Source organism: Pristiophorus japonicus, chromosome 7, assembly GCF_044704955.1.
Source record: "Pristiophorus japonicus isolate sPriJap1 chromosome 7, sPriJap1.hap1, whole genome shotgun sequence".
NCBI classification, from domain to species: domain Eukaryota; kingdom Metazoa; phylum Chordata; class Chondrichthyes; family Pristiophoridae; genus Pristiophorus; species Pristiophorus japonicus.
Window position 1 is genome coordinate 32,385,232 of NC_091983.1, and position 144,179 is coordinate 32,529,410.

The 144,179-nt window shown below is 43.8% G+C and overlaps 1 protein-coding gene across 2 annotated transcripts; it reads left to right on the top strand.

Annotated features, from left to right (window-relative positions):
* The first annotated feature begins 13,416 nt into the window (after positions 1-13,416).
* On the top strand, positions 13,417-117,127 carry gclc (glutamate-cysteine ligase, catalytic subunit). 2 transcript variants are annotated; one of them, XM_070884893.1, is made up of 17 exons: positions 13,417-13,681; positions 13,986-14,144; positions 46,452-46,564; positions 47,446-47,628; positions 70,467-70,580; positions 72,977-73,035; positions 74,280-74,416; positions 74,499-74,573; positions 77,399-77,515; positions 77,606-77,744; positions 82,778-82,890; positions 87,662-87,754; positions 91,990-92,094; positions 97,544-97,625; positions 99,017-99,120; positions 114,836-114,956; positions 115,711-117,127. In XM_070884893.1, the coding sequence occupies exons 2-17, from the start codon at positions 13,995-13,997 to the stop codon at positions 115,917-115,919; spliced, it is 1,914 nt and encodes a 637-aa protein (XP_070740994.1). In that variant the 5' UTR covers positions 13,417-13,681; positions 13,986-13,994; the 3' UTR covers positions 115,920-117,127. The 2 variants fall into 2 exon arrangements, with proteins under 2 accessions (XP_070740994.1, XP_070740995.1); XM_070884894.1 differs by lacking the exons at positions 13,417-13,681; positions 13,986-14,144 and adding an exon at positions 14,308-14,381.
* Positions 117,128-144,179: the final 27,052 nt, after the last annotated feature.

Genomic DNA, 144,179 nt, shown 5'->3' on the forward strand with positions numbered 1-144,179 from the left:
CCATCCCCAGCAGATCAGCAAGGCCAGCTGCGCAGCAGCCCAGCGAAGAACCAACCAACTCACCTGCACCTGCATTTGGAACGAGATGATCGACTCAGGAACGAAAAGCCCCAGATTGTCTCACCTTGTAAATAAGTGTACTATTGACTTTTGGGAGGGAATGATATTATGTATGCAACCCTATGTAACCAGTATTCTATTGCCACCAGAGGGCGTATCTGTTGGAGTCCCAAGGGATCCCAGCATCCCTTGGGAGCACTGTATATAAGCAGGTCTCCCATGCTGTACCAACACTATGGTGTTCGAATAAAGAAACTAAGGTCACATTTACTCATGTCGACAGTACTCAGTTAAATTGCTTTATTACAGACGTAATAGCGATGTAGTGGGGTCTCCCACCCAAGCCTTAGTAAGGGTTTTAGTGGGGAGATTTTGCTGCAAGGACCATAGAGGCGTACACTGTGGATTCGAGCAGTGGGGTTAGATATTGGGTAATTCATGATAGGTGCAGTTTAGACATGCCAGGGTATTGTATCGTCACTGTGTTTACTTGTTTTCCTGTGTTGAAGTAACTTTAATAAAGCATTACCGGTTGAGACTGAGGTATTTGTCTGTGACTCATTCATCTGTTTTGTACAGTAACATAGAAACATAGAATCACACGGGGTAGCTTGGAGGAGGAATTCATAGAATGCATACGGGATTGTTTCTTAGAACAGTATGTTACTGAACCTACAAGGGAGCAAGCTATCTTAGATCTGGTCCTGTGTGATGAGACAGGAATAATAAACGATCTCCAAGTAAAAGATCCTCTCAGAATGAGTGATCACAGTATGGTTGAATTTGTAATACAGGTTGAGGATGAGGAAGTAGTGTCTCAAACGAGCATACTATGCTTAAACAAAGGGGACTACAGTGGGATGAGGGCAGAGTTGGCTAAAGTAGACTGGAAACACAGACTAAACGGTGGCACAATTGAGGAACAGTGGAGGACTTTTAAGCAGCTCTTTCATAGTGCTCAACAAAAATATATTCCAGTGAAAAAGAAGGGCGGTAAGAGAAGGGATAACCAGCCGTGGATAACCAAGGAAATAAAGGAGAGTATCAAATTAAAAACCAATGCTTATAAGGTGGCCAAGGTTAGTGGGAAAATATAAGATTGGGAAAATTTTAAACGACAGCAAAGAATGACTAAGAAAGCAATAAAGAAAAGAAAGATAGATTACGAAGGTAAACTTGCGCAAAACATAAAAACGGATAATAAAAGCTTTTACAGATATATAAAACGGAAAAGAGTGACTAAAGTAAATGTTGGTCCCTTAGAAGATGAGAAGGGGGATTTAAGAATGGGAAATGTAGAAATGGCTGAGACCTTAAACAATTATTTTGCTTCGGTCGTCACAGTGGAAGACACAAAAACCATGCCAAAAATTGCTGGTCACAGGAATGTGGGAAGGAGGACCTTGAGACAATCACTATCACTAGGGAGGTAGTGCTGGACAGGCTAATGGGACTCAAGGTAGACAAGTCCCCTGGTCCTGATGAAATGCATCCCAGGGTATTAAAAGAGATGGCGGAAGTTATAGCAGATGCATTCGTTATAATCTACCAAAATTCTCTGGACTCTGGGGAGGTACCAGCGGATTGGAAAGCAGCTAATGTAACGCCTCGGTTTAAAAAAGGGGGCAGACAAAAGGCAGGTAACTATAGGCCGGTTAGTTTAACATCTGTAGTGGGGAAAATGCTTGAAGCTATCATTAAGGAAGAAATAGCGGGACATCTAGATAGGAATAGTGCAATCAAGCAGACGCAACATGGATTCATGAAGGGGAAATCATGTTTAACTAATTTACTGGAATTCTTTGAGGATATAACGAGCATGGTGGATAGAGGTGTACCGATGGATGTGGTGTATTTAGATTTTCAAAAGGCATTCGATAAGGTGCCACACAAAAGGTTACTGCAGAAAATAAAGGTACGCGGAGTCAGAGGAAATGTATTAGCATGGATAGAGAATTGGCTGGCGAACAGAAAGCAGAGAGTCGGGATAAATGGGTCCTTTTCGGGTTGGAAATTGGTGGTTAGTGGTGTGCCACAGGGATCGGTGCTGGGACCACAACTGTTTACAATATACATAGATGACCTGGAAGAGGGGCCAGAGTGTAATGTAACAAAATTTGCAGATGACACAAAGATTAGTCGGAAAGCGGGTTGTGTGGAGGACACAGAGAGGCTGCAAAGAGATTTAGATAGGTTAAGTGAATGGGCTAAGGTTTGGCAGATGGAATACAATGTCGGAAAATGTGAGGTCATCCACCTTGGGAAAAAAAACAAAAAAGGGAATATTATTTGACTGGGGAGAAATTACAACATGCTGCGGTGCAGAGGGACCTGGGGGTCCTTGTGCATGAATCCCAAAAAGTTAGTTTGCAGGTGCAGCAGGTAATCAGGAAGGCGAATGGAATGTTGGCCTTCATTGCGAGAGGGATGGAGTACAAAAGCAGGGAGGTCCTGCTGCAACTGTATAGGGTATTGGTGAGGCCGCACCTGGAGTACTGCGTGCAGTTTTGGTCACCTTACTTAAGGAAGGATATACTAGCTTTGGAGGGGGTACAGAGACGGTTCACTCGGCTGATTCCGGAGATGAGGGGGTTACCTTATGATGATAGATTGAGTAGACTGGGTCTTTACTCGTTGGAGTTCAGAAGGATGAGAGGTGATCTTATAGAAACATTTAAAATAATGAAAGGGATAGACAAGGTAGAGGCATAGAGGTTGTTTCCACTGGTCGGGGAGACTAGAACTAGGGGGCACAGCCTCAAAATACGGGGGAGCCAATTTAAAACCGAGTTGAGAAGGAATTTCTTCTCCCAGAGGGTTGTGAATCTGTAGAATTCTCTGCCCAAGGAAGCAGTTGAGGCTAGCTCATTGAATGTATTCGAGTCACAGGTAGATAGATTTTTAACCAATAAGGGAATTAAGGATGACGGGGAGCGGGCGGGTAAGTGGAGCTGAGTCCACGGCCAGATCAGCCATGATCTTGTTGAATGGCAGAGCAGGCTCGAGGGGCTAGATGGCCTACTCCTGTTCCTAATTCTTATGTTCTTATGTTCTTAGAAACATAGAAAATAGGTGCAGTAGTAGGCCATTCGGACCTTCGAGCCTGCACCACCATTCAATAAGATCATGGCTGATCATTCACTTCAGTACCCCTTTCCTGCTTTCTCTCCAAACCCCTTGATCCCTTTAGCTGTAAGGGCCATATCGAACTCCCTCTTGAATATATCCAATGAACTGGCATCAACAACTATCTGCGGTAGGGAATTCCACAGGTTAACAACTCTCTGAGTGAAGAAGTTTCTCCTCATCTCAGTCCTAAATGGCTTACCCCTTATCCTTAGACTATGTCCCCTGGTTCTGGACTTCCCCAACATCGGTAACATTTTTCCTGCATCTAACCTGTCCAGTCCCATCAGAATTTTATATGTTTCCATGAGTTCCCCCGTCATCCTTCTAAACTCCAGTGAATACAGGCCCAGTCGATCCAGCCTCTCCTCATATGTCAGTCCTGCCATCCCGGGAATCAGTCTGGTGAACCTTCGCTGCACTCCCTCAATAGCAAGAACGTCCTTCCTCAGATTAGGAGACCAAAACTGAACACAATATTTCAGGTGAGGCCTCACTAAGGCTGTGTACAAATGCAGTAAGACCTTCCTGCTCCTATACTCAAATCCCCTAGCTATGAAGACCAACATACCATTTGCCTTCTTCACCGCCTGTCATACCTGCATGCCAACTTTCAATGACTGATGTACCATGACACCCAGGTCTCGTTGCACCTCCCATTTTCCTAATCTGCCACCATTCAGATAATATTCTGCCTTCGTGTTTTTGCCACCAAAGTGGATAACCTCACATTTATCCACATTATACTGCATCTGCCACGCGTTTGCCCACTCAATAACCTGTCCAAGTCACCCTGCAGCCATTTCTTTGTTCCCCATTATAAATTCACCTGAATCTGACTGCAAGGGACCTATGTTTGTTTTCCCTAATCTTTTTCTCTTCACATATCTATAGAAGCTTTTGCAGTCAGTTTTTATGTTCCCAGCAAGCTTCCTCTCATACTCTATTTTCCCCCTCCTAATTAAACCCTTTGTCCTCCTCTGCTGTATTACAAAATTCTTCCAGTCCTCCAATTTGCTGCTTTTTCTGACCAATTTATATGCCTCTTCCTTGGATTTAACACTATCCTTAATTTCCCTTGTTAGCCATGGTTGAGCCACTTTCCCCATTTATTTTTACTTCAGACAGGGATGTACAATTGTTGAAGTTCATCCATGTGATCTTTAAATGTTTGCCATTGCCTATCCACCGTCAACCCTTTAAGTATCACTCACCAGTCTATTCTAGCCAATTCACATCTCATACCATCGAAGTTACCTTTCCTTAAGTTCAGGACCCTAGCCTCTGAATTAATTATGTCACTCTCCATCTTAATAAAGAATTCTACCATATTATGGTCACTCTTCCCCAAGGGGCCTCGCACAACAAGATTGTTAATTAGTGCTTTCTCATTACACATCACCTAGTCTAGGATGGCCAGCCCTTTACTTGGTTCCTCGATATATTGGTCTAAAAAACCATCCCTAATACACTGCAGGAAATCCTCCTCCATCGCATTGCTACCAGTTTGGTTAGCCCAATCAATATGTAGATTAAAGTCGCCCATGATAACTGCTGTACCTTTATTGCCCGCATCCCTAATTTCTTGTTAGATGCTGTCCCCAACCTCACTACTACTGTTTGGTGGTCTGTACACAACTCCCACTAGCGTTTTCTGCCCTTTGGCATTCCGTAGCTCCACCCATACCGATTCCACATCATCCAAGCTAATGTCCTTCCTTACTACTACATTAATTTCCTCTTTAACCAGCAATGGCACCCCACCTCCTTTTCCTTTCTGCCTATCCTTCCTAAATGTTGAATACCTGTGGATGTTGAGTTCCCAGCCTTGGTCACCCTGGAGCAATGTCTCCATGATGCCAATTACATCATATCCATTAACTGCTATCTGCGCAGTTAATTCGTCCACATTATTCCGAATACTCCTCGCATTGAGGCACAGAGCCTTCAGGCTTGTTTTTTTAACACTCTTTGCTCCTTTAGAATTTTGCTGTAATGTGGCCCTTTTTGATTTTTGCCTTGGGTTTCTCTGCCCTCCACTTTTACTATTCTCCTTTCTATCTTTTGCTTATGCCCCCATTTTATTTGCCTCTGTCTCCCTGTATAGGTTCCCATCCCCCTGCCCTATTAGTTTAATCCCTCCCCAACAGCACTAGCAAATACTCCCCCTCGGACATTGGTTTCGGTCCTGCCCAGGTGAAGACCATCCGGTTTGTACTGGTCCCACCTCCCCCAGTACTGGTTCCAATGTCCCAGGAATTTGAATCCCTCCCTTCTGCACCACTCCTCACACCACATATTCATCTGAGCTATCCTGCTATTCCTACTCTGACTAGCACGTGGCATTGGTAGCAATCCTGAGATTACTACTTTTGAGGTCCTACTTTTTAATTAACTCCTAGCTCCCTAAATTCATCTTGTCGGACCTCACCCCATTTTATACCTATATTGTTGGTACCTATATGCACCACGACAACTGACTGTTCACCCTCCCTCTTCAGAGTGTCCTGCATCCGCTTCGAGGCATCCTTGACCCTTGCACCAGGGAGGCAACATACCATCCTGGAGTCTCGGTTGCGGCCGCAGAAAAGTCTATCTATTCCCCTTACAATCGAATCCCCTACCACTATAGCTCTCCCACTCTTTTTCCTGCCCTCCTGTGCAGCAGAACCACCCATGGTGCCATGAACTTGGCTGCTGCTGCTCTCCCCTGATGAGTCATCCCCCTCAACAGTACCCAAAGCGGTGTATCTGTTTTGCAGGGGGATGACCACAGGGGACCCCTGCACTACCTTCCTTCCACTGTTCTTCCTGTTGGTCACCCATCCCCTATCTGGCTGTGTACCCTTTACCTGCGGTAAGACCAACTCACTAAACGTGCTATTCACGTCATCCTCAGCATCGCGGATGCTCCAGAGTAAATCCACCTGCAGCTCCAGTGCTGCAATGCGGTCTGTTAGGTGCTGCAGGCGGATGTAGTCGCACATGTAGTCGTCAGGGACACTGGAAGCCTCCCTGACTTCCCACATAGCACAGGAGGAGCTTAATACATGCTGAACTCTCCTGCCATGACTTAACCCTTCGGTTAACTTAAGTTGACAACAACAATGCTAAAGGTTACCTACTGATAAAGAAAAAGAAAAACTACTCACCAATCATTTACCCCCTTGGCTGTGACATCACCTTTCAATTTCTTTCCCCTTCTTTTTTGCCTCCCTGCTGCAGCTGCACCGGTTGGCCTTTTGTAGGCCTCCCGACTCGATGCTGCTCCCCCTCCTCGCTCTCCCGCTCCCTGACTGCTGCTGATGGGCCTCTTGTAGGCCTCCCGACTCGACGCTGCTCCTCCTCCTCACTCTCCCGCTCCCAGGTCTGTAACGCAGGAGTGCATTGAAAGCACCTAAGGGAAACCACCTACAATATTCTATTCTCAAGGGAATATAAGCCGAACTATTGCAACATCTCCTCATAATTTAACCCTTTTAGACCCAGTCATCATCATAGGCAGTCCCTCGGAATCAAAGAAGACCTGTTTCCACTCCCCAAAGTGAGTTCTCTGGTGGCTGAACAGTCCAATACGACAGCCACAGACTCTGTCACAGGTGGGACAGACATTCGTCGAGGGAAGGGGTGGGTGGGGCTGGTTTGCCGCGCACTCCTTCGGCTGCCTGCACCTGACCTCCTCACGCTCTTTGCGCTGAGACTCGAAGAACTTAATGCCTGCCCGGATGCACTTTCTCCACCTCGGGCGGTCTTCGGCCAGGGTTTCCCAGGTGTCAGTGGTGATGCCACACTTTACCAGGAGGCTTTGAGGGTGTCCTTCCGCTGCCCACCTTTGGTTCGTTTACCATGAAGGAACTCCGCATAAAGTATTTGCTTAGGGAGTCTCGTATCTGGTATGCAAACTATGTGGCCTGCCCAGCGAAGCTGATCGAGTGTGGTCAATGCTTCAATACTGAGGATATTAGCTTGGATGAGAACACTGATGTTGTTGCGCCTATCCTCCCAGGAGATTTGCAGGATCTTGCGGAAACATCATTGGTGATATATCTCCAGCGACTTGAGGTGCCTTCTATACATCGTCCATGCCTCATTCTGGTGAATCTGCGCTGCATCTACAATAAGGCCAATATATGATTCCTGAGGTGTGGTGTACAGAACTGAACACAATAATCCAGATGAGGTCTAAACAGAGCTTTATACAACTGTAAGATAGCATCTATCCCTTTGTATTCCAGGCCCCGCTGAGATAAAGGTCAACATTCCATTAGCCTTTTTAATTAGCTTTTTACCTGTCCACTAGCTTTCTCTAATTTTTCACCATTTAGAAAATACTATCTATCTTTTTGCAGAGTGACTATATGCACTGTTTTTTCTGCGACTGTGTCCTCTTGACTCTGCCCCGATGCCTCTCGCGTATGCGCAGACTCCTCAGACCTAAAACCAAAGGTGGGGCCCCGACAAGTCCACAGGGAATCCGCTGCTGAAACATCGCTTCCAGCCTTTGCATTATTGCGGCCTTCTGTGTGAGAGAAAACATCGGAGGTAGTGGGAGAGAGAGCGAGAGACAGCGGGCAGGGTGAGAGAGAGGCGGTGTCGAGGAAGGGGCAGGGGAGAGGTGTGGGGAGAGGAAGGCTGCGGATGGAGGGTGTGGGAGAGAGGCGGCGTCGGGGGGGGGGTGGTGGGAGAGAGTGGGGCGGAGAGAGAGAGACGGCGGGTGGTGTGGGGGGTAGAGAGACATGCCGGGGGGATGGAAGAGAGAGTAGCCGGAGGGGGGGGGGGGGGCTGTGGCGGGGGGAGGGTGAAAGAGAGACACAGGGAGGGGGGGGAAGAGAGAAATACGGGGGGTGGGGAGAGAAAGAGACATGGGGGAAGAGAGAGAGATACGGAGGGGAGAGAGACAAGGGGAGGGGGGAGAGACATGGTGGGGGGAGAGACATGAGGGGGGAAGAGAGAGAGACATGGGAGGGGAGAGAGAAACATGGGGGAGAGACATGGGAGGGGAAGAGAAAGAGACATGGGGGGGAGAGAGAAACATGGGGGAGAGAGAGACATGGGAGGGGAAGAGAAAGAGACATGGGGGGAAGAGAGAGGGTGCAGGAGGGGAAAAGAAAGAGCGACATGGATGGGGAAGAGAGACATGGGGGGAAGAGCGAGAGAGATAGAGGGGACAGTGAGAGAGATATGGAAATGCGAAGGGGATCGGAGGGGAGAGAGGGAACTCAGGGAAGATGTATCACATTGTTCCAACCCCCTTTACACCCACGGTGGATGAAATCCGACACTCACTATTCATTTCAGACCAAATAAACCTGTTTACAATCCATTACCCACGCACAATGCCCCATCTATGGTGAGGCACAGGGGTGGAGTGGGGTAAGGTCATGCACTTGCCCTGAGGTAAGGGACTTCAGCAGCGGGGGAGGCAGCACTTGCACTGGGGTAAAGGACTTCAGCTGGGAGAGGTATGCACTTGGGCTGGGGGGGTGGGGGGGTTAAGAAATTTGGACTTGGGAGGGATGAACTTAGGCTGGGGGATGGGGGAGGCATGCACTTAGGCTGGGGATGGTTTGGGGAGGCTTTTGCTGGAAGCTCTATCTTCTCTGTGAATGCTTGCAGTGAAGTTCTGAAGTTAGAATGGCTCAAATTACACTTTGAAAAATCACTCAGAACTTGGGCTGGGCGGTTCCAATTACACACTCCAGAGATACTCCTGGGTGTGGCTTATCCTCCAAGGGAACCAATCATCAATCAGGTCATGTGTTAATGGAGTCATCATCGGCAGTCCCTCGAATCGAGGATGACTTGCTTCCACATCAAAAAGTTCACAGGTGTTTCAATGAAGGACCTAAAATTCCAGGTCTCGAACTAAATCTTGAAGGGTGGAAGATGCCTGTGCATGGATTTTTTTTAACGTGTGGTGACTATTGCACACCAGCCACCACACGAGTTTGACAGAGTCTTGGTCCAGTAGCAAGGATTTACCAAGACGACTGGAGACCAGCTCTGCTGCACAGGTCTGGTGCACACACATATCGCAGTGTGGGCTGGCCCGTGATGCCCCTGGGCCCTCGTCTCTTCTGGCTCCGAACACATGCCTCTCCTGGGCCCCGATCATATCCCTCTACAATCTCTCGCCGCTCCTTCGCCCCGACCTTGCTGCTCCTGCTGTACCTGTCCACGCTCCAATCACTGAACTGGACCTTGGTGACATCCCTTTTCACTGCCGTTGCTCTCCTGCTCCAACAAATGCTGCTCCCTGGAGTGGTACGCCGCCACGCTACTCTTTCCATCAGCCAGAAACACAGTGCAAATACGTCCGTCCATCCTTTTAGGGTCCAAAGGGCATGATTATAAAGATGGACATGTGTATAATGTGAAAAATTTGCAGGAAATGTGATGTAATATTGTGTAGACACTAGTTTCTTGAAATAAAAGTCACTCAATTTGTTATATTTTATTGAAATTGTTGAGAGTTTAACTTTTCCATCACATCTCATTTAAAACACTTCTTCACCAACTGTTTTCTATTACAAGTAGTGGGAAATCTGGCTAGTAGTGGTGTGTGTGAATTTTATACAGGATGCAGAGTTGACAGAAAATGACTGCCAACCAATTCCACTAATTCCTCTTTCCCGACATCCTTTAATAAACAATTGTACAATACCATCCTTCTAATGGTAAAGAAAAAGTGTTGGTAATCGCAACGGAGAGAGATCAGTACATCAAAGCCAGGCTGCTGTTTGGAAACACACCTTCAAACACTGCTTCTCAAAGATGATACAACGATGGGTGGGAAAGTAAATTTTGTGGAGGACACACAAAATCTGCAAAGGGATATGGAAAGGCTTAGTAAATGGGCAAAAATTTGACAGATGGACTATATGTGGGAAAATGTGAAGTTATTCACTTCGGCAGAAAAAATAGAAAAGCAAATTATAATTTAAATGGAGAAAAATTGCAAAGTGCTGCAGTACAGAGGGACCTGGGGGTCCTTGTGCATGAAACACAAAAGTTAGTATGCTGGTACAGCAAGTAATCAGGAAGGCAAATGGAATGTTGGCCTTTATTGCAAATGGGATAGAGTATAAAATCAGAGAAGTCCTGCTACAACTGTACAGGCTATTCGTGAGGCCACACCTGGAGTACTGCGTACAGTTTTGGTGTCTGTCTTTAAGGAAGGATATACTTGCATTAGAGGCTGTTCAGAGAAGGAGGTTGTCTTATAAGAACATAAGAATTAGGAACAGGAGTAGGCCATCTAGCCCCTCGAGCCTGCTCCGCCATTCAATAAGATCATGGCTGATCTGGTCGTGGACTCAGCTCCACTTACCCGCCCCTCCCCGTAACTCTTAATTCCCTTATTGCTTAAAAATCTATCTATCTTTGACTTGAAAACATTCAATGAGCCAGCCTCAACCGCTTCCTTGGGCAGAGAATTCCACAGATTCACAACCCTCTGGGAGAAGAAATTCTTTCTCAACTCGGTTTTAAATTGGCTCCTCCGTATTTTGAGGCTGTGCCCCCTATGAAGATAGGTTGAGTAGGTTGGGCCTATGCTCATTGGAGTTCAGAAGAATGAGAGATGATCTTATAGAAACATATAAGATAATGAGGGGGCTTGACAAGGTGGAAGCAGAGAGGATATTTCCACTTATAGGGGAAACTAAAACTAGGGGACATAGTCTCAGATTAAGGGGCTGCCCAGTTAAAACTGAGATGAGGAGGAATTTCTTCTCTCAGAGGGTTGTAAGTCTATGGAATTCTCTGCCCCAGAGAGCCGTGGAGGCTGTGTCATTGAATATATATATAGACAGGTTTTTGAGTGTTAAGGGAATAAAGGGTTATGGGAGGCGGGCAGGGAAGTGGAGCTGAGTCCATGATCAGATCAGCCATGATCTTATTAAAAGGTGGAACAGGCTCAAGAGGCCAGTTGGCCTACTCCTGCTCCTATTTCTTACGTTCTTATGAAGGTCTTACACAGCAGTCACACCTCCGCACACCAACATGTTCCCCAACTCTTACTTGCACTGTGAAAGAAACGCTTTCTTTTGCTTGGTTTTGAATGGGGAAAATCTTGAAATGAAATAGAAAAATAGCATTTCAAATTAAAAGGCTGTTGAACAGGGCTAATTTTCCATAAAAACACACACAGGCGCACTGGAAGAGCGAAGGCATTGCGGATGGTAACGCCCTCCAGCGCTGGCCTACTGGCCGCCGCCATTTTGTTTCCTTATTCCCTTATCGGTTAAAAAACTGTCTATCTCTGTCTTAAATTTATTCAATGTCTCAGCTTCCACAGCTCTCTGAGGCAGCGAATTCTACAGATTTACAATCCTCTGAGAGAAGAAATTTCTTCTCATCTCAGTTTTAAATGGGCGGCCTCTTATTCTAAGATTATGTCCCCTAGTTCTAGTCTCCCCCAGCAGTGGAAACATTCTCTCTGCATCCACCTTGTCAAGCCCCCTCATAATCTTATACGTTTCGATAAGATCACCTCTCAATCTTCTGAATTCCAATGAGTAGAAGGGCTGTATGGCCTACTCCTGCTCCTGTTTCTTATGATTCTTCATGTGGTCCCAAAATAGCTCTTTTATAGCCCGATCTGCAGAGGTGTTCCCGTGAGAGAACACCTCCGCAGGTCAGGCTATAAAAGAGCTGGAGCATAAAACTACAACTTCCAGCGCGAGCTGCTCCAAGTTTGTGACGATTTCAACGTGGGCAACTGGGTGACGTCATCAAAACCCAGGTCGCCATTTGAAGCATGGGCAGGAACATTGACGGGGCCCGGGTACAGCGGAGGAGCGAAAAGGTCGGGGCGGATTAGCGGCGACCAGATCATGGTGGAGGAGCGGCGAGAGATTGTGGCGGAGGAGCGGCGAGAGATGGTGGCGGAGGAGTGGCAAGAGATCGTGGTGGTGGTGCGGCGAATGTTTTTGTGGCGGAGGAGCGGCGAGAGATCGTGGCGGAGGAGTGGTGAGAGATCGTGTCGGAGAAGCGGCGAGAGATCGTGGCGGAGGAGTGGCAAGAGATCGTGGTGGTGGTGCGGCGAATGTTTTTGTGGCGGAGGAGCGGCGAGAGATCGTGGCGGAGGAGTGGCAAGAGATCGTGGTGGTGGTGCGGCGAATGTTTTTGTGGCGGAGGAGCGGCGAGAGATCGTGGCAGAGGAGTGGCAAGAGATCGTGGTGGTGGTGCGGCGAATGTTTTTGTGGAGGAGGAGCGGTGAGAGATCGTGGCGGAGGAGCGGTGAGAGATCGTGGCGGAAGAGCGGCGAGAGAGCGTGGCGGAGGAGCGGCAAGAGAGCGTGATGGTGGTGCGGCGAGAGATCGTGGCGAGTGGCAAGAGATTGTGGTGGTGGTGCGGCAAATGTTTTTGTGGCGGAGGAACAGCGAGAGATCGTGGCGGAGGAGCGGCAAATGAGGGAACGGGACATAGAAGAGCCCAGGGGCAGCATGGGCCAACCCACACTGCGATATGTATGCGCACTAGGCCCGTGCAGCAGAGCAGGTCTCCAGTGGCTAACCCGTGCCACTGGACCAAGCACGTGTGGTGGCTGGTGTGCAACGGCCATCATAGGTTAGAAAAATCCACGCACGAGCATCTTCCACCCTTCAATTGGAGTTGAGGACTGGAACATCGGTCCTTCATTGAAACATGTCGAAGCAAGTCATTCTCGTTCAGGGGCCCGCCTATGATGATGATGATGATAATGGTCCGGAAAATGCCGAGTCACCACGAGCCTGACGCGAATCGCCGCGTTCCAGCCGGAGAGTGAAAGGGGGCGGGGCATCGCCCCGTCACGTCAGGCTGACAGTTGCCGCTCGAGCCAGTGGGCCCGCGGTTGGGGAGGGAGGAAAGAAAGAGAGTGAAAAGGGGGCGGGGCCATCATTAGGTTACGTGACGTCCAACGGTTGTCGCACGGGGCAGCGGGCGGTCCTCCAATCGGAGGAAGAGTGGAAGAGGAGAGAAAGGGGCGGGGCGTGGCGTGGCAGCTGGCGGTCCTCCAATCGGAGGAAGAGTGGAAGAGGAGAGAAAGGGGCGGGGCGTGGCATGGCAGCGTTGGGGGGCACGTGACGCGGACGGTTGCCGCTCGAGACACACAGCGCGCGGGCCTCCAATCCAGGGGGCAAAAGGGGACGGACGGACGGGCGGGGGGGGCCAGTGTTGGATCACGTGTTGTGGGACGGCGTGGGAGCGGGGCCAAGTTTGCGAAGCAGCATCGCGGAGGCAGGAGGCGTTATCTGTGCAATCTCTCACACAGAGACAGAGCGGGCTGCGGGTGGGAGGGAAAGAGAGAGAAAGCAGCAGCAGCAGCAGCAGCAGCAGCAGCAAGGATCCGCAATCACGCTCTGTTATCAGCCGCTTGCGGATTCCTGTCCGGGGAAAGCCGGAGCCACTCGCCCGAACCGGCTAGTCAGCTTTCCGCGCTGCCCCGTTGAGCAGCGAGCGAGCTCTTGTCGGCCTGTGAGCCGGCGATCAGCCTGATCCTCGAAAGCCGGTGAGTGCTTCCTGAGATGAGCGAGTGAGCGCCGCACTCCTCCCTCCCGCCGACCCGCACTGTCTGACGGGTTGAAAATGGTCCCCCCGTGGATTGACCGTTTTTTTCCCCCCCAAATTACATTTCTGTTTGTGCACCCGTAACGGTCGTGTTTTTTTTAAACAGTTGGTAATCTCTGGGTATTTCTCTCTCTCTCTCTCTCTCTTTCCCCCCCCCTCTTCCTCCTCCACCCCCCCCCCTCTTCCTCCTCCACCCCCCCCCTCTTCCTCCTCCACCCCCCCCTCTTCCTCCTCCACCCCACCAGTCGGTGGCTATGGGTCTACTGTCGGAGGGTTCGCCATTGAACTGGGAAGAGACGAAGAAATACGCCGATCACGTTCGCAATCACGGCATCATCCAGTTCCTCCACATCTACAACAAAGTGAAGGACCGGCAGAAGGACGTGCTGAAATGGGGCGACGAGGTAAGGGGCAGCGAACGCGTACTGCAGACTGCTGAGATGTTTCTGTCACCTCTTTTCCCCCTTGCGTATGTCGCGCTGTATTCTCTTGAGATGCAGCAAGAGATACTTGCAATCTTCAAACGATTGAAAGAGAAAACGGCAAATGCTGAAATAAAGATAGAAAATTCTAGACGTACACCGCCACCCCTGAACACACAACATGAACCTGTCATTTGCTTTCAGAGCCTGACTAATCTTGTAAGTTCTCCGTAACAGCAAAAAAATGTGGTGGTTGACCGAAGTAAATTTTACAACTGTTAACTAAAGCCATAATTAATCCTTTTATGGCAAATGTAGCAAAGGATACTTGGATAACCATAATTCTTTCATGAAACCCCTGCAAGACCGAGTGGGAATGTGGTGTGACGATGATTTGTGGATGAAAAGTGAAGGTGATCCTACAAGATAGGTATTCCTCTAAGAATTGCTGGTGGGACAGAAGACAGAAGGAACTTTGAGTTATTTTGCGTCTTTTACAACCTTGGAGTGTTCCAAAGTGCTTTAGAGCCAATTAAGTACTTGAGTCACTGTTGTAATGAAAACATGGTAGCCAAAGGGCCAACAAACAGCAATAAGATAATCAGTTTTTGTGATTCAATATTGGCTAGGATACTAGGGAGAATTTAACTGCTCTTCCTTGAATAGAAACATAGAAAGTAGGTGCAGGAGTAGGCCATTCGCCCTTCAAGCCTGCACCACTATTCAATTAGATCATGGCTGATCATTCACTTCAGTACCCCATTCCTGCTTTCTCTCCATACCCCTTGATCCCTTTAGCCTTAAGGGCCACATCTAACTCCCTTTTTGAATATATCTAATGAACTGGCCTCAACAAATTTCTGCGGTAGAGAATTCCACAGGTTCACAATTCTGAGTGAAGAAGTTTTTCCTCATCTGGCTTACCCCTTATCGTTAGACTGTGACCCCTGGTTCTGGACTTCCCCCAACATCGGGAACATTCTTCCTGTATCTAACCTGTCCAATCCCTATCAGAATTTTGTGTTTCTATGAGATCTCCTCTCATTCATCTAAATTCCAGTGAATATAAGCCTAGTCGATCCAGTCTTTCTTTATATATCAGTCCTGTCATCCCGGGAATCAGTCTGGTGAACCTTTGCTGCACTCCCTCAATAGCAATGTCCTTCCTCCGATTAGGAGACCAAAACTGTACACAATATTCAAGGTGTGGCCTCACCAAGGTCCTGTACAACTGCAGTAAGACCTCCCTGCTCCTATACTCAAATCGTCGAGCTATGAAGGCCAAGATGCCATTTGCCGCCTTCACTGCCTGCTGTACCTGCTTGCCAACTTTCACTGCCTGCTGTACCTGCTTGCCAACTTTCAATGACTGATGTACCATGACACCCAGGTCTTGTTGCACCTCCCCTTTTACTAATCTGTCACCATTCAGATAATCTGCCTTCCTGTTTTTGCCACCAAAGTGGATAACCTCTCATTTATCCACATTATACTGCATCTGCCATGCATTTTTCCATTCACCTAATCTGTCCACGTCTCCCTGCAGCCTCTTAGCATCCTCCTCTCAGCTCACACTGCCACCCAGCTTTGTGTCATCTGCAAACTTGGAGATATTGCATTCAATTCCTTTGTCTAAATCTTAATGTATATTGTAACTAGCTGGGGTCCCAGCACTGAACCTTGTAGTACACCACTAGTCACTGCCTGCCATTCAAAAAGGACCCGTTTATTCTCACTCTTTGCTTCCTGTCTGCTAACCAGTTCTCTATCCATGTCAATACATTACCCCCAATACCACATGCCTTAATTTTCCACACTAATCGCTTGTGAGGGACCTTGTCAAAAGCCTTTTAAAAGTCTAAATACACCACATCCACTGGCTCCCCCTTGTCCACTCTATTGGTTACATCCTCAAATAATTCTAGAAGACTTGTCAAGCATGATTTCCTTTTCATAAATGCATGCTGACTTGGACCGATCCTGTCACTGCTTTCCAAATGTGCTGCTATTACACCTTTAATAATTGATTCCAACATTTTCCCCACTACCGATGTCAGGCTAACCAGTCTATAATTCCCTGTTTTCTCTCCTTTTTTAAAAAAGTGAGATTACATTAGCGACCCTCCAATCCATAGGAACTGAACCAGAGTCTATGGAATGTTGGAAAATGGCCACCAATGAATCTACTATTTCTAGGGCCTCTTCCCTAAGTAATCTGGGATGCAGACTATCAGGCCCTGGGGATTTATCGGCCTTCAATCCCATCAATTTCCCTAACACCATTTCCTGACTACTAAGGATTTCCCTCCGTTCCCCCTTCTAGACCCTCGATGCCCTAGTATTTTCAGGTTATTCGTGTCTTCCTTAGTGAAGACAGAACCAAAGTATTTGTTCAATTGGTCTACCATAGTGCAATGGGATGTTATACATCCACCCGAGAGCAGATGGGACTTCCGTTTAACAACTCATTCAAAAGATGGCACCTCTGTCAATGCAGCACGCCCTTAGTACTGCACTGTCAAGAAAGCGATGGACAACTACATTGAATGCAACTACTAACACAGATCTATTGGCGGTGTTTTCTGCAGCTGTTGAGTCTAAGCAGTTGTGTTTAGTAAATCAATATATTGATTGGACAAAGCTAATTGGCCAGGGTAGTCTTGAGGAGGAGTTCATAGCGTATCTGGGATAGTTTCCTTGAATAGTACGTAACGGAACCAACCAGGGAGCAGGCTATCTTAGACCTAGTACTGTGTAATGAGGCAGGGTTAATAAATGATCTTGTAGTAAAAGATTCCTCTCGGAATTACCATAATATGGTTGAATTTCAAATTCAGTTGAAGGGCGAGAAAGTTGGTTCTCAAACCAGGGTCCTAAGCTTAAATAAAGGAGACTATAAAGATGTGAGGGCAGAGTTGGCTAAAGTGGACTGGGAAAATAGTGAAGTGTGGGACGGCTGATGAGCAGTGGCAGACATTTAAGATATTTCATAACTCGCAACAAAAATATATCTCCATGAAAAGGAAAGACTAAGAGAAGGGATAACCATCCGTGGCTACCTAGGGAAATAAGGGATGGTATCAAATGGAAAATAAAGGCATACAATGTGGCCAAGACTAGTGGGAGGCCAGAGGATTGGGAAATTTTAAAAGCCAGTAGAGATCGACTAAAACAATGATTTGAGAGGGAAGATAGACTATGAAAGTAAACTAGCATGAAATATAAAAACAGCCACTTTTTATGTACCTGTAGAAACGCTAACGTAAATGTTAATCCCCTGGTGGATGAGACTGGGGAATTAATAATGAAGAACAGAGAAATGGCAGAGACATTGAATAAATATTTTGTATCGGTCTTCATGGTAGAAGGCACTAAAAACATCCCCGTAGTGCATAATCAAAAGGCTATAGGTAGGGAGGAACTAAATACTATCACTAATGAAGTAGTACTCGGTAAAATAATGGGACTAAAGGCAGACAAGTCCTCTGGATCTGCTGGCTTACATCCTAGGGTCTTAAGAGAAGTGGCTGCAGAGATAGTGGGTGGATTGGTTGTAATTACCAAAATCCCCTGGTTTCTGCGGCGGTCCCAGCATATTGGAAAACCGCAAACGTAATGCCCCTATTTATATAAAAAAAAAGGAAGACAAAAAGCAGGAAACTATAGACCAGTTAGCCTAACATCTGTTGGGGAAAATGCTGGATTACATTATTAAGAAAGCAGTAGTGGGAAATTTGGAAAAGCATAATTCAATCAAACAGTCAGCATGATTTTATGAAAGGGAATTCGTGTTTGACAAATTTGCTGGAGTTCTTTGAAGATGTAACAAGCAGGGTCGATAATGGGAAACCAGTGGATGTGGTGTATTTGGATTTCGAGAAGGCATTCGATAAGTTGCCACATAAAAGGGTACTGCACTGGATTGGGGGTAATGTATTGGCATGGATAGAGCATTGGCTAACTAACAGAAAACAAACAGAGCGTCGGGATAAATTGGTCATTTTTCCCGTTGGAAAACCGTGGCTAGTGGGGTGCCGCAGGGAACGGTGCTGGATCCTCAACTATTTACAACCTATATTAATGACTTGGATGAAGGAACCATGTGTAATGTAGCCAAGTTTGCTGATGCAAAGATGGGTGGGAAAGCAAATTGTGAGGAGGACACAAATTCTGCAAAGGGATATAAACAGGCTAAGTGAGCGGGCAAAAATTTGGCAGATGGAGTATAATGTGAGGTTATCCATTTTGGCAGAAATAATAGAAAAGCAAATTATAATTTAAATGGAGAAAATTGCGAAGTGCTGCAGTACAGAGAGACCTGGGGTCCTTGTGTATGAAACACAGTGAGTATGGAGGTAAACATAGAAACATAGAAAATAGGTGCAGGCTCGAATTCAATATGATCATGGCTGATCATTCACCTCAGCACCCCTTGATCCCTTTAGCCGTAAGGGCTATATCTAACTCCCTCTTGAATATATCCAATGAACTGGCATCAACAACTCTCTGCGATAGGGAATTCCACAGGTTAACAACTCTGAGTGAAGAAGTTTCTCCTCATCTCAGTCCTAAAAGGCTTACCCCTTATTCTAAGACTGTGTCCCTTGGTTCTGGACTTCCCCAACATCGGGAACATTCTTCCTGCATCTAATCTGTCCTGTCCTGTCAGAATCCTATATGTTTCTATGAGATCCCCTCTCATCCTTCTAAATTCCAGTGTATAAAGGCCCAGTTGATCCAGTCTCTCCTCATATGTCAGTCCAGCCATCCCTGGAATCAGTCTGGTGAACCTTCGCTGCACTCCCTCAATAGCAAGAACATCCTTCCTCAGATTAAGAGACCAAAACTGTACACACTATTCCAGGTGAGGCCTCACTAAGGCCCTGTACAATTGCAATAAGACCTCCCTGCTCCTCTACTCAAATCCCCTAGCTATGAAGGCCAACATGCCATTTGCCGCCTTAACCGCCTGCTGCACCTGCATGCCAACTTTCAATGACTGATGAACCATGACATCCAGGTCTTGTTGCACTTCCCCTTTTCCCAATCTGCCACCATTCAGATAATACTCTGCCCTTGTGTTTCTGCCACCAAAGTGGATAACCTCACATTTATCCACATTATATTGCATCTGCCATGCATTTGCCCACTCTCCCAACCTTTCCAAATCACCCTGCAGCCTCTTAGCATCCTCCTCACAGCTCACACCGCCACCCAGTTTAGTGTCATCTGCAAACTTGGAGATATTGCACTCTATTCCTTCATCCAAATCATCAATGTATGATGTAAAGAACTGGGGTCCCAGCACTGAGCCCTGTGGCACTCCACTAGTCACTGCCTCCCATTCCAAAAAGGACCCGTTTATCCCGACTCTCTGCTTCCTGTCTGCCAACCAATTCTCTATCCACGCCAGTACATTACCCCCAATACCATATGCTTTGATTTTGCACACCAATCTCTTATGTGGGACCTTGTCAAATGCCTTTTGAAAGTCCAAATACACCACATCCATTGGTTCCCCCTTGTCCACTCTACTAGTTACATCCTCAAAAAATTCCAGAAGATTTGTAAAGCATGATTTCCCTTTCACAAATCCATGCTGACTTGGACCGATCCTGTCACTGCTCTCCAAATGCACTGCTATTTCATCCTTAATAATTGACTCCAACATTTTCCCTACTACTGATGTCAGATTACTGAGGTACAGCAAGTAATCAGGAAGGCAAATGGAATGTTGACCTTTATTGTAAGGGGGATAGAGTATAAAAGCAGAGACGTCCTACACCTGTACAAGGTATTGGTGAAGCCACACCTGGAGTACTGCATGCAGTTTTGGTCTCTGTATTTAAGAAAGGATATACTTGCATTGGAGGCTGTTCAGAGAAGGTTCACTAGGTTGATTCCAGAGATGAGGGGGTTGACTTATGAAGAAAGCTTTAGGTGTGGGCCTATACTCATTGGCATTCAGAAGAATGAGAGGTGATCTTATCGAAACATGTAAGATAATGAGGGGGCTCGTCAAGATGGATGCAGAGAGGATATTTCCACTCATAGGGGAAACTAAAACTAGGGGACATAGTCTTAGAATAAAGTGCCGCCCATTTAAAACTGAGATGAGGAGGAATTTCTTTTTGAGGGTTTTAAATCTATGGAATTCTCTACCCCAGAGAGTTGTGGAGGCTGGGTCATTGAATATATTTAAGGTGGAAATAGACAGATTTTTGAGGGATAAGGGAATAAAGGGTTATGGGGAGCAGGCAGGGAAGTGGAACTGAGTCCATGATCAGATCAGCCATCATATTAAATGACAGAGCAGGCTTGAGGATCCAAATGGCCTATTCCTGTTACTATTTCTTATGTTAATGGGGGTTCCTGCATATGGTAGCTTTACATATATTACTGATGGATATATGTTTTCTGGATGCCTTCTTTGTATTAGTTAATTAGACCACTGGGCATTTTGCAGGGAAGTGTTAACAATAGAGAATTTACTCTACTATCCATCTTGCAAGTCTTTGCTTGGAAATTGGTCTGCCTTGGTTCTTGGGACCATATGTGACAAGATGATTGACATGTCTACCAAAGTGATTTGGTACACTGTATAAAACTCCCAAGGCTTTATGGTGAACCAGTTAGTATTGAAGAGCTTGGCAAAGAGTAAACCTGTCAACATGGCGAGTGGATTTCGTAAACAATTTTTTTCATTGAATAATGTGGCAAGAGTATTGTATCCAATTCCTGGCACCACACTTTAGGAAGGACGTGAAGGCTTTGGCGAGGGTACAGAAGAGATTTACTAGAATGATTCCATGGATGAGGGAATACAATTGCATGATAGACTGGAGAAGCTGGGATTGTTCTCTATGGGGCAGAGAAGGCTATTTGATAGTGCTGTTTAAAACCATGAAGGGTTTAGATAGATTAAATAAAGATAAACTGTTTTTAATGGCTAAAAAAGAGCACCGGTTTAAGATGATTGGCAAAAGAACCAAAAGGAAATCTTTTTATGCAAAGAGTGGTTCGGATTTGGGATGCACTGCTTGATCGTGGTGGATGCAGATTCAATAGTAGGTTTCAAAAGAGAATTGGATAAATAATTGAAGGAGATGGGGAAAGAGCGGAGAATTGGAACTAACGTGATTGCGCTTTGAAAGAACGCAGACTCAGTGGACCAAATGGCATCTTGTGCTGTAATATTCTATGATTCTATGAAATTCTCTGCAAATGGAGAATCTGAAATGAATCTCCCATGTGTAGATATTGTGCTTCAAAGATACACGTGGTCCAGTTTCAAATTTGTTTGATCGCTCCTGTGAAGCACCTTGAGGTTTTTCTACCACAAAGTTATAAAAAATGTAAGTTATTACATTTAGAACAGCAATTAGTTTTTTTTTGTGTGGCAGTGGACAACAACCTGGCGTTGAACAATGTTGTGGAGTTATTGGTTCTGATTTTCAATGTTGACAAACATTTTCACGACAGTAAGTGATGCTGAGTACTGACTGGGGCAGTAGTATCAAGTAATATAAAGCTTTAACCACGACAACAGAAAAACTAAAGTGATTTTCATTGTTGTAGAGGTGTCATTTCCGAGCAGAAAAGGCAAGTATACCAGCCAAGTATGATAGACCACAGTGGTGCTTAATCTCAGTGGCAATTAAAAAAAAATGAACAACTATAATCTACAAGAATGATCGAACTGGAGTAACATAAAGTACTCCAATCTTTCTGAGAAAAATAAAATTTACATTCAAATTGGAATTGCGGAACTTTGAGCAGCAACAACATTCTTAATTGCACAATATGGCCTTTAGTATGATATGAAAGTGAGCAAACCGTGTGGTTGACCTCTCCCATTGAAGTGTATGTTCAACAGCGTTCTTGGGTCTGTTGCTGTCTTGTGTAGTTTTCCCAGAACAATTGATAAGCCAGATGTTTGGATGATGCTTTATATATTAAACAAATGAGTACCCTACAAAATGCATAATCTTTTTTCCCTGTAATCTGAAGGTGTTTGAGATCAGCTATTTTAAGTCAATATGGAAAAAAGTTGTTTGATTTTGTGATATTTAAGGCTGAGCTAAGATTCTGGACAATTGCTTTTGAAATTTGTCTTGAAGTATATTGTTAGATACTGAGGCTGCTTGGAAAACAACCTATTAAGACAATGGGCCCAAGTTTCCACAAGAAAAAAAACGGGCGCCCCTCCGAGCTGGGCGCCCGTTTTCCGCGCCTAAAACGGCGCCTAAAAAAATCCTCGGTATTCTCCACCGACTTACACTCCTGTGGCACTCAGCGCAGCCTGCACGAGCTGTGGGGGGGGGCGGAGTCAGGTCCCTGCGCTGAAAACAGTGCCGGGACCTCTGCACATGCGCGTTACAGTCGGCACGCAAGTGCAGTAGCTCCAGGCGCCGAACTGTGTGGGAGGGGCCCGAAGCACGCAGCCCCTAGCCCTGGCCCAATGGCCTCACTGGGGCTGCGTGAATGAGGCTCCTCCCACGGCCAGCTCCTGCTCCCCGCCCAGACCCGACACTCGCGCCCCCCCCCCCCCCGACAACCGAGATCCGACACCCGCTTCCCCCCCCCCCGCCCCGACACCCGCGCTCTCTCTCCCCCCCCCCCCCCCCCCCCGACCCGACACCCGCTCCCCCGACCCGACACCCGCTCCCCCCCCCCCCCCCCCAGACCCGACACCCGCTCCTGTCCTCTTCCCCCACTCCCTCTCTCCCCGCTCTCCCTCTCTCCCTGCTCTCTCTCGCTCAGCTGCACGAACGCTGCAGAATTCTCCCTGGCTGAAGCACTTTCACACAGGTAGGAAGATGGTTTATTTAATCTTTTCTTGGCTTATAAATGTTTATTCAGGTTGGATTTATTTGTATAATATTTGTAGAAGTATAAATAAGGATTTGTCAAATTTAATGAGTTCCCTTCCCCCCCACCTCGTTTTGGGCACCGAATTTGTAACCTGCGCCTGATTTTTTAATGTGTAGAACAGGTTTTTTCAGTTCTACAAAAATCTTCACTGGCGCCATTCTACTTTAGTTTGGAGTACGTTTTCACTGTGGAAACTTTCAAATCAGGCGTCAGTGGCCGGACACGCCCCCTTTTGAAGAAAAAATTCTGTTCTAAACTAGAACTGTTCTACCTGACTAGAACTGCAGAAAAAAAAATGTGGAGAATTGCGATTTCTAAAATAGTCCGTTCTCCACCAGTTGCTCCTAAAAAATCAGGCGCGAATCATGTGGAAACTTGGGCCCAATATTTCTCCTTTCATTCCTGGTCAGGTGTTCTATAAAAAAACATTCTGTTGGAGTGTGGACTTTGATGTATTGGTGAGAGCTCAGACAAGAGACTTGCATAGCTGCACTTTATTTTCCTTGAAGAAAAATAAATTGGGGAGAACATTATCCCATTAGTTAAAATAAATAAGCCAGGATGTAAGCAGGTTCTTCAATTGACTGATCATGGAACTGAATTCATAAGTAGAAAATTAGCAAACTCTTGGTGAGCAAAGGTTTTTTTCCTTCCAATGCCAAGTTAGTGGGTACATGGAATGCATTCCTGTCAAAATATCTTACTAATTTGACTGGGATCAGGAACTCTGGGACCAGAGTGGAATAGTGAATGTTTGGGGATGGTTAGATAACCTGGAATTTAGCTCGCTTACTGTTGAGGATCAGAGTACTATACATAAATTTGCTGCAGCAGATTAAACACGTGGGCTGTAGTCTCCTTTGGATAGCTGCACGTTGTCTCTAGAGGAAGCTGTCTAATTAGCTGCTTGTTCCATGCTATCTTCTGTTAACTCCTTTTTTTTTAAAGTAACTAGATTAATTGATTTAAAAAGATGAAATCATTTTAAAATCCAGGAGGAGTATTGATTGCAATCATATTGGGCGTAATCTGTCTCTCAAACCTATGAAGATTAGGCCTTATGGTTTATGATGAACTATGTGTAAAAATGTTTAACATTGCCAGAGTGTAAAACAAGGTGCATTTTGTACCTACTAGTTTATCATAGGAAAATGCTAGATTTTTTTTTAAAGAGGTGGTTTGCTCGGAGCTCACATAAAAATGTTGAACTCTCAAACCTAAATTACAAAAGTGACTACATTTCAAAAGTAGTTTTATTGGTTGTAAAGCACTTTGGGTGTCCTGAGGTCGTGAAAGACGCTGTATAAAAGCAAGTTTTTAAAAATAAAATACTTTCAATTGAAAATTGCATGAAGTGATCAAGAGACTGAGAAAGTTACTCCTCTGTCTTTTGTTTAATTTTTTTTTAATCTCCTGGTGTGGGCTGAAATTTTGAGATCATATCTGTTTCCTTTTTCAACTAGGTATCTGTTTTCCAAAGCAATATTTGTTTGGAAATTTTGTTAAATGAGATTTTGTACACTTCTGTGCTCCATCAATCAAGTGGATTTTTTTTGAGCTAGGACGCTATCCTAATTTGATAGTAAATACTTTGGGGTGGAAATTCCCCAACCTTGCGCCCTTTTTTTCTGTGATATTTAGCTGTGTTTGGAAAAAAACAGCGAAGCATGAAATTCGAAGAAGTCTTGCGGCGGCGGTTTTTGCGGACCGCCGGCGTGCAAGACTCGAAATAGCGCTATCGCCAAAAATTTGGCTTGTAGCGCACCCGTAGATAGGATGAAAAAAAACTCCCGGGAAAAACCTGCATTGCGGCCTTTAGAACAGTGGTAGGTATGAAGACCTGCAATAAAGGTAAGTTTAAGTGTTTATTTTTTTAATTCTTTTACAGCGATTCAATAAGTGTCTTGTGAATGTTTTTTTTTTGTTTTTTGCAATTCTTTTTGGTGTTTTCTCCCCTAGGCCCAACTCTCAGCGATATCTGCCTCTAAGAAGTTGCAGAAAATTCGCGGTTTGCGCACAAATCCTCGTGCAACGCCGATTTTTACCGCCGGGCACATTTTATCCCGAATGTTGGACCTCGTAGCAGTAGTGATTTTTAGCGATTTTAAAATACCGCTATGACCAGCAATGGAATTTCTAGCCCTCTGTCTTATTAACCCCTTGGATAATGAATAGCAGGATTCTTAATTTGCCATTAAACTCAAGAGTCAATTTGCATTAATGAAAGGGTTTGTGCCTTGGCACATTTATTCAAATCAGTATACTATGTGAAAGTCCTGCAACGAGTATACTTTTGTATTTTACTTTGAATACTTGCTTTAAGCACATGGGCAGCTGTACTCTGCAGTGGGGAAGTACTTTAGTGCTTCGGTGTACATGCAGAGCTTGACTCTCGAGCCAGCTGTGAGACACCTCCTTAAAGTTTAAAACGTTTGCTTTGTTGCAGTTATGCTGTGATTTATTTGAATCTGAAATTATGTGATGTATACTTCTGGTAAATTGACCTATTCTTGGGACCCGTTAGTTGGAACTGCAGTTATACTACAGATTTTGCCATACAATGCAAAAAAAAAAACTTGGCCAACAGTATTGATATTCCAGCAATGTTGATACTGCAGGTTGAAATCAACATTGAGGCTATTTTGAATTTTGCGCAGTTTTCATTTAATTATGAAGAGACCTTGAAAGCCCCAAACCATTTCTTTGCCACCAGTGTGTGCACTGTGTATTTACTCAAATTAATTAAAAAGATATGGATGCATAAGATGGAATTTAGAGGAGAGTGGCAAGGGTGATTCTGGAATTTGGAACACTTGAGTTGTAAAAGACTGTTTGAACATCTTAGGAGAAATTAAGTGGGGAAGCACAAATAATCCAGGTATTGATACCCTAGACAAGTAGATGGGGAAAATTCAAAATTTTAACCAGCTTCAAATGTATACAGTAAATGGGTGACCCAGTAAATTGTGTAGATGAAGTCCCACTCCAGGGACTTGAGCACAAAAATCTCGGCTGACACTCCAGTGCAGTGCTGAGGGAGTGCTGTTTTTTGGATGAGACATTAAACCGAGGCCTCCATCTGCTCAAGTGGACATAAAGATCCCATGACACGATTTCAAAGAGGAGCAGGGGAGTTATCCTCAGTGTCCTGGCCAATTTTTATCCCTCAATCAACATAGTGACCAGATTATCTGTTTGTTATCACATTGCTGTTTGTGGGAGCTTACTTGTGTGCAAATTGGCTGCCACATTTCCCACATTACAATAGTGACTTCACTCCAAAAGTACTTCATTGGTTGTGAAGCACTTTGAGATGACTGGTGGTCGTGAAAGGCGCTATATAAATGCGAGTCTTTTAGATGGGAGCAGAAAGTTGCAAAGGAACAATGAACGCCATCTTCCAGTTTTGCCCACTCGCTTAATCTATCAATGTGGGGAAAGTATGTGATCATACACTTTGGATCCAAGAAAGATAAATCTGAGTACTTTCCAAGTTGCGAAGCTAGGAACTGAGCATAAGCAAAAATTTAGGGGTCCAAGTACAGAAATCACTAAAAGCTAATGGACAGGTATAAAAATAATTTTAATTTAAAGCTAATGAAATGTAGTACCCTTATTTAAGGTTATCGACTAATTAGTACTGAGGAAAATTGCAGAATCTATTATCAAGGATAAGCTGGTTGAATATTTTGAGATGAACATTTTTATTATTCATTCTGGGATGTGGGTGTCGCTGGCAAGGCCAACATTTATTGCTCATCCTTAATTGGAAATGTGTGCTGTAGATAAGTGTAAAATTTGGGGGATAGAACTGGGGCTCCTCATCAGAGGAGAAACCTTGTAAGAGAAATATAGTGAAGCTTTTCAAATTAAAGCTCCAGGTTGTAGAGGAAGTAAAAAGGGGGCTTGTTACATTAGTAAGGGTGTATTATCCACCTCCAAATTGTGGCAAGGAAATCTGCAGTCAGATTGGAAAGATTATAGGAACAATTATTCTCGGAGATTTTAATTATCCCCTTAATGGAATTCCTAAAATGTGTGCAGGTCATTCCCTCAAGCAGAATGTTAGGCCTACAAGAGTGGAGGCATTGCTCGATCTGGTTATGAATAATTAAAGCGATCTGGTTGAGTTAAATGTAGATGAGCACCCTGGGAGTAGTGATCACAACATAGTATGGTTTAAGATCCAAATAGGAAAAAAAAAGTCCGCACCAAACTAGAGCACCACACTGGATTAGGGAAGATTTTGGATGGTGGAGCTAATTGAATTGAAGTGAAGTGGAGGGTGAATCTGACTGTGGAGCAAAAGTGGGGTGTTTTTAAAGAGATTGTAAAGGTACAGAATAAGCATACTCCATTTTAGAAAAAAGAAAACTATTCATTAGATACTATGGAGATTGAACGCCAACTTAAATTGAAGGAGGGCTATTCGAATAATGAAAAAAAAAACTTGTATTTAAAAATACTTAATTGGCTATGGCATGCTTTGGGATGTCCTGAGGCCAAGAAAGGTGCTATATAAATGGAGTTCCTTCCAGTATTTCAAAGGTGAATTCGTAACACTTTTTAATGAGACGAGGTCGCATACAAATTAGTAAACTGCTTGATTTTACAAACCTCAACCTGCAGAGAAACTGATGTAATCCAATCTTGTTTCGATTTGACTGACTTTCTTTTGCTTGGCCAGCCTTCCTTCCCAGACCTAACTGGCTGGTTGACTACTCTTCAGTCCGTTTGGTATCACAGAAATTGGAGGGTCTGACATCCCCATTCAGTGATTTTTTTTTTTCCCAGTTGGCTTCCCCACCTCCTCCTCTTAAATAGAGGCCCTTCTGACTTAACGGGACTGGGATAAGATGAATAGCTCATCTCCGTTTCAAGTAAACTGAGCTGAGATATTCCACCAACTGGTTTGTCTACCGTTAATACACATTGTCAGTGCTTGGAAGTTGTGACATTTTTAAAACCTGCCAACTATTTTTGTTTTTGAACTCTTGCAAATAACTTAATCCACAAATGTTTTTTCTGAAGGAAAAAAACAAAATTCCTGAAAAGTGACGGTTAAATTTTTCGCAACTGCCATTTATTGGATTATCTACTTAATCATTGGCTATTATGCAGAAACCCGCTTGTAAATTTTGATCTTCATGTGAAGCAATGATCTCCACCATTTCTTGCACACAGTGAGGCATCAGAAACTGCTTGAACCAATTTTAAGTTGCTGATGGTTCAGCATTTTCTTCCAGAGTTCCTGGATTATTGTGTGTTTAGTTTTCTAGTAATAGAACTTTGTCCATATCATTAAAATGCTTAGTGTAAGATAACTTCTTGGAAAAACTGAGGGGGTTGTGCAAGTATAATGAGGTGTACTTTTACACATTTGGAGTTAATTATTAAATGCATTCAATGTATTACAGTAATTTTGACATTCCAAATTTTGATTGAATCTTGTAGCGCAGAAGGAGGGGGTTGACCCATCATGCATGTGCTGGCTCTTTGCCCTGCTCTTTCCACATGGCCCTGCAAATTTCTCCTTTTCAGGTATATATCTAATTCCCTTTTGAAAGTTACTGTTGAATCTGCTTTCACCACCCTTTCAGGCACTGCATTCCAGATCATCGGCCCCAAGTTTCCACATTATTTGCTCCTGATTATTAGGAGCAACTGGTGTAGAACGGAGTATCTTAGAAATCGGAATTCTCCACATTTAGTTTTCTGCAGTTCTAGTCAGGTAGAACAGTTTCACTTTGGAACAGAATTTTTTTTCAAAAGGGGGCGTGTCCGGCCACTGACGCCTGATTTGAAAGTTTCCACAGTGAAAATGTACTCCAAACTAACTTAGAATGGAGCAAGTGAAGATTTTTATACGCTTGAAAAAACCTTGTCTACACTTTAAAAAATCAGGCGCAGGTTACAAATTAGGCGTAGGGAACGAGGTGGGGGAGGGGGGGAAGGGAAGTCATTAAATTCTACAATCAATCCTTAGTTATACTTATACAAATATTATACAAATAAATCCAACCTGAATAAAAATTTATAAGCAAAGAAAAGATTAAATAAACTATGTTCCTACCTGTGTGAAAGTGCTTCAGGCAGGCCTTTCAGGCAGCGGTGTGGCGTCAGTGTCTCAGCGGCAGGCAGCAAGCAGCCTTCGAGCTGAGCTGCAGTGCTTGAGGCAGGGGTGTGGTGTCAGTGTCTCGTCTCGACGGCAGGCGGCAGGCAGCAAGCAGCCCTCGAGCTGAGCTGCGGTGCTTGAGGCAGGCCTTCATTCCCCGCGAAGATGCAGCACCCGGACGGACTTGAGGCCATTCGGCCATGGGATTGCAGCGGCGTCAGTGGCTGGCCGGGAGCCGAAGAATCAGGAGCGGACATGAGGCCATTCGGCCATGGGATTGCAGCGGCATCAGTGGCTGGTCGGGAGCAGCAGCAGCCTTCGAGCTGTGAGGGGGACTGACTGAGGCCATTTGGACAGGGAGAGGCAGCCACATCGACATCTTTATATTTAAATTTGCAGAATGGGTGCACCACATATTATGCAATGGTTTGCTTCCTCATGCAAGAAATTCTTTGTTCTTGGTGGAAGTTGATCCATTGCAAAGTTGAATTGGCACTTTTATTTCTCCAAATACACAGTCCTTAATTTGCAGGCACCGGTTCTGCAAGTTTAGCAGTGAAAAGCTGAACTCACTGATTTCAGCAGGTGATTTATTCAGCAGTGCTGCTAAAAGCACTCCCTCATACACAGAAATATCAAGAAAATTAAAATACAAGCCTTTGCAGGGGTCCAAGAAACAAATCTTCACTTTTTCTGCAGCACTTTTAAAAATGGCCGCGTGCCAATGTTTACTTCAGACTGCGCGAACGTTCCAACGCGCACGCGCAGGGTTGCCGGCACCAAGAAGCCTAATTTCAATTGTACCCGCCCCCTCCTACTTACAAAATCGGCGCAAGTGGTAGGCTCCGCTCCCTGTGCGCCACGCCAAGCAGACATCGAGCTCAAAGGAGCTCGAGAATACCGCATTTTTTTTCCGGCGCGAGAAACAGGCGCCCAGCTCTGAGGTGCGCCTTTTTTGCCGCGTGTGGAAACTTGGGGCCAATATTACTCACTGCGTAACAAACACTTCTCTTCTCATCTCTGGCTCTTTTGTCAATTACCTTAAATCTGTGTCCTCTAGTTACTGACCCACCTGCCAATGGAAATGGTTTCTCCTGATTAACTCTATCAAAACCCTTCATGATTTAAACACAGCTATTAAATTGTCCCATAACCACCTCTGCTCAAAGGAGAATGATCTCCACTTCTCTAGGTTCTTCGCATACCTAAAGTCTATCATTCCTAGTATTCTAGTAAATCTTCTTTGCACCCTCTCCAAGGCCATGACATCCTTCCTTCCTAAAATGTTCCCATAATTAGACACACTATTCTAGCTGAGGCCTGATTAGTGGTTTTATAAAAGTTTAGCATAACTTCCTTGTTTTTGTATATGTCTCTATTTATAAAACTAAGGATACCGCATGCTTTTTAACAGTTTTATCAACTTGTCTTGGCACCTTCAAGGTATATATGAAGTGCCAGGTCTCTGTTCCTGCAACCTCTTTTACAATTATATTATTTAGTCTATATTGCCTCTCCATTCTTCCTCCTAAAGTGTATCACTTCATACTTCTCTACATTAAATTTAATCTGCCACATGTCTGCCCATTTCACCAGTCTGCCTTTTATCATCTTCACTGTTTACTACATTTTTAAGTTTCAAGGCATTTGATTTTGAAATTGTGCCCCGATATCTAATTCCAGGCCATAAATATTTATATTCTGAAATATAATATAATAAAACACTGGTCCTCATACTGACCTCTGGGGGACACCACTGTGTACTTCAAGTCTGGAAAAACAACCATTCACCATTACTCAGCTTTCTGTCTCCCAACCAATTTTGTATCCATTCTGTCACTGCCCCTTTTATCCAATAGCTGTAATTTTTCTAACCAGTCTATTGGGCCCAAGTTTCCACAGGATAAGAAACGGGCGCCCCTCCGAGCTGGGCGTCCGTTTTTCGCGCCTAAAACGGCGCCAGAAAAAAAATCGCTATTCTCGAGCGCTTTGCAGCTCCTTGTCTGTTTGGCGTGGCGCCCGGGGGGCGGAGCCTACACTCGCGCCGATTTTGTAAGTGGGAGGGGGCGGGTACTATTTAAATTAGTTTTTTTCCTGCCGGCAACGCTGCGCGTTGGAGCGTTCGCGCATGCTCAGTGTGGAAAAAAAACATTGGCACTCGGCCATTTTTGTAGTTCTTTGTAGCTGTTTAATTTTTGAACATTTTTTAATAAAATCACATTGCCATCAGCACTGAGGCTTCCCTTCTCACTGTCTCCTTCCCCTCCCTCCCCTGCGCGGCAACAAACGGCTCTCTCCTTCCCCTCCCTCCCCTCTCTCCACGGCAACAAGCCGCTGTCTCCTTCCCCTCTCTCCACGGCAACAAGCCGCTGTCTCCTTCCCCTCCCTCCACGGCAACAAGCCGCTGTCTCCTTCCCCTCCCTCCACGGCAACAAGCCGCTGTCTCCTTCCCCTCCCTCCACGGCAACAAGCCGCTGTCTCCCTCCCCTCCCTCCACGGCAACAAGCCGCTGTCTCCTTCCCCTCCCCTCCCTCCACGGCAACAAGCCGCTGTCTCCTTCCCCTCCCTCCACGGCAACAAGCCGCTGTCTCCTTCCCCTCCCTCCACGGCAACAAGCCGCTGTCTCCTTCCCCTCCCTCCACGGCAACAAGCCGCTGTCTCCTTCCCCTCCCTCCACGGCAACAAGCCGCTGTCTCCTTCCCCTCCCTCCACGGCAACAAGCCGCTGTCTCCTTCCCCTCCCTCCACGGCAACAAGCCGCTGTCTCCTTCCCCTCCCTCCACGGCAACAAGCCGCTGTCTCCTTCCCCTCCCTCCACGGCAACAAGCCGCTGTCTCCTTTCCCTCCCCTCCGCGGCAACAAGCCGCTGTCTCCTTCCCCTCCCTCCCCTCTCTCCACGGCAACAAGCCGCTGTCTCCTTCCCCTCCCTCCCCTCTCTCCACGGCAACAAGCCGCTGTCTCCTTCCCCTCCCTCCCTCCCCTCCGCGGCAACAAGCCGCTGTCTCCTTCCCCTTCCTCCCCTTCCCTCCGCGGCAACAAGCCGCTGTCTCCTTCCCCTCTGTTCCCTCTCTCCACGGCAACAAGCCGCGGTCTCCTTCCCCTCCCTCCCCTCCCCTCCGCGGCAACAAGCCGCGGTCTCCTTCCCCTCCCTCCCCTCCCCTCCGCGGCAACAAGCCGCTGTCTCCTTCCCCTCCTTCCCCTCCTTCCCCTCCCCTGCGCGGCAACAAGCCGCTGTCTCCTTCCCCTCCCTCCCCTCTCTCCACGGCAACAAGCCGCTGTCTCCTTCCCCTCCCTCCACGGCAACAAGCCGCTGTCTCTTTTCCCTCCCTCCCCTCTCTCCACGGCAACAAGCCGCTGTCTCCTTCCCCTCCTTCCCCTCCCTCCCCTCCACAACAACAAACCGCTGTCTCCTTCCCCCTCCCTCCCCTCCACAACAACAAACCGCTTTCTCCTCTTTCCCCCCCCCCCCCCCGCTCAGCGGCACGAACGGCTTTCTTTCCCCCCCCCTCCCGCTCAGCGGCACGAACGGCTTTCTCTTTCCCCGCCCTCCCCCTCCCGCTCAGCGGCACGAACGGCTGCAGAATTCTCCCTGGCTGAAGCACTTTCACACAGGTAGGAAGATGGTTTATTTAATCTTTGCTTATAAATGTTTATTCAGGTTGGATTTATTTGTATAATATTTGTATAAGTATAAATAAGGATTTATTATAGAATTTAATGACTTCCCTTCCCCCCCCCACCTCATTCTGGACGCCTAATTTGTAACCTGCACCTGATTTTTTAATGTGTAGAACAGATTTTTTCAGTTCTACAAAAATCTTTACTTGCTCCATTCTACTTTAGTTTGGAGTACGTTTTCACTGTAGAAACTTTCAAATCAGGCATCAGTGGCCGGACACGCTCCCTTTTGAAGAAAAAATTCTGTTCCAAAGTAGAACTGTTTTACATGACTAGAACTGCAGAAAAATAAATGTGGAGAATTGCGATTTCTAAGATAGTCCGTTCTCCACCAGTTGCTCCTAAAAATCAGGCGCAAATCATGTGGAAACTTGGGCCCATTATGTGGCACTTCATCATATGCACATCAACTGGAAATGTAGCAAACAGTGAGGAGGATAACGGACAGACTGATGAAGTGGGTATTTACCCTCTCTGTAATTTTAACTGCATAATCAGTTGTTTATACATAAAAGTTACATCACAGAAACAGACCATTATGCCCAACAAGTCCATTTTGGCATTTACTCTCTGAACAATTAGTTCTAATCAGTGCCCACCCTGTTCCCAACTCAATTTTTCTGAAATCCACATATCTAATCTGATCTTGAATTTGCCTTGACCACTAATGCTGGAAGTGAATTTCACAGCCAAACAACTTCTGTACTAAATCTTTTACATTTAATCTTGTATTTATGCCCCTCGTTTCTGACTTAAACTACTGTGCCGCCCTTTCAGAATTTAAAAACACTTATTACATCATCCTGTAATCTGCATTGTTCTAATTTAAAAAGACCCAACTTTCAGTTTTGCCATCTCATGTGGCCTCTACTTTCATTGTGTCAGTCATATATAAGATTGACTCTAGTCATTTCCTTGTATTGCTCTCCACCCACAACCCCCCCCTTCCCCCTCTCAACTCTACTACTTCTGTCTGCCCCTGGGGGAAAAAAACCTCTTCTCCCTCCCCTCCCCCTGTCACATACAACTGCCTTTTCAAATTCCCAACTGTCCTAGCCTTTGGCTCTCCATTCACCATGACATTTCTGCAGCTATCAATCAGCTCAATCACCCTTCACCTTTGCCCTAGTCCCCATTAAAACCATTACACTCTCTCTCCCAGGTTGTTCCCCAGGTGTAGCCATCATTTCCCATCCCTTAAGTCCAAGGGACGCAGACTTGAATGTTTGTTTATGGCGGGCAGCTGGTTTATTGCTAGATCTGGCTGGACCACATAAAGCACTATCAGGGCCTGCTCTCCATTGCCAAAATTGCTCACTATTCCATCTCATCCTGGAATGCAAAGATAACCTCCGGCTTCTGTCTTAAACCCCTCTCCCCTGTACCCTCACCTCCAACAAGTGGTGCGAGGAGTTCATGGGTGTTTTTGTCACTAAGATTGAGACCATCTGTTCAGCTATCTCTGCCACTTTCCTCCCTTCCCCAATCCACCAGGCCAAGCTTCCCCCACTGCCCTATCCCTGAGCTCGCATCTTTTTATAGTTTCTCTCCTATTTCCCCTCTCCAAGCTCATCTTGTCCATGAAACCCATCTCCTGCTCCCTCAACCCTATTCCGACTAAACTGATGACCACCCAACTTCCCTTCCTGGCCCCATATTAGCTGATATTGTAAGTGGTTCTCTTGCCTCCGGTACTGTCTCTTTTCCCACACCCCCCCCTCCTTCAAATCTGCTGTTATCACCTCTCTCCTCAATAAAAAAAATCTACCTCTGACCCCTCTGTCCTTGTAAACTATTGCCCCATCTCCAACCACCCTTTCCTTAAGTCCTTGAATGTATTGTCGCCTCCAAAATCAGTGCCCATCTTTCATGGAACTCCATGTTTGAATCCCTCTATTTAAGTTTCTTCCCCTGCCACAGTACTGAAACGGCCCTTATCAAAGTTAGTGTCCTAATATGATGATGGTAAATTCCTCGTCCATCTTGACCTGTCTGTAACGCATGATGAAGTTTGGCCACACCATCCTTCTCCACGCCTCTCCTCCGTCATCCAACTGTGTGGGACTGTACGAACATACCAACATCTGGTCCATCAAGCCTGTCCCACACAATTGCGATAACTTGTGTATTGCAACATATATACTCCACCCCACCCGAAACCATGTGATCTCCTAGGAGAGGCTAAAAAACCCAGGCCAATTTGTGAAGACAAAATATCGGAAATTCCTCTGCGACTCATCAAGGCGATCGAAACTAGTCCAGGAGATCACTCTGGCCATTAAATTCCCTGCAATATTTGCCTTCTGTAAGTCTATCCTTGGCCCCGTCCTATTTCTCATCTACATGTTTCCTCTCGACGACATCATCTGAAAAGACAGTCAGTTTCCGCATGTATGCTGATGACACCCAGCTCTACCTCACTACCAGCTCTCTTGATTCCCTCCACTGTCTCCAAATTGTCAGACTGTTGTTCAACATCCAGTACTGGATGAACAGAAATTAAGCCATTGTCTTCGATTCCCACCACAAATTTCGTTCCTTCGCCACCAACTCCATCCCTTGCCCTGGCAATTGACTGAGGCTGAACCAGATCGTTCACAACCTTGGTATCGTATTTGACCCCGAGATGAGATTCCAACCATATCCACTATCACCATGACCGCCGATTTCCGCCTCCGTAACATCGCCTGACTTTCCCCATGCCTTCATTCGTCTACTGCTGAAACCCTCATTCATGCTCTTGTTACCTCTGGACTCGACTATTCTAATGCTGTCCAGGCCAGCCTCCCATCTTCCACCCTCCAAAATCTTAAGCTCATCCAAAATGCTGCCTCCTGTATCCTAACTCGCACCAAGTCCTGTTTATCCATCATCCTGTGCTTGTTGACCTACATTGGCTCCCGGTTAAGCAACGTCTCGATTTTAAAATTCTCATCCTTGTTTGCAAATCCCTCCATGGCCTCACCCCTACTAACCTCTAAGCTCCTCTAGCCAGCCCCCCCCCACCACCCCAAGGCCAAGATCAGATCGGCCATGATCTTGTTGAATGGCGGAGCAGGCTTGAGGGGCCAAATGGCCTACTCGTGCTCCTATTATATTCTTATATCTGCGCTCCTCTAATTCTACCCTCTTGAGCATCCCTGATTGTAATCGCTCAATCATTGATGACTGTGCCTTCAGCTGTCAAGGCCCTAAGCTCGGCAGTTCCCCCTCTAAACCACTCTGCCTCTGTTCCTCTTTTTCCTCCTTTTAAGATGCTCCTGAAAACCTACCTCTGACAAAGCTTTTGGTTATCAGCCCTAATTGCTCACCAATGTGGCTCGGTGTTTGTTAATGCTCCTGTGAAGCACTTTGGGATGTTTCTACTACATTAAAGGTGCTATATAAATGTAAGTTTTTGTTTTTCTATTTGTTCATACCAGGCAGGCACCTATCCTAGTGAATCTGCATTGTGCCCTCCTATCCTTCCTGTGATGTGGAGCCCACGACTGCGCACAGTACTCTAACTGAGGTCTTAAGGTTTTATATTGGTTCTTATCTCGAGAGAGAACCTAGAATTCTAATAGCATTTTTATATCCTTATCAACTTGTGATGCCGCCTTTAATGTTCTGTGAACCTGTAACCCAAAGTCCTTCTGCTCTTCCAAAGGACTGAGCCTATCTCATTGAATTCCATCTGCCACTGTTTAACCTAATCTCCCCCCCCCCCCCCCCCCCCCCCCTGCGATTTTATCAATATCCTTTTGCAGTTTCCTTTGGTTTTCTAAAGAATTAACTACACACCCTATTTTGGTATCATCTGCAAATTTTGACACCACTCTCTCCAGGCCGATATCTAAATCATTGATCTTTGCAATGAACAGAATTGAGTTTACCCTGTACCATGACCACAAACTTTTATTGCTGTAACCTCCTACATTTATCCATTTGATCCAGATTTTATGATTTCATTTTGGTTTTGCAAATGCATTTGCAGAGAATTGGTGCACGGGTTATGCAACGTGCTTTTGAAATGTTAGCGCTCCCCAATACTTTTAACTGTTCAGCAAAGCATTATTTCTACTGTACAAGCGTTCATGGTATAACATCAAATTTAGCTTGAGATACTTGTCTTCTACAAATTGATCTACATTTCTGACACCAAATACCTTATTGGTATATTTGGTCTTTCAGTAAATATTGAAAAGGTTTCATATTAGAATCAAAATTTGGCATCAAGGAGCTCTCTGGCACATTAGTCGACCAACATTGTGGGGTACAGAAGTACTGTCTCCAGTTGCCTGCAACAAGCTTCCAATTTCAACATAGCAACTGGGAGAGGGGAGAACTACCCTGATCACTGTTGGCTTGTCAGATTCTGCAAAATTTGCCGACTTATTAAAGGAGTAATGTCTTAGGACTTGGAACTCCAATTACTGCAATCTGTGTCATTGCTATTCAAGTCGCTCGCGCTCGCGCGCTCTCTTTTCCCCCCCCCCCAGTTCCATGGGTACTGGTTACACTCTGGTACTGTGACCGAGTGGCCATTATTCATGTATGAATAGAAACTGTTGGTGTTGGCTGGCTTTTGAGTGGGGGAGAAGAACCACAGCTGAACTGGTCCTCTCGGCCTCTTTCTAACCAGGATAACTAGATGCCTTTAACCATAACCGGGGCACCAGATCTAGTGCCTATGCTATTGTTCCAAGTGTCAGTTGTGTCTCAGTGGTCGTGCTCTTGAGTTAGAAGGTCATGAGTTCAAGTCCCATTCCAGAGACTTAAGCATGTAATTCAGGCTGACACTCCAGTGCAGTACTGAAGGGGTACTGTACTGTTGGAGGTGCATTCTTTTGGATGAGACATTAAATTGCGGTCCTGTCTGTCCTCTCAGATGGATGTAAAAGATCCCATGGCACTATTTGAAGAAAAGCAGGGAAGTTTTACCCTGTGTCCTGGCCCATACTTATCCCTCAACCAACATAACTAAAACCGATTTTATCTGGTCATAAAATTGCTGTTTGTGGGACCTTGCTGTATTCAAAATGGCTGCTATGTTTTCTGTGTTGCAACTGACTACAATTCAAAATGGATGTTTTTTTTCTCCTGGCTGGCTGACATAGCACAGATTGGGGATTGGATCAGTGTTCCTTCTGGTCTGTATAGCTCAAGGATCACAGGATAAATTTGCTGGGCAATTGGGAAACTGACTTCTTTTTGATGGACTAATGTATTTACACATGAATGCACTTTATAAATGGTAGGGATTCGATCTAGAAAGTTATTGTTGCAGCTGACTGACTATTTCTATCCCCATCACTAGGAAAAGGGCTATGGCTGCTTTGTCCTGTGTAATAATCCAAATGACCATTTCAAAATGGGTTGCCTTTCATGTGTTATATAGGAAAATTTGACCAAAAACCTTTTGGCAAGTGCCTATGCTGTGAAAAGCTGCTGGACATGTAATTAATATAGAACTAAAATGAGGAAAGGAAATTTAGCCCATCAACTCCGTTCTTTCCAGAAACTCTCAATTTGCACAATTTAACTGCTATGGAAAGTGACAGCACTTAACATTTCAAAGACAAAACTAAGGAAAATTTGTCTGATTTGCCTACTCGTTCCAAATTTAACCAGCAAAGCCCCAGCATTGTTTTAAGATTGTAATCTGTTCAGTTGTAATCTGTATTCCCCAGGTGATTGTTCTATGATTTTTATAGTGAAGTAACCATTGTGTTGAATGTGCATTGGATCATTGTTTAATCCAATTCATGAGCCAGATAATCAAAATTAGCAGTCTTGCAAGCAGTTTCAGTGAACCATTTTCAGCTGGATTATAGGATCTGGCACAATATATAGTGGGCCAGATTTTGTTGTAGCAGGGCATCTACAGGCATCTACTGTTGGTTAGACTTGCCCCTGCACCCTTCATCTCAAAACATTTTTGCCCAAAAGTTCAAGCTGATAATGGCAGTGTGGAAAACAGGACATCTGTGAACCTGAGTGAACAGGGTATCTTCTCTCTAACCAGTGAAATTTAAGGATTGGGAAATAAACTGGAAGGACTGACTAGGGCGAATTAAAGGGGGCAAATTCAGTGTCTGAACAGGTACAGAAAGATTGGAGTAAGAGAAAAAACTCAGGAAAATTCCCTGAAAATTTCAAAACCTGAAGGAATGAAACTCCACACTTGTAATAGTTCATTTTCAGTGCCAGAGAGGTTCATTGGCAGTCATTAACACTTATGTTGTTAAAAGGATGGTTACACTTGTAATTACTAGCCCTAAATATCTGCAGTGGGTTTAGTTAGTAATCATTCCTGTGACTACTTCATAACCACTCGTCGTTATAGCAGGTGTATTCATGTGTTGTGCTTTAAGTAGTCCATTAAATGTTGATCCATTGTCTCTTGCAAATTTTTGTCACTGTTCAATATGGAAAAAATATTACATTCCAGCAGCAGCATCATAAATGCTGAAGTAAAATCAAAATCTGCAAGAAGAAATTCCTGAAAATAATCAAATTTGAACCCAGTACCTGTAATCCTGACAGTAGATTTATTTAAAATTGATGATTTCCAATGAACTTATTTACATTTGAAATCAGCTTCTCTAATATTTCAACTGTTTAATTGATTAGTTTTATAAATAATTTTACATGCTGCCATGCACATTTTAGCCATTAAATAGTTAAAAATATGTCATACTTCAAATTTAGCACTAAACATAAAGCCTAACTACAAAACTACCCAAGATGACCATAGATTGGGACATGGTAGTTTCTTTTTTTTCCCAACAAATGCACATTCAAATGGAATATATAAATTAGTTTATATTGTACGAGTAGTGTGATAAGATAAAGCAAATTATGGATTCAACTGGACACAACACATTCACTGCTTGAGTGCTCAGATCACCTCGTACTTGAAGTAGGTGTGGTATCTTCTAGCTTGCTGAATTGAAAATTAGCTGGCAGAATTTGGACAAGGTAGTGACGAGTTAAATACTTGAGTGTTACTCAGAGCAGATGCTCCTTCAAGAGGCATTTGGTGGGCTGGTGGTGTGAACAATTAAGAAGGCTTTTGAAAGACTGATCTATTGATCTAGAGCATTACAACCAAAATATTTACTTTGTGTGCTTGCAAACTCAGTTTTGAAATCAAACAAAAAGTAAACTGCAATTTGGATTCTAAATATTGTTTGCATAATCTGTGTAACTTGCATTGAAATTTAGATTGAATTTCCTGGTGGAAACAGTTTTGGAATTGTAACTTCGACTATTGAGATTTTTAATTTGTCATAAGAGAACAATTTTTATTTGTTCTAGGGATCTGAACAATGCTGATAGCCTCCTTTTTTTTTATTGGCTGTCTCTAGTTGCCCTGAGAAGGTGATGGTGGACCACCTTTAAATTGCTGCATTCCCTGTACAATGGTGTTGGGTAGGGATTTTCAGAATTCTGACCCAGAAATAATGAAGAAAGAAAAGCATATTTGAGTCAGGGTGGATGTGTTACTGGGAAGGAAACTTGGAGATGGTGATCCCACAACATTGCAGCTCTTATTCTTGGTAGAAGTTGCAGTGGAGAGATGTACTGTCTAAGTAACCTTGGCCAGTTGCTGCAGTGCATTTTGTAGAATGCAAGTGTGGCATTTACAATGTGCTGGTGGTAGAGGAGACTAATGTTGAGCCAGGGGCTGTAGTAAAGCAAACTGATAGGTGTCAAGCTTCAATGTTATTGCAGGTGCACCGATCCAGGCGATTAGTAAATAATTCCCGCATACTTGAGCCTTGTAGATGGCGGAGGGGGTTAGGAGGTAAGCTACGTATCCAGTTCTTAAAGACATAGACATAAAAAAATTAGAAAATAGGTGCAGGAGTAGGCCATTCGGCCCTTCGAGCCTGCACCGCCATTCCATGAGTTCGTTCATGGCTGAACATGCAACTTCAGTACTCCATTCCTGCTTTCTTGCCAGACCCCTTGATCCCCCTAGTAGTAAGGACTACATCTAACTCCTTTTTGAATATATTTAGTGAATTGGCCTCAACAACTTTCTGTGATAGAGAATTCCACAGGTTCACCACTCTGGGTGAAGAAGTTTCTCCTCATTTCAGTCCTAATGGCTTACCCCTTATCCTTAGACTGTCACCCCTGGTTCTGGACTTCCCCCAACATTGGGAACATTCTTCCTGCATCTAACCTGTCTAAACCCGTCAGAATTTTAAACGTTTCGATGAGATCCCCTCTCATTCTTCTGAACTCCAGTGAATACAAGCCCAGTTGATCCAGTTTTTCTTGACATGTCAGTCCCGCCATCCCGGGAATCAGTCTGGTGAACCTTCGCTGCATTCTCTCAATAGCAAGAATGTCCTTCCTCAAGTTAGGAGACCAAAACTGTACACAATACTCCAGGTGTGGCCTCACCAAGGCCCTGTACAACTGTAGTAACACTCCCTGCCCCTGTACTCCAATCCCCTCGCTATGAAGGCCAACATGCCATTTGCTTTCTTAACTGCCTGCTGTACCTGCATGCCAACCTTCAATGACTGATGTACCCTGACACCAGGTCTTGTTGCACCTCCCCTTTTCCTAATCTGTCACCATTCAGATAATTGTCTCTGTTTTTACCACCAAAGTGGATAACCTCACATTTATCCACATTATACTTCATCTGCCATGCATTTGCCCACTCTCCTAACCTATCCAAGTCACTCTGCAGGTTCATAGCATTCTCCTCACAGCTCACACTGCCACCCAACTTACTGTCATCCGCAAATTTGGAGATGCTACATTTAATCCCCTCGTCTAAATCATTAATGTACAATGTAAACAGCTGGGGCCCCAGCACAGAACCTTGCGGTACCCCACTAGTCACTGCCTGCCATTCTGAAAAGTACCCATTTACTCCTACTCTTTGCTTCCTGTCTGCCAACCAGTTCTCAATCCACGTCAGCACACTACCCCCAATCCCATGTACTTTAACTTTGCACATTAATCTCTTGTGTGGGACCTTGTCGAAAGCCTTCTGAAAGTCCAAATATACCACATCAACTGGTTCTCCCTTGTCCACTCTACTGGAATTTTTTGAGGATGTTTCCAGAAGATTTGTCAAGCATGATTTCCCTTTCACATATCCATGCTGACTTGGACCTATCATGTCACCTCTTTCCAAATGCGCTGCTATGACATCCTTAATAATTGATTCCATCATTTTACCCACGACCGATGTCAGGCTGACTGGTCTATAATTCCCTGTTTTATCACTCCCTCCTTTTTTAAAAAGTGGGGTTACATTGGCTACCCTCCACTCCATAGGAACTGATCCAGAATCTATGGAATGTTGGAAAATAACTGTCAATGCATCCGCTATTTCCAAGGCCACCTCCTTAAGTACTCTGGGATGCAGTCCATCAGGCCCTGGGGATTTATCGGCCTTCAATCCCATCAATTTCCCCAACACAATTCCCGACTAATAAGGATTTCCCTCAGTTCCTCCTTCTTACTAGACCCTCTGACCCCTTTCATATCCGGAAGGTTGTTTGTGTCCTCCTTAGTGAATACCGAACCAATGTACTTGTTCAATTGGTCTGCCATTTCTTTGTTCCCCGTTATGACTTCCCCTGATTCTGACTGCAGGGGACCTACGTTTGTCTTTACTAACCTTTTTCTCTTTGCATATCTATAGAAGCTTTTGCAGTCCGTCTTAATGTTCCCTGCAAGCTTCCCCTCGTACTCTCTTTTCCCTGCCTTAATCAAACCCTTTGTCCTCCTCTGCTGAGTTCTAAATTTCTTCCAGTCCCCAGGTTCGCTGCTATTTCTGGCTAATTTGTATGCCACTTCCTTGGCTTTAATACTATCCCTGATTTCCCTTGATAGCTGCGGTTGAGCCACCTTCCCTTTTTTATTTTTATGCCAGACAGGGATGTACAATTGTTGTAGTTCATCCATGCGGTCTCTAAATGTCTGCCATTGCCCATCCACTGTCAACCCCTTAAGTATCATTCACCAATCTATCGTAGCCAATTCATGCCTCATACCTTCAAAGTTACCCTTCTTTAAGTTCTGGATCATGGTCTCTGAATTAACTGTTTCATTCTCCATCCTAATCTAGAATTCCACCATATTATGGTCACTCATCCCCAAGGGGCCTCGCATAACAAGATTGCTAATTAATCCTCTCTCATTACACAACACCCAGTCTAAGATGGCCTCCCCCCGAGTTGGTTCCTCGACATATTGGTCTAGAAAACCATCCCTTATGCACTCCAGAAAATCCCCCTCCCCTGTATTGCTTCCAGTTTGGTTAGCCCAATCTATATGCATATTAAAGTCACCCATGATAACTGCTGCACCTTTTATTGCATGCACCCCTAATTTCCTGTTTGATGCCCTCCCCAACATCACTACTACTGTTTGGAGGTCTGTACACAACTCTCACTAACTTTTTTTGCCCTTTGGTGTTCTGCAGCTCTACCCATATAGATTCCATGTCATCCAAGCTAATGTCCTTCCTAACTATTGCATTAATCTGCTCCTTTAACCAGCAATGCTACCCCACCTCCTTTTCCTTTTATTCTATCCTTCCTGAATGTTGAATACCCCTGGATGTTGAGTTCCCAGCCCTGTTCATCATGGAGCCACGTCTCCGTAATCCCAATCACATCATATCTGTTAACATCTATTTGCACAGTTAATTCATCCACCTTATTACGGATACTCCTTGCATTAAGCCACAAAGCCTTCAGGCTTGTTTTTTTAACACACTTTGTCCTTTTAGAATTATGATGTAGTGTGGCCCTTTTTGTTTCTTGCCTTTGTTTACTCAGACTTCCACTATTGCTTTTTACCTTTCTATCATCTGTTTCTGACTCCATATTACTTCACCCTGTCTCGCTGCATAGGTTCCCATCCCCCTGCTATATTAGTTTAAACACTCCCGAACTACATTAGCAAATGTTACCCCTCGGACATCAGTTCCAGTCCTGGCCAAGTGCAAACTGTCCCTTTTTGTACAGGTCCTACTTTCCCCAGAACTGGTTCCAATGTCCCAGGAATTTGAATCCCTCCCTCTTGCACCACTGCTCAAGCCACGTATTTATTCTAACTATCCTGCTCCCTCTACTCTGATTAGCACGTGGCACTGGTAGCAATCCAGAGATTACTACCTTTTTGAGGTCCTACTTTTTAATTTAACTCCTAGCTCCATTAATTCAGCTTGTAGGACCTCTTCCCGCTTCTTACCTATATCGTTGGTACCTACATGTACCACAACAACTGGCTGTTCACCCTCCCTCTCCAGAATGTTCTGCAGCCGCTCCGAGACATCCTTGACATCCTTGACCCTTGCACCAGGGAGGCAACATACCACCCTGGAGTCTCGATTGCGGCTGCAGAAACTCCTATCTATTCCCCTTACAATAGAGTCCCCTATCACTATAGCTCCCACTTTTTTTCCCACCCTTCTGTGCAGCAGAGCCACCCATGGTGCCATGAACCTGGCTGCTGGTGCCTTCCCCTGGTAAGTCATCTCCCCCCAACAGTACTACTTCCTGCTCTTGCCTTGTCTCTTGGTCACCCATTCACTATCTGCCCTAACCTTTACCTGCAGTGTGACCAACTCACTAAATGTGCTATCCACAACATTCTCAGCATCGCGCATGCTCCAGAGTGAGTCCATCCGCAGCTCCAGTGCCATCATTAGGTCTGTCAGGAGCTGCAGCAGGATACACTTCCTGCACACATAATAGTCAGTGTCCCTGATTTCCCACATAGCACAGGAGGAGCATGACACGGGTCCGAGCTCTCCTGCCATGACTTTACCCTTCAATTAATTTACTTACTAAAATTTACTTAAACACCAAACAGCTACTTAGTAGTTCGCTGCCAATTAAACCAATCTAAAAGTCAGTCTAAAAGAGAGTTATACTTACCAGTCGAACAGCCAACCACTTACCAGCTTGGCTGTGACGTCCTCTCTTGATTTCGCACTCCTCTATCTTTGTCTGCAGCTGGTTGGGCTGGTCTCTGGGCCTCCATCTCCTACTCTCGCACTTCTTATCAGCTGATCTAGTGTCAGCACTGGTAGGAAAAACAAGACAAAACAGCACCTGCCACCCTCACTTGCCCTTAAAACTCATCCACTTACCAAACTCACGAATGCCACTCTATGCTGCTGCACTCTGTGCTCTGCACGAGCTGCCTCTTTTTAATGGGCCTGCAGAGCTTTGCCCTGATCTGTTGGTTGTAGGTTCACTTGGCTCTGTCTGTGGCCTTGGTGTTTAGCATGCAAATAGCCCTGTGTATTAGCTTCACTGGATCTGTACCATATTCTAAAGTATGCCTGGTGCTGCTCTTGGTGCATATTTCTACACTATCCATTGACCTGGGTTGGTCTCCAAGCTTGATCAGGGAGTGGATAATATGTTGGACCATGAGGTTAGTTTGTAGTGCTATACTGCTGCTGCTGCTGGCCCACAGCACCTCCTTGGATGCTCCGTTTTGGGCTGCCAGATCTGTCCTTAGTCCTACTTAGCATGGTGGTAGTGCCACTTTAATAAATGGCAGATGTCCTTGGTGGAAATGAGGTGGTCCCTTCTGCCAGTGCTATTGCAGGCAAACATGTCTGTGATACAATAGTGAGGATGAGGTTGTGAAGGTTACTTTCTCACTGTGTCTTCACCATTTGATGCAGGCTTAGTTTTTCAGCTGTGTACTTCAGGACGTGATCAATGTCAGTGGTGGTACTGAATCATTCTTGGTATACTCTTGAAGTCCCCCACCAAGAATGATTCAGTACCACCACTGGCACGCTGATCACATCCTGAAGGACTAAGCCTGTATCAATTGGTGAAGGAACCAATATGAGGAAGTAATCTTCATATCCTTGCCCTCACTATCCCACGTTTGCCCATGATAGCACTGGTAGAAGGGACCACCTTGTTTCCACTGAGGACATTCTCCATTGTGTGAAGTGGCACTACCACCATGCTAAGTAGGACTAAGGACAGATCTAGTAGCCCAAATCTTGGCATCCAGGAGTCCTTGTTTGCTTGGAGGAATCTGAAGGAATGTTTAACATGGAGTACAGATTTGCAATTGTGGTGATCAGGTTTCCTTGGCTCTATTTGACTTGAAGCTGAGACTTAACCAGGTCTGGAGTCTATGCTGAGTGCTCCCAGGGCCACTCTCACCTCACAGTATGTCACTGTGTCCCCATCTTTAGTCTGCAGGACATTGAAGAGCTGTTCTATCCCAGACTGGCCCTATTATTTTAATGGGGCCATAACTTTAAACTAGTTTGGGGGCTAACCTAAGAGTCTCAAAACATACTATCAGGATAGTATAAACAGCCAAAGAGCATTTTCTCTGGATTGAATGAGTGGGCAGACCCAGGATATTCTGTTCCCAAGTAGCATAAACCAGCTTGCTGGAGCACTGCAGGTTAATGATTGAATGCCCACTGATTAACATTGCCATGGCAAGCATTCAGCACAAAAATTCTGAAACAATGTTTATTTCTATTTTCAGCTGACAAAGGAAATATTTGCACATTTAGAGAACAATTTGATCAACCTTTTTATTTGGATTGTAGTTTGACTAGCACTAGTGTTAATGTTGGTATTTACTTAATTCTACTTTGTCCACTAGGTTGAGTATATGTTGTTATCATTTGATCACAAACATGAGAAAGTTCAAGTGTTGCTGCAGGGAGAAGATATTCTTCGTGAACTGCAAAATCAGGGTGAAAAGACAAACCCGAAGTAAGTGAATGTTTTGTTCATAAATTGAAACATTCTGGAAGTGGAATCATCATTTTTCTATGCACCAATTTTCTCAGCTAGTGCAGTAGGTGTGCTGCAGTTAATTGTATGCCCCAGGGTTAGGGAAGGAAAACTCTGCCATGTTTCTTTATCTATACAGTGACCTCTACTGGATATGCATGTATTGTCACCGAGGTGAAGACAAGGTTAGGCTTGGTTGTGATGCTTTCCATAATTGGACAGCTTGCCAGTACTAATCAAGACTCATGTGAATAATGGCCACTTGGTTGAGGTTCCAAACCTGCACAATTCTCATTTGAGTGAGTCAACACTTTCAGATAGAGACCATTTTTTCATAAGCAGTGAATTACTTGTGCTTTATAATTACAGTACTGTGAAGATTACCAATGACTGATGAAGAAAAAACTAAATTTTTCAATTTGAGAGTTGATCAAAATGAACAGACCTAGTTTACTCTATTTAAACCCTACCCCTCTTCTAAAGGTGGTAACTTATGCTAGGGTTTTGGCAATTCATCAGTTCTTCATCCAAGTGGCCATTCTTCATGTATGAATATAGGCATTGCATGTTGGCAGGTCAATTCAATTGGGGAAAAGAGAGAATCTTGCACAATCATCTTTTTGCCTGATGCCCTACATACATTTTCAAAGTCTGGCCCTAGGACTTTGGATTAATTGTAGTATCTCCGAATGGTTATGATCTGCTAATTCCACATCAACCAAGGACCAAGCTTAGAACTTTAAAAAGGGTTTCTGAATCATCGGAGTAGCTAAACTCTTAAGATCTATCTTGCTAAGTAACAAATAGTAGAGCTAACATTTTAAAATGCAATTTCATTATACTTGCTGTTTTATCCAAAGCCATCCCACTCTTTGGAGACCCGAATATGGCAGCTATATGATTGAAGGTACTCCAGGGCAACCATATGGAGGCACTATGGCGGATTTTAACACTGTGGAAGCAAACATGAAGTTACGGCGACAGGAAGTGTTTTCCTTGTTGAAAGCGAATGAGACCATCTGCAGTATCACTTCCTTCCCCAGGTTAGTGTTTTTTTTCAGGTTCATATAAAATAGTTTGCGATGAAATAGAGTGAACCTAAAGGACTTGATTTATAACGACAGAAGTCATGAGAAGATAAAAAACAGGAGTAGGCCATACGGCCCCTCGAGCCTGCTCCGCCATTCAATAATATCATGGCTGATCTGATCATGGCCTCAGCTCCACTTCCCTACCTGCTCTCCATAACCCCTTATCCCCTTATCGTTCAAGAAACTGTCTATTTCTGTCTTAAATTTATTCAATGTTCCAGCTTCCACAGCTCTGTCAGCGAATTCCACAGATTCACAACCTTCTGAGAAGAAATTTCTCCTCATCTCAGTTCTAACTGGGTGGCCCCTTATTCTAAGATCATGCCCTCTAGTTCTAGTCTCCCCCATCAGTGGAAACATCCTCTCTGCATCCACCTTGTCAAGCCCACTCGTAATCTTACACATTTTGATAAGATCACCTCTATTCTTAATTCCAATGAGTAGAGACCCAACCTCATTGGAATTCAGAAGAATGAGAGGAGATCTTATAGAAACATATGATACTGAGGGGGCTCAACAAGGTAGATGCAGAGAGGATGTTTCCACTCGGAATCTTGACCTAGAGGGCATAGTTTCAGAATAAGGGGCCATTTAGAACTGAGATGAGGAATTTCTAGAAGGTCATAAATCCATGGAATTCTCAGTCCCAGAGAGCTGTGGAGGCTGGGTCATTGAATATATTTAAGGCAAAGATAGACAGATATTTGAATGATAAGGGAGTGAAGGATTATAGGAAGCGGGCAGGTAAGTGGAGCTGAGCCCAAGATCAGATCAGCCATGATCTTATTAAATGGCTGAGCAGGCTTGAGGGGTCAATGGCCTACTGCTCCTATTTCTTATAACTCCCCTGCTCTTTGAAATAGTGCCATGGGATCTTTTATGTCCACCTGAGGACAGACTGGGCGGGGCCTTGGTTTAACATTTCATCTAAAAGACTGCACCTCACAATGCAGCACTGCACTGGATTGTTAGCTGAGATTTTTTTTAGTGTTCAAGTTCCTGGAGTGGGACTTAAACCCACAACCTTCTGAATTGAATACACAACATTTTATTTCAAGACGTGATTTGAGGTTACTTGCATAAAATGTGTAACATTTAGTGGTCCCTTTTAGAGAATGCAATAAATAAATTCTGCAAATTTCTTTTTAAATAGTTGAGCTATAGTGCGTTCCATAGTTGCTCTACCACTAATAATAAATTCCGGTCTCCAACTGCAAGAATCATGAGTTGTACCCATTTATGGTATTTCTGACAACTGGCTGTTGCCTTGTTGACCTTTTTGTAATCTTAATTGTAAAGTGCTTGAAGATAACTGAATGGAGCTATACAAATGTAAGTTTTTTTTTTCCTCCTTTGCATTATATATTGAACTTCCTTGGAAACCATTTTTATCCCCCAGCTTGCCAGCTTTGGAAATGCTGAAGTTTGCTTGTGTTGGTCAGAACATTGTCATTTGTTTTGCCTATGACCTATGTTTTGAACACTGCCTCCTGGCCATTTTTACAATTGGACAAGAATCTTGGTGCCACTCATCGAACTATGATATGGTTTTCTACTTCCCTTTTCTCCTGACGGTCCAGCAGGGTGGCATTAAATGAAATTCCAAAGTGCATGTTAAAGCTCCTCGGGCATAACATTGAATGGCTATCCTCAGCATAAACTGATATCAATGGTATGGATCACCTGTCACTATTTTTTGTTTTGCTTAACACTTGATACCAAGATGCTTTTCTTGATGTGGATCATCTGTATGTGGTGATAGTATTTTGGTATCAAGATGTTCTGATTATTGTGAGCTTTGATGTTTCCTATGTGGTTTGCTGTTCTGAGCCAAAGTTGCAACTGAAGGAATGGGCAATCCTATGAAGGTATGAAAGTCGAGTTGACTAAAGTGGACTGGGAAAGTAGATTACAGGGTAAGACGGCAGATAAGCAGTGGCAAACATTTAAGGAGATATTTCATAACTCCCAGCAAAGCTTTATGCCAGTGAGAAAAAGACCTGAAGTATGAACCATCTGTGGCTAAATAAGGAAGTAAAGGACTAGCAAATTGAAAACCAAGGCATACAATATTGCGAAGAACAGTGGAAGGCCAGAGGATTGGGAAATTTTTAGAAACCAGCAAAGGATGACCAAAAAAACACAGAAGATAGTTTGAGAGTAAACCTGCAAGAAATAGACAGTAAGAGCTTCTACAGGTAATATAAAGGAAAAGAGTAGCTAAAGTAAATGTTGGTCCCTTAAAGGATGAGACTGAAGAATTAATAATGGGAAACATGGAAATGGCAGAGACTTTGAGCAAATTTTGTATCAGTCTTTACGATAGAAGACACTAAAAGTATCCAAATAATCAAGGGGCTATTGGGAGAGCAGGGGGTGGGGGTAACTTAAAACAATCACCATCAATCGAGAAAAAGTACTAGGCAAACTAATGGGATGTGGACAAGTCCCCTGAACCTGATGGCCTGCACCCAAGGGTCTTAAAAGAAGTGGCTGCAGAGATAGTAGATGCATTGGTTGTAATTTAACAAAATTACCTGGATTCTGGGGCAGTCCCAGCGGATTGGAAAACCGCAAATATAAGAAAGGAGTGAGACAAAGCAGGAAACTATAGACCACTTAGCCTAACATCTGTCATTGGGAAAATGCTGGAGTTCATTATTAAGGAAGTAGTAGCAAGACATTTAGAAAATCATAATAGTCAAGCAGAGTCAGCATAGTTTTATGAAAGGGAAATCCCGTTTGACAAATTTGTTGGAGTTCTTTGAGGATGTAACGAGCAGGGTGGATAAAGGAGAACCAGTAGATGTCATGTATTTGGATTTCCAAAAGGCATTCGATAAGGTGCCACCTAAAATGTTACTGCACAAGATAAGAGCTCACTGGGTTGGGGGTAATATATTAGCATGGATCGAGGATTGGCTAACAAGAGTTGGGATAAATGGGTAATTTTCAGGTTGGTAAACAGTAACTAGTGGGGTGGCACAGGCTCTATGCTGGGTCCTCAACTATTTGAAATCTATATTAATGACCAAGTGTAATGTAGCCAAATTTGCTGATGACACAAAGATAGGTGTGAAAGCAAGGTGTGAGGAGGATGCAAAGAATCTGCAAAAGGATACAGACAGCCTAAGTGGGCAAACATTTAGTAGATGAAGTATAATGTGAGAAAATGTGAGGTTAACCACTTTGGTAGGAAAAAATAAAAAAGCAAATTATTATTTAAATAGGGAGAGATTACAAAATGCTGCCAGGGATCTGGGGGGGTCCTTGAACATGAAACACCAAGTTAGCATGCAAGTACAGCAAATAATTAGGAAGGCAAATGGAATGGTGCAAGAGGGAGAGAGTATAAAAGCAGGGAAGTCTTACTACAACTGTACAAGGCAGTTAGTGAAATCACACCTGGAGTACTGATACAGTTTTGGTCTCCTTATTTAAGGTTGGATCATCATAGGCAGCCCCTCGGAATCGAGGAAGACTTCCCCTCTAAAAATGAGTTCTTCGGTGACTGAATAGTGCAATACGAGGACCACAGATCCCTGTCCCATCTGTGACAGGGACTGTCGTTGAGGGAAAGTAGGGTGGGACTGGTTTGCCGCATACTCTTTCCGCTGCCTGCGCTTGGTTTCTGTATACTCTCGGCGATGAGACACTGTGCTCAGCCCCCCTCCACTTGGAGCGGTCTTTGGCCAGGGACTCCCAAGTGTCGGTGGGGATGTTGCACTTTATCAGGGAGGCTTTGAGGGTTTCCTTGAAATGCTTCCTCTGCCCACCTTTGGTTCGTTTTCTGAGAAAGAGTTCAGAGTAGAGTGCTTGCTTTGGCAACTACAGAGGAATCTGTTATCAACCACTGGGAAAGTCGTCACTAGAGTCCTCCTCAACAGTCTTCTCCCTGTGGCTGAGGAGCTCCTCCCGGAGTCAGTGTGGATTTTGTCCACTTCGGGGTACAACGGACATGATTTTTACAGCATGACAGCTGCAAGAAAAATGCAGGTAACGGCACCAACCCTTGTACATGGCCTTTGACCTTACAAAGGCCTTTGACACTGTCAACCGCAAGGGTCTATGGAGCGTACTCCTCCGTTTCGGCTGTCCCCAAAAGTTCGTCACCATCCTCCGTTGCTCCATAACGACATGCAAGCAGTGATCTTTACCAACGGATCCATTACAGACCCAATCCATGTCCGGACCGGGGTCAAACAGGGCTGCATCATCGCGCCAACCCTCCAAGGGTTGCATTGGAGGCAGTTCAGAGAAGGTTCACGAGGTTGTTTCCTGAGATGAAGGGGTTGTCCTATGAAGAAAGGTTGGGCCTATACTCATTGGAGTTTAAAAGACTAAGAGGTGATCTTATTGAAGCTTTTAAGATTCTGAGGGGGCTTGACAGGGTAGATGCAAAGGATGTTTCCCCTCATGGGGGAATCTCGAACTAGGGGGGCATAGGTTCAGAATAAGGGGTCGCCCATTTAAAACGGAAATGAGGAGGAATTTCTTCTGAAGGTCGTGAATCTTAAATTCTCTACTCCCGAGAGCTGTGGAGGCTGGGTCATTGAATATATTTAAGGCGGAGATGGACAGAATTTTGAGGGATAAAGGAATAAAGGGTTATGGGGCGTGGGCAGGGAAGTGGAGCCGAGGCCAAGATCAGGTCAGCAATGATCTTATTGAATGGCGGAACAGGCTTGAGGGACCAAATGGCCTACTCCTGTTCCTATTAATCCAATACTTTAAGGGCTTCCTATAGTTGAACTTCCATTGTTCTGTTCATGTGTTGCATCACCTGCTTACAGTAATTAAGGTCCTTGACAACAGATTAAAGGGATTTGAGCATGCTAACTACTGAGGTCTGAGGACCAAATATGTGGGTCAAGTTTCGGCCTGAGTTGCTCCTATTTTTTTTGGAGCAACTGGTTTAGAATGGAGTATCTTAGAAATTACAATTCTCGGCATTTAGTTTGCTCCAGTTCTAGTCAGTTAGAACAGTTTCAGTTTGGAACGGATTTTGTTTTTCAAAAGGGGGCATGTCTGGTTATTTACGCCTGTTTTGAAAGTTTAGGCAGTGAAAACTTACTCCAAACTAACTTAGAATGGCATAAGTGCAGATTTTTGTACGCTCAGAAAAACCTTGCCTACATTTTACAAATTGGACGTAGGGAACGAGGTGTGGGGGGGAGAAAGTAATTCAATTCTACAAACATTCAACACTCTTGCTTATACAGAGCCATCCTGAATAAAAAAATTATAAACAAAGCAAAGATAAAATATTGAATATTCCTAACTGTGTGAAGCAGCAGCAGCAGCCTTTGAGCTGCAGTGCTTCAGGCAGGCTTTCCATGGAGGAGACAGGGTGGCGTCAGTGACTCGACGGTAGTCCAACAACGGCAGCAGGCAGCCTTCGAGCTGCGGTACTTCAGGCAGGCCTTCCTTCCATGTAGGAGACAGGGGCGGCATCAGTGGCTCAACGGCAGACGAAGACACAGCAAGCAGGCAGCCTTCGAGCTGCAAGGAAAGCTGAGGCCATTCGGCCACGGGATAGGGGCGGCGGCAGTGGCTCGACGGCGGCCGAAGACACAGCAAGTAGCACTCTCTGATTTCAGCAGGTGATTTCTTCAACACTGCTGCTAAAAGCAGTCCTTCAGACTCCTTCAATCCCAAGCCTTTCCATGGGTTCAACAGACAAATGAACACTTTTTCTTTAAGTCCCTTTAAAAATGGCCGAGTGCCAATGTTTATGGGCTACTGCGCGCACGTGCTTCAACGTGCACGCGCAAGGCTGCCGGCATGTCGTCGTCTCATTTAAATTAGCCCCGGCCCCCACCACTTGTAGAATAGGTGCGACTCTGTGGCTCCGCACCCTGCTGCTGTGTGCGCACCGCGCCGAGCTCCCAGGGAGCTGGAGAATCTGGAGGTATTTTTCTGACTCACTTTTAGGCGCGATAAACAGGAGTCTAGGTCGGGGCTGTGCCGTTCTAGGCGCGGCCCGAAACTTCACCCCATGGTGTGTTTGTTTCCTTCCTTGTTACGATACTTATAGGTTAAAGTCAGCTTCAATTGAAGCCATAACTTAGATTGACTAGTGCATTTCAGTATCGGAACATATATAATGCATTTGTAAGTTGCCGCAATGAAACAAAAGGCTATCTTAATGTGTTAATGCTTGTTTAGTGCAAAGCTCCATTAGTGTTCCATCCACCTGCATTGTTGATGCTTATCTGTAAAAGTATTGGTGTTCCGCTTCATAGATGAACTTCAAGGATTGCAAGTAGGTACCCTCTATAGCAAATGTCCTTTGTATTTGACATCCTGTGCATGTCTGACAGCTTGATGCAATTTAAAAAAACAAAATAGGTATTTGCTTTCCTGGATGAACTTCAAAGGAGGCGTTATCTCGGTTAGATTATCCCCAATTCAAGAATCCTTCTAAAGCTGAGAGGGGCAGGAGCTCTAGAAAGTTGGCAGCAAACCACCAACTATAATTTTCAGTGACTTTTTCAGTCTCTGAGGTTTTGCATGGAAGATGTTACTAATGAGGAATAATTTTGTTCTGTATGGCTTAAAATCTGCAATTTTTCTTTGCTATTGCTTACTTGTCTATTAATAAATTGGTTTGTTAGCTTACTGCCTGAGTTAAGGTCTGATACGACCTTCAGAAGTCAAGGAGATAAACTATGGGCAAGTGATGTTTCCAGTAATAATGCAGTAGACTTGCTATCATTATCCAAATATTGGGCATTGAAAGGCGCACTCAGGAATTTGGTTTGGAAAGAGAAACGGTGTACTTAAGTAGTTTTTTGTGCTGAGCATGAGGAAAAAGTCTCAAGTAAACATCCAAAATGGTAATGGGGGGGGTGGGGCCTGCAGACTAATTTAAAGCTCCAATCAAGACTAGTGTCATAGTACAGAGTGTGCCAAAGCTGCTTTTTACTTTTTGCTATCCTGGGTTTGCTGTTCCTGTATTTGAGGAATGAAGACTACCTTGCATCCCATGTATTTTTATGTCCGATATTGAAGCTTGCTCATACCATGGCGATCCGGGCAAGCCATATTCTAATGGTTCTCCATTTTATCTGAGCTGAACTCTTGAGCAATCATTTATCTACAGTCATCATTGCAACAACTTGCTAAGGTTACTTCAACAGCATCCTGCGATATCTACCACTGAGAATGAGCAGCAATGTTGTGGGACCACCAAGTTCCCTCAAGTCACACACCATTCTGATTTGGACATTACCTTCACTGTGGCTAAGTTAATCAATATCCTGGAATTCCCTACCTAACACCATTTGTGGGAGCACCAGTGCCACAAGAACTGCAGCGGTTCAAGAAGGCTTGTCCCCACCTTCTCAAAGCAACTAGGAATGGACAGTGAAGGCTGCCTTGTCAGTAATGCCTATAATCCTGAGAATTTATTTAAAACTAGCATTTAATTGCTAAGATGGTCTTGGGCATGCAGACTAATTTAAAGCTCCTATCAAGACCAGTGTCATAGTACTTTGTGAGCCAAAGCTGCTTTTGATTTTTTCCCCCTCCCCCCCTTTTTGCTTACCCAATAAAATTGATTATTCTGTGGGTAGAAGATTTGATAAGCTGCCAAATTCTGGGAACCGAACTTGAGATCCCATCTGGATTTCAGAGTTGCATCCAAAAGATTTATCCATTTTGTGGATCAAGTAGTTTATTCTGCTTCCTTACCGATTTTTGAAAAATGTTCTTGCACATTGTCATCTGGTTGTAGATGTTGATGTGGTGTGAGATACAAAACTTCCTGAAGTTCCAACTCACTGTTTTATTATTGATCTTGCAAGTGCTTAACAATGAAGCATTTGAGAGGATTCAAAATTCCTTCAGACTATAGAATCATTAAAGCACAGTCTGAGGTAATTCGGCCCTTCGAGCCTGTACTGGCTCTCTGCAAGAGTGCTTCTGCTCGACCCACTCTTCTGCCCTTTCCCTGTAGCCCTGCAATTTTTTTTCCCTTCAGGTGCTTATCTAATTCCCTTTTGAAAGCTACGATTGAATCTGCCTCCACCATCCTTTCAGGCAATGCATTCCAGATCCTAACCACTTGCTGTGTTTATTTAAAAAAAAAAAGATTTTCCTCATGTCTCCCTTGGATCTTCTGCCAATCTGTATATTCTGGTTCTCTACTCTTCTGCCAATGGGAACAGTTTCTCTCTATTGTCTAGATCCCTCATAATTTTGAGCATCTCTATCAAATCTCCTCTCCATCTTCTCTGCTCAGAGAATAACCTCAGCTTCTCCAGTCGATCCACATACCTGAAGTCCCTCATTCCTTGTAAATCTCTTAAAGCCTTCACCCTTCCTAAAGTGTGGTGCCCAAAATTGGAAACAATACTCCAGTTGAGGCTTTATAAAGGTTCATCATGGCTCTTGCTTTTGTACACTCTGCCTCTATTTATAAAGCCCAGGATCCCGTATGCTTTTTTTTAAACCGCTTTCCTCAACCTGCCCTGCCACCTTCAACGATTTGTGCACCTGTACCCCCCAGGTGTTTCTGTTCTTGCACCCCCATTAGCATGTACCCTTTAGTTTATATTGCCTCTCCTTGTTCTTCCTACCAAAATGCATCACTTTGTACTTTTCTGTATTAAACTTAATCTGCCACATGTCTGCCCATTCCACCAAGCCTGCCTATCCTCTTGAAGTCTATTACTATCCTCCTCACTGTTCCAAGTTTTGTCAGCCACAAATTTTGAAATAGTGCCATGAACACCCAAGTCCAAATCATTAATATATATCAAGAAAAGCAGTGGTTCTAGTATTGACTCCTGGGGAACACCACTGTATACCTTCCCCCTTCCCCCCCCCCCCCTCCACCCCCAATGCAGTCCGAAGCACAGCCGTTCACCACTACTCTCCGTTTCCTGTCGATTTAGCCAATTTTGTATCCATGCTTCCACTATCCCTTTTATTCCATGGGCTTCAACTTTGCTGGCAAGCCTATTATGTGGTGCTTTATCGAACACCTTTTTGGAAGTCCATGTACACCACATCAATCGCATTGCCCTCATCAACCCCCTGTTACCTCATTCAAAAATTGTCAAGTTGAACACCTGTTTTCCTTTTAACAAATCTGTGCTGGCTTTCCTTAATTAATCCACACTTGTCCAAGTGACTCTTAATTTTGTCCTGGATTATCATTTGTAAAAGCTTCCCCATTAGAGGTTAAACTGACAGACCTGTAGTTGCAGAGTTTTTTGAGCAAGGGTGTAACATTTGCAATGTTCCTGTCCTCTGACATCACCCCCATTTACAAGAAGGATTGGAAGATTATGGCCAATACTATTGCAATTTCCATCTTTGCTTCACTCAGCATCCTAGGATGCAACCTATCCAGTCCTGATAACTTATCTACTTTAAGTACAACCAGCCTTTCTGGAACCTCCTTTATCAATTTTTATCTCATTCAACATCTCAATTACCTCCTCTTTCACTGACTGGCAGCAACTTTTTCCTTGTAAAGACAGATGCAAAGTATTTATTTAGTACCTCAGCCATGCCCTCTGCCTCCATGCGTAGGACTCCTTTTTGATCCCTAATCGACCCCACCCCTCCTCTTACTACCCGTTTACTATTTATGTCTATAGAAGACTTTTTTGGATTCCCTTTTGTTAGCTACCAGTCTAGTCTCTCTTATTTCCCTTTTCACTTCTCCACTGACTTTTCTGTATTCAGCCTAGTTCTCACTTGTATCCTCAACCTGACATCTGTCATGTGCCCCTTTTTTCTGCTTTATCTTGCTCTCTATCTTTTTCATCATCCAGGGAGCTCTGGCTTTGGTTGCCCGACCTTTCTCCCTTATGAAAATGTACCTCGACTGTACCCGAACCATCTCGTTTTCAATTACAATTTTCCTGCCAATCTTTGATTTCAATTTACCTGGGCCAGGTCCATTCTCAACCCACTGAAATTGGCCCCCCTCCAATTAAGTATTTTGACTCTAGATTGCCGTTGTCCTTTTCCATAGCTAACCTAAACCTTATGATACTATGATCACTGTTCGCTAAATGTTCCCCTACTGACCTGAACCTGACCGACCTTATTCCCCAGAACCAGATCCAGCAATGCCTGCTTCCTCGTTGGGCTGGAACTGTACTGATCAAGAAAGTTATCTTGAACACGCTTCAGAAATTCTTCCCCTCTGTGCCCTTTACACTATTATCCCAGTCTGAGCCAGTTCCCTGTTACTGCCACATCATATTCCCATGTGGCTATTTATGCCTGCAGCTCACCAATCTTATTTACCATGCTTTTGTGTGTTTACATACATGCACTGTAAACCTATTTTAGACCACCTTTTATTTTCTTAATCTGACCCCACCTTATACTGTACTGTATCTTACTCTAGAGCTATCTGTATCTCCCATTCTTGTTTACCATGTTTCTCCTTTCTAATGCTGCATCCTGGTGTCCATCCCTCTGCCAAATTGGTTTAAACCCTCCCCAAAAGCACTAACAACCTCTTTCTCCCCCCCCCCCCCCCCCCCCCAAACGAGGATATTGATCCCTGCTCTGTTGAGGTGCAACCTGTCCGGCCTGTACAGGTCCCACCTCCCCTGGAATTGGTCCCAATGTCCCTGCATTCTAAAGCCCTCCCTCCTGCACCATCTCTCTAGCCACGCATTCATCTGCTCTATCCTCTTATTTCCAAACTCACCGGCACTGGGAGTAATCGGAGATTGCTACCTTTTTGAGATCCTGCTTGTTAATCTCTTTCCTAGCTCCCTAAAATCTGCCTGCAGCATCTCATCCCTCTTTCTCCCAATGTTGTTGATACCATTATGGACTACGATCCCTTGCTCTTGTCCTAATTTGTTTGGGAGGGCACTTGTATGCCAACTAGGTTTTGTCTCTGTGGCACTAAGGGCTGGATTTTCGATAAGTTTGCAAGTGGGTTTTTCATCACGATTTGATCCTCCGCGGTGAAAACCCGGTCGCAAAGCCTGGACGGGATCCCCAGGTACCTGTTTGCGGCGGCGCTTTCAAGTAGTGTGCAACGCCAAATTTCGGCTCTCTTGTCCATGCAACCCTGCCAGCAGTGGTAAGTATGAAAACCTGCAAAGACACAAATTAAAGGTTTTTTTATTAATTCTTTTTCAGCAATTTGCAAGTTAAGGGTTTTGTGAATGTTTTTTGCCATTTTTTTTCCCTCCCAAGGCGCCCCTCGCAGTTCTCCCGGCCCCAGACTAAATTTGGCTAAACTCTCGTTTTTGCACCACGAATCCTTGAGCAACCGGTACTCTGTTCTGAGTGCCGGTGGGGGCGATGGTGGCTCTGGGGAATGCAGCCAGAGCCAAGTCCAAGACACCATGGGTGGCTCAGCTGCACAGGGGAGGAGGAAAAAGAATGGAAGAGCTATAGTGGTAGAGGATGCCATAGTCAGGGAAGCAGACAGGCGTTTGTGGCTGCAAATGTGACTCCAGAATGGTATGTTGTCTCCCTGGTGCCAAGGTCAAGGATGTCACTGAGCGGCTGCAGGGCATTCTGGGGGCAGAGGGCGAACAGCCAGAGGTCGTGGTCCACATCGGTACCAATGACATAGGTAGGAAGAGGAATAAGATACTGCAGGCAGAGTTTAGGGAGCAAGGAGAGAGATTAAAAAGCAAGACCTCAAAGGTAGTAATCTCCGGATTATTCCCAGTACCACGAGCTAGTGAGTACAGAAATAGGAAGATAGAGCAGATGAATATGTGGCTGGAGAGATGGTGCAGGTGGGAGGGCTTTACATTCCTGAGACATTGGAATCGCTTCTGGGGGAAGGTGGGACCTGTACAAGCCGGATGGGTTGTGCCTCAACGGAGCAGGGACCAATATCCTCGCGATGGGGTTTGCTCGTGCTGTTGGGGAGGGTTTAAACTAGCTTGGCAGGGGAATGGGAACCTGAGAGTTGATTTAGTATGGAGGGGAGAAAAGTGGAAATTAGAAAGCAAAAATAAGTGAGTTTGAAGGAGAGAGGAAACAAACAGGAAAAAAGGGTAAAATAACAAATTTAAAGGTACTTTGTCTAAATGCACGTAGCCTTTGTAACAAAATAAATGAGTTGACAGCACAAATTGAGACAAATGGGTATGATCTGATAGTTATTGCAGAGACGTGGTTGCAAGATGACCAGGGATGGGAATTAAATATTCAGGGGTATTTGACAATCCGGAAGGACGGACAGACAAAGGAAAAGGAGATGGGGTAGCTCTTTTGATAAAAGATGGAATCACTGCAATAGTGAGAAACGATATATGCTTAAAGGATCAGGATGTTGAAACAGTTTGGGTGGAGATAAAGAATAATAAGGGGAAAAAGTCACTGGTGGTGGTAGTATATAGGCCCCCTAACAGTAGCAACTCTTGGTCGGACCATAAATCAGGAAACAATGGGGGCTTGTAAAAAGGGAACAGCAATGATCATGGGTGATTTTAACCTCCATATTGGTCAGGGTAGACTTGAGGAAGAGTTCATAGAGTGCATAAGGGACAGGCTCCTTGAGCAGTATGTAATGGAACCATCCAGGGGGCAGGCTATCCTAGATCTGATCCTGTGTAATGAGACAGGATTAATAAACAATCTCCTAGTAAAGGATCCCCTTGGAATGACTGATCATAGCATGATTGAGTTTCAAATTCAGATGCAGGGTGAGAAAGTTGGATCTCTAACCAGTGTACTATGAAGGTATGAGAGCAGAGTTGGCTAAGGTGGACTGGGAAAACAGATTGAAGTATGGGACGGTCGATGAACAGTGATGTACATTTAAAGAAATATTTCACAACTCAAGAAAAATATATTCTACTAAGGAGGCAAGAATGCAAGAGAAAAGAAAGCCATCCGTGGCTAAAGAAATAAAGGACTATCCGATTTTTAAAAACAAGGGCATACTGTTGTGTATCTGTAAAGAATGCATTCCCATGTTCCGCCACCAGGGAACGCATCCCCTGAAGTCCCAAGGAATCCCAGCATCCCTTGGGAGTACTGTATATAAGGCCTGTTCCTCACTCTGGAGTGTCTTAATAAAGACTGAGGTCACTGTTACTTTAACCTCCCTGTGTGCAGTCTCATCTGTGTTAGGAACACAACAATTGGCGACGAGTATACGAATCCAACGCAAAGATGCAGCAAACTGTGGGCATCCTGGAGAAGTTCTCGGAGGGTGAGGAGTGGGAAGCTTATGTCGAACGGCCAGACCAGTACTTTGTAGCCAACGAGCTGGACGGAGAAGGAAGCGCTGCAAAAAGGAGAGCAGTCCTCCTCACGGTCTGCGGGGCACTGACCTACAGCCTCATGAAGAATCTTCTGGCTCCGGTGAAACCCACAGATAAGTCGCATGAGGAGCTGTGTACACTGGTTTGGGAGCATCTTAACCCAAAGGAGAGCGTGCTGATGGCGAGGTATCGGCTCTACACGTGCCAGTGATCTGTAGGTCAGGAAGTGGCGAGCTACGTCGCCGAGCTAAGGCGACTTGCGGGACAATGAGTTTGATGGCTACCTGGAACAAATGCTCAGACTTTTTTGTACTGGGCATTGGCCTCGACACCACCCTACGAAAACGCTTGACTGTAGAGACACTGACCCTCAGTAAGGCCATTGCGATAGCACAGGTGTTTATGTCCACCAGTGACCACACCAAACAAATCTCTCAGCACACAAGTGCTAGCAATGTTCAGAAATTAACTGGAACTGTGTTTGCAAGCAGAAATGTACAGGGCAGAAACCACGAGTCTGCAACTACCAACAGGCCTCAGGTGACCCAGATGACTGCGCAACAAAGGATGAATGCAAGGCAATTCACACCTTGTTGGCATTATGGAGGCTTCCATTCATCCTATTCATGCTGCTTCAAAGGGTATGTTTGCAGGAGCTGTGGAACAATGGGGCACCTCCAACGAGCTGCAAAACCTGCTAACCACCACGTGGCAGAGGAAGATCGGTCCATGGTGGATCAAAGCAAATTCGAGCCTCGGGGCAGATGCTGAATTACATGGGGTGCATACATGAAATGTGCACCTATAATGTAAAATTGAATGGCTTACCCGTAGCCATGGAACTGGACACTGGCGCTAGCCAATCCATGAGTAAAAAGATGTTTGAGCCCCATCCACACGAAACTGAGAATGTACACCAAAGAGCTTATCACTGTCCTGGGCAGTGCCATGGTCAAGGTCACCTACGAGACCATGGTGCACGAACTGCCACTCTGGATAGTCCCGGGCGATGCCCTCACCGCTTGGAAGGAGCTGGCTGGGCAAAATCCGCTGGAACTGGGATGACATCCGAGCGCTTTCACATGTCTGAGGCCTCATGTACCCAGGTTCTTAACAAATTACCTTCCCTTTTTGAGCCAGGCATTGGAAACTTTTCCGGGGCAAAGATGTGGATCCACTTGGTCCCAGAGGCACGACCCATTCACCACAAGGTGCGAGCGGTACCTCACATGATGAGGGAGAGAGTGGAACGCGAGGGCATCATCTCCCCAGAGGAATTCAGCAGGTGGGCCAGCCCGATTGTTCCAGTACTCAACAGTGATGGCACGGTCAGGATTTGTGGCAATTATAAAGTAACTATTAATCGTTTCTCGCTACAGGACCAATTCCCGCTACGTAAGGCAGACGGCCTATTTGCGACGCTGGCAGGAGGCAAGACGTTCACCAACCTCGACCTGACTTCAGCCTACATGATGCAGGAGCTGGAGGAGTCTTCGAAGGGCCTCACCTGCATCAACACACACACAAGGGACTGTTCATCTACAACAGATGACTGTTTGTTTGGAATTCAGTCGGCTGCAGCGATCTTCCAGAGGAACATGGTGAGCCTACTCAAGTCGGTACCATGCACGGTGGTTTTTCAGGACGACATATTGGTCACTGGTCGGGACACCGTCTAGCACCTACAAAACTTTGAGGAGGTCTCCAGTGACCGGATCGTGTAAGGCTGCGGCTGAAGAGGTCGAAATGCGTCTTCTTGGCAACAGAAGTGGAGTTTTTGGGGTGAAAGATCACGGCAGACGGCATTCAGCCCAGACGCCAAGACACGGGCCATTAGGAACGTGCCCAGGCCACAGAATGTCACAGAGCTGCGGTCGTTCCTGGGACTCCTCATCTATTTTGGTAACTTCCTACCGGGTTTAAGCACCCTCTTAGAGCCCCTATATGTGTTATTGTGTAAAGGTGAGAACTGGGTATGGGGTGAAAAAACAAGTAATTGTTTTTGAGAAAGCCAGAAACATTTTATGCTCCAACAAGCTGCTTGTATTGTATAACCCATGTAAAAGACTTGTGCTAGCATGTGATACGTCATCGTACGGAGTCGGGTGTGTATTACAACAAGCTAACGTTGCGGGGAACTTGCAACCTGTCGCCTATGCCTCCAGGAGCTTGACTAAGGCCGAAAGGGCCTACAGCATGATTGAGAAAGAGGCATTAGCCTGTGTGTTCGGGGTAAAGAAAAAGCATCCACCACAGGTATAGTAATGATGAAAGCGATAGCCAGATCCTACGTGTGGTGGCCCGGTATCGACTCTGCCTTAGAGTCCTGTGTATGGCAATGCAGCGTGTGCTCAGTTGAGCAACACGCCCAGAGAGGCACCACTAAGTTGTGGTCATGGCCCTCCAGACCATGGTCGAAGATACATGTGACTATGCGGGCCCGTTTCTTGGTAAAATGTTCCTGGTGGTGGGTACTTTTTCAAAATGGATTGAATGTGAAATAATGTCGAAGCACTGCTGGCGCCACCATTGAAAGCCTGAGGGCCATGTTTGTCACCCACGGTCTGCCTGACATACTGGTCAGTGACAACGGGCCATGTTTCACCAGTGCCGAATTTAAAGAATTCATGATCCGCAATGGGATCAAACATGTCACCTCGGCCCCGTTTAAACCAGCCTCCAATAGGAAGCAGAGCGGGCAGTACAAACAATCAAACAGAACCTTAAACGAGTCACAGAAGGCTCACTCCAAACCCACTTGCCCCGAGTACTGCTTAGCTACTGCTTGAGACCCCACTTGCTCACTGGTGCCCCCGGCTGAGCTACTCATGAAAAGGACACTTAAAACCAGACTCTTGCTGGTTCACCAACCTGCATGATCAGGTAGAGAGCAGGCGGCAGCAATAAAATGTAAACTATGGTCATGCCACTGTCACGGGAAATTGATCTGAATGACCCTGTGTATGTGCTAAACTATGGACATGGTCCCAAGTGGATCGTGGGCACGGTGATAGCTAAAGAAGGGAGTAGGGTGTTTGTAGCCAAACTAGACAATGGACAAATTTGCAGAAAGCACCTGGACCAAACGAGGCTGCGGTTCAGACTGCCCTGAACAACCCACAGCAGACAACACCTTTTTCGAACCCACATCAACGACACCGCCCTGGACCAGGAAATCTAACCCAACAGCCCAGCAAGGTCAGGCTCACCCAGCAGCCCTGCAGGGCCGACAACACACCAGAACAGACATTTGTACCGAGGCGGTCCACCAGGGAAAGAAAGGCTCCCGATTGCCTCGCCTTGTAAATAGTTTTGACTTTGGCGGGGGGGCGGGGGTGATGTTGTCTATCTGTAAAGCATGCACTCCCATGTTCCGCCACCAGGGAACACATCCCTTGGGAGCACTGTATATAAGCCGGCCCCTAAGGCCTATTCCTCACTCTGGAGTGTCTTAATAAAGACTGAGGTTACTGTTACTTTAAACTCCCTGTGTGCAGTCTCATCTGTTAGGAACACAATACATACAAAGTGACCAAAATTAGTGGGAGGATAGAAGATTGGGAAGCTTTTAAAAGCCAGCATAGAATAACTTAAAAAAAATTATTAAGAAAGGGAAGATAAACTCAAAGTAAACTAGCACAAAATATAAAAAGATAGTAAGAGTTTCTATACGTATATAAAAAGAAAGAGTGGCTAAAGTAAATGTTGGTCCCTTGGAGGACGAGACCATGGAATTAGTAATGGGGAACATGGAGATGGCAGAAACTCTAAACAAATATTTTGTATCAAGTTTTATGTAGAAGACACTAACAATATTCCAACAGTGGATAGTCAAGAGGTTATGGTGGGGGGAGGAACTTAACACAATCACAATCACTAAGGAGGTGCTGCTCAGTACAATAATGGGACTAAAGAGAAATCCTCTGGACCTGATGGCTTGCATCCTAGGGTCTTAAGAGAAGTAGCAGCAGGGATTGTGGCTGCATTGGTTGTAATTTACCAAAATTCCCTGGATTCTGGGGAGGTCCCAGCAAATTGGAAAACTGCAAATGTGTAATGCCCCTATTCAAAAAAGGAGGCAAACAAAAAGCAGAAAACTATAGACCAGTTAGCCTAACATCTGTGGTTGGGGAAAATGGAGTCCATTATTAAAGAAGCAGTAGCAGGACATTTGGAAAAGCAAAGTCAGCATGGATTTATGAAGGGGAAGTCATGTTTGACAAATTTGCTGGAGTTCTTTGAGGATGTAACAAACCAGGGTGGATAAAGGGGAACCAGTGGATGTGGTGTATTTAGACTTTCAGAAGGCATTTGACAACGTGCCACACAAGGTTACTGCACAAGATAAAAGTTCATGGGGTTGATGGTAATATATTAGCATGGATAGAAGATTGGCTGACAAACAGAAAACAGTCGGGATAAATGGTTCATTCTCTGGTTGACAGTCAGTAACGAGTGGGGTGCCACAGGGATCCGTGCTGGGACACCAATTATTCACAATCTATAACTATTTGGACAAGGGGACTGAGTGTAACATAGCCAAGTTTGCTGACGGTTCAAAGATAGGAAGAAGGGTAATGTGTGAGGAGGACATAGAGGCTGCAAGAGGACATAGACAGGCTAAGTGAGTGGGCAAGAATTTGGCAGATGGGGTATAATGTTGGAAAGTGTGAGGTCATGCACTTCGGCAGAAAAAAATCAAAGAGCAAGAGAAAGATTGAAAAGTGCTGCAGTACAGCGGGACCTGGGGGTATTTGTGCATGAAACACGGAAGGATAGTATGCAGGTACAGCAAATGATCAGGAAGGCCAATGGAATCTTGGCCTTTATTGCAAAGGGGATGGAGTATAAAAGCAGGGAAGACTTGTTACAGCTGTACCAGGTATTGGTGAGGCCACACCTGGAATACTGCGTGCAGTTTTGGTTTCCATATTTACAAAAGGATATACTTGCTGTGGAGGCAGTTCAGAGAAGGTTCACTAGGTTGATTCTGAGGATGAGGAAAGGTCGAGTAGTTGGACCTCTACTCATTGGAGTTCAGAAGAATGAGAGGTGATCTTATCGAAACGTATAAGATTGAGGGGGCTTGACAAGGTGGATGCAGAGAGGCTGTTTCCACTGGTGGGGGAGACTAGAACTAGAGGGCATAAGCTTAGAATAAGGGGCTTCCCATTTAGAACTGAGATGAAGAGAAATTTCTGCTCCGAGTTGTGAATCTGTGGAATTCGCTGCCTCAGAGCTGAGGAAGCTGGGACATTAAATAAATTTAAGACAGAAATAGACAGTTTCGTAAACGATAAGGGGTTGTGGGGAGCGGGCAGGGAAGTGGAGCTGAGACATGATCAGATCAGCCATGATCTTATTGAATGGCGGAGCCTTATGGCCCACTCCTCCTCCTATTTCTTATGTTATTAGGCAATGCCCCCTTACCACAGATGTAAAACCCGAAGGTTCGGCCTAAAAAACAGTCGCGCAGAGGAAACGGTAAGTTTCCTATATCTACTGTTTTCATCGAAAAAAAAAAAAACCTGTGAGCTGAAAATCCGGCCCCCAGACTCTGAGGGTTACTTCTTTAGCTATTGTCTTTATAGAGACCTAGGGCCCAAGTTTTGAGTCGCGCCTAGAACGGCGCAGTCCCGACCTGGACGCCCGTTTTTCGCGCCACAAAGTGCGCCTAAAAAAACCCTCCGTATTCTCCACCTCCCTGCAAGTCCTCTGGCCCTCGGCGCAGCGCAGCAGGAGCTGTAGGGGGCGGAGCCAGGTCCCTGCACTGAAAAAAGTGCCGGGACCTCTGCACATGCGCGCTACAGTGGGCGCGCATGTTCAGTAGCTCCAGGCGCCCGAAACTGTGTGGGAGGGGCCCACAGCACGCAGCCCCTAGCCCTGGCCGAATGGCCTCACTGGGGCTGCGTGAATAAGGCTCCTCCCACGGCCAGCTCCTGCTTCCTCCCGACTCGTCATCCGTTTCCCGCCTCCGGACCGGACCCGACTCCTGCTCCCCCCAGCCCCCTTGGACCCGCCTCCCCCGACCCGACTCCCGCTCCGCCCCCGCCCCCAGACTGGACCCGACCTGACCTCCCTCTAACTCCCTCCCACCACCCCCCCGACCCGACCCAACGCCACCTACCTGTAAATCTGGTGCTGGGGACGGGCCCTGCCCGAAGTCTCGGGCCCGGCCCGTTCAGCCTCCCTCCCCCTTCTCCTCCTCCCCCCCCCCCCCCATCTCCTTTCTCTCCTCCCCCCCCCCCCCCCATCTCCTTTCTCTCCCCCCCCCCCCCCCATCTCCTTTCTCTCTTCCCCCCCCCCCCATCTCCTTTCTCTCTTCTCCCCCCCCCCCCCATCTCCTTTCTCTCTTCTCCCCCCCCCCCCCATCTCCTTTCTCTCTTCTCCCCATCTCCTTTCTCTTCTTCTCCCCCCCCCCCCATCTCTTTCTCCTCCCCGCCCCCCCCCCATCTCTTCCTCCCCGCCCCCCCATCTCCTTTCTCTCTTCCCCCCCCCCCCCCATCTCCTTTCTCTCCCCCGCCCCCCCCCCAATCTCCTTTCTCTCTCCCCCCCCCCCCCCCATCTCCTTTCTCTCTTCCCCCCCCCCCCCCCCATCTCCTTTCTCTCTTCTCCCCATCTCCTTTCTCTTCTTCTCCCCCCCCCCCCCCCCATCTCTTTCTCCTCCCCGCCCCCCCCCCCATCTCTTCCTCCCCGGCCCCCCCCCATCTCTTTCCCCCTCCCCCCCCCCCATCTCTTTCTCCCCCTCCCCCCCCCATCTCTTTCTCTCCCCCCCCCCCCCCCCATCTCTTTCTCCCCCCCCCCCATCTCTTTCTCCCCCTCTCGCCTTTCTCCGCTCCCCCCTCTCGCCTTTCTCCGCTCCCCCCCCCTCTCGCTTCCCCCTGTCAGAAACACAGACACTGACAGAGACACACTGGTGGGGGGGGCATCCCAGCACGCTGTTGGAGGGCTCCCGGGGTGCTGCAGTCGGTAAGTAGAAAATGTTTTATTTATTGATTTTTTTTTTTTTAAAGAAAATGATTTCTTTTTTTTTGATTGATTTATTGGTTCATTTATTATTGATGATGGCTCTTTATTTGTAAAACTGAAGTGTTTAATGTTTGTAAACTTCCCTTTTAAACCCCCCCCCCCCCCCACCATTCCCTATGCCTAATTTGTAACCTACGCCTGATTTTCTAAAGTGTAGACAAGGTTTTTTTCGAGCGTACAAAAATCTTCACTTACTCCATTCTAAGTTAGTTTGGAGTAAGTTTTCACTGCCGAAACTTTGAAAACATGCGGAAGTGGCCAGACATGCCCCCTTTTGAAAAAAAAATTCTGTTCCAAAGTGAAACTGTTCTAACTGACTAGAACTGGAGCAAACTAAATGCAGAGAATTTGAATTTCTAAGATACTCCGTTCTACACCAGTTGCTCCTAAAAATCAGGAGCAAATCATGTGGAAACTTGGGGCCCTAGTCTGCAGTTGCTGAGTTTATGAACACCATCACAGTGATTAGTTTCATCAATGAGCAAGGTGAAACTCCAGATTAGTTTTTAGGTGTTGAAAGCTACTTAAGTGGCATTCTTGTCCCAACAATTACTTACTCAGATACCTGTGCACTCAAGCAAAAGATATTGCCATCATGAGTGTTAACTGGAATTTGACCCATGGACAGCCTAAAAAGTGCAGCGCTACAATTGGTTTGTATGTGTTTCCCCTCATTCCCCAAGTCCTGCAGAAATTATAGCTGGAGGGAATATGGATGATTCTGGCACTTTGGGGCATGATATTGTGGTCTATATCAATCAGCTGTATACCATTGGTAATATTTTTTGTTTCAATTTGTTATTCTTTGGTCTCTCTCCCCAGACTATTGGTTATTTCCAGTTTTTAAAATTATTTCCAGCTTCAATGGCATCTAGGAAGGCTTCCACCGATTGAGCCGAGTATAACAGAGTGCACAAAATGTTCTTTTATGCACATAATGGTCGGTCTTTGGAAGGTTTCTTGAGAAACCTTTAGCAGCAGGTTTGTTAGAACCTCAAATAATAAACACAAACATCTCTTGGTGCTTGTATGGGAGTGAAACTTGATTCTGTATAGCTTGCCTATTAGTCAAATTCTTGTGCCCTCATTTTCTAAAGTTTTGATAGGAAGAGTTGATGGCTATAGTGATGTAAAATCCTCTTGCCTAATGTAATGGATAAAATGTGCAGGGTCATCATCTTGTTCTTTAACCACACTTTGGGTCAATTTCCAAGATAAAAGTTGCTAGCGTATTTAAACTGTTACAAATGCACTATTCTCTTATTAAAGACAGGGTTTTATTGGTCAGCAAATATCTTTATCACCCTTGCAGTTCTTTATACTGATGATCCTGGCATAATTCTGTGATGGGTTTTAAGAGTTTAAATGAATGGAAACCACAATGTAGTTGATAACATTTGCCTTGCCTTTCCTTTCTCTTGCAATGCCAACTCACCCAGCAGGCATTCCTATAGCTTCTGAATACAAGTTGTCATTCTTTGGCACTCTTTTTAACCAAAGGAGGCAACGCAACCATATCTGATGTCCCATGAACTTTCCAGCAGTAGTCATAGAATAGGGGTCAGGAGTAGTAACACTGGATTCCCCCCTCTCTTTTGTTGGGGTGGTGGTGCCAATTTCAGCACCCCAACTGGCACCCAGATATGATCAGCTGATCTTCCTGTTCTGTGTGGCTGTTGTATATGGTCAGTACGTTTATCAACTGTGGCATTGGAGAAGCCTGAAATTTCATGAAATTATGGAGCTGAAATTGGCCCCTCCGAAGTCTTTGACCGTCTGAAAGCAGTGGACATGGCGGTGCGGAATGACCGCCGAGTCTCTGCGGAGGTGCCACTATTTTGGAAATTGCCCTCCTGAGTTTTGGAGCGGTGTCCAGCACCACTCCATCCATTTTTCCGCCATGGCATGCACGCAGCGACCACTTAGCAACTGGTGGAGATCCCTTCGCGAAATTGCCCTGCGGGAGCGGCCTGCCACCGGTTGGTGCCCCTGACGGCTTTTGCTATCGGTACACTCTGGCATGGCGGCAAGAGGACCCTTAAAGGGGAGGGCGAACTGCCGTGGCCGCCATGTTGTTTTTTCATTGTCTGATTGAAAATTATGGCCGCGGGTTTGGCTGGGTCGCTAACAGGCAGCCGCTTGGATGCCAAGCCACTGGCCCAGCCGCAACCCTCCCTGGTGGCCAAGTGTTTGCCACTAAAGTGGCTGCAGAGTTTGCAGCGGCTCTCCCCTTTAACTTGTCTATCAACGTGCACATTTCTTGTCACCGTTTGAAATCCTGTATATAAGCAGTTGCCTGTAGCAGGCTTTAGCCAGAAGGTGGTACTATGGAGCATATACAAATGTTTACAAAATTCTTTTTTTAACTTTTGTTGTGGAGTTAGCATTGGGAGCTCAATCTTTTATGCAAAGTGGTTACGATGTAAGTAATACAGTAGGAACTGTAGTCAGATCTTTTGGGGATGGAGGGAGACGAAATGAATGATCTTCTGTACAAATTTGTGTAACTGTTTCTAAATTAATTCATTGGGAAATATTATTTTCCAGGCTGGGGTGTAATCAATTCACACAACCTATACATGAGCCTACACCAATTGAAAGTGGAGCCTCTAAATCGCTGTTCTTTCCTGATGAAGCAATTAACAAACATCCAAGATTTAGGTGAGTTACTGGTGACCTTGTGTTGGTATTCCTGTAAAAGTAAAATGCATATTTTGTGGTTTTTAGTACAGTAAGGTCTTGTCAACATATCTGCTTAGATCATAATGTATCACCAACCAAGTGAATTCTTGGTCAGGTGGCTGTTTTCACTTGTCCAAAGAATGGTGTAGCACAGAACACCATTGTATGGATGGGTAAAGCAGACTACTTTTGGCAGTACATCTGTCAGCTACATCAGATATATTTGTGTTTCACTGCTTTTTGTTCCATTCAGCCCAGTTTCTTTGCTACTACAAAAATGTATGGTCAGGTCTTGACAAATGATAGAAACAGTTATCACTAAGTAATAATGCCAAGATTGAGATGACTCGATGAGACCAAGATCTGTTCAGTCCTGATGACTTTTTCCTCTGTCATGTCCACTCCCAAATTTTAAAAACCTGCATTGAAGTGTGGATCCTTCACTGTGTCCATTTCAAATACCTATCCTGTCTTTCCATTTTAGCAACACTGTTCATATCCTGAACTTTGCTCTAGTCTCATCACAAGGGCTCAGTGTAACCAGCTCTTTACAATGTCTGTTGGAAGATGGGATGCTCAAGCTCCAGAGCAGCTTTCCTATCTTTGTCAATATTTTTGGAGTCATTCATGGCTGATTTTCTGATCTCTGAAGTTGAGGGATTGTGTTTACCTTTCAGGGCTCTCTTGTGCGAAAGCTCTTCGGCTGCACTATTCCTTTGTTATTTGATTTCACTTAGCAGTATGTGGAGGATTACAAAAATACTCAATAACCAACATTTGGTATATGTGGCTCTCTTGTGTAAGAGATTCCCTTTCTGCTACTTAATATATGAAGTTTATTTTTTGGGGTGTAATTGCTCTGCCCTACTTTTGTCTCAAGTGGGGGAATTCTGTGCATATGCTGCGTACTATGCACATCCAGGAAGACTGGCTTGACACTATCTTGCGATGAAAATGCCTTGCACTGTCCAAATTTTGATGGTCTATATTTATAGTTTGAGGATGAATTACGTCATGGAAGGAAAAAGAGATGTAGAGGGTAGCTAATCTAACTCATCAGCTAGAGCAAATCTGATAATGCAGCACGGGAGGGGGCCATTTGGTCCATTGAGGATGTGCTGGCTCTCTGAGCTATCCAATTAGTCTCACTCCCCTGCTTTTCCTCCATAAACTCTTCAAATTTTTGCTTTGCAAGCGTTTATCCAATTTCTTTTAGAAAGTTACTGTTGAATCTGCTTCCACCCTCATTTCAGGCAGTGCATTCCAGATCATCGTAACTTGCTGCGCAAAATTTAGAAAAGTTAATTTCTCCTGGTTACTGATCGACCTGCTAGTGGAAACAGTTTCTCCTTGTGTACTATCAAAACCCCTCATAATTTTGAACACCTAATCAAATCTCCCATGACCTCCTTCTGCTCCAAGGAGAACCCCAGCTTCTCTAGTCTCCACATAACTATCTGTCATCCCTGGTTTCATTATTGTAATGTGGGCCGCGGAAACGTTAAAAGGACACCCTCAAAGCCTCCCTGGTAAAGTGCAACATCGCCACTGACGCCTGGAAGTCCCTGGCCGAAGACCGCCCTAAGTGGAGAAAGTGCATCCGGTTGGGCGTTGAGCTCTTCGAATCTCAACGCTGCGAGCGTGAAGAGGTGGGGGCGGGCAGCGGAAGGAGCATGCGGCAAATCCATCCCACCCCATTCCCACGACGAATGTCTGTCCCACTTGTGACGGGGTCTGTAGCTCTCGTAGTGGACTGTTCAGCCACCAAAGGACTCACTTTAGGAGTGGAAGCAAGTCTTCCTCGATTTCAAGGGACTGCCTATGATGATGATGACATTATTGTAAATCTCCTCTGCATCCTCTCCAAGGCATTCACATCCTTCCTAAAGTGTGGTGTGCAGATTTGGAGACAATACTTCAGCTGAGGCCTAACCAGTGTGTAACGTTTTTAACAATTTCCTTTTTTTACTCTGCTTCACGATCTAGATATTCCTATCAGTAGCTACACTGCAGAAAAGTTAGAAATCTGCCTGCTTTAAACTCAAATATACACTATTCCAGATATCATCTTTGCATTTCATCAGCCTCTACTAAATCTATATATTCACAAGAATTAAATATGAATTGGAATATGATGCTGTTGCCCCCTCAAAGCCTCCACTTACATTGCTTCAAACTGAGTGCAGTCTCAAGTGTACCTTTAGGTTCCCAGATTTGTTTTTCTTAAACTGTATTGAATTTGCCAATTCTTATACTAGTACGGTTTATAAAATGGGATATTCACATCTGCCTGATTCAAGCTCAAGGGACTTCAGTAAATGTTGTTTGTTTTTCACAATGCCATCTCAATTTATTCTTGTGTTGGATTTCTTCAGCACTTTGACAAGGAATATTCGGCACCGGCGGGGAGAAAAAGTAACCATTAATGTACCAAGTAAGTAAACATTCTAAATTGACTTTCACAAATTATTCTTTAAAAAAATTCTCTTCTCCCTTCCGCTCCTGACTTTCTTCACGCCTCTTCTGAAACTGATTACTCGATGTATGGTGCTGGTTCCCTGGGTGCCAACAGCTCCAGGAAGGCAACTGATAGAGGTGTTAAGAAGTAACAGTTTTGATTAAAAATAAAGGAGGAGAAACTGTTTACACTGGTTGGTGAGTCGGTATCTAGAGCTTAACATAAAATTAAAATCATAACCAAAACAACAAAGCAAGATGTTAGGAGAAATCGTTCCACAGAGAGGGCTGTTGGGGACTGGGGATACCATACCAAAAACAGTAGTGGCAGCTAAATCTATAACATTTACAAGGGAGTGGATACATATTAAGAAATTAAAAGCTTGTCCAGTGTTGCATCTACAGGCACTTGCAGGTTCTGTATTTGTCACTGAAACCGTGCCAGGAAATGCCAATGCATAATGCAGTAAAGTGCATAGGAAATACTGATTGGATTGTAACAGATTGGAGATTTGCTCTGTTTCATTTCCATCTGGCTATTTGCTGCTGAGTCAAACTTCTGCCTGCGGACCCAATCGAATGCTGACCCCACTATAAATTGCAGGTTGAGCTTATTTGCATCCCCACTGGCATTGGCTGAATGCAAATCCTGTGTAATACCTGGGATATGCTGGTCTGGATTAGTACCATGTCAGGTCATATGGGTAGGTCTCGTCTCCAATCCAAAGTCCATGCATTAAAGTTTTTTTAAAAACAAGTGAATGTTATTAGGTGAATAATTGCACTCTGAATTACATGCCCTTTTGTGCACCAAACATTTTTGAACATTTTTCTGCTTTTGCAGAAGAATCATTAAAGGACTTCTCCATAAAACTTAGTAGGACTACATTTAATAGTAGCAGATGGATTCTTTTGATGGGCAGGAATCCCCAACTGTATGTCACCATTGATTATTTTATAGTTAATCTGTTTATAGATGGAAAGAAATGAGTTTTTCTGTACAATGACTGTTTTTGATTGGTCTGTAAACAGACCACCTATTGCACTCCATGGTCAGCTGATCTTGTCCTCTACAGTGAAATGTACCTTTTAACATAAAATGCTGAGAAATGGGGAAATATACTGTAAATGAACTATTTGTCTTTCCATTTATGGAAAAAAAGTATTTTCCTCTTTTCAAGTCTATAATGTTACCAGTCTTTAACTTTTTTTCTCTTGCAGTTTATAAAGACAAAAATATTTCCTCTCCATTTATTGAAAAATTTCTTAATGATGATGGAGAAGCAGCAAGAGCAACAAAACCTGATCACATCTATATGGATGCTATGGGGTTTGGTATGGGCAATTGCTGTCTTCAGGTGAGCATCCAGTTGCAAAATTTGATGGTGGTGATCATTTAATTTCTCATCTACACTTACTTACATACCTCTTTTGTGATAGGTGACATTCCAAGCATGCAGCATCTCAGAAGCCAGGTATCTATATGACCAGCTCGCCACAATTTGCCCTATTGTGGTAAGTACAAAAGACTGTTGGTCTTTGTTTTGTGAATTTTTGTTCTCCTGATGCTGTCATTTGCAGAGTGAGAGTTGCGCTGTGGGTGAGGGTAGTGAGGAAGGAAAGAAAAGGCCAGGGAGAGGAAAGAGAGTTGGAAGATGGGGGGTGGAGACAGGGGTGGGGAAATGATAATCCTGTCTGCCTGGTCGTTTTCCCATGATGGGATATTAGTTTGGTATTCATTATTTGTGGATATACTTTATGCATTATATAGAAGAAAATTCCATGGGTCTTCAAGTTTGAACTGGAAATTTTCCATTACAGAAAGTTGATTATGATCATTAAAGTTGTTTCAGTAAGAAGGGAAGGAAAGTACTTTTTTTTTTTCAGCGAACTCCAGGTTATGGTGGGAGAAGACATATATTGAAATCTTGTTTGATAATTTCCCTGCCTGCTGGTTAAATATCTCTTGCTGCCCAAGTGCCTGTAGGACCTTACTGACTGGAAGTGTCCTGGAGTGACCGTATAAAGTACAAGGAGGAGCAGCCAGAGATAACCTGCAGCCCCAAACCTTGGTGCATGGTTTCCTGAGTTTGGGAAGTTCTGAATAATCAGTGCTCAAGATAGTTCAAAGTTGCAATTGCCATTTCATTAAATTAACACCACTTCAATCAGTAATCCCCCACGCAGCTCTGACTTAGTGGGACTTTGTAAAGATCAGAACATTGTTTAAGTCAAACAAGAATTTTTTCTTTAAATATTTTAGTTTTTTTAATATAAAAAGGAGAGTGCTTTGAATTAATAACATCCCTCCCAAGAGTTTAGGTCCCCAAATGACTTGTTGGTAGATCTTTTCATGCGAGTTTAAAAATTCTCTCCAATCCACTTTTCCAATTTTTGACTGCCCTATTGAAAGTGGCAAGATACTGGCATATATCTGTAGGTAACAGCAACGCTCCAGTATTTCATTCAGGTCTCTTCACATGTCAGCCTGTTGCGTGAGTATTGCCAGATTGTTTGACTGGGTCAAGCCTAACCTTGTCTACTGTAGGAATTTTATAGCACAAAATAAGAGATTTAACTGGGGCCTTCCTGAGTCCTATGTTAGTGATGCAACAAACTTGTGTATTTACTCAATTTTTGGGGGTGAGAAGAAAATTCTCTTGCAATCATATTGGTATACAGGTTGAACCTCCCTTATCCAAAACCCTCTGGACCTGGCCTGTTCTGGATAAGGGATTTTATCCGGACGACATTAAATTGGATGGTACAGGTACTGAGCAACGGGATATTGGGGCCGGGAGTGTGGCAGAGAGATCATGGGGGTGGGGGGGCCACAGGATCAGGCCAGCGATTTGCGGGAGTCTGCAGCGAGGAAGGATTTCAGTTTGTTCATGTCAGAGTTCTGCGAATGCGCCACCTGATGGCCAGGAATGGTTCTGGATAAAGGGTGGTTCCAGATAAGGGAGGTTCAACCTATAGTACATTTAGAACTTATCACCATAGTGCTGATTTGACTTTATTCTTCCTGCTGGGTGGTGATGTACAAATTGCTGTTGCAGTAATCAATTCTCACCACTGGGTGGTGGCATACAATCAAGAAACAACTTGTATTTGTGTAGTACCTTGCACCTCCTGGATGTCCAATAGTGCTTCACAGTAAATAAAGTACTTGGAAGTGTAGTCACTGTTGTAATGTTCCTGGATGGGGTAGCCCAGGTAAAGGGAAACATTGCTGGAGTTGAACCAAGTTTGTCAAGCTAATAAAGCTGTTCAAATATAAATATTTGTCTTCCCCATTCATTCTCTTTCTAATTTTAACTTTTTATATTTATAACTAATATACCCTGTTATAGAATTCAAAGCACTTCTTGTTTTGTTTCATCTGACTCTTCGCACTATGTTTTTGTTGAGATGATATCGAGCTTTTTTTTAAAAAAAAAATTTAAATAGCCTTTTGGGGATGTTTTACAACCAGAGTTCAGTCTTTGAAATTTTAACATCAGTAAAGTACAGCTGCCAAAACTAAGTTCTAAAGGAAATTAAAATTTGCAGATATATCCCAGATTTTCTCTGGTGCATTTCAGGTTACACTTCGCATGGAAGTCAGTAGCCAATTCTCTGATCTGCACTCCCATCAAGTGAGGCTCTGAACCAGCCTTGTAATATTTATCCTTTCAGAAGTACCGCTTCAGTTCAGTCAAAAAGCATCTCCACTAAAGATAACCTGGTATTGCAAAAACGACTCCATCTGGATGATCACATGTAAAATTGTCACTTGGCAATAACATTAAGAAATTGTATTTTGTTTTTCTGTTATGATTTGGTTTTTAAATGGGGTATAAAGTTTTGAAGTAAACAGTAAAATTAATTGATCTGTATTTATGCATGAAAAACTTCCTTTCATGAATGCTAGCTTGTTAATAGTCTTAAAATTACGGTTTGTGGACGTCAGACACAGGAAGGCAGATACAATGCTGACGTACTCCTAAATTCTGATTTTATTTATAAATTTTTAACCCTGTGAAATTAGACTGACTTAAAAGTTGTCATTGATATAAGTTTCTTATCTGAAAAAGTTGACAAAGACCATGTACCAGATGCTTCAGTACTTTTGCACATTGATGAGCACCAGAAAGTTCTACAGATGGATTAACTTGATTGTAATGTTTAGCTGTTTGAATAAAACTTTATTTTAAAATAAGTAACTGATAAAATGCTATCAGAGTCCTTTAATCAATTCTATGCTTTAGAGATAAAATTTATCAAATATTAAACTAAAGTGAATTGTAAATGCTGGACTTTTTTTCCTCTGGCACATTTAAGTACAATTTTCCTTCCAGATGGCTTTGAGCGCTGCTTCACCATTTTATAGAGGTTATGTGTCGGACATTGATTGTCGCTGGGGTGTAATTTCTGCCTCTGTAGATGACCGAACCAGAGAAGAAAGAGGTTTGGAGGTAACTAATGAGAGAATTCAGTTAATACATTTTGCTTCTTGTTTTAACCTGCACAGCATGAACCTTATGCTTGATTTGTTGCTTTTGCAGCCTTGTAAGCACAGTAAGTATAGGATCAGTAAATCCAGATACGACTCCATTGATAGTTACCTCTCCAAATGTGGTGAAAAATATAATGACCTCGAATTAACAGTTGATGATGAAATCTACAAGCAACTTCGAGAAGGAGGTAATAAAGTATGCATTTTATTAAAATAAAAACTGATGCATTTTATAATGTATAGCAAACCTCTAATTGCAGATTGCCTACTGTTGGCATGAGTGTTTGATATTGAGACCTTGTTTATAAAGTACTAGCATCAGTTAACGCTAGCATGACTGTGTTGAGGCCCTTGGCTAATACAACATTTGTACCTGTCTTCAAAGTATAGGCATGAAATTCATTTACTTTCATACAAACATTTTCCAAGAGAAAATGATGCAGTAGTATGCTGATCTGAGGTCCCTTGTCAGCATTTGACACATACTGCTGATTTACAGATTTAAAAAAATTAACTTAGTGCTTGCAATTTAGTGCTTTAATTAGATGAGATTGTTGAGCAAGACCTGTTTTCAAAGTGTGGGGGTACCCAGCCTCAAAGCAAGTATCAGTCCTCCAAACAGTAGTAGTGATGTTGGGGAGGGCATCAAACAGGAAATTAGGGGTGCGTGCAATAAAGGTGCAGCAGTTATAATGGGTGACTTTAATATGCACATAGATTGGGCTAACCAAACTGGAAGCAATACGGTGGAGGAGGATTTTCTGGAGTGCATAAGGGATGGTTTTTTAGACCAATATGTCGAGGAACCAACTAGGGGGGAGGCCATCTTAGACTGGGTGTTATGTAATGAGAAAGGATTAATTAGCAATCTCGTTGTGCGAGGCCCCTTGGGGAAGAGTGACCATAATATGGTGGAATTCTGCATTAGGATGGAGAATGAAACAGTTAATTCAGAGACCATGGTCCAGAACTTAAAGAAGGCTAACTTTGAAGGTATGAGGCGTGAATTGGCTGAGATGGATTGGCGAATGATACTTAAGGGGTTGACTGTGGATGGGCAATGGCAGACATTTAGAGACCGCATGGATGAACTACAACAATTGTACATTCCTGTCTGGCATAGAAATAAAAAAGGGAAGGTGGCTCAACCGTGGCTATCAAGGGAAATCAGGGATAGTATTAAAGCCAAGGAAGTGGCATACAAATTGGCCAGAAATAGCAGCGAACCTGGGGACTGGGAGAAATTTAGAACTCAGCAGAGGAGGACAAAGGGTTTGATTAGGGCAGGGAAAATGGAGTATGAGAAGAAGCTTGCAGGGAACATTAAGACGGATTGCAAAAGTTTCTATAGATATGTAAAGAGAAAAAGGTTAGTAAAGACAAATGTAGGTCCCCTGCAGTCAGAATCAGGGGAAGTCATAACGGGGAACAAAGAAATGGCGGACCAATTGAACAAGTACTTTGGTTCGGTATTCACGAAGGAGGACACGAACAACCTTCCGGTTATAAAAGGGGTCGGGGTCTAGTAAGGAGGAGGAACTGAGGGAAATCCTTATTAGCCGGGAAATTGTGTTGGGGAAATTGATGGGATTGAAGGCCGATAAATCCCCAGGGCCTGATGGACTGCATCCCAGAGTACTTAAGGAGGTGGCCTTGGAAATAGTGGATGCGTTGACAGTCATTTTCCAACATTCCATTGACTCTGGATCAGTTCCTATGGAGTGGAGGGTAGCCAATGTAACTCCACTTTTTAAAAAAGGAGGGAGAGAGAAAACAGGGAATTATAGACCGGTCAGCCTGACATCGGTAGTGGGTAAAATGATGGAATCAATTATTAAGGATGTCATAGCAGTGCATTTGGAAAGAGGTGACATGATAGGTCCAAGTCAGCATGGATTTGTGAAAAGGAAATCATGCTTGACAAATCTTCTGGAATTTTTTGAGGATGTTTCCAGTAGAGTGGATAAGGGAGAACCAGTTGATGTGGTATATTTGGACTTTCAGAAGGCGTTCGACAAGGTCCCACACAAGAGATTGATGTGCAAAGTTAGAGCACATGGGATTGGGGGTAGTGTACTGACATGGATTGAGAACTGGTTGTCAGACAGGAAGCAAAGAGTAGGAGTAAATGGGTACTTTTCAGAATGGCAGGCAGTGACTAGTGGGGTACCGCAAGGTTCTGTGCTGGGGCCCCAGCTGTTTACACTGTACATTAATGATTTAGATGAGGGGATTAAATGTAGTATCTCCAAATTTGCGGATGACACTAAGTTGGGTGGCAGTGTGAGCTGCGAGGAGGATGCTGTGAGGCTGCAGAGCGACTTGGATAGGTTAGGTGAGTGGGCAAATGCATGGCAGATGAAGTATAATGTGGATAAATGTGAGGTTATCCACTTTGGTGGTAAAAACAGAGAGACAGACTATTATCTGAATGGTGACAGATTAGGAAAAGGGGAGGTGCAAAGAGACCTGGGTGTCATGGTACATCAGTCATTGAAGGTTGGCATGCAGGTGCAGCAGGCGGTTAAGAAAGCAAATGGCATGTTGGCCTTCATAGCAAGGGGATTTGAGTACAGGGGCAGGGAGGTGTTGCTACAGTTGTACAGGGCATTGGTGAGGCCACACCTGGAGTATTGTGTACAGTTTTGGTCTCCTAACCTGAGGAAGGACATTCTTGCTATTGAGGGAGTGCAGCGAAGGTTCACCAGACTGATTCCCGGGATGGCGGGACTGACCTATCAAGAAAGACTGGATAACTGGGCTTGTATTCACTGGAGTTCAGAAGAATGAGAGGGGACCTCATAGAAACATATAAAATTCTGACGGGGTTAGACAGGTTAGATGCAGGAAGAATGTTCCCAATGTTGGGGAAGTCCAGAACCAGGGGTCACAGTTTAAGGATAAGGGGTAAGCCATTTAGGACCGAGATGCGGAGGAACTTCTTCACCCAGAGAGTGGTGAACCTGTGGAATTCTCTACCACAGAAAGTTGTTGAGGCCAATTCACTAAATATATTCAAAAAGGAGTTAGATGAGGTCCTTACTGCTAGGGGGATCAAGGGGTATGGCGAGAAAGCAGGAATGGGGTACTGAAGTTGAATGTTCAGCCATGAACTCATTGAATGGCGGTGCAGGCTAGAAGGGCCGAATGGCCTACTCCTGCACCTATTTTCTATGTTTCTATGTTTCTCAAGTTAGTATAAAAGACTTGAGGTACAACAATGAGCTGTTTAGCAGATTTCTGTTTATAGACTTGTCACCAGAAAACAGGTTTCTAATTTTATAATATTTGAAAAACTTTTAACATCTTCATGCACATCCTGTCTGCAAAAGTTGACTCGTCACATTTTTGAGGGGTTTTGCCTATAACCTAGTCATTCAGCGCAATCTGGCCACCATGTTCCCACAAATTGCTCTGCACTTTGAAAGGTGTACTTAGATTGGACAGTCTGAGCATGTGCAGTTCATTTAATTTCACAGGATGGATCAGTATTGTTCAGCTAGTTGTAAGGATGGAATACTTTTCTTGGCTTCTGGCAATTTCTGCTTGAAAGTGTTCAAATATATTTCAAAATATTCAAGTTTAAAATATCATTTTTTTAAATAAATGTTGTGGGGTGGGGAGTCTAAGCGAATGGGAAGGCAGACTGCTGATTACATACCTGTTGTTGTTTTGTGCTCTGTAAATTTCAAAGTGCATTTTCCCTCATTGTAGTTGAGTTTGTTTCTTTTAGAAAATCTGAACTTTAAAGCAGACAGCCTTTAATTACGTCACTTGATTGGCCTATGTTGGGTTGGCTGCAGCACTAGTGGAAGGATGTAATTCCAGCATGACTAGCTTCTATTATTATAAATGTGGACATTGGAATTTATAATGGAACTATAAAAAGGACAGAATGGGGTCTAAATTACTTCTACATACTCGGGTCCAATTATCCCTGAGTCTCTAACTCTACTTCACCTAAAGACGGCACTTAGCTGAATCTCCCATCTGCAATGCTGCAGCAGACTAGTTATATGTTGTTAAATCTTGTCTTGTGTGCTGTTCCTGGCTATAAAACCTTACTACTTGTTTACAACTTTTTCTATTTATAAATTATAATTGAAACCGTCTCTATGCCTCCATCATCAAGACTGTGCTTCCACCTCCATAAGCGTTGCCTGTCTTTTGCCCATGCCTCAGCACATCAGCTGCTGAAACACTCATCCATGCCTTTATTACTTCCAGACTCAATTTATTCCACTGCTCTCCTGGCAAGTTTACCATCTTCCATCCTCCAAAAACTTGAGCTCATCCAAAACTGTGTTCCCCAATCTTAACTCGCACCAAATCCTGTTCATCCATAACTCCTGTGCTCGCTGACCTACATTGGCTCCCGGTCCAACAATGCTTCAAATTTAAATTCTCATCTTTGTATTCAAACTGTTCCATGGCCTCACCCCTGCTTTTCTTGAAAGCACTCCAACCCTACAATCCTTGGAGAACTCTGCATTGCTCCAATTCTAGCTGCTTGTGCATCACTGATTTCCTTCACCTCACCATTGGCAGCCATGCCATCAGCTATCTAGACTCTCAATTCTGGAATTCACTACCTAAATCTCCACCCCTCCTTTTTAAGAAAGTCCTTAAAAGCTACCTCTTTGTCCAAGCTTTGGTCACCTGCCTTAATGTCGTCTCCTCTGGCTTGTTGTCAATTTTTGCCTGATTATGCTCCTGTGAAGCATCTTGGGACATTTTGCTATGTTCAAGACACTATATGACTAAGATGTAATTACACTGACACTGCTGATAAGAGTGCAACATTGTCGTTTTGTGTCTCCTAACTACTCCACTCTGCAGAGAAACCCTTGTGCACCCATCAAGTTTGCTTTTCTGCTTTCCAAGTTATCCTAACTTTTGCTATTTAACTGTAAATATAAGTATTATATCAAAATAAGAATATAATGTAAAACTTTTAAAATAACGGAATTACCTTTTGTGTACCGTGGCTCAATTATTCCATGCTTTACCTGAAGACTGCACTTGGTCTTGACTCCACAGGAGACAAGACCAGTATACTAAACATTTTCAGTATGTTGAGGAAACTGGAGAGATTTTGGTGGATTACCAAATATCCCTTTGAGGCCAAACAAATCTGAGGATATACAGTATAATAGGTTTTTGCTGTATCCCTTGCACTGAAATTTTTTTTCCCCTGAGGATATGAAAATCTGTTTTTCAGGTATTGACCATCTCCTGGCGCAACATATAGCTCATCTTTTTATTCGGGATCCTTTGACACTCTATGCAGAAAGGATACACATGGATGATGCGAATGAGTCTGATCACTTTGAGGTAATCTACAACAGCAACTTGCATTTATATAGTGCCTTTAACATCACAAAATGTAATGAGGCACTTGCATTTCACAGGAGTATAATCAGACACAAATTGTCACCGAGCCAAAATAGGCATTAAGGCAGGTATCTAAAAGCCTTATCAGAGAGGTTTTAAGGAGCATCTTAAAGGAGGAGGAAGATGTCTCGGTAGGAAATTCCAGGTGGGGCCTAGCTGAAGCCACTAACAGTGGAGCAGAGGAAGTGGAGATGTATTGGAGCAACACAAGAGTTCTTGGAGGCTTGTAGCTCTGGAGGAGGTTGCTGAGATAGGGATTTGAACACACTGAAAATTTTGAACATGTGGTGTTGGTGAAATTGGTGCCAATGTAGATTAGCGAGCACAGGGGTATTGGGTGAGTGGGATTTGGTGCAAGTTGGCATACGGGCAGCAGAGTTTTGGATAAGCTTGTGTTTTTGGAGGGTAGAACATGGGAGGCTGGCCAGCAACGCATTAGAATAGTCGAGTCCGGAGGTTACAAAAGCATGGATGAGGATTTCTGCGGCAGATGGGCAATAATACAGGGTGGAAGTAAACTGTCTTGGTGATAGAGGATATGGGGTTGCTTGAGGATGTGAATAGTCTAGTGGCCGAGGAGGATGGAATCGGCAGTAAGGGAATGGGTTTTGTGGTGGAGGACAAAGACAGTGGCTTCGCTGTTCCCAGTGTTGAGATGCAACTGCACAATAGAATGTTTCAAATGCATTTATATATGTGGTATTGGCCAGTAGTGCTAAATTATGCTCTGAAAGTTATTATTGATAAGCTGGGTTGGATAAACCTGTTCAGTATCTGAATACTGATTCAAAGTGAAAGAAATTTCAAATAAGTTCATTTTGAGATTAAACAACCTGTTTGCAGTACAAATGCCTGAACTTTTTAGAAGTGACTGACTACAGGAATGTTACTTACTTTTGAATAATCTATTCAAGATTAGGAAAAGTGACTTTTAATCAGATGCTATTGATGTCTTCGTAAAGTTAATTTTGTTTCAACTTTCGATGGTCATGATTTATATCCAAATACTTTTCTACCTTTTGCTAATGAGTATCCTTTCCCACTACTTTAACATTCTTCTATTATTTTGAAGCTCATTTACTTCTTGATCCAGATCCACTTAATGGGCCCAAGTTTCCACAAGAAAAAAAACGGGCGCCCCTCCGAGCTGGGCGCCAGTTTTTTGCGCCACAAAGTGCGCCTAAAAAAATCCTCGGTATTCTCCACCTACTTGCAGGTTCTCTGGCCCTCGGCGCAGCCAGCACGAGCTGTGGGGGGGCGGAGCCAGGTCCCTGCGCTTAAAACAGTGCCGGGACCTCTGCACATGCGCGCTACAGTCGGCACGCAAGTGCAGTAGCTCCAGGCGCCGAACTGTGTGGGAGGGGCCCGAAGCACGCAGCCCCTAGCCCTGGCCCAATGGCCTCACTGGGGCTGCGTGAATAAGGCTCCTCCCACGGCCAGCTCCTGCTCCGCCCACCGACCAGACCCGACACTCGCTCCCCGCCCCCCCCCCCCCCCCCCCCCAGCCTCCGGACCAGACCCGACACCCGCTCCCCGCCCCCCTGCCTCTGGACCAGACCCGACACCCGCCCCCCCCCCCCCCCCCCCGACTGACCCGATCGACCCGCGCTCCTGTTCCCGCCCCCCCCAGACTGGACTCAACCCGACCCGCGCTCCCGACCCCCCCCCCCCCCCCCAACTGGACCCGACCCGACTCCCGCTCCCGGACTGGATCCGACCTGACCTCTCTCTCTCTCTCTCTCTCTCTCTCTCTCTCTCTCTCTCTCTCTCTCTCTCTCTCTCTCTCTCTCTCTCTCTCTCTCTCTCTCTCTCCACCTCTCCACCCCTCCCTCCCTCCACCCCTCTCTCTCCCTCCCTCCCTCCACCCCCTCTCTCTCCCTCCCTCCACCCCCTCTCTCTCCCTCCCTCCACCCCTCTCTCTCTCTCCCTCCCTCCCTCCACCCCCTCTCTCTCTCCCTCCACCCCTTCTCTCTCCCTCCCTCCCTCCACCCCTTCTCTCTCCCTCCCTCCCTCCACCCCCTCTCTCTCCCTCCACCCCCTCTCTCTCCCTCTCTCCCTCCACCCCCTCTCTCTCCCTCCCTCCCTCCACCCCCTCTCTCTCTCTCCCTCCCTCCACCCCCTCTCTCTCTCTCCCTCCCTCCACCCCCTCTCTCTCCCTCCCTCCCTCCACCCCCTCTCTCCCTCCACCCCCTCTCTCTCCCTCCCTCCCTCCACCCCCTCTCTCTCCCTCCCTCCCTCCACCCCCTCTCTCTCCCTCCCTCCCTCCACCCCCTCTCTCTCCCTCCCTCCCTCCACCCCCTCTCTCCCCCTCCCTCCCTCCACCCCCTCTCTCCCCCTCCCTCCCTCCCTCCACCCCCTCTCTCCCCCTCCCTCCCTCCACCCCCTCTCTCCACCTCCCTCCCTCCACCCCCTCTCTCCCCCTCCCTCCCTCCACCCCCTCTCTCCCCCTCCCTCCCTCCACCCCCTCTCTCTCTCCCTCCCTCCCTCCACCCCCTCTCTCTCTCCCTCCCTCCCTCCACCCCCTCTCTCTCTCCCTCCCTCCCTCCACCCCCTCTCTCTCCCTCCCTCCCTCCCTCCACCCCCTCTCTCTCCCTCCCTCCCTCCCTCCACCCCCTCTCTCTCTCTCCCTCCCTCCCTCCCTCCACCCCCTCTCTCTCCCTCCCTCCCTCCCTCCACCCCCTCTCTCTCCCTCTCTCTCCCTCCCTCCCCCTCTCTCTCCCTCCCTCCCCCTCTCTCTCCCTCCCTCCCCCTCTCTCTCCCTCCCTCCCCCTCTCTCTCCCTCCCTCCCCCTCTCTCTCCCTCCCTCCCCCTCTCTCTCCCTCCCTCCCCCTCTCTCTCCCTCCCTCCCCCTCTCTCTCCCTCCCTCCCCCTCTCTCTCCCTCCTTTCCCCCCCCCCCCTTCCCTTCCTCTTTCCCCGAACCAAACCAACCCAACCCAACGCCACCTATCTGTAAATCTGGTGCTGGGGACGGGCCCTGCCTGAAGTCTCTGGCCGACCCGTTCAGCCTTCGGTCCCGAAAGGCCTGCCTGAAGCACTTTCACACAGGTAGGAAGATGGTTTATTTAATCTTTTCTTTGCTTATAAATGTTTATTCAGGTTGGATTTATTTGTATTAGTATAAATAAGGATTTATTATAGAATTTAATGACTTCCCCCCCCCCCCCCCCCCCCCCACCTCGTTCTGGACACCTAATTTGTAACCTGCGCCTGATTTTTTTTAATGTGTAGAACAGGTTTTTTCAGTTCTACAAAAATGTTCACTTGCTCCATTCTACTTTAGTTTGGAGTACGTTTTCACTGTGGAAACTTTGAAATCAGGAGTCAGTGGCCGGACACGCCCCCTTTTGAAGAAAAAATTCTGTTCCAAAGTAGAACTGTTCTACCTGACTAGAACTGCAGAAAAAAAAATGTGGAGAATTGCGATTTCTAAGATAGTCCGTTCTCCACCAGTTGCTCAAAAAAAAATCAAGCGCAAATCATGTGGAAACTTGGGCCCTATATGTGGTTAGGCTTCCTTACACTAAAATGCCAGTACCCTAAATATAATAGTTGGAATCAGTAGAGAATATTGTAGTTGGTGTACTAAGCCAGTACACTTTAATGCTATTTCAATATCTTCATTTCTTGTGTATTGCTTTTAATTTAACCTCCATGTCAGCCCCACAACCAGCAGTATTTCATGCTAATTATGGCTCAATTTACTTTCTCCCATTTGGAAAGAAAAATCTCTAATTACGATGCTATTTTTTTTTTCCCCCTATAGTTCAAAACATGAGTTTCAGATGCTAACCTCTATGCTTTACTAAACCCCAGTAACACTGCATTTCTTGGTGTCAATAGCAAAAAAAAAATAGGCATACCCTCCTCCACATTGGGGTGAACAGTACTTGAGCTTTTCCCTCATCTTTCTATGCTAAGCCTATATTCAATTTTTTTCAGTTCATTAATTATATGCCTTAATCCTCTGCTGCAGGCTTTGCAATTGAATGACCGATTCTTGATTTGCTGCTCTATGTACCCCAGTCATTAGCAAAATTCAACTCTCTGCTCAAATTATTGTATATAACTTGAGTTTCCATATTTTTTAATGGATTTTAAGATGTTTTGGTTTCAGTCTGTTCTGACTATGCAACAACTTTAAAATCTCAATTGTACCCTATATTTCAGAATTTGCAGCATTAAAGCTAAATGCACTGTCACTTTCCTGCTCCATTGCACCTAGTTTATATTTAGTATAATCACTTAATTAAAACACTGCATGTAAACATTTTTTGAAAAGTTTAGTCTAGAAAGGTTCCCTTAACTGTTTACTATATTAGAGCTGATCTACTAGTGTCTCACTTCTATTGTATTGATTCTCTGGCACTGATCAGTTAGCTCAGATAGTTAGAGCTTGGTGATAACGTCAAGGTTGAGCGTTCAAACTCACTGCTGACTAGCTGTAGTGTGTTACTGCTTTGCCCGAAGGGCTGCAAATACTTTTTCAGTTCAGCCATGATCCTATTGAATGGTGGAGCAGGCTCCAGGGGTCATATGGCCTACTCCTGCTCCTTTTCTTGTGTTCTTATGCAGAAAGAGCTCAACTGGAATGTTGATCAAACAAGTGATCCATGCATGTGAACTAAAATGTATTTTAAAAGCTATAACAGGAATTGTGTGGGTTACAAAAACTAGTTAACTAAAATCACTTGTGCAATTGACTACCGATAGAACATTCAATCCACGAATTGGCAAACCATGAGATTCAAGCCACCACCCCCAAATTCTGAAATTGGATGGCGAGTTGAATTTCGACCTATGGAGGTAAGTACCATAACTGTGTTAAATGTAATTCAAGCCTATTCACTTGTGTTTTACCTGTTTATATAACTTAAACATCTTTGGGTAGAGTTTCCACTTCGGTTGCAATCGGCAATTCTGGTGAAAATTGCGCTTGTTTTAAAAAAGAACACTTTTTTTTCCCCTCTTCTCCCTCTCCCCCCACCCCCAACTAATTTGCATATTACCGAACACTAAATCTGCCATGAACCAGTGCAATCAGACAATTTTTAAAAAAACATATTTTGCTTCAAAATATTCCTTAACTTGGTTTAAAAAAAAATGTTAATACAACTGATGGGTTATCACAAAAAATAAGCATTTTAAATCTGTCAATCCATCACCTGTGAGTAAGCTGATTTTAATTTACAAAAAATTACTTTTTTAAAAAAAACTCTTTTCTAATTAAATTGGGGTACGTCGGTCATTTCCTTAATTTTAAAAGAGCTTTCAAAAAAATACCTGTTGTCCTTGCGTCCAAAAGTTCAAGCTTAATTTTTGGAGCTTCGTCGAAGGCCTACAAACTAGTGCAATTAGCAGAAAATCCAAATGGTGGTTCATTTATCCTGGGGGCATGCTTCCAGCACGATGTTTTTAAAAAATATTAACGCAAATGATTGTGGAAACTCGAAGTTGCACCGAACACAATTTGCACTTAAAGTTCTGCGATCTTTTGTGCCTGTTACGCCACTATCGGACGAATTGAACTGAGAAAATCAGCTAGTCGAGCAGAAACTCCAGCCCAGTGTTGCACTTGTCCATGGTGTGTGATGGCTGTCATTTTATTAGCTTACAGTTTATATTTACTAAATCATTAACCAGCACTTATTTCACTACCTTCTGTTTCATTTTGTTTTAATATTCCCATTCAATCATGAAAATCCCTTTTTGATGATACATGTTAATTGCCATCTACTGCACTACATAAAAAAGCAAATTTATTTTTAAACACAAGTAAACTGTTCTGGGGACAAACTTAATTTACTCACCCCATCTTCCACCACCTCTAACTTTCCTCCATTCAAGCCTCCCCGTTTTACAGATGTCTTGAGCTTGCTCTCTGTTTAATTCTCCAATCCATTCCTGCTGTTGGGCTGCTTTGCTGTGCCTCCTTATGTTTGCGTCACAGGCTGTGCAACTTTGTTCTACTTAGGGCCAGCACTACCTCACCAACCGCTCACCATCTCTTCCTCATTGGCGATAGTGGCTCTCCCCCTCTGCCCAGTACTCGCAGGTATGACAGCATGCCCCACCCCCTCCAATCTCCGGGTCCCAAATAGCTTCTATATGTGACTATGTTCTGAAGGTGGAAGAGAAGGTTTGTACTAGGGCATGGCAAGCCTACATAGAAGCAGTTGATTAGCCAAAAAAAGGCCCTGAATAGTGCTCACAGGACTGGAATGCTGGAGCTTACCAGCAGTTCTGGTTCCTTCCCCAACAGATAGTCGCCAACATCAACCTGTCTCCGCTCCCCAAAGAAAAAGTGTCTCCATTATCCCTTCCAAATGAAAATTTGGATGCTGTGACTGATGCTGCTTCATCTTTGAGTAAAAGGGACCTGGGGGGTAGAGAGAACCAGTTCAAAGAATACAGAGCAGAGAAGGACTAGGGAGGAAGAGAGGAATGTAAATAAAGATGCAAGGAGACATGGCATTGAGAGTAATAAGAGATGAGGAGGAAGTGAATGTTGCAAAATGATGGCGAGGTAAGGAATGGAGAAGAGGATAAGGGACATGTACTACGGATACCATAATTTATGTCTGGCTCTTGGTACTTTTCTTTAAATTCTGGTGTCCTACTTTTGTGATTTTTATTTTGTAAACTGATTTTTCCAAACAAATTACCAAATTGCAGCCCATACAATAGGTGTTCACTTTTCAGTATCTGCAGAATGGGGTTATGTGAAGTAGGCTTTGGGCCTTCAGGCATTTGAAGAACTAATGGCAGCACATTTCTGAGCAATAAGTCGCAGATTCAGCAGTTACTGTCACATTTTGTTTCTAAACCAGTGACTAGGCGATCCATGCCACTTTGTAGTGGAAAACCACTGCCATATCATTTCTTTAGGCTTAACGTAAATAATTACTGGGCAGAGTAGTGCTTGCTTCAAATGGGAGGTGATCAGGAGGTACGGATTTGAAGAACTGTTCCAGAATTCTGATATTTCTACATTCCAAAGAATTTTTGCAAATAATGGAAGACCAGAGGGGGAATGGCTGCTAGCATTTTTTTTTGTTTTTACTCAGCCCTCCATTTTCTTCATTCAGTAAGCTCAGCTAACATTGGAACAGCTGTTTATTACCTTAATCAACCAACTTCAAGCTTTCTGACACTTCCACCTGCAACTCTTTCCAAATAACCACCAATACCCATCAGAGGGGTGTACTAAAGGCCTCTGATCACATCAATAGGCTTTGCAATACTGATCTCAGCAGAGCTACTGATTTTAAAATCGCTGGAGAATCTACTTGTTTTAAACTTCCATAAGTGACAAAGTGCCTGTTGATCTGGTACAGGATTCTCTTTAAACAGCTGAGCTCCTGATTTTAATCTTGGCAGTGCTCACCTGTGCAACTGAGGCCTATGGTTGGCTATTGGGGATCAATATTGTCTGGTGCTTTCTACTCTGGTTGCTAGAGTTGTAGGAGAGAGTGTGGGGAAACCTTGAGCAAATGGATCAAGCCGGAGAACAATAAATTACAACCCTACTAGAAAATAATGACTTGCTACCACAGGGAGTGGTTGAAGTGAATAGTCTTAAGTGCATTTAAGGGGAGGCTAGACAAGCATATGAGGGAGAAGGAAATAGAGGGATATGCAGATAGATTTAGATGAGGAAAGACTGGAGGAGGCTTGAGTGGAGCATAAACGCCGGCATGGACTGGTTGGGCTGAATGGCCTGTTTCTGTACTGAATATCCTAAGTAATTCAATCTAAAAAATTTTATCTGATGATAGCTAGGTGCCTGACATGTGGAAAGTTTTCACTGTAATTAAGCTATTGAGAAACCCATGCAAGTTTGTGCAGACTCCCCCATAGTGACTCAATCCAATTAGGTACCCAAGTGCAATGAGTTTGGGTGCAGATTGACAGCCCAGGTTTAGTAATCCCAAGTGTGCACAAGGATGCATACTGCTGGAGTTTAAGCAGCTAAAACTGCTGTACTGACATGGGAATAGCTCCCTGCTGCGTTTCTAGTGAGGATCACTCTACACATTAGGACACAACCTCAAGATTATCTGAAACTGAGGGAAGAATCCCAGGCCCCACTGTTTAGTCTGCCTCTCCATGTTCACTTAGTGAGATCTGATGACTGAACCTGCCTGGTTACTGAATCTGTCAGAGGACTGACTTGGTTGCAAGCTACCATTGCCAGGTTTAACATCTTGGAACCTCCTTTTGCCTTTTTTTTTGAAGGGATCATCTTTGGTTAGGAAAATATTTGTCCATTTGTGTCTGTCCCAGCTTGCTAGAACAATCCAAAACAAAGTCCTGCTGTCTTCATAGCCCTATTTTCCTCGGCTTCCAATATGTATCCACTTTCCCTTGAGATGCAATGCGATAGAATGTTCCAACAATCCTCAACAAAATTTCACTAACTCTGAGAGTGACCATTTTAAATTGACCAGTTGTTGCTGTATCCCCAAATGGAGGAAATCGACTTTCCTTATACACTCTTATCAAAACCCTGCATAGTTTTAAAAACCTCTATTGTCTCACCCTTAGTCTTCTTTGCACCAATGGAAATAGTCCCAGGTTGGAGCCCCCCTAGGCAGATAGCAGGTATCTGGCATTCATTGTGACCTGTGCAGCTCAACGTGAAATGTGAGTACCTCACCACCATTCTCGCTACAACATGGGCACACACCATACCACATTAATGATTCCACCAATTGGAAGTGCTGAGCTTCAGCAGCATCCGCTTTCCTCTGTTCCCCATCGCAGTAGGTACTGAATCCTGGAAATACAAGCATATGCTCTCATCTCTGTTCTCTGGATGAATTAGGCAGGTTTCACTTAATTTGGAGTATAGAATTCCTAAAGCAGCCATGTCTATATTGGCAAATTCTCTGAACAGTAACCCGAGCATATGTAAATTGTGATTATTAATAAGTAATAATGCAACACTGTGCTATTTGCCTGTTTTAAGTCTTTAAAACATTAATGCCCTCAAATTGAAATTGTGTAGAGGAATCTCTCTTGAAATTTTTTGTTCATAGGTCCAGTTGACAGATTTTGAGAATTCTGCATACGTGGTCTTTGTTGTACTGCTAACCCGAGTGATCCTTTCCTATAAATTGGATTTCCTTGTTCCACTCTCAAAAGTAAGTACTAATTCCCCAATATGTTGGTCTGGCAAAAATTAGTCCTATGTTTGGTTACAAAAGTAATTACGACTGTAATAGACATTTGCTAGGACTTATTTACAGACAGCAAGATGTATGACATGACTAATAAATGGAGCAAAGCACGGTTATTCTAGGAACTAAAAAAGCTTTGTTACAGCAGCTAAGGTGGAATATTGTACAGTGTCACAAATAGGGATTGTCCTAGGCATCTTGCATGTAGCTGTTGTCTTCCTCCTGTGAAGGATTCAATTTCCCTTGGAAGACTGAGAGGAGATGTAGATGCTCACTTATTACATTGTAATCACAATAAAAACAATGAACGTGGACATCAAAGCTTATTTCAATTAATACCTTATCAAGATTAGATTGTTATTTATCTTTGTAAACTGCATTATTATTTGCTGCAGCATAACTGGTACTTGCATAGATTTTACTTAACTCACCTAGGAAGAATTTGGGCTGTGCTATTTTGATCACCTCAGTAATTATATTACAGCTATAATGCAGTATTGCTGTCCACTGTCACCATTGGAAAGTTTTGTGCCTACCTCTTCCTGCTTCCTTTTCACTGTCTCCTTTTGTAAGCCATTATATATTAATGCTTTATCTTCAGATGGAAAGATCCAATGATTCATTGGTTCTGAGGCAAGGTTAACAGAGGTGGTTATGGCAACGTGGCCTCAGTGCTCTGCCCTCTTCTCCCAATTTTATTTTGTATAAAGAAGCTCCTTACTGAAGGAAGGCACTTCAGAACTTGTGAATATGCGGCAACCAACTACATAGGGCTGGAAACTGAGCACTCTGCTGCTTGTTCTGCCTCACCAGGCATTGTAATTGTGTGTCTTTTTTAACTTCAAAAGCATCTGATCATGGGCTATAAAATGCATATTGAGAAAATGCTGCTTTCCTTGAAATGTGACTGCCCGCTATTTCAAAAAGGGCATTGATGTATTGAAGAGGATTCAGAAAAAAGTGATGTGGATAATTCTCTGAACTGCTCTGGCGATAAGATTGAGATGAGACATATAAATCAAGTACTTGGGATGCTTGAGAGGCATGGATAATAAGCAAATTATTTTAATTTGGACTGTGAAAGCAGAACTAGAGGTGACGAGTACAAAATTTGATGAGTCAAAACTGGAGACCAAAAACACTTTTTTCCAGAGTACTGGATATGTGGAACCTTCAGCTGAGAAAATTAACTTAACCAACAGAACATGAAAATCCCAGAAACTATAATTACTCTAGGTGTGATCTCACCAACGCCCTGTACAGTTGTAGCAAGACTTTCCTGCTTTGATACACTCTTCTCCCCGCCCCTCCCCTGCAATAAAAGGTCAACATTCCATTTGCCTTCCTAATTACTTGCTGCACCTGCATGCTAACTTTGTGTTTCGTGTACGTGGATATCCAGATCCCTCTGAACCGCAGTATTCTCTAGTCTCCATTTAAATAATATTCTGCTTTTCTGTCCTTCCTACCAAAATGGATAATCTCACATTTGTCCACATTGTACTCCATCTGCTAAATTATTGCCCACTCACTTTATCTATATCCCTTTGCAGACTCTTTGTATCCTCCTCACAAATTGCTTTCCCACCTATCTTTGTATTGTCAGCAAATTTGGCTGAAGTACACTCTGTTCCTTCATCCTAGTCATTGTAAATAGTTGAGGCCCCAGCACTGATCCCTGTGGCATCCCACTAGTTACAGTTTGCCAACCTGAAAATGGCCCATTTATCCTGACCTTTTTTGTTAGCACGGAGAGAGGATTGGCTAACTAATATATTACCCCCAACACACCGAGCTCTTACTTTGTGCAGCAACCTTTTGTGTGGCAACTTATCAAATGCTTTTTGAAAATTCAAATACAGTACATCTGATCCACTTGATCCACCCTGCTCGTTACATCCTCGAAGAACTCTAATAAATTTGTCAAGCACAACTTCCCTTTCATAATACCATGTTGATTCTGCTTCATTGTATTATGATTTTCTAAATGTCCTACGACTACTCCTTTAATAATGGATTCCAGTATTTTCCCAATGATACATGTTAAACTAACTGGCCTATAGTTTCCTGCTTTCTGTCTCACTCCTTTTTTTGAATAGGGGCATTACATTTGTTGTCTTCCAATCTGCTGGGACCTTTCCAGAATCTAGGGAATTTTGGAAGATTACAATCAATGCATTCACTATCTCTGCAGCCACTTTTTTTTTAAGACCCTAGGATGCAATCATCAGTTCCAATGGACTTGTCAGCCTTTCGTCCCCTTAGTTTGCCTCGTACTTTTTCTCTGGTGATAGTGATCAGCATGTTCAAATTGAACTTAAAACAATCTTACCAAAAAACAAAAGCCTCGGTTCCACTGATGTTTTTACAGTTTGAGCCGTTTGCAGTCTGTCTCTGCCTTTGGCCTTTTACAGTTCTGCAGCTCCAGTGTTTATCTGTTTCTGCATTCATAGCCAACCCAGTTGTCAGATGCTCCACTTTTGGGACTCGATGCTCAAGCTTTCACTAGAATGAGGGGCAAGTTTTTGGGAGATTGTCCTTTGGTAATATCCTTTGCTCAACTGAAAGGGCTTCATAGGTTTTGCCGAACTTGGTTATAAACTGCTGGAGCACTGAAGGATGTTGATCTCTGCCCTCGCTACTGTTGATTCATTAGTGTCAGTAGAGGAATGCTGTTTGGTAGAGAACTCTGGCAGATCTCCAACAGTAGCTCATCAAAACCACAGCAAATGGGAACCTGTTGCAACATCGGCCATAATCATCTGCTACCTAAATTGTTAATTTAGGTTCAGAGCAAAAATGCCAACTACAACACTCAATCTTACTGTCCAGAAATCTGGTTTTCTACTGAACACGAGATTGAAGCAGTAGGAAAAAATATTTCTGGAACTTTTGTTCGAGCATATAGTTCTGGCCTTGTTGAGCAGCTCTCCTAGTATCCAATTTTTAACAAGACGGGTGGCTTCAGTCAATGTAAACACTGCATTATAAGTGAGCAATAACTTTTTTGCTACACCAATGTAGAACTGTTTTTGCAGTGCTCTGTTACTCTGTCGCATGTTGGATATTATCACAAGTGACCTGAATTTGAAGTCTGTTTATTACTGGCTCATTCATTTTATTTAAAAAAAAATTAACATCACCAGTTTGATCAATTTGAATGATTAGAAAATTTGATTATTTTCATGTTTTATTTTAAAACAGCTTTGAATTATAGTGAAGAGACTGTATCTTTGACAATGTGTTCAAATAAAGTGATTAATGCCTTATGTACTTGCAAACAAAAATTGGACAGTAGTTGGATAAATGTCTTCAGGGCTCATTTGAAATCTATGCATTCAAATTGCAGAAAGAGCTACATAGTGACCAGCAGTGGACAACTTGACTGATTTTCTCCTCAAACCGAGGGATACTGAGGTCAATTGTAGCAGCATCCTTATTGCATCTCGGGGATTGAACCTGGGTTGATCTTTATGGCTGAACCCCCTCATTTAAGAACACAGAAGGCTACTCAACTCTTTTGTACCTTTCTCTGCCATTCAGTAAGATCATGGCTGATTTTCTACCTCCTCCATCTTCCCACACTATCCCCATATCTCTTGAGTCCCTTAGTATCCAAAAATCTATCGCTCTCTGTCTTGAATGTACTCAACAACTGAGCATCCACAGCTCTGGTAGAGAATTCAAAAGAGTCACAACCCCTTTTGAGTGGAGAAATTTCTCCTCATCTCAGTCCTATATGGCCAACCTTGTATTCTGAGGTGGTGACCCCCTAGTCTCCTGGGAAACATCCTTCCAACATCTACCCTGTCGAGACCTTCTGAATTTTATGTTCCAATGAGATCATCTCTCATTTAAACTCTAGGGAATATAGGCTAGTCTACTCAATCTCTCCTCAGTCAGTCCTCTCACCCCAGGAATCAGTCTGGTGAACCTTTGTTGCACTCTCTCTAAGGCAAGTATAGCCTTCCTAGACGACCAAACCTGGTCTGGTGCCAAGAAAGGTTGATGTTTCACCTCTACTTATGGAACTCTTCACTCCCAAACCCAATGCAGTGCTTCTCGGAGTATAGCCTCAACTATATAAAATGTTCAAGTTAACCAATATTTTCTCATGCTGGGTTGCTGCAGTTACATAACTTGACTGTTAATCCTTCAGTACAAACATCTTGCTATTCCTAAAAGACACTGGGGTCAAAATTCAGGGTATATATCCTTGTTGCAGTTGTCTCCTTCTACCACCTAATGCATAAGTGTTGCTTAATCTGCACACGGGTGTAATACACCTTTGTGCATATAATGGGTAGAGTTTCCGCTTTCAAAATTGCGCTCATTTTCCCTCAAGTTTCTGTTCACACTCATTTGCATATCACCAAACATCGGGCAGCTTTTTAAAAACATAATTCTTAAATACAACATTTTTTAAAGCAGAATTTTTTTTAAGTGATAACTTGATGCAGTTTGATTAATACAGCTGCAAATGGGTTATCACCCAAAAAAAGCATTTTTAATTGGTATCTAGTACACCAACTATGAGTAACCTGATTTTAAATAACTGAATTACTTTAAAAATCTATACAGAATCATTTTCTTGTACAGTAGTCAGTTTGTTTAAAAAGTGCAAAAGCTTTTAAAACGTGTCCTTGTGCCCAAAAAAAAGCCTAATTTCAAGGGCCTCCTCGAAGTTCTGCAAATGGGCGTAATTAGCAGAAACACTCTGGTGATTATTCGATCTGGAGTCGTGGCCAGTCTTGAATGGGGCTGACTTCTGGTACGAGGTTTTTTAAGTTGCCGCAAAAAAACGCGGAAACTCTATTTGCTCTAAAATTACGCAATCTTTTGCGCTGATTTTCAGGTGAAATGCACTGGGGGGGAAAAGTGAAATCCTAGCGGAAACGCCAAGCCAATATTTTGAATGAGTGAACCAAAATTGTATGCTGCTCTGTTCTCCATTTTCAGTTTTGCAATTTAACGAATTGTTTCGTGACTCCGATCCATCAAAAGTGTTGGCATTCAGCAAAATTGTCAATTGTTCCTGGACAAGCTAATCTGCTTCAATGTATCTCCTTTTTTTAAAAAAAGATTGTTTTCGTTTTAATAATTTGGCCTTGTGAAATTGAAGAGTACGCTTTTCTGTGTAATGTTTTGGCCTGTCCACAATCTTGCAGGTTTGTTTATGCACATACTTGCAGTTATTGATACATTAGTAGAACATGGTGTAGTGGAGATATAATTGCTAGGATAGAAATTTCCAAAATAGCTAGTTTTTAAAAAGTGGCTTTGATATTTTATCCCCCATTAACCACGTGTATTAGGGTGTGCTGAGGATCATCAGTAAACTGTTCATTTTAAAATCATTTTTTAATGTGCAAAAATGTTAAAATCTAACGGATACATATTTTTACTGGATTAGGTGGATGAGAACTTGATTGTGGCTCAAAAGCGTGATGCTGTACGTCAAGGAATGTTCTACTTTAGGAAAGATATTTACAAAGGTAAAAAAAACTTAAACTTTTTTTAATGGGTTTCAATTCACCAATCACATTCTTTCCAGAAGTCACCCTAAATATTTTGTTGAATAGTATATTCCAATATATAAAATATCAAAAGTAAGCTACTTGCACACTATATAAAAGTCAGATTAGTTCCTATAATGCAGCTTTTGGCTGACAATGAGGAAAAGAAGACAGCAAACCATCAAGTCTACCAAGAACCGTTTGTTTTATTTTACAAGTAAGTTGGAAGGTAAACGCCACCAGGGGAGGAACATACCTATAGAATTCTTTAGTCATTTTTATCTGAAATATCTAATCATGTGAATGGGTGAGCACAACAATTCAGTTGTAAGCGAACTAGATTTGGTAGATTGGATACATTAAATGAGTTACCTGACTGACACACTGGCCCTGAAATTGCGGCCTCTCCAGATGCGTACGATGTACGCATGCGCCCGAAGAGGCCCCGCAAGTTCCGCATTTAGGCACACGAATCGCAAGCTCCTGAACCTGGTACTTGCGATCAGTCAAAATGTCTTCGTGGGCGAAGATTTGGGCTCTTGCCCAGCGAATGTCCTTCAAACTCTTACACCTGGTAAAAGCGTAAGATAGAACAAATAAATTTTGTTTTTATTTTAAAAACCTATCAAGGCAAGTTAATTTTGAACACTTAACATTTTTTTATAAATTTCAAAAAAAAAGTCTCCATTTAAATTAATGAAATTCCTATTAATTTTTAAAGTGAAATGTTTTATTTTAATTTGATTTTAGGGGTAATCTCATTGATAGTAATGGGAGCTCCCATTACTATGAATGAGAATGCTACATTGTGATTAGTGGTCCAGGCCCACGTAATCCCAGGATGCGCATACGCTCTTGGAATACGTGGGCCTCTGTGCTGGGCTGCGCATCTAGGCCTCGGACCGCAAGTGTTCGTTCCTCCAGGACCACCAGGTACTTTTTTTTTTTAATTTGGGTTGGTGGGAAACCTGACAATTTTTGGCCCAATATATCTATTGCATGCAACTTGCTCAAAATGTACGGAATTCTAAGGAAAAGCACCATAGGTAAATCGAGAAACTAAAACATTAAACAAGGAGCTTTGTGTGTGTGGGTGCTTCCCAAGTGCTTTCACACATTCTTGCCACTGGATCAAGACCTTGCTCAGCCAAGCCCGTGTGGTAGCTGGTGTGCAACAACCACCCCATGTTAAAAGAACTCTCGCACAGGCCTTTGGTCTGCCTATAATGATGATGACACTACTTTCTTAAATTTGAACAATATTTTAACTTCTGTGTAAATCGGTCGTCGAAGCCATATTTATTTTTGAGTTGAGGGTAATTATGAACATACTGCATCATATTTTTTTAATCACTGCTTTGTAATTCTAGCTGGAAACCCTGTTGTTGATGGCTGTGCTTGTACACAAAATGGCATTGATTTGGATACTGAAGAGTATGCATTAATGAGCATAGACACGATCATTAATGGGAAGGTAGGTGTAAATGGTTCTTGTATCACTCACCTATGACTTGCAGAAACGGTGCCATTGAGCGAGTAATTTAAATACCGTTTTGTGCCCCAGAACCCAAACTACACAGGCTTAGTTTTATCATGTTTTTGTAAACTGATGCAATTGGGTAATTTTCCCCCTTATTCTTAATCTATGATCTTTTTTAGGCAAAAACTGAGGATCCAGCAGAGAGTATGATTCTTTCTTGCACAGCTTGTATATGGAACAGTCACGAAACATGAAAACTTAGTAATCTACCATTTGATGCATTCTGTCAGCACTGTTTCCACTGTTTAGCAAAGTATTGCATGTGTGTAGATAAATAAGATCTGGTTTGAAAGGAGCATTGATAATTCCCATTCTGAGTGAACTCTTGAACATTGTATAGGAATACAAATGGGGTGCAGCAAGAGTGATTATGCAGGAGACAATGTTCTAACTCCTTCATTTGAGAAACAATTAACCTAAATTCTGAAGAATGTTTTGTTTGCAGTGACCACATGCTCTTCAGGAAATGAGGGTTTCTACAGTGAATATTTCCTTTTTCTGATATCAAATTCTGCATATCTCTACAAGTGAATTAGAAATACAGATTCGGCTCAAAGGGTATGACACAGTAGCTGTTGGAGACATGGCTAAAAACTAAGCATGAAGTGAACCTTAATATTCCAGGCTATAAGGTCTTTAGAAAGGAGGAGGAATAGCAATGTTGCTGAAGGACAATATTTACAGCACTTGAAAGTTGAAAATCAGTAAGGATGAGCAGGCAGTGCAAACAATCTGTAGAATTAAACTGCGGAGGATGCAAGACTCTAGTGGGAGTTATCTACAGACCTCCCGACAGCAGTGAACTAATCGCAGGGTGCATAAATACAGAAATCCGAGAAGCATGTAGTAAAGGCCAAGTAGTTATAATGGGATATTTTAATTTTCACAGACTGGGAGATACAAAACACCTCCAGTCATAAAGGCAATGAATTTCTGGAGTACATCCAAAGTAGTTTCCTGAAACAATGTTTTAGAACCGATAAGGGAATGCTAGATTTAGTAATGAGTAATGAGCCAGAGGTAATTAATAATCTGACCGTAAGGGAGCATTCTGCAAACAGTGGCCATAATATAACCAGAGTTTGACATTAATAGGTTCATAGGAACAGGAGTAGGCTACTCAGCCCCTCAAGCCTGTTCTGCCATTCAATGAGATCATGGGTGATCTGCGACCCAACTCCATATACCTGCCATTGACCCATATCCCTTAATACCTTTGGTTAACAAAAAGCTGTCAAGCTCAGAATTGATCCAGCATCAATTGCTGTTTGCGGAAGAGAGTTTCAAACATCTACCACCCTTTTGTGTGTCGAAGTGTTTCCTAATTTCACTCTATAAAGGTCTGGTTCTAATTTTTAGACTATACCCCCTAGTTCTAGAATCTCCAACGCTCGGAAATAGTTTCTCTCTTATCTGTTCCCCTTAATATCCTGACAACTTTGATTAGAATTGCCCCTTAACCTTTTAAATTCTAGGGAATGCAACCCAAATTTGTGTAATCTCTGCTCTTAATTTAACCCTTGAATTCCCGGTATCATTCTGGTAAACCTACGATGCACTCCCTCCATGGTTAATATATCCTTCCCAAGGTATGGTGCCCAGAACTGCTCACAGTACTCCAGGTGTGGTCTAACTCTGTTTTGTATAGCTGCAGCATAACTTCGGTCCCCTTATATTCTAGTCCTCTAGATATAAAGCCCAGCATTCCATTAGCCTTTTTGATTATTTTCTGTATCTGTTCATGTCATTTTAATGATCTATGTTCCTGGACAGCCCCCCCCCCCCCCCCCCCCCCCCCCCACAAAGTATCTCTGAACCTACAATATTTTTAGCTTTTCACCATTTTAGAAAGTACCCTGTTATATCCTTTTTGGATCCAAAGTGGATGACCTCACATTTGAATTAAAAAAATGATTAAGAAAGAGAAGATAGACTATAAAAAGTAAACTAGTGCAAAATATAAAAACAGATAGCAAGAGTTTCTAAAGATATATAAAAAGGAAAAGGGTGACTAATGTAAATGTTGGTCCCTGAGAGGACGAGACTGGGGAATTAGTAATGGGGAACGTGGAGATGGCAGAAAATCTGAACAAATATTTTGTATCAGTCTTTACGGTAGAGGACACTAACAATATTCCGACAGTGGATAGTCTAGGGGCTATGGGGGGGTGGCGTGGGGGAGGAACTTATCACAATCACAAAGGAGGTAGTACTCAGTAAGATGATGGGACTAAAGGCAGATAAATCCCCTGGACCTGATGGCTTGCATCCTAGGGTCTTAAGAGAAGTAGTGGCAGGGATTGTGGATGCATTGATTGTAATTTACCAAAATTCCCTGGATTCTCTGGTGGTCCCAGCAGATTGGAAAACTGCCAATGGAATGCCCATATTTTAAAAAGGAGTCAGACAAAAAGCAGGAAACTATAGGCCAGTTAGCCTAACATCTGTGGTTTGGAAAATGTTGGTGTCCATTATTAAAGAAGCAGTAGCAGGACATTTGGAAAAGCAAAATTCGGTCAGGCAGAGTCAGCATGGATTTATGAAGGGGTAGTCCTGTTTGACAAATTTGCTGGAGTTTTCTTTAAGGATGTAATGAACAGGGTGGATAAAGGGGAATCAGTGGATGTGGTGTATTTGGACTTCCTGAAGGCATTTGACAAGGTGCCACATAAAAGGTTACTGCACAAGATAAAAGTTCATGGGGTTGGGGGTAATATGTTCGCATGGATAGAGGATTGGCTAACTAACAGATCAGAGTTGAGATAAATGGTTTATTCTCTGGTTGGCAACCAGTAACTAGTGGGGTGCCACAGGGATTAGTGCTGGGACCCCAACTATTTACAAACTATAAACTATTTGGAAAAAGGGACTGAGCGTATCGTAGCCAAGTTTGCTGACGATACAAAGATGTGAGGAAAAGCAATGAGTGAGGAAGACACAAAAAAATCTGCAAAAGGACATAGACAGGCTAAGTGAGTGGGCAAAAATTTGGCAGATAGAGTATAATGTTGGAAAGTGTGAGGTCATGCACTTTGGCAGGAAAAAAATCAAAGAGCAAGTTATTATTTAAATGGAGAAAGATCGCAAAGTGCCGCAGTACAGCGGGACCTGGGGGTACTTGTGAATGATGCACAAAAGGATAGTATGCAGGTACAGCAAGTGATCAGGAAGGCCATGGAATCTTGGCCTTTATTGCAAAGGGAATGGAGTAGAAAAGCAGGGAAGTCGTGCTACAGCTATATAAGGTATTGGTGAGGCCACACCTAGAATACTGTGTGCAGTTTTGATTTCCATATTTACGAAAGGATATACTTGCTGTGGAGGCAGTTCAGAGAAGATTCACTAGGTTGATTCCGGGGATATGAGGGTTGACTTTTATGAGGAAAGGTTGAGTAGGTTGGGCCTCTACTCATTGGAGTTCAGAAGATGAGTGGCGATCTTATCGAAACGTATAAGATTATGAAGAGGCTTGACAAGGTGGACGCAGAGAGGATGTGTCCAGTGATGGGGGAGACTGGAACTAGAGGGCATGATAGAATAAGGGGCCACCCATTTAAAACAGATGAGGAGAAATTTCTTCTGGGGGTTGTAAATCTGTGGAATTCGCTGCCTCAGAGCTGTGGAAGCTGAGACATTGAATAAATTTAAGACAAAAATAGACAGTTCCTTAAACGACAAGGGGTTATGGGGAGCGGGCGGGGAAGTGGAGCTGAGTCCATGATCAGATCAGCCATGATCTTATTAAATGGTGGAGCAGGCTCGAGTGGCCAAATGGACTACTCCTGTTCCTATTTCTTACGTTCTTAGAAAAAAAACCAGTATTTTTCCAATTTTTTTTAAGTTTTGTAATTCGGGTTAAAAATAAACTTACCTCAGCAGGCAGAGTTTTTAAACAATAAAATGTGTATTTAATTTAATGCAATTATATTTGTGTGTTTTTAAACAATTGCGCCTGTAAAAGTAGGCTATGCGTACGGACTTGGGAAGGCTGGGATTTCCAGGCCATTAAGAGCTGAAACTAAGGATATACGAAAAGGAAATAGTAATATAACGACTAGTAAAAGTTTTATGAAATATATTAAGTGAGCGTGACTAAGGGAGATGTGGGTCCATTTAGGATAATTGCAGAGGATACTAATAGCAAGGTAATGGCAGATTTATTCAACAAGTACTTTGTATCTGTTTTTATAGTACAGGGAAATGATAAATTACCAGTGTAAGAACATAAGAAATAGGAGCAGGAGTAGGCCATTTGACCCATCGAGCATGCTTTGCCAATCAATAAGATCATGGCTGATCTGATCATGGACTCTGCTCCACTTCCCTGCCCGCTCCTCATAACCCTTCGCTCCCTTTATCGTTCAGATATCTGTATCTCTGCCTTAAATATATTCAATGACCCAGCCTCCACAGCTCTCTGGGGCAGAGAATTCCATAGATTTACAACCCTCGGAGAAGAAATTCCTCCTCATCTCAGTTTTAAATGGGCGGCCCCTTATTCTGAGACTATGCCCTCTAGTTTTAGCTTCAGCTATGAGTGGAAATATTCCCACTGCATCCACCTTGTCGAGCCCCCTCATTATCTTAAATGTTTCAATAAGATCACACCTCATTCTTCTGAACTTCAATGTGTATAGGCCCAATCTACTCAAGGGGCAGAAAGTAAACAAAAGTAAAAAAAGAAATTGAAGTCTGACATCACAGCCAAGCGGGTAAGTGATTGGCTGATGGATTGGTGAGTATTTTATCTTTTTTCTTCTTCTTTTCTGATCAGTAGGTAACCTTTGGCATTGTTGCCAAATTAAGTTAATTTAAGGGTTAAGTCATGGCAGGAGAGCCCAGACCCGTGTCATGCTCCTCCTGTGCTATATGGGAAATCAGGGACACTTCCAGTGTCCCTGACTACTATGTGTGCAGGAAAAGTGTCCAACTGCAGCTCCTGACAGACCGCATTGCGGAACTGGAGCTGCGCATGAATTCATTCTGAAGCATCCGCGATACTGAGGATGTCGTGAATAGCACGTTTAGTGAGTTGGTCACACCGCAGGTGAAGGTTACACAGGCAGATAAGGAATAGGTGACCAGCAGGAAGAGCAGGGGAAGGAAGGTAGTGCAGGGGACCCCTGCGGTCATCTCCCTTCAAAACAAATATACTTTTGGGGGAAGATGGCTCATCATGGGAAGACAGTAGCAGCCAAGTTCATGGCACCATGGGTGATTCTGCTGAACAGGAGGGCAGGAAAGAGTGGGAGAGCTATAGTGATAGGGGAATAGATGAACATCCCTGCAGCCACAAACGAGACTCCAGGATGGTATGTTGCCTCCCTGGTGCAAGGGTCAAGGATGTCTTGGAGCTGCTGCAGGGCATTCTGGAGGGGGAGGATGAACATCCAGCTGTCGTGGTGCATATTGGTACCAACGATGTAGGGCCTCTTTCCATTTTTTTAACCTCCAAGTTGAATTTAGGGAGCTAGGACTTAATTTTGAAAAATAGGACCTCAAAGGAAGTAATCTAAGGATTGCTACCAGTGCCACGTGCTAGTCAGCATAGGAATTGCAGGATAGTTCAGATGAATACATGGCTTGAGAAGTGGTGCAAGGGGGAGAGATTCAAATTCCTGGGACATTGGAACCGGTTCTGGGGGAGGTGGGACCAGTATAAACTGGACGGTCTGCACTTGGGCAGGACCGGAACCAATGTCCTGGGGGGTGGGGTGTTTGCTAGTGCTGTTGGGGAGGGTTTAAACTAATATGGCAGGGGGATGGGAATCTACGTAGGGATGCAGAGGGAAGTAAAAAGGGGGCAGAAGCTAAAGGTAGGAAGGAGAAAAACAAGAGTGGAAGGCAGAGAAATCAAGGGCAAAAATCAAAGGGCCGCGTTACAACATAATTCTAAAAGGACAATGTTTTTTTTTAAAAAACAAGCCTGAAGGCTGAGTCTCAATGCAAGGAGCATTTGTAATAAGGTGGATGAATTAACTGCGCAGATAGCTGTTAACGGATATGATGTAATTGGGATTATGGAGACATGGTTCCAGGGTAACCAAGGCTGGGAACTCAACATCCAGGGGTATTCAATATTCAGGAAGGATAGACAGGAAGGAAAAGGAGGTGGGGTAACGTTACTGGTTAGAGATTAACGCAATAGTAAGGAAGGACATTAGCTTGGATGATGTGGAATCTAAATAGATAGAGCTGCGAAACACCAAAGGGCAGAAAATGTTGGTGGGAGTTGTGTACAGACCACCAAACAGCAGTAGGGAGATTGGGGATGGCATCAAACAGGAAATTAGGGACGCATGCAATAAGGGTACAGCAGTTATCATGGGTGACTTTAATCTACATATTGATTGGGCTAACCAAACTAGTAGCAATACTGTGGAGGAGGGTTTCCTGGAGTGTATAAGGGATGGTTTTCTAGACCAATATGTCGAGGAACCAACTGGAGAGCAGGCCATCCTAGACTGGGTCTTGTGTAATGAGAGGGGATTAATTAGCAATCTGGTCGTGCGAGGTCCCTTGGGGAAGAGTGACCATAATATGGTAGAATTCTTCATTAAAGATGGAGAGTTGACTGTTAATTCAGAGACTAGGGTCCTGAAAAAGAAAAGTAACTTTGGTATGAGATGTAGATTGGCGAAAGATGCTTAAAGGGCTGACGGTGGATAGGCAATGGCAGACATTTAAAGATTACATGGATGAACTACAACAATTGTACATCTCTGTCTGGCGTAAAAATAAAAAGGGGAAGATGGCTTAACTGTGGCTAACAAGGGAAATTAGGAATAGTGTTCAATCCAAGGAAGAGACATGTAAATTGGCCAGAAAAAACAGCAAACCTGAGGACTGGGAGAAATTTAGAATCCAGCAGAGGAGGACTTAAGGGTTTAATTAGGAGGGGGAAAATAGAGTAAGAGAGTAAGCTTGCAGGGAACATTAAAAACTGACTGCAAAAGCTTCTATAGATATGTAAAGAGAAAAAGATTAGTGAAGACAAATGTTGGTCCTTTCAGTCAGAATCAGATGAATTCATAATGGGGAACAAAGAAATGGCAGAACAATTGAACAAATACTTCGGTTCTGTCTTCACTAAGGAAGACACAAATAACCTGAAAATAATAGGGGACCGAGGGTCTCGTGAGAAGGAGGAACTGAAGGAAATCCTTATTAGTCAGCAAATTGTGTTAGGGAAATTGATGGGATTGAAGGCCGATAAATCCCCAGGACCTGATAGGCTGCATCCCAGAGTATTTAAGGAAGTGATCCTAGAAATAGTGGATACATTGGTGGTTATTTTCCAACATTCTATTGACTCTGGATCAGTTCCTATGGATTGAGGGTAGCTAATGTAACCCCACTTTTTAAAAAAGCAGGGAGAAAGAAAACATGGAATTATAGAACGGTTATCCTGACATCGGTAGTGGGGAAAATGTTGGAATCAATTATTAAAGATGTAATAGTGCATTTGGAAAGCAGGATCGGTTCAAGTTGGCATGGATTTATGAAAGGGAAATCATGCTTGACACATCTAGAATTTTTTGAGGATGTAACTAGTAGAGTGGACAAGGGAGAACCAGTGGATGTGGTGTACTTGGACTTTCAAAAGGCTTTTGACAAAGTCCCACACAAGAGATTAGTATGCAAAATTAAAGCACATGGTATTGGGGATAATGTATTGACGTGGATAGAGAACTGGTTGGCAGACAGGAAGCAAAGAATAGGAATAAATGGGTCCTTTTCAGAATGGCAGGCAGTGACTAGTGGGGCACTGCAAGATTCAGTGCTGGGACCCCAGCTATTTACAATATACATTAATTTAGACGACGGAATTGAATGTAATATCTCCCAAGTTTGCAGATGACACTAAGTTGGGTGGTGATGTGAGCTGTGAGGAGGATGCTAAGAGGCTGCAGGGTGACTTGGACAGGTTAGGTGCGTGGGCAAATGCATGACAGATGCACTATAATGTAGATAAATGTGAGGTTATCCACTTTGGTGGCAAAAACAGGAAGGCAGAATATTATCTGAATGGTGAAAGATTAGTAAAAAGGGAGGTGCAATGAGACCTGGGTGTCATGGTACATCAGTCATTGAAAGTTGACATGCAGGTACAGCAGACGGTGAAGGCAAATGGCATGTTGACCTTCATAGCGAGAGAACTTTGAGTATAGGAGCAGGGAGGTCTTACTGCAGTTGTACAGAGCCTTGGTGAGGCCACACCTTGAATACGGTGTACAGTTTTGGTCGTCTAATCTGAGGAAGGACATTCTTGCTATTGAGGGAGTGCAGTGAAGATTCACCAGACTGATTCCCCGGATGCCAGGACTGACATGAAAGATTGGATCGATTAGGCTTATATTCACTGGCATTTAGAAGAATGAGAGGGTATCTCATGAAAATATATAAAATTTGGACAGGTTAGATGCAGAAAGAATGTTCCTGATGTTGGGGAAGTCCAGAACCAGAGGTCACAGTCGAAGGGTAAGGGGTAAGCCATTTAGGACCGAGATGAGGAGAAACCTCTTCACTCAGAATTGTGAACCTGTGGAATTCTCTACCATAAAGTTGTTGAGGCCAGTTTGTTAGATATCTTCAAAAGGGAGTTCGATGTGACCCTTACAGCTAAAGGGATCAAGGGGTATGGAGAGAAAGCAAGAATGGGGTTCTGAAGTTGCATGATCAACCATGGTCATATTGACTGGTGGCGCAGGCTCGAAGGGCCGAATGACCTACTCCGGCACCTATTTTCTATGTTTCTAACCTATCTTAAGTCAACCCCCTCATCTCTGGAATCAACCCAGTGAACCTTCTCTGAATAGCCTCCAATGCAAGTATATTCTTCCTTAAATACAGAGACCCAAAACTGTATGCAGTACTCCAGTTGTGGCCTTACCAATGCCCTGTACAGTTGTAGCAGGATTTCTCCTTCTATACTCTATCCCCCTTGCAATAAAGGTCAACATGCTGGAAAGGGAACTGAAAATAAATTGAGTGGAGGAACTTACTGGATTCAGTATGAGTAACAAAATGGTAATAGAGAAAATGGGACCTAAAATAGATAAATCTCTAGGATCTGATGGATTCCAGCCCAGGGTATTAAAATAAGTAGATGAGGGAATTGCAGAAGCATTTGTCACGATCTTTCGAAGCTCTCTTGATTTGGGAATTGTGCCATTCGATTGGAAATTTACTAATGTCACTCCATTATTTAAGAAGGGTGGGAACCCAGGAAACTAGAGGCCTGTCATTTTAAAGTCTGTTGTGGGGAAGCTATTAGAATCTCTAATTAGGGATAGAGTAACTGAGCACTTGAAAAAATATGAGCTGATCAGAGAGAATCAACATGCTTTGATCAGGGTAAGTAATGTCTGTCTAATCTAGTGAATTTTCTGAGGTTACTAATAAGATAGATAAGGGAGTGTCGATGGAGTTATCTACATGAAGGGATCAGTGCTGGGACCCCAACTATTTACAATCTATATTAACGACTTGGATGAAGGGACAGAATGTAGCCAAGTTTGTTGAAATAGGAAGAAATAGCGGGACATCTAGATAAGAATAGTGCAATCAAGCAGACGCAACATGGATTCATGAAGGGGAAATCATGTTTAACTAATTTATTGGAATTCTTTGAGGATATAATGAGCATGGTGGATAGAGGTGTACCGATGGATGTCGTGTATTTAGATTTCCAAAAGGCATTCGATAAGGTGCCACACAAAAGGTTGCTGCAGAAGATAAAGGTACGCGGAGTCAGAGGAAATGTATTAGCATGGATAGAGAATTGGCTGGCTAACAGAAAGCAGAGAGTCGGGATAAATTGGTCCTTTTCGGGTTGGAAATCGGTGGTTAGTGGTATGCCACAGGGATCGGTGCTGGAACCACAACTGTTTACAATATACATAGATGACCTGGAAGAGGGGACAGAGTGTAGTGTAACAAAATTTGCAGGTGACAAAGATTTAGTGGGAAAGCGGGTTGTGTAGAGGACACAGAGGCTGCAAAGAGATTTAGATAGGTTAAGTGAATGGGCTAAGGTTTGGCAGATGGAATACAATGTCGGAAAATGTGAGGTCATCCACCTGGGGGGGGGGGGGGGGGGGAAACAGTAAAAGGGAATATTATTTGAATGGGGAGAAATTACAACATGCAACGGTGCAGAGGGACCTGGGGGTCCTTGTGCATGAATCCCAAAAAGTTAGTTTGCAGGTGCAGCAGGTAATCAGGAAGGCAAATGGAATGTTGGCCTTCATTGCGAGAGGGATGGAGTAAAAAAGCAGGGAGGTCCTGCTGCAACTGTACAAGGTATTGTACTGCGTGCAGTTTTCGTCGCCTTAAGGAAGGATATACCAGCTTTGGAGGGGGTACAGAGACGATTCACTAGGTTGATTCCGGAGATGAGGAGGTTACCTTATGATGATAGATTGAGTAAACTGGGTCTTTACTCGTTGGAGTTCAGAAGGATGAGAGGTGATCTTATAGAAACATTTAAAATAATGAAAGGGATAGACACGATAGAGGCAGAGAGGTTGTTTCCACTGGTCAGGGAGACTAGAACTTGGGGGCACAGCCTCAAAATACTGGGGAGCCAATTTAAAACAGAGTTAAGAAGGAATTTCTTCTCCCAGAAGGTTGTGAATCTGTGGAATTCTCTGCCCAAGGAAGCAGTTGTGGCTAGCTCATTGAATGTATTCAAATCACAGAAAGATAGACTTTTAACCAATAAGGGAATTAAGGGTTATGGGGAGCAGGCAGGTAAGTGGAGCTGAGTTCACAGCCAGATCAGCCATGATCTTGTTGAATGGCGGAGCAGGCTCGAGGGACTCCTGTTCCTAATTCTTATGTTCTTATGATACAAAAATGGGAGGAAAAGCAATGTGTGAGGAGGACATACAAAATCTGCTTAAGGACATTGACCGGCTAAGTGAATGGGCAAACATTTGGCAGATGAGTATAATGTTGGAAAGTGTGAGGTCATGTACTTTGGCAGAAAAAAATCAAAGAGCAAGTTATTATTTAAATGGAGAAAGATTGCAAAGTACCACAGTACAGCAAGTGATCAGGAAGGCCAATGGTATAAAAGCAGGGAAGTCTTGCTACAGCTATATACGGTATTGGTGAGACCACACCTGGAATACTGCTTGCAGTTTTGCTTTCCATATTTCCGAAAGGATATACTTGTTTTGGAGGCAGTTCAGAGAAGATTTCCTAGGTTGATTCTGGGGATGAGGGGGTTGACTTATGAGGAAAGGTTGAACCTCTACTCACTGGAATTCAGAAGAATGAGAGGCAATCTTATCGAAACGTATAAGATTATGAGGGGGCTTGATAAGGTGGATGCAGAGAGGAATTTTCCACTGATGGGGAGACTAGAACCAGAGGGCATGATCTTAGAATAAGGGGCCACCCATTTAAAACTGATGAGGAGAAATTTCTTCTCTGGGTTGTGAATCTGTGGAATTTGCTGCCTCAGAGCTGTGGAAGCTGGGACATTGAATAAATTTAAGACAGAAATAGACAGTTTCTTAAAGGATAAGGGGTTATGGGGTGCGGGCGGGAAAGTGGAGCTGAGTCCATGATCAGATCAGCCATGATTGTATTGAATGGCGGAGCAGGCTCAAAGGGCCGTATGGCCTACTCCTGTTCCTATTATGTTCTTATGAACTTCCAGAAGGCATTCAATGAGGTTTGACACGAGATTATTAGCTAAAATCAGAGCATGTGGAATTGGAGGTAGCCTTTTGACTTGGATTGGAAATTGGTTGGGAGGTAAGAGTGGGGATAAAGGGTAGGTACTCTGGCTGGATGTGAACAGTTGTGTTCCCTGGGGATTTGTTCTGGGGCCTCAACTTTTCACCATCTTTATCAATGACTTGATAAAGGAATAGAGTTGTATAGCCAAGTTTGCAGATGACACTAAGTTAGGAGGGACAGTAAGTATTGCAGATTGGAGCAGGAGGTTGCAAAGGGACATAGACCGATTGATTGCATACGTAGGATTACATGGAGTATACGACACAGAAACAGGCCATTCGGCCTAACCAGTCCATGCTGGCGTTTATGCTCCACTCAAGCCTCCTCCTGTCTTTCCTCATCTAAATCTATCAGCATAACCCTATCTTCCCTTCTCCTTCATACATGTCTAGCCTCCCCTTAAATGCATCTATACTATTTGCTTCAACTACTCTGTGGTAGTGAGTTCCACATTCTCACCACTCTTTGGGTAAAGAATTTTCTTTTGAATTCCCTATTGGATTTCTTGGTGATTATCTTATATTGATGGCCTCTAGTTATGCTCTTCCCCACAAGTGGAAACATTCTCCCTCTATCCACTCTTATCAAAACCTTTTGTAATTTTAAAGACCTCTATTAGGTCACCCCTCAGCCATCTCTTTTCAAGAGAAGAGACCCTGCCTGTTCATCCTTTCCTGATGTTTATACGCTCACATTTCTGGTATCATCCTTGTAAATCTTCTCTGCACCCTCTCCTGTGCCTCTCTATCCTTTTTATAATATGGCAACCAGAACTGTACACAGTACTTTAAGTGTGGTCTAACCAAGGTTTCATACAGTTTAGCTTAACTTCCTTACTTTTCAATTCTATCCCTCTAGAAATAAACCCTAATGCTTGGTTTGCTTTTTTTTTAATGGCCTTGCTAACCTGTGGTGTAATTTATAGTGATTGGTGTATTTGTACTCCCAGATCCCTTTTTCCTCTACCCCAGATTCGCACCCTCCAAGTAATAAGCGACCTCTTTTTCCTGCCAAAATGTACTTCACATTTATCTGTGTTGAACTTAATTTCCCAATTATATGCCCATTCTGCAAGTTTATTAATGTCCTGTAATTTGTTGCAGTCGTCCTCCATATTGATTATCGCCCCCAATTTGGTGTCATCCGCAAATTTAGAAATTGTTTTTGATTCCAAAGTCTAAATCACTAATATAAATTGTGAACAACAATGGTCCCAGCACCACTACTTTCCGCCACTGTGAATAGCTACCTTTTACCCCTACGCTCTGCTTTCTGTCTTGAAGCCAGCTAGCTATCAATTCTGCTGCTTGTCCCCTGACTCCATATTCTCTGACCTTGTTCGTCAGTCTATTATTTGAAAATCTAGATAAATTACATCTACCATTGTCTACTGTTACTTTTTCAAAAAATTCAATGAGTTTGGTTAAGCAAGACTTTCCCTTTAGAAATCCATGCTGACCATTATATTTTTGATTTCTAGATGTTCTTCTATTTTCTCCTTTTAGTAGGGATTCCATTATTTTTCAAACCACCGATGTTAAGCTGACTGGTCTAATTCCCTGGACCTGTTCTATCCCCCTTCTTAAATATAGGCATTGCATTCACTATCCGTCAGTCCTCTGGCACTACACCTTTTTCTCATGAATTATTAAATATATGTAGTGATGCCCCTACTATCTCTTCCCTAGATTCTTTTAAAATGCGTGGATGCAATCCATCCAGACCAGGGGTTTTATCCTGAGTTTGATTAGTTTATTTAATATATCCCCTCTTTTTTTAATCTAGATAAATGTGAGGTTATCCACTTTGGTGGCAAAAACAGGAAGGCAGAATATTATCTGAGTGGTGACAGATTAGGAAAAGGGGAGGTGCAATGAGAACTGGGTGTCATGGTACATCAGTCATTGAAAGTTGGCATGCAGGTACAGCAGGCGGTGAAGAAGGCAAATGGCATGTTGGCCTTCATAGCGAGAGGATTTGAGTATTGGAGCAAGGAGGTCTTGCTGCAGTTGTATAGGGCCGTGGTGAGACCACACCTTGAGTATTGTGTGCAGTTTTGTTCTAATCTGAGGAAGGACATTCTTGCTGTTGAGGGAGTGCAGCGAAGGTTCACTGGACTGATTCCTGGGATGGCAGGACTGACATATATGAAGAAAGACTGGATCGAATAGGCTTATATTCACTGGAATTTAGAAGAATGAGAGGGGATCTCATAAACATATAAAATTCTGACAGGATTGGACAGGTTAGATGCAGGAAGAATGTTCCCGATGTTGGGGAAGTCCAGAACCAGGGGTCACAGTCTAAGGAGAAGGGATAAGCCATTTAGGACCGAGATGAGGAGAAACTTCTTCACTCAGAATTGTGAACCTGTGGAATTCTCTACCACAAAGTTGTTGAGGCCAGTTCGTTAGATATATTCAAGAGAGTTAGATGTGGCCCTTAATGCTAAAGGGATCAAAGGGTACGGAGAGAAAGCAGGAATGGGGTACTGAAGTGCATAATCAGCCATTGAATGGTAGTGCAGGCTCAAAGGGCTGAATGGCCTACTCCACCTATTTTCTATGTTTATTTTCAATGTACTTATCTCATTGCTAATCTCATCATCCAATGTCATATCCACCTGTTCTATCTCTCTGGTAAATACTGAAGCAAAATAATTATTTAATATTACTGCCATCTCTCGATCAATTGAGTGTGCAAAACTGAGAAATGGAGTGCATTGTGGTCAAGTGTGAGGTTATTGACTTTGGACCCAAGAAAGGTAAGTTGTGACTATTTTCTAAATGGGTGAGAAACGGGGACTGTAGCGAAGCAGAGCGATTTGGCAGTCCAAGTACATAACTCGGTAAAAGCCAGTAGACGGGTACAAAAAGCAATCAAAAAGGCTAATGGAATATTGGCCTTTATCTCAAGGGGACTGGAATACAAATCTGAGGAAATTGTGCTTCAGCCTTGGTCAGACACCATCCGGACTACTGAATTCAATTTTGGGCACCCCATCTCGGGAAGGATATATTGGCTTGGAGGGGATGCAGTGCAGATTCACTAGAATGATACCAGAGCTTAGAAGGTTAAGTTATGAGGATCAAGTTGAATAAATGTGGCTTGTATTCCCTAGATTATGGGAGATTGAGAGGTGATCTAACTGAGATGTTTAAAATGTTAAAAGGATTTGATAGGATAGCTACAGATAAACCATTTCCACTGGTGGGGGAATCAAGAACAAGGAGACATAATGAGAATTAGATGAGAATGACATTAGTGAAATCAGGAACCACTTTTTCCACACACCGGGGAGTAGAAATTTAGAATACTCTTCCCCCAGAAGGCAGTGGCTATTTGGACAATTGGAATTTTCAAGGCTGAGAGATTTTTGTTGGGCAAGAGTATCAAGAGAGGGAGCAAAGGTGGGAAAATTGTGTTGACGTGCAGATCAGTCGTGATCTAATTGAATGGCGGAGCAGGCCTGAGGGGTTGAATGGCCGCCTTGTGTTCCTACTATCTGGCATAGACTGACCTATTGAGGACAATGGGGATAATTTCTCCTGGCCTGTTTTTTAGTATAGAAGTAGACTAGTTTAAATTGATTATTTTTAAAACAAGAGTATGTGACTATTGTCGACAGTAGTAAAATATCCTCCAGTATTGTAATGTGACAGGTAGCTGCTCATCCAATGGATACAGACTGTATAAATTAATAATAGTAGAAAGCATTTCCAATAACGCACCAAATCTTTTGCCAAAATGTGATTACAAATGTTTTTTAAAAAAATAAATGTTTTTATATAGCATCTTTAAAATGCAACTTTCCTTCACAGTTGAATTTGTGTTTGAGTGAAATTTTATTTTCTGGTTATATATTTTCTAACTCCATTTCTGATTTATCTTACAGGAAGGAGTTTTTCCAGGTTTGATCCCAATCATAAACAGTTACCTTGAAAACATGGAAGTAGATGTGGATACACGGTGCAGCATTTTAAACTACCTCAAACTGATCAGAAAGAGGGCTTCAGGTAAAGTTGTAACTTAATTGTTAAAATTAACATTTGGTTATTGTATTGGTGTACATACCTGGAATTGAGGCCATGATCAAAAGGTCCAGTTGCATTTATCTGGACATGTTTGAATGCCTGATTATAGCATTCCCAATACAGTCTTCCATGGTGAGCTGCAGTCTAGATATCGCAACAGAGGTGGGCAGATGAAACACTATAAAGTTACATTAAACGCAGCCTTGAAATCTTGCAACATTAACATCAACACCTGGGAAGAGACAGCTAGTGACAGACCACAATGGAAGCATATCTCACAGGTCGGTTTGAATGATATGAGGCTAACATGCACCTGGCACACAAGGCAACTCGTCTGTCTGCCTCATCTGGCTTTCAGTGTGGCTGTATATGTGTGTCTAGGATTGCGCTGTTCTCCCATTATAACTGAGACTCGTCTGTCGATTCAGCAAGAGACCCCATTGTATCTAATGGCAGAAAGGCAAAATTCTGTGGCTGAGTAATTTCAGGTTCTGCTTGTGCACCACATGATGGCAAGCTTGTGTGTGGCAGAATGGTGTAAGGCATTGGAAGGGGAAAAAGAAAAAAACCTGGAGAGATAGTTGAAATACATAAACCAGAGGGAGACAATTCACTGGAATGCAAAACCTTACTGCTTTTATTTTATAGCAGAATGGCCTATAGAGTAAAAAACCAATACTTGCACTGAAGTAATGTACATATTTGAAAACAAAATGATACTCCTTTTTTGTTGCAGGAGAGCTGATGACTGCAGCATGTTGGTTGAGGAAGTTTGTTGCTAATCATCCCGACTACAAGCAAGATAGTATCGTAACTGAAAAAATCAACTATGACCTAATTATGCAATGTGACCAAATTTCAAAGGGGATGCATGACTGTCCAAAACTTATTGGAGAACCGGTCAGCAAACCAAAACACTCAGATGGCAAGCACAGCACTGTTTAATATCATGGAATTATATACTTGATGTTAATCATACAGATTTTGCATGGTGCAGAGACCAAGAATGTGCACAAACTATTGAACAGGGCCAACCATGTAAATTAAATCTTTATTTTATTGATTGTTTAAATCAATGCAGATTTGTGCATTGCAGTTGTCAGGTGACATGTAAGCTACATGTGTGTATATATATATATTGTTTTTGGATTAACAATGTATTTTTAATAACACACTAACATGGGATGTTGCACAAATTCTGCTGTAGATACAAATGGAGAAATGTACTTTGTATATATAATTTTCTTACCACAAATTCCATTGCTTTTGTTTGACTGTAAATGTACTGAATTAAGCTGTTTTGATCATGTAAGAATAAATAATGAATCCTGTAGATGTTTATATTGAATGTTTTATTGACTGACTAAAATGAATCTACTAACTTAATGTTCTTGTGTCCATATTGTGAAATATTATCTGAAATGCACTGTGGTTTACAAAAAAAAATAGTTTTTGTAAGGGCTTTGACAAAGAATAGTTTAAATGGATTGTGTTTGATTGCATTGTTTTATAAGTGAGATAGTGTAGTAAATATTTCATGGTTTTCATGGTGAGAAAATGAAACCAATCAAGGAGATGGAATTGTAAGTGTAATAATAAATTTACTCTGGAAATTGAAATTGGACTAAATACTGTACTGACATACACAACGATATTCATTAGATATTGCTCGGATGGAGTAGGTTTTACAAATTCTTCAGAATGCATTTTTCCCATGAAGATAAGCCACACTTGGCTACAGAGTATGTATAACAAGACTGTTCCACCATCCTGGAAGAGCACTTAGTCAGAAAAGTTGTTAAGTTTGTTTCACTCGTATAAGATTTTCATAAACCACTCGTCAGGACTGCTGGTTCAGAATTTTTATTTTCAAAGTGTTAAGTCTCCTTGTCTTAACTGATTCTGTGGTGTTGGTGGTCTTTGAGACTTTCGCACAGGCATTGACTTGCTGCTTCAAATCTAGCCAGGACTCGTTTCCTTGTCTGATCTGTCCTGATGAACGGATCCAAATTTGAGGTTCTGAGTTGACGAATGGTACCAGTTAAATCCATAGGTTTTCAGTTCATGCTCCTCTTCCAGCTGTCTCTTTAGAAATCTATGTTCAACTGTGATGACTGCTTTATTGGGGAGCAATAAACCTGATTTTGAGACTACAGCAGTCTAAAATGTTTTCTTTTTAAACTCGTGGCGTTGGGATATTGTCCAAGAGTGTATTTCCTGTGCTAAACTATTACAGAAGGATTTGCTTTGTCTGCAAAATTAGCTTTTCTCGTGGCTGTGTTGGCCTGACTGGAGATGTACTTCAGCTTTTGAGGGTTGCAGTGACCCTCAAGCCTGCTATAAATATATAAAATGTAAGTTGTTACTATGCATTATCCAAGAACTTGGAGGTATATTTGTGTTTGTATCTTGAGTCCTCAGAATTGAAAGGTGAAGTTTACCTTTTTCTCCATTTATTAAATGAGTCCTTGAGAAAATGTAATTTGCTGAGTGAAAAATAGCATCTAATTTGGATGCATCCAGCCATTTAATTCCATTTAACAAGCTTCATTCAATTCTTGACTTGGTGGCAAATTTGAACTCCTGAGTTTCCATAATTCTCCTGTCCATCATCTGTATCCAATATAAAATTGGATGGAGAGGGAGCGAAGTTGGATTTTATGGGCCTTTGTCCCGGAGGATAAACTTTGTTCAAGGGTGTTCTAATGAGAAAGTATTTTGACTGACTGCCCTTGTTCGATAATGTCCTATACTGCAACGAACCCGAAGCTCTGGACAGTCCATGTAGTCTGGCATATTGCAGTATTGGTTTTCTTATGAGGATCACTGCAAGCCCGGTTTACTTCCCCTGCTCTTATCACCTTGATAAGGTCCCACATGGCAGACTGATCACGAAAGTAATAGCACATGGGATCCAAGGCAAAGTGACGAGTTGGATCCAAAATTGGCTGAGGGAGGAAACAAAGGATAATAGTTGACGGCTGTTTTTGTGACTGGAAGGCTGTATCCAGTGGCTTTCTGCAGGGCTCAGTGCTCGGTCCCCAGTCTTTTGTGGTATATATCAATGACCTGGACTTGAATGTTGTGGGTATGATTAAGATAGGCTGTGTGGTTGATAATGAAGAAAGAAGCTGCGGACTGCAGGAAGATATCAATGTACTGGTCAGGTGGGCAGCACAGTGGCAAATGGAATTCAATCCAAATAATTTGGGGAGATCAAAACAAGGCAAGAGTATACACATTTAAATGGTATGACACTGAAAAGTGTAGAGGAACAAAGGAACCTTGGAGTGCAGGTCCACAGATCCCTGAAGATAGCAGGCCAGGTAGATAATGTGGTTAAGAAGGCATATGGAATACTTGCCTTTATTAGTCGAGGCATGGAATACAAGGTTATGCTTGAACTGCATGAAACACTGGTTAGGCCGCAGCTGGAGTACTGTGTGCAGTTCTGGTCACCACAATGCAGGAAAGATGTGATTGCACTGGGAAGGATGCAGAGGAGATTTACAATGTTGCTTGGACTGGAGAATCTTGGCTATGAAGAAAGATTGGAGATGCTGGGTCTGTTTTCATTGGAACAGAGGAGGCTAAAGGGAGACCTGATTGAGGTGTATAACATTGAGGGGCCTGGATAGAGTGGATGGAAAGGACCTGTTTCCCTTGGCAGAGGGGTCAATAACTGGGGTGGGGGGGGCATAGATTTAAAGTTATTGAGGAGGAGGTTTAGAGGGGATGTGAGGGGAAATTTCTTCACCCAGTGGCTGGTGGGAATCTGGCATTCACTACCTGAAAGGGTAATAGAGGCAGGAATCCTCACTGCATTTAAAAAGTACTTGGATGTGCACTTGAAGTGCCATAACCTACAGAGCTACAGACGAAGAGCTGGAAAGTGGGATTAGGCTGGATAGCTCTTGGTCGGCCGGCGTGGACATGATGGGCCGAACTGGCCTCCTTTGCTGTAAATGTCTATGATTCTATATGTGAGCCCCTCTTCCAGGACAAATGCATTTAGCAAATTGCAGTTTCTTTTCTGGGGCTGAGCTGTGTCTGAAGAAATATACAAAACTTGCATTTGACTTTGCTTTAAATCAAACCCTTACACTAATTTCAATGTGAAGAGGATTTTTCCACCTTTTCATCAGGTGAAGGCCATCAACAACTTTTTAAGAATTAGAGTGCACCAAGCCGAAACCCTTGTAAGGTGACTTTTTGCTCACAACAATTAATCTTTATCAAGTGAAGGTTAATAATGTAACATTTTTTATAAATGTCCTTGTGCTGATCCATGAAGCATAAAATAATACATGTAGCAATTGGTTTTTAACATGAACTCTGATCGTCCATTTCATGCATACAAGATATTTCAAGCAACAAAGTATGAATAAAAGTACAGCAGTTAATAAATCAATTCAAGCTTGGAGCAGTAAGGTTAACCACCTCTGCCTCCTTCTCCCCCCTGGGTTCTGTACTTGTTTAAAAACTTATCTCAACATCTTCCAGTTCTGATGGAAGGTCAGTGACCTGCAACATTAACTCCATTTCTCATAAATGCTGCCTGACCTGCTTAGTATTTTGTTTATTTTAAATTTCTGGCATGCAGTATTTTGCTTTTATATAAAGTTATTGCTGCTTAAGGGTAAAAGTCAAAGGGAGATGACTAATCGAAAGATGGAAATAAAGTCAGCGGGAGTAAAAGAACGTTTTGAAAGCTATGTGGCATCTGGTGATCTTACAAACAAGAAGTTGTCCAATTTTTGAGCTGCTTCATCAGGTCTTTGAATGTGGAGTTCCCTATGTCTAGTGCCAAAAGTAACAATGTAATTAATTGTGACTGAAATTCAGACCTGCTTCAAGTGCAGAGCTATCTGCTAGGTCACAATTCTTCATACTTACCACTCAACCAACATAATGACCAAATTATGATTTTAATAATCACATTGTTGTTTGTGAGACCTTGCTATGTGCAAATTGGCTGCCATGTTTCCTACATTGCAATAGTGATTACACTTCAAAAGTACTTCTCTGGCTGTAAAGTGCTTTGGAGCATTGAGCTTGTGAAAGGTGCTACATAAATGAAAGTATTCTTTTTTGCCTTTGATGCCAAGAAACCCCCAGCTCCACTGCAGATCATGAGGATAGCAATGTCTGCAATAATTGTGACCAAAGATCAGAGCCATTTGGGTCGAATTGACCATTGTTGAAACTGGAGAAATTTTGGACATTCAGATTATTAATTCATTTTAACATAATTGAATCCAGTGATCTGGATGACTGCCAGAACACCTTGGAGGACGCAGTTAAGTTTTTTTGCGACAAAGGGACTAAACGCCCACTGCCAAAAGTAATGACCTAAATAAGATAGATATAGCAGCAGAAGGGGATAAGGCTGAAACAATACGGATACAACTGACTAATGATAATGGCTTGCTTTAGAAAATCCTCTGATGGCTTTTCACAATTTTTGGATCCTGGAGGATTGATGTGATCCGGTTTATTCAGCTATACCTATAACCTCCTGAATAACCGAGGGCAGTGTACCCTGGCTCCATGGCCCATAAAGACATGCATCTATTTTGCCATCGGGCCAACATTTGCCTACCAAACAAGAGGATTTTCTAAAGCAAGCCATTACCATTGTTCAGTTCTATCCATTTTGTTTCAGCCTTATCCCCATCTGCTGTTATATCCATCCTTTCTATAGCTGCTACGTCATTCCTAATCAATAATGCAACTCTTTCACCTTTTGTAGGTCTGTCTTTGTGAAACATTTTATACCTTCTCAGCTCCGTGTCTCGCCCATCTATCATTAGCTGTCTTTCTTAGATGCCAAAAGTACCCACATTCTCGCTAGTTCTATATTCAATTAACTCCAGTACTTTATTCCGGATGTTCATAGCATTTGTACAAGACATTTAAATATATTCTTTAAACATTCTCTTTTTTCTTTCTTGATATTTCTACTATTGATGTCATTAATTTTCTGGTCCAAAATTTGTTTTGTTCCCACCCTGCTGCCAGAATTGTAGAAGGATCGAACTTATTTCCCCTGACAGTTGCGACCGTAACTCTTGTCAATTTCCTGGGATCAGGGAGCATTGCCATAATTAGAGCGTACAACAAGGCCATTTATAGCTGAGGAGTCTGCCTCGGGTGGGGTCAGAGAAATCACTACAGTGTCTTGCTACAACATAGGTTTCCAAAAAATGTTTAAATATTTCTGTTCTGCATGGGGTTTCTGAGGAACCTGTGGGTCTGGATCTGTTGAATAGGATATGTTCTTGACACTTATGGGGAGGACAGATTCATTTTTACACAGTGTTGCTAAGGCACAAATGATAGAAAATGCTTTGTATGATGTGTTCCCGTCATTTGCCTTTTATTATAATGCACCTGTTCATATTTGGGCAGATGTATTACACCTCCAACACCACTTCCAGCGAAATGGCTTCCCACCCAGTTTTTGTCCCCTGACCACCCAGGTTAACAAATGAAGAAATTTGGACCTCCCTGTTTTGGGTCTGTTGTGACTTCTCCCCTGCCTTACCAGATTAAATCTGTCCTAACTGCCCCTCTGTGCAAGGACCTTAGTACCAGACTGGTATAGATCTCATTCGTCTGTCAAGACTTGTCCCAATATCCTAGGAATCTGAAATTCTTCTTTCTACACCATCTCTCTAGCCATGTAGTGAGGTATATGTTCTTTCTGAACTGCTCCAGAATGTAGCATCAGGGGTGATTCTGAGTTTATTTATTTTCGGGTGTTGTTCTTTAATCTTGGACCTAACTCCAAAAACTGCCTGTTCCAGACCACCACCTAAATCTTTCCTATGTCATTCTTTCCTGTGTGAACCAGGATTTCTGACTATTATTCTCTCAGTTTTTCCACTCCCTTCATTATGTCCCTTATCCTGGCATCCAGAACTCAATGCCATTTTAGACTCCCAAGTTGCGACTGCAGATATTACTGCCTACACCCTAATTACCGAATCCCTCTATACTAACAGCTGCCTGTTTTCATAGATTGTATTACTGCTTTCCTCAGAAGTAACACCTTGTTCCACAGTGCAGTGGTGTTGCTTGTGTTGACTCTCCACTATGCGTGTATTCTCCTTGTAGGTGTCAAGAACCATACACATACTCGTTCAAATTCAGACCCACAAGTTCCTCTGATCTCTTGCTTTCTCTGTGGGTGGTTACCTAGTTCCTTCCCTCTATTTGTTGCATGACCATTTTCTGGAATGTATCTTCCAGAAACTTTTTCTACCTTCTTTTGTTACGAAGAGTAGCGAGCTGGTGTTCAAGCTCAGCATTCCTCAGATTGAACAACACATTTCAGAGATCTGCGCTCCTCTTGGACACTTTGCACATCTATGCATACTGCACATAACATCAGTCTTACTCTTGATCCCTCTATTTCTATGCTCCCAACTCTGGAACTATTTTTTTTTTTTACTTACCTATCCTCCTTCAGTCTCATAATCAGGGACAGCAGATTGTTAGGAGGAAACAGCAGACAAAGGAGGCATTGCAGACAGAATATGCTATTCCACAATCTTGTGATGCCAATTCTAGATACATGCATGAGGCTACAGCATGGAAGAGGAGAGCAAATATGGTCATCCTGCAAATTTCTCTAATGAAGACTTTAGTTTTATGATGTTACTCTCTTGAAAATTGCTGACCTTGAGAATAATAAGTATGATTGAGATGGCAGAGAGTTGATTATGGACTGGTCTTAATGCTGACACAGATTCTTTGCTGACTATAGTTGCCTGTTTAATTTAGCAGGCTGTAACACTTCTGCTGAATCATTGTTCCTAGATCGCTGATTGAATTTATACATCAGTTCTTTATTGAACGGAGTAGGCAATTTGGATAAGGAGGTGCCCTGGTTTATTTATAATACTGTTGATACCTTCGCTATTAAAAGATAACATTTCAATTAAGGAAAGGTCAAGATTTTCTGGGTGTTTTTACATTGCAACTTTTGTTGTCCTAGTTGATCTTCAGTAGTTTATTTTTGTGGAAAATGTAATCAATAGTTTAACTGTAAAGTTTATATCAATTGCTTATATGAAGGCTGCAGAGTTTATAAGTATATATCGCTTAGCTATGCTCCTAAAATGAGGGAAAGGGAGACTGTTCATTTTGGGAAGGTTCAATCTACAGGAATAATTCTGAAATAGTAATCGCCATTTAAGATTATAGCGTACAGGAGAAAACAGCAGGCAATGTGCATCAATTGTTATTTTATTGTTTTGTTCCTCCAGCGGCAACACGCCATTAGGGCAGCAGGAAATTGGCTACCAGACAATTTGATTTTCTTTTCAAGTCCTTGCGAGACATCTTGGAATGTTTTACTATGTTAAAGGCTTAATGCAACTGTTGTTGGCCACTGGGTCTGGAGTTCTGGGTCCTTGCATTGTAGGGTGCAGCGCACATAATTTTTTCAGAATGGCTGTGTATATCCCTATTGTCTCCCTTCTACAGCAGCGTTTGCTTGGTTCAGTATCCCAGAAATTGCTGAAAAAATAATGGCAAGTTCACGGCGCCCAGCATTATTAATACATAAAAAACCCAGCAATTTGTGATGAAGAGATATGCCATGAATTCGTCACAAATTGCTGGATAATTTGTGTTGTTCCCTGATCAGCCTCACTAAAGCAAACAATGAAATTGCAGAGTATCACTCCTGTAAATTGTTTATTTAACTTTTAAATTTTTTAATTTTTTTAACTGTTCCTTTCTGTCTCTTTTCTCTCTCACTTAATTCACTTTCTTTCTCTATTTTTATTTCTACATCTAACTTGACTTTAATTCCCCTTATTTTCTTCTCCATCGTTTTCTCTGTTTCTTTCTCTATCCTTAAATTTCATTGGTTAAGGAGATAGGCCATTGGACCCAACGTTCACGAGGTCCCAGATGCCCTGTTGATCTCACCGTGCCATTATCAACAACAAAAATAACTTGTATTTATATAGCGCCTTTAACATAGGGAAACGTCCCAAGGCGCTTCACAGGAGTATTATGAGATAAAAATTTGACACCCAGCTGCATAAGGAGAAATTAGCGCAGGAAAGCTTGGTCAAAGAGTTATGTTTTAAGGAGCGTATTGAAGGAAGAGAGAGAGGCAGAGAGGTATAGGCAGGGAGTTTCAGAGCTTAGGGCCGAGGCAGCAGAAGGCACGACCACCAATGGTTGAGTGATTATTATCAGGCATTCACATTTCCAGCAATTTGCGGCACAAAAAGTAACATCATCTGAAGGGTGAGGTAAACAAATCCAATTTACGCCATTCGCCGCCAGGTGCCAGGATCCAGCTATTTCTGGGCCTTTAATTCATTAAGAGGCTATTTTTAATGGAGCATGTTAAATTATTTCCGTGAGGAACTCTTCCACAATATGCCATTGATAATATAAAGTTATGGTTATATTTATAAAGTTAACTAAGATGGTGATGGTGCGGGCCCCGTACAGGATAGGCTGTTGCTTGTGGTAAGTGAAACTGTTCTCTTTGAGTGACTAATTTATTTCCTAGGGTGTCATAGGATGTCTTAATATTACCTCCCTGTGTCCAGGTACGGCACTCCCCAACCAAACAACAGAAGGTGTTTCCCTGCCTCTGTGGATAGACGCGTATATTGCCCTCCAGGTGATGCAGGTATGGGTTTTTCTTCCCAAGAATCCGCACTTGCCATCCTGATTCAGGAGGATATGCTATTTTAATATTGCCGGATGAACAGGTTGTGGACTATTTAGTTGGTACGCCCAGAAATTTTTATAATTTTTATACCCCAAGCGTTTTTCTTGTTCTCACTCATGACTCATACAAATATTAATACTCAGGTAAACAAGTTGCCTAGCAGCTTGACTTTCCACTGTCATAAGGCACCTAGATGTGCAGTGAAGGTGTTACTCAATCTTTTATTCTAAATCACACAAATCCTTTCCAAGCATTACCTGTTTATTCACGCTGCGCTACTAAATTCTGAGGTTAAGGCTTCTAAGATTGGCTTTACTGAAGTGATTCAAGCCTTGAAAATGCAAGAGTTTCCCCTGAGGCTAAGCAGATATCTCTTTCTTCAGTGACCCTCAGTTTCTTTCACTATTACAAATTCAGGTCTGCCATACATACCATCTCAGGTGCAGCGATATGAGTCACTCCTGTAATCAGTTTGAGCATCTTACTTTTATAGCGTTTGACTCACACTGCCCAGTATTTACTTGTAACCCAATGTGTGATCTGAAGTGGATATTTGCTCTTTCGTAAACGTACTTCTTCAATCTCCTGAAAACGCAGTCCCATTTGGTAAGATGACACTTCAAATGAATCATTGACCTGCTTTAACTCCCAGCATATGAACATACTGAGCAACAATTATGATGATATTCACTTATTTCAATCAATACAACTTGTCTTTGCATGATAGTACAAAATAATGAACGCACTACACTTCCTCATATCACTTAAGCAAAATAACTCCTCTGCATTTTTGGTCTTCAGCTTGGTGCAGAATCCCCTCTCCCTGCAATCTCCTGTCTTTTCTTCAGTCAGCCTGATTACAGTTAGATTTCTAATCAAACTAACAACTCCCCCCACACCCCACGCTCAATCCTAACTTATCAATGGCTCTTGTTGAGTGCAAATGAAAAAGTGTGCAGCAGCATTAAGTATGATCATAGAATGTTACGGTATTGTTCAGTGTCTCCAGCATACTGGTTCAGACAGCCCATCTGAATTCTAATCTATATCTTCCAGCCTGTTGTTCTATGAATTTAACCTTTTGAGTGCGAGGTTTAGCCCAACAGTAGCATTTTTAACATATATTATACCAAGTGGCAGGACAGTCATGAATCCCAAAATGTGCTACTCGGCTTCAGGAAAAGTCTGAAATATTGTGGAGAGGCAGCCAAGGCAGTATTCTGCAATTTTGTTATTACCGAGGCCTCTGATGAAAAAAAGGTTCTTGAGGGCATACTGTTTGGAGAATCTTGCCTGGTGGATTCCCTTGTTACTTCATTTTTTATTTTTATATATTTGTAGTTATGCTTGTTTTCCCCTCCTAATATGATGCACCTATTGCTATGCAATTCAAATATACTAAGAATAAAAGTTTAAACAGGTATAACACTGTCAGGATTTCCAAGGACGTGTTATAATGTACAATACTGTACTCTGCACTGCTGGCTAAATAGAAAATTAGCAACAGATTTGAGAAGTATTAGTTCACAATCCAGTAGTGCATAGGATGGAGGTCAAACTTCATCAGGTAATTTAGAACCTGCTATCTTAAAGTTGATTCTGCCGTTGTAAGCGAGTTAGCATTATGTGTAACATTAATTCAGTGCAGAAAATTTGCTGCCTTACTCAGTTTTAGAACTGACCTTTACGTAACTATAGATCTCTTCCTGCCATCACCTGAATGTCTCAGCATAAATCATTGAGAGCACCTTTATACTCGGTTATCTCTATTTACTGGGTTTAAAAATAATTATGCGCAGCATTCCGAGTGAAACAGCAATGCCTTTCTAAATGTTTATTTAAGACATTAGAATAGTGGCAAAATTAGAAGTGTAGAAATATTCTGAAATTCAGGAAAATATCAGATAATGGCTCATTGGCTCAGGCTATACTCAGTACAGAGAAATCATTTCAGATAAACAGCTTGATGAATTCAACAACTTGTATAAACTCATTCATTTTAACTACGTATTATAAAATGCACAATACAATCATGTGTACCATGCTCTGTATGGAATTATGACAGTTATGGGGATTTTAATTTTGCAGGCATTCAATGGTCTAATAGCGAGCCATCTCGCATTGAGAGCAGGTAAGCTGAATGATCTGTCGACATTATAAATGACTGTTTCCTAATATAACATGCTAATGCGGAAGCTAGGGATAATCGGGTACTTTTAGTTTTAGTAGTGATCCTGATATAGACTTCGACCTCCACACGAGAAACACCAGGGCAACAGTGACCACAATATTATTAAATTCAACTTGACCAATCAAAATAAAGTTGCCAAGAATGGAATGCGAGTTCCAGATTTCAAGAGGACTAAATTTGCAAAAATGGCAAAGGCCTTGAATGGAGTGTATTTGGGGAAATTACCAAGTAAGCGGAAAAATGGAATACCTTTATAGCATTCTAATACAAAAGGAAACCATGCATATCAAAAGAAGGGTACATGGTAGAACAAAGCCATAGTGTCATCTTCTGCCATCGAACTACAGTAAGCGGATGACGGTTGCGTCTGCACACATTCAGTGGCCGCACTCCAAGCCGTCAACATTTTCACCACAAAGGTCCTCCACCAACCTGATCCTGCCACACAGCACTGCCCCCCAGTCATCAAAATCCACGGCGTGGCTTTGGACAACGTGGACCATTTTCCATACCTTGGGAGCCAACTATCAGCAAGGGCAGCCATCGACAGCGAGGTCGAAGACAGCCTCCAGTGTGCCAGCGCAGCCTTCGGTCGCCTGAGGAAGCAGGTGTTTGAAGACCAGGACCTCAAATTTGGCACTAAGCTTATGGTCTACAGGGCAGTAGTGATACATGGCTTTCTATATGGCTCAGAGACGTGGACAATATACAGTAGACACCTCAAAGCGCTGGAGAAGTACCAGCAGCGCTGCCTCCGCAAGATCGTGCAAATCCACTTGGAGGATAGACTCACCAACATCAGTGTTCTCATTCAGGCCAACATCCCCAGCATCGAAGTACTGACCACACTCGACCAGCTCCGTTGGGCAGGCCACATCGTCCACATGCCCCACACAAGACTCCCAAAGCAAGCACTCTACTCGGAACTCCTACACGGCAAGCGAGCTCCAGCTGGGCAGACGAAACGTTTCAAGGACACCCTCAAAGCCTCCTTGATAAAGTGCAACATCCCCACTGACACCTGGGAGTCCCTGGCCCAAGATCGCCCTAAGTGGAGGAGGAGCATCCGGGAGGGCGCTGAGCACCTCGAGTCTCGTCGTCGAGAGCATGCAGAAACCAAGCGCAGACAGCAGAAGGAGCGTGTGGCAAACCAGACTCCCCACCCACCCTTTCCTTCAACCACTGTCTGTCCCACCTGTGACAAAGACTGTAATTCCCATATTACACTGTACAGTCACCTGAGAACTCACTTTTAGAGTGGAAGCAAGTCTTCCTCGATTTCAAGGGACTGCCTACGATGATGACTGGCTAACTTGTTAAAAAAAAGAAAGACTTGCATTTATATAGCGCCTTTCACGACCAACGGATTGTGTAGTTAAATGAGGAAATCCAGAAACTGCTTCTCCACAAGGGCGCTATTGAATTCCCCACAGCAGGAGAACTTCAGCTTTTACGCTCTAATATTGCTGTTGAAAGCCCTCGAAAAAATTTATAATTTTTAATTTATTCATTAACAGGTTGTGGGCAACCAGAGGGACTGGAGTGCATCATCACCCCCAGCAACCAAATTTTAATTTGACCTTTTAAAGTTTAAAATTTAATTTCTTTAATTTGACGGTTATAGTGCCCCTTTAATAAGGGGGCACTTGATTTATAGGTTCAACTGAAATAGTTGTGGGCAACGCCAGGCAAGCATTTATTGCCCATCTCTAATTGCCCTTGAGAAGGTGGTGGTGAGTCGCCTAGTTGAACCACTGAATATCATGTGGTGAAATTACTTTGTCGCAGCATTCAATAAGGTGTAACTGGGTTTTTAACGGTGTACTGAGTCATAACTTCTGCTGAACAACTGTTCTGGCCCTGAAAAACAAATTTATATTTGTGGAATGTCAATTTTTTCCATTATCATAAAAATTCCATGGTTTTAATTTTTTTTTACAGTTGTTTCATGATATTTCAGATTCTACCTTAAACCCACGTGTATATACCAATCTTTATTTCACTCTCCTGTAAAATTTATAAAAAGTGAAGGATAATCACTGCATTTTACTTCCCGGCTTGCTGTCAGTGAGAATTCTTCAATGTGATTGGCTGCTTAGCCTGCTTGATGACATCACGGTTGCTGGACGCTGGAGATCTCCAAGACTTAGTGCCAGAATCAAATTAACGTCGACAGAAGTGAAATCCATGACACAGAGATTGCTAGAATTTTGTATCAAGGTCAGTTAACGGCATCAAAAGCTGCTATCAGAGCAGCTAAAACATCAATGGAAAAGAAGACAGTGGATAACTGTGGTAGCAATAGTAAAATCATATTTAGCTATGTTAGGATTGGAAAGCCCTTATTTAAAAAAGGAGCAGACAAAAAGCAGGAAACTATAAAGCATATAGCCTAACATCTATCGTTGGGAGAATACTAGAGTCCATTATTAAGGAAGCAGTAGCTTCCTTTGGAAATTCATAATTCAATCAAGCAGAGTCAGCATGGTTTTATGAAAGGGAAATCATGTTTGACAAATTTGCTGGAGTTCTTTGAGGATGTAATGAACAGGGTGGATAAGGGAGAACCAGCGGATGTAGTGTATTTGGATTTCCAGAAGGCATTCGATAAAGTGCCACATAAAAGGTTACTGCACAAGATAAAAGTTCCGGGGTTGGGGATAATATATTAGCATGGATAGAGACTTGGCTAACTAACAGAAAACAATGAGTCGGGATAAATGGGTCATTTTCCGGTTGGCAAACAGTGACTAGTGGGATGACGCAGGGATCGGTGCTGGGTCCTCAACTATTTACAATCTATATTAATGATTTGGAGGAAGGCACTGAATGTAATGTAGCCAAGTTTGCTGATGATACAAAGATGGGTGGGAAAGCAAAATGTGAGGAGGACACAAAAAATCTGCAGGGGCATATAGATAGCCTAAGTTAGTGGGCAAAAATCTGGCAGATGGAGTATAATGTGGGAAACTGTGAGGTTATCCACTTTGGCAGAAAAAATAGAAAACCAAATTACAATTTAAATGGAGAAAAATTGCAAAGTGCTGCAGTACAGAGGGGCCTGGAGGTCCTTGTGCATGAAACACAAAAAGTTAGTATGCAGGTACAGCAAGTAATCAGGAAGGCAAATGGAATGTTGGCCTTTATTGCAAGGGAGATAGAGTATAATAGCAGAGAAGTCCTGCTACAACTGTACAGGGTATTGGTGAGGCCACATCTAGAGTACAGTTTTGGTCCCCGTATTTAAGGAAGGATATACATGCATTGGAGGCTGTTCAGAGAAGCTTCACTAGGTTGATTCCAGAGATGAACGGGTTGACTTATGAAAATAGGTTGAGTAGGTTGGGCCTATACACATTGGAGTTCAGAAGAATAAGAGGTGATCTTATTGAAACATAAGATAAAGAGGGGGTTGGACAAGGTGTATGCAGAAAAGATATTTCCACTCATAGGGGAAACTAAAACTAGGGGACATAGTCTCAGATAAAGGGACGCCCATTTAAAACTGAGATGAGGAGGACTTTCTTCTCTCAGAGGGTTGTAAATCTGTGGAATTCTCTGTCCCAGAGAGCTGTGGAGGCTGGATCTTTGAATATTTTTAAGGCGGAGATAGACAGATTTTTGAGAGATAAGGGAGTAAAGGGTTATGGGGAGCGGGCAGGAAAGTGGAACTGAGTCCATGATCAGATCAGCCATGATCTTATTGAATGGCGGAGCAGGCTCGAGGGGCCAAATAGCCTACTCCTGCTCCTATTTCTTATGTTCTTATGTAAGGTGATAAAAGACATTATAGGACCATTAAAGGATTCCTCAGGGCAGATTCAAGACATGATAGAGGTTTTAAATGGCTGTTTTTCACCAGTCTCCACTGCAGTAGACCTTGGTTGGGGCGGTAACCTTACTGCACCAGGACATTTATCGCCTGGCCCGGAAGTCCCTCCCCCGGTGCGGAATTGGGCCTTGCGCCCTTCAAAGGAAGCAGAGTGCTGTCTCCAGTGCTCTGCTTTCTGTAGGGGCGGTCCCGGGGCACTACTGCGGTGCTAAGTCCAGCATTACACGGATGCACAATGACGGCCCAGACCACCATGGGCTGCCATGGTCGAGCTGACCCGCGGGTCAGCTGACAAAAAAGATGGTGGCTTGGGGCACTGCGGGCCTCCGCTTTAAACAGCGCCCTGAGAGCGGGTGTCTGCCAGCTTTGCGACCCACGAAGCCGGCGTTGACTTCTGCTCGTGTCAGCCTCGCGGGCCACGGGGCGATTTCCCTCGTGGGGCGTTAAGGGGCCGGCGTGGAACGGTGAGGAGTCGCTGCACACAGCGTTTACGTCATCGGCGGCTGTGTGATGGCCTGCGGCGCTAACCACGGGGTTATCGCCTCTGCAAATTCCCGGGCAATTTCCCCCCACTCCCAGGCGAAAACTACCGAAAAATGCTAACCAGGCTATAAAAAGGGATAATTTCACTCCTTTGGTCTACTGCTGATGTTTCCTGTCCGCCAGTTTGATATGCTCGTATGAATGTTCATGAAATATTTTTTGACAAATTGAACTCCATTTTCACTTTATAAAAGCTACACAGCGACACAAACTAAAAGCTACACAAACCAAGCTGACTTTAAAGAAATTTCCACAGTGGGCTTGTGATAGAATCTGTGGGACAGAAAAGACAACATACTTTTTGAGTTTTGGTGTGATTTTCAAATCTGTCAAATCAAAGCCAAAACTTCACATAGACAGATTCAATTGTAACCATCAAAAGGGAAGTAGATAAATACTTGAAGGAGAAAAAAATGGCAGGGAAATGAGGAAAGTGCGGGGGACTGAGACTAATTGGATAGCTCTTCGAAAGAGCCGTGTAGACTTGATGGCCCCCTTCTGTGCTGTATCATTCTATGATTCTACGATTCTATAGCTATGAGAATTGGAGGTCCATGAAGTTTGACAACCCTCAAAGAAAGACACATATCTGATGAGCAGCACAGGGTGTGCAAGGGTGATAATTAACGACACATGGTTAAAGCTGTGCTTGCACTCAGCCACGGAGCAAGATATCAATTTTGACAGTTACAAAATGGCACAAGTTCCTTGGAGCAATTATTTGAAATCACAATGTGCCTTTTTATCATTTCTCGAACAAGTTGAAATCTTTTACACAGGGAAAAGTAATCCAATTATAGCCCAGTTATCTTGGCAATAAGAGAAGTGTACTCTATGCGATGTGCCCTGTCCCCCGTGGATTTCATGTCATGTGCCGCAACAGTGGCAAATAATTCAGCTCTCATGAGCTTTAATGAGCTCGGAAGAAACTGGTTGAAGCTCGCTGACTGTAGACGAAAGGGATACTTCGCAGCTAACTTTCTTGGGCTGCAACTGTTGTGTATGCATTAACTGTTAGACTGAGTACTGTTTAACTCCAAGAGTTATGACCTTGGCTCTGCTTTATTAAGGCCCAAAGTGACTAATATACAAAATGGCTGGCCTTTTATACTTGGGCTGCGTGTAAAATCTGTATCTCGAGATGAGGATGCTTTCGTGTGGCTTAAGGTGGTCCTGTACCAGTGTACACAATTTTTCATATGTCTTCTCTGTTGGACTCACAGGCAGGAGTAAATTCTTTATCAGAACATAAATTTTTGGACCGCAAACCGTGAGGAACACCACCAATCTGCGTCGCCGACCTCCTCCATTTTGTTGGCCACGAAGAACTGGCTCAAATGGCTCACAAAGTCTGCCCAATCTTCTCCTTCCACAAATCGCTCCAACAATCCAATTGTGCTTATTTTTGCATGCAAAGGTTCTTGTTGCCTCATCACCAAATGTTGTGTACGCAATAACTGTTAGACTGAGTACTGTTTAACTCCAAGAGGTATGACCTTGGCTCTGCTTTATTAAGGCCCAAAGTGACTAATATACAAAATCGCTGGCCTTTTATACTTGGGCTGCACACGCGTGCATGCAGCCCAATGGTCTCCACCAGTGACGCCATCTAGTGGCTAGTGATCCCAAAAGTACATACATGACAGCAACATTCCTTGTGTCTGGTTTCTTCATAGTCTCTATGATTGGCATTATGGTTCAGAAACCCAATGGCGCCTGAAAGCAGTGAGGAGCATGCACTGCATGTGCCTGTTAGTATTGACATGCATAATATTTGTGCTGCCTGCTGATTATAATCACACAGGGATGCAGCCAGCGCTACCTATAATTGGCTGCACACCAGAGAGGGCAGATACCAGGTGTCTATGACGCCACACTTAAAGGCAGCCAGCACCTCTTAAAGGTGGTGTGCAATCTAGCTGCAGAGAACACGGAAGCTGGAGCTGCAAAAAATGACTGAAGTAGGAATTAAAGGAGATTCGAGGTTCTCTAATGCTGCACTGTGCAGACAATAGAGAGGAGGAGGGACACCCTCTTTACCTTGGCATGGGGTAGGTGGCCGGAAGCCCTCCAGGCATCTTCCTTACCAGAGCAATCAACAACAACAACAACAACTTGTATTTATATAGAAACCGAGACTTAAAAGGAGAAATTAGGGCAGATGACCAAAAGCTTGGTCAAAGAGGTATGTTTTAAGGAGTGTCTTAAAGGAGGAAAGAGAGGTAGAGAGGCGGAAAGATTTAGGGAGGGAATTCCAGAACTTAGGATCTAGGCAGTTTAATCAATTTTCCAAAGAACAGCTGGAATCAACAGGAAAGGACCTTGGGGTTTGCCCAGATTGCAGGATTCCAAATTCCAGGACACTATAGATTTCACACGTGCTTGATCCTTCCCATAATAGTGGGGCCTTCATTAACTATCAATGTGCAGCTAGTATGCAACCACCTGCACAGAATCATGCAGGTCAATACTCGCTTTCCTGGCAGCACATGATATTGTGTATGTAAGCACTCTAGTAATGACTCCACGAGGTAAGGTATTGTACTTGAACTGTTGTGACCTTAGGTCGAGCAGTGCGAGTCCGGGATGCGTGGAGAGGCCAAAAAGGCCCAACGTTGGAGGTGAAGCGGCAGTTCGAGCAGCGCGAGTCCGGGGTACGGGGAGAGGCCTATAAAGGCCCAACGTTGGAAGAGGAGTGGCAGTTCGAGCAACGTGAATCCGGGGTGCGTGGAGAGGCCTATAAAGGCCCAACGTCGGAGGTGAAGCGGCAGTTCGAGCAGCGTGAGTCCGGGGTGCGTGGTGAGGCCTATAAAGGCCCAATGTCGGAGGAGGAGCAGCAGTTCGAGCAGCGTGAGTCCGGGGTGCGTGGTGAGGCCTATAAAGGCCCAATGTCGGAGGAGGAGCAGCAGTTTGAGCAGCGTGAATCCGGGGTGCGTGGTGAGGCCTATAAAGGCCCAATGTCGGAGGAGGAGCGGCAGTTCGAGCAGTGCGAGTCCAGGGTGCGAGGAGAGGCCTATAAAGGCCCAACGTCGGAGGAGGAGCGGCAGTTCGAGCAGTGAGAGTCCGGGGTGCGTGGTGAGGCCTATAAAGGCCCAACGTCAGAGCAGGAGCGGCAGTTCAAGCAGCGCAAATCCGGGGTGCGCGGAGAGGCCTATAAAGGCCCAACATTGGAGGAGGAGCGGCAGTTCGAGCAGTGAGAGTCCAGGGTGCATGGAGAGGCCTATAAAGGCCCGTCGGAGGAGGAGCAGCAGTTCGAGCGGTGAGAGTCCGGGGTGCGAGGAGAGGCCTATAAAGGCCCAGCTTGTGCAGCTCCAGCCAGGAGAAAAAGCAAAAAAAGAAGTAGGAAGAAATCAAAAGGTGACGTCACAGCCAAAGGGGTAAGTGATTGGCTGGTGATTGGTGAGTAGCTTTTCTTTTTCTTTTTTATATCAGTAAGTAACTTGTTAACATTGTTATCGCCAATTTAAGTTAATCTAAGGGTTAAGTCATGGCAGGAGAGCTCGGTCACGTGATATGCTCCTCCTGTACCATGTGGGAACTCAGGGACACTTCCGGTGTCCCTGACGACTACATGTGCGGGAAGTGTATCCGCCTTCAGCTTCTGACGTACCGCGTTGCGGCCCTGGAGCTGAGGGTGGATTCACTCTGGGGCATCCACGATGCTGAGAATGACGTGAGTAGCACGTGTAGCGAGTTGGTCTTACCGCAGGTGAAGGGTCCACAGTCAGATAGGGAATGGAAGACCAGCAGGAAGAGCAGTGCAAGGAAGGTAGTGCAGGGGTCCCCTGCGGTCAAGCCCCTGCAAAACAGATACACTGCTTTGAGTACTGTTGAGGGGGATGACTCATCAGGGGAGGGCAGCAGCAGCCAAGTTCATGGCACCATGGCTGGCTCTGTTGCACAGGATTAGTGCACAAGTGTAATAAAAAGGCAAGCCTGAAAGCTCGGTGCCTCAATGCGAGGAGTAATAGGAACACAGGAGAGGGCTCTGAGTTAGTTAGAGTGGGTGAGAGCGCAGATGAACAGGACCTCAAGAAAGAATGCAAAAGGCAGGAGGCAACAGTGCAGAGTAGCACTGGGGTAAGTGTAAACCACAAGGTGATAGGAAATGACAATATGTATGAATATAAAGGGGCTGCAGGAGGGGTCAAAACTAAAAATCATGGTTTAAAAACTAGTATTAAAACACTCTACCTAAACGCACGCAGCATTCGAAATAAAGTAAATGAGTTGACGACACAAATCATTACAAATGGGTATGATTTGGTGGCCATTACAGAAACGTGTAACAGAGGGCAGGAAAAAGAGTGGGAGAGCGATAGTGATAGGGGATTCAATTGTAAGGGGAATTGATAGGCCTTTCTGCGGCTGCAACCGAGACTCCAGGATGGTATGTTGCCTCCTTGGTGCAAGGGTCAAGGATGTCTCGGAGCGGGTGCAGGACATTCTGAATAGGGAGGGAGAACAGCCAGTTGTCGTGGTGCACATTGGTACCAATGACATAGGTAAAAAAAGGGATGAGGTCCTACGAGACGAATTTAAGGAGCTAGGAGCTAAATTAAAAAGTAGGACCACAAAAGTAGTAATCTCGGGATTGCTACCAATGCCACGTGCTAGTCAGAGTAGGAATCGCAGGATAGCGCAGATGAATACGTGGCTTGAGCAGTGGTGCAGCAGGGAGGGATTCAAATTACTGGGGCATTTGAACCGGTTCTTGGGGAGGTGGGATCAGTACAAACCGGACGGTCTGCACCTGGGCAGGACCAGAACCAATGTCCTCGGGGGAGTGTTTGCTAGTGCTGTTGAAGAGGAGTTAAGCTAATATGGCAGGGGGATGGGAACCAATGCAGGGAGACAGAGGGAAACAAAATGGAGACAGAAGCAAAAGACAGAAAGGAGATGAGTAAAAGTGGAGGGCAGAGAAACCCAAGGCAAAAAATAAAAAGGGCCACTGAATATAAAGGGGCTGCAGGAGGGGTCAAAACTAAAAATCATGGTTTCAAAACTAGTATTAAAACACTCTACCTAAACGTACGCAGCATTCGAAATAAAGTAAATGAGTTGACGGCACAAATCATTACAAATGGGTATGATTTGGTGGTCATTACAGAAACGTGGTTGCAGGGTGGCCAAGACTGGGAATTAAACATACAGGAGTATCTGACAATTCGGAAGGATAGACAAGAAGGGAAAGGAGGTGGGGTAGCTCTGTTAATAAAGGATGATATCAGGGCAGTTGTGAGAGACAATATTGGCTCTAATGAACAAAATGTTGAATCATTGTGGGTGGAGATTAGAGATAGTAAGGTGAAAAGGTCACTGGTGGGCGTAGTTTATAGGCCCCCAACTAATAACTTCACGGTGGGGCAGACAATAATCAAGGGAATAATGGAGGCATGTGAAAAAGGAATCGCAGCAATCATGGGGGATTTTAACCTACATATTGATTGGTCAAATCAAATCGCACGGGGTAGCCTTGAGGAGGAATTCATAGAATGCATACGGGATTGTTTCTTGGAACAGTATGTTACAGAACCTACAAGGGAGCAAGCTATCTTAGATCTGGTCCTGTGTAATGAGACAGGAATAGTAAACGATCTTCTAGTAAAAGATCCTCTCGGAATGAGTGATCACAGTATGGTTCAATTTGTAATACAGATTGAGGGTGAGGAAGTAGTGCCTCAAACGAGCGTACTATGCTTAAACAAAGGGGACTACAGTGGGATGAGGGCAGAGTTAGCTAACGTAGACTGGAAACATAGACTAAATGGTGGCACAATTGAGGAACAGTGGAGGACTTTTAAGGAGCTCTTTCATAGTGCTCAACAAAAATATATTCCAGTGAAAAAGAAGGGTGGTAAGAGAAGGGATAACCAGCCGTGGATAACCAAGGAAATAAAGGAGAGTATCAAATTAAAAACCAATGCGTATAAGGTGGCCAAGGTTAGTGGGAAACTAGAAGATTGGGAACATTTTAAATGACAGCAAAGAATGACTAAGAAAGCAATAAAGAAAGGAAAGATAGATTACGAAAGTAAACTTGCCCAAAACATAAAAACAGATAGTAAAAGCTTTTACAGATATATAAAACGGAAAAGAGTGACTAAAGTAAATGTTGGTCCCTTAGAAGATGAGAAGGGGGATTTAATAATGGGAAATGTGGAAATGACTGAGACCTTAAACAATTATTTTGCTTCGGTCTTCACAGTGGAAGCCACAAAAACCATGCCAAAAATTGCTGATCATGGGAATGTGGGAAGGGAGGACCTTGAGACAATCACTATCACTAGGGGGGTAGTGCTGGACAGGCTAATGGGACTCAAGGTAGACAAGTTCCCTGGTACTGATGAAATGCATCCCAGGATATTAAAAGAGATGGCGGAAGTTATAGCAGATGCATTCGTTATAATCTACCAAAATTCTCTGGACTCTGGGGAGGTACCAGCGGATTGGAAAGCAGCTAATGTAACGCCTCTGTTTAAAAAAGGGGGCAGACTAAAGGCAGGTAACCATAGGCCGGTTAGTTTAACATCTGTAGTGGGGAAAATGCTTGAAGCTAGCATTAAGGAAGAAATAGCGGGACACCTAGATAGGAATAGTGCAATCAAGCAGACGCAACATGGATTCATGAAGGGGAAATCATGTTTAACTAATTTACTGGAATTCTTTGAGGATATAACGAGCATGGTGGATAGAGGTGTACTGATGGATGTGGTGTATTTAGATTTCCAAAAGGCATTCGATAAGGTGCCACACAAAAGGTTACTGCAGAAGATAAAGGTACGCGGAGTCAGAGGAAATGTATTAGCATGGATCGAGAATTGGCTGGCTAACAGAAAGCAGAGAGTCGGGATAATTGGTCCTTTTCGGGTTGGAAATCGGTGGTTAGTGGTGTGCCACAGGGATCGGTGCTGGGACCACAACTGTTTACAATACACATAGATGACCTGGAAGAGGGGACAGAGTGTAGTGTAACAAAATTTGCAGATGACACAAAGATTAGTGGGAAAGCGAGTTGTGTAGAGGAAACAGAGAGGCTGCAAAGAGATTTAGATAGGTTAAGCGAATGGGCTAAGGTTTGGCAGATGGAATACAATGTCGGAAATTGTGAGGCCATCCACCTTGGGGAAAAAAACAGTAAAAGGGAATATTATTTGAATAGGGAGAAATTCCAACATGCTGCGGTGCAGAGTGACCTGGGGGTCCTTGTGCATGAATCCCAAAAAGTTAGTTTGCAGGTGCAGCAGGTAATCAGGAAGGCAAATGGAATGTTGGCCTTCATTGCGAGAGGGATGGAGTACAAAAGCAGGGAGGTGCTGCTGCAACTGTACAGGGTATTTGTGAGGCCGCACCTGGAGTACTGCGTGCAGTTTTGGTCACCTTACTTAAGGAAGGATATACTAGCCTTGGAGGGGGTACAGAGACGATTCACTAGGCTGATTCCGGAGATGAGGGGGTTACCTTATGATGATAGATTGAATAGACTGGGTCTTTACTTGTTGGAGTTCAGAAGGATGAGGGGTGATCTGATAGAAATATTTAAAATAATGAAAGGGATAGACAAGATAGAGGCAGAGAAGTTGTTTCCACTGGTCAGGGAGACTAGAACTAGGGGGCACAGCCTCAAAATACGGGGGAGCTAATTTAAAACCGAGTTGAGAAGGAATTTCTTCTCCCAGAGGGTTGTGAATCTTTGGAATTCTCTGCCCAAGGAAGCAGCTGAGGCTAGCTCATTGAATGTATTCAAATCACAGATAGATAGATTTTTAACCAATAAGGGAATTAAGGGTTATGGGGAGCGGGCGGGTAAGTGGAGCTGAGTCCACGGCCAGATCAGCCATGATCTTGTTGAATGGCGGAGCAGGCTCGAGGGGCTAGATGGCCTACTCCTGTTCCTAATTCTTATGTTCTTATGTTCTTATATTGCAGCTCCTGAATGAGGTTACAGTAAGGTGAGCTCACTTTTATACCTGGTTACCTGTAGTGTACAGGTGACTCCTCGGTCTCCACCAGTTGCAACCTCTGGTGGTACAGGCATAGTGTATACAGTGTGAAGATACATTCAGTGGTTTTATGTAACTGTACATTGTACTTATATTCTACATACACAACATTACTGCCCCTAAGTCTTGTGCCACTGGCCTTTGCACTGGGTGCTCTGGCCCTAGACTTGAGCGCCCAAAGCCCTTGCACCTTGTCTGTGCTTGGGAATGGCTCTTTCCCTGTATACCCCCAAGTCCTTATTGCCACAACATTGGGAAATGGTCAGCAGTGGACGGTTGAAGGTTGCAGTGGGGTTTGAGTGGGTTCTGGGTGTGATCCATGTGTCCATGGCTACATACCCCCATTTCAGCACCCCCCCCACCCCATACATAGCCAATGTGTGTGGCTCAACACCTGCATGTGCATACATATATAGAAAAAATAGAAATAGGATTAGTTACATCGCTGTTTGGGTTTAATAGTAGTGGAACAAATACATTTTACAGGTAAGGTACATACGTGGTATCACAGTCTTGCCCCTGGGGTGTAGGTGCAGGTGGGTGAGGACGCTAGTTTCAGAGTGACCAGTGACCGGACTGTGTCCAGGTTGTCTGATGGTGTCGCTGCACCTCCTGCCAGCTGTGTGGGCTCGGATCGCTCACCTGGCTAAGTCTCAGGGCCTTTGCTGTTGCCTAATGGTGGGCAGAGCCACAGGAATGTGTGGCCTCACTGTCTTCATTTGAGGGCTGCAGTGTCTCCCTGCTGCCCTTCAGCGGTAGTGGGAGCCTGGTCATTCCAGGTCCCATCGGAAGGGCTGGAGGGTGATGGCCTCTTGCTCCCGGTACTGGCCCTGGTGGCCAGAAAGGCAGAGCCGATCTGGGGCAGGGTGCCAGTAGTGGTGCCTTTGCCGTCCGCTGATCGCTGGCCCTGCAGTAGGTATGCTCTCTCTGTGTGTGGCCACACTCCCTGGGGCATCACATTGGTCCCGGAGGTGCAAGCTACATGATCGGGTAGTCCGCTGGACCTGGGTGCTTCCGACGGGAGGTTGCCCTTGGTTTTGTCGGCGTACATGTAGAACCCGGCATCGCACATCATTTCTTCATTTACAGTCATAATACATTGGCTCCGACCGCAATCACCCGACTCGACATTGTTAGTTGTCTTTACATATTCGCATTTGTCAATTACATCTTTCCCACGTATACTACCGGCATCGTTGTACAAAGTTACATTTAGATACTTGCATTTGTCAATTACATCTTTTACATGTGTATTACCAGCATCGCTGTACATAGAGTGGAACTGTCCCTTTAATTGTGGTGGGTTGCCGGTCTCCTTTAAGAGGGCCTTGCAATCTTTACTGCAATCCGGTTCACTGCTCAGCATCACGTGTTGCTCCATCAACGCTGCCCCTCCTGGTTTGGCCACCGCCATCTTTACTTCAGGCACTTCACCTCGTGGTGTGGGCACCATCTTCTTTCTCTCCACGAGGTAGGCTGTGGTGACCCTTTTCTCCCCAGGTTGTGCCACGGAAACAGGGAAGTTACCTTCTGCGCCGATCTGCTTCCTCCAGAGTCCTGCCACTGGAGCCTGGAAGGTGAGGTCTAGTCGTTTGGGCTGAGCGGTCTGTGTCGTCGCCATGCAGTCTAGTTGGATGGTTGGATTTTCAGGTGTTGTGATGGATCCAAATTTGGGGCCACATAGGACGACGATCGCCGGCTCCAACAGATTTGGATTTGTTTCATCCATCTTCTTCCCAGCAGCGTTGGACCATCACCAGCAACGATCCACAAAGGTAACTTGTGCATCGCGCCGCCGTGGGACACCTGGACATCCACGCTGCCAACGACTAGGATGGTGTCGTTTGTGTAGGTGAGCAGTTTCACTTGGATCAGGATCATTTTAGGTCGTTCGATGGGGTTGCCCCAGATTTTCTCAAAGGCCGCCTGATTCATCAGCGATTGGCTCGCCCCTGTGTCGACCTCCATCGAGACTGGAACACCGTTGATTTCAACTTCCATTCTCAACGGGGAACTCTCGGTGGAGCAGGTAAATACTCCATACACCTCTTCATGGGGCTGAGCTGCCTCCTGGACTCTCTCTTCCTCTTCATCAGCGCTGGAGCCCGGATGATCGGCCAACTCTTCAGCGATTTGGTGAGTAAAATTTCTCTTGCACGTTCGCTGGAGGTGGCCTTTCACGTTACAGCCTTTGCAAGTTTAGTCTTTGTAGTGGCACTGGTAAGCCCTGTGATTCCTTCCACAGCGCCAAATTGGAGCTGGCCAGTTGACCTCATGTGGCGGACTCAGGGTTGCGGGACTCGGGATAGGCGCCAGTCGGTTCACGGTACTTGCCGGGTTAGAGTCCTGGGGGTGAGTCATCATCCGCTTGGAATCACAGGCCGAGGCCATGAATGCCTGGCTGACATTAATTGCCTTCTGCAGCGTGACCGTGGTGTCTGCAGAAAGCAGCCTGTGGAGAAGGCCCTCGTGACTGATTCCAATAACGAAGATGTCCCTCAGTGCTTCGGTGAGGTGGTCGCCAAAATCACACGGTGCAGCCAATCGTCTCAGGTCTGCAGCATATTTAGCGATTTCTTGGCCTTCGGGCCGCTGGTGTGTGTAGAACTGGTGTCTGGCTGTGAGGATGCTCTCTTTAGGTTTGAGCTGTTCCTGTATCATTGTTACGAGCTCCGCATACGTTTTCTCTGGGGCTAGCAAATCCCTGACAAGACCACAGACTGTGGGCCCACAACTGCTGAGCAGGATAGCTCTGCGCTTATCAGCCAGCGAGGTCGGTGTGTCTCCCGCCAGGTCGTTCGCAATGAAGAAGTGTTCGAGCCTTTCCACAAAGGTGTCCCAATCTTCCCCATTGGCGAATTGTTGAAAGTTGCCAAGATTAGCCATTTTTTGCGTGGAAATTCGTAATCTCGTCACCAGTTATTGTGTCTGTAAGCACTCTAGCAATGACTCTACAAGGTAAGATTGTACTTGAACTGTTGTGACCTTAGTCCATTTATTGCAGCTTCTAAATGAGGGTACAGTAAGGTGAACTCCCTTTTATACTTCGTTGCCTGCAGTGTGCAGGTGACCCCTAGGTCTCCACCAGTTGCACCCTCTGGTGGTACAGGCATAGTGTATACAGTGTGAAGATGCATTCAGTGGTCTTATGTAACTGTACATTGAGTGTACAGAGTATATACTTATTTTATACATACACAACACATGATGCCTTTATTTTTCAGCAATTGTCTTTTCAGCCATTGACTGATCTGGAAAAGTGCAAGACTGGCTCCTTGGAGACACTGCAGCTCTGGCTTGTGACACCTGTGTGACGTTCATACACTTAAGCCCAAGGGTATTGGTAGAATTAGCAGTTGACCCATTAGTGTTATTGCCTCTTGATGAACAGTCCGTATGCAATTCCACATCAGGCAGTTCTCCAGAAGAAATGCTTTTCAAAAGAGGATGTCTCCACCTCGGACCCAAGTTCCACCAGAAACCTTGCTGGTCCACCTGAGCAAGAAACAACTGCTGTGATCCACAGCGTTGTTTGTTTCTGCTCCATGTTTACTACACAACTTAACATGGCGGCCCGCTACATGCCTGCTGGACAGGTAAAACTGCTTTCATGATAATGGCGGAACGGGTCCAATTTGTCCAGAGCTATCAGGAAGGAGCCACTGAAGCTGTAATGATATCCACCAGACTGTTTAGTCAATACAAACTGATCCTCGTTAGACATTCAGGGAGAGAAAGGTAAGTGCGTGGGTTTGTTCTTTTAATTCTTTTAATTCTTTTAAAGATTTGTGTTGTGGCGTGGGCAATGGTTTGGGGATGTTTTTGTGGGTTTTTTAAGGTTTCTCCCCCCTCCCCCCAGGCCTCTCTCAGAGCACACACGGCCCGGCATTTTAGTTTGCGAGTTTCCCATCCTTGTGCCACAAAAAGTGTGCAACGCCTCCCTTTGCGCTGCGCCCCCGACGCAGGGCCCAGATGCCGAAACTTCCTTACCAAAGCGCAAACTATTCCCGGCCGATAACTTTCCCACCCGGCCTCTGTTTTTGCACCGAAAACAGAAAGGTCTAAAATCCAGCCCTCAAGCATTGCAGCAATGTGTTGAAGCAGACACTATTGAAACCTTTCGGTAACAAAGGCTCATGATTTTTTTTTCCACCCGCACAATACAGGGTCTGAACACAAACTTAAAAGGGAAGAGGACAAAGGCCTGTCCAATCAAGAATCCAAGCATGAATCGTTTTGGTAACATTAAACCCCGAGTATTCATCTTTTCTGAATTCAGCATTAGTGGTTGAATCCATCAGAATGGTTATTCATAAAGGCCAGCTAGGGTAAGGAAAAGGATACTCTAAAAGCTCTACCTGATAGCAATATTGTATTTGACGTTAGCGTTTCAGGTCGATGAGCTTTCTGACATAAGAACATAAGAAATAGGAACAGGAGTAGGCCATTCAGCCCCTCGAGCCTGCTCCACCATTTAATACGATCATGGCTGATCTGATCGTGGACTTAGCTCCACTTCCCTGCCCGCTCCCCATAACCCTTTATTCCCTTATTGCTCAAAAATCTGTCTATCTCCGCCTTAAATATATTCAATGACCCAGCCTCCACTGCTCTCCGGGGCAGAGAATTCCATAGATTTATAACCCTCTGAGAGAAGAAATTCCTCCTCATCTCAATTTTAAATGGGTGGCCCCTTATGTTCCCTAGTTTTAGTTTCCCCATCAGTGGAAATATCCTCTCTGCATCCACCTTGTGAAGCCCTCTCATTATCTTATAGGTTTCAATAACAAGAAGAAGGTGTGAGTGAGTGTGCAGCTCATCGTGTGGCCCATGTGCCTTCCATAGTAGAGTAGCTGCTACTGTCTGGAAGTGTAAAGATGTGCATTATTATCTGCGTGGCTGCACACAGAGCATGAGGGAAGGCTGGGAG

What these genes read in the sequence shown, in the direction of transcription:
- gclc (XM_070884893.1), top strand. Translation starts at nt 13,995, where the DNA reads ATGGGTCTACTGTCGGAGGGTTCGCCATTGAACTGGGAAGAGACGAAG. An exon ending in TGGGCAATTGCTGTCTTCAG is followed by an intron (nt 74,417 to 74,498) that starts GTGAGCATCCAG and finishes CTTTTGTGATAG; the next exon opens with GTGACATTCCAAGCATGCAG. An exon ending in ATGAGTCTGATCACTTTGAG is followed by an intron (nt 82,891 to 87,661) that starts GTAATCTACAAC and finishes GACTACCGATAG; the next exon opens with AACATTCAATCCACGAATTG.